This window comes from Ascaphus truei, chromosome 20 (assembly GCF_040206685.1).
Source record: "Ascaphus truei isolate aAscTru1 chromosome 20, aAscTru1.hap1, whole genome shotgun sequence".
Taxonomy (NCBI): Eukaryota; Metazoa; Chordata; class Amphibia; order Anura; family Ascaphidae; genus Ascaphus; species Ascaphus truei.
The window spans coordinates 22,047,952-22,192,130 of record NC_134502.1 but is presented as its reverse complement, the minus strand read 5'-3'; the positions used below and the strand labels follow the sequence as shown (position 1 = coordinate 22,192,130).

General features: G+C 48.3%; 1 protein-coding gene across 2 annotated transcripts; it reads left to right on the top strand.

The window, feature by feature from the left end:
• The first annotated feature begins 59,429 nt into the window (after nt 1–59,429).
• On the top strand, nt 59,430–108,218 carry LOC142471389 (cytokine receptor common subunit beta-like). Of its 2 annotated transcripts, XM_075578194.1 has the most exons (14): nt 59,430–59,533; nt 68,400–68,538; nt 70,329–70,458; nt 73,832–74,007; nt 74,538–74,680; nt 77,113–77,269; nt 92,088–92,223; nt 93,310–93,470; nt 97,623–97,780; nt 99,016–99,217; nt 101,212–101,302; nt 104,109–104,178; nt 105,492–105,577; nt 106,972–108,218. In XM_075578194.1, exons 2-14 carry the CDS (start codon nt 68,463–68,465, stop codon nt 107,246–107,248), a joined length of 1,863 nt encoding a protein of 620 aa, XP_075434309.1. In that variant the 5' UTR covers nt 59,430–59,533; nt 68,400–68,462; the 3' UTR covers nt 107,249–108,218. The 2 variants fall into 2 exon arrangements, with proteins under 2 accessions (XP_075434309.1, XP_075434310.1); XM_075578195.1 differs by lacking the exon at nt 105,492–105,577 and having other exon boundaries at nt 106,972–107,155.
• Nucleotides 108,219–144,179: the final 35,961 nt, after the last annotated feature.

Genomic DNA, 144,179 nt, shown 5'->3' with positions numbered 1-144,179 from the left:
GAGATGCAGTATTTCCTTGGCACGCCTATTAATTTTATTGAATATTGATTATTTCGCTCCGTATAAACCAGTCGCTCAGTTTCTCCAATCAATTTTTTTTTCGAAAACTCCCCACGCCAAGTTCCTCCAACCTTGGTCATTAACTTTTTGGCCTCTCCAACAGATTGTCCTCATGGACTCGTGTCCTTACCTGGTGGCTTGGGGTGAAAGTGGTGCCGTCTAAAACTTTGCAGCTGCGTTTTCTTTTTATAAGGGCAGAAATCTGACAGGTTTGACTAAAAAATCCCCCGGTTGGTCACTCACTTGAAATTGCGAGTGATGTGTGACGGCAGACGTCACGGGGTGGGGGAGGGGTCAGGAGGTGTCGGAACAAGGAAGTGTTTGCGCTCCCCGTTCTAAATAGCTACCCCTAGGCGCTTAGCTGTTTGCGACCGCCTTCTTACCTGCCGCCCTCCTCCTCCTGAACCGCAGCGTCAAATGGCGCAGCGGACGTCACCAACCTGACGTCGCGCGGCGTCACGTCGCCACGGTAACGTGCTGCCGTGACGTTGCGTTGCCAGGAGGCGCCGTGTGATGTCACGTTGGTGACGCCCGCGACATCATTTGATAAGGTAAGGAGGCGGCTGCAGCAGCTAAGTGACTTCCCATCAGGCCCGATGGGATACAGTGGGTATCACAAATACAATTTCGGTGTCAAAACAGTGACACAACACAAAGAAGTTTCACTTAAAATGCGCGTGCTCGGCGCATACACACTTTTTTTGGTTTAATAAACAGATTAGAAAATCTGCAGTGCCCTGTGTTGCCTTTTCTTATCAAGTGCACAGGATTACCCACAGGATTACCCACAGGATTACCCACAGGATTACCCACAGGATTACCCACAGGACTACCCACAGGATTACCCACAGGATTACCCACAGGATTACCCACAGGATTACCCACAGGATTACCCACAGGAGTACCCACAGGATTACCCACAGGAGTACCCACAGGATTACCCACAGGATTACCCACAGGACTACCCACAGGACTTCCCACAGGACTACCCACAGGAGTACCCACAGGACTACCCACAGGATTACACACAGGACTTCCCACAGGACTACCCACAGGAGTACCCACAGGATTACCCACAGGACTTCCCACAGGACTACCCACAGGAGTACCCACAGGATTACCCACAGGATTACCCACAGGACTACCCACAGGATTACCCACAGGATTACCCACAGGACTACCCACAGGACTTCCCACAGGACTACCCACAGGACTACCCACAGGATTACCCACAGGATTACCCACAGGACTACCCACAGGATTACCCACAGGATTACCCACAGGATTACCCACAGGATTACCCACAGGATTACCCACAGGATTACCCACAGGACTACCCACAGGACTTCCCACAGGACTACCCACAGGAGTACCCACAGGACTACCCACAGGATTACCCACAGGATTACCCACAGGATTACCCACAGGAGTACCCACAGGATTACCCACAGGAGTACCCACAGGATTACCCACAGGATTACCCACAGGACTACCCACAGGACTTCCCACAGGACTACCCACAGGAGTACCCACAGGACTACCCACAGGATTACCCACAGGACTTCCCACAGGACTACCCACAGGAGTACCCACAGGACTACCCACAGGATTACCCACAGGACTTCCCACAGGACTACCCACAGGAGTACCCACAGGATTACCCACAGGACTTCCCACAGGACTACCCACAGGAGTACCCACAGGATTACCCACAGGATTACCCACAGGACTACCCACAGGACTACCCACAGGATTACCCACAGGATTACCCACAGGACTACCCACAGGATTACCCACAGGACTACCCACAGGACTACCCACAGGATTACCCACAGGATTACCCACAGGATTACCCACAGGATTACCCACAGGATTACCCACAGGAGTACCCACAGGATTACCCACAGGAGTACCCACAGGATTACCCACAGGATTACCCACAGGACTACCCACAGGACTTCCCACAGGACTACCCACAGGAGTACCCACAGGACTACCCACAGGATTACCCACAGGACTTCCCACAGGACTACCCACAGGAGTACCCACAGGATTACCCACAGGACTTCCCACAGGACTACCCACAGGAGTACCCACAGGATTACCCACAGGATTACCCACAGGACTACCCACAGGACTACCCACAGGATTACCCACAGGATTACCCACAGGACTACCCACAGGATTACCCACAGGACTACCCACAGGACTACCCACAGGATTACCCACAGGATTACCCACAGGACTACCCACAGGATTACCCACAGGACTACCCACAGGATTACCCACAGGATTACCCACAGGATTACCCACAGGACTACCCACAGGATTACCCACAGGATTACCCACAGGATTACCCACAGGACTACCCACAGGATTACCCACAGGATTACCCACAGGATTACCCACAGGACTACCCACAGGATTACCCACAGGATTACCCACAGGACTACCCACAGGATTACCCACAGGACTACCCACAGGATTACCCACAGGACTACCCACAGGATTACCCACAGGATTACCCACAGGATTACCCACAGGATTACCCACAGGTCTACCCACAGGATTACCCACAGGATTACCCACAGGATTACCCACAGGACTTCCCACAGGATTACCCACAGGATTATCCACAGGACTTCCCACAGGATTACCCACAGGATTACCCACAGGATTACCCACAGGACTTCCCACAGGATTACCCACAGGACTACCCACAGGATTACCCACAGGATTACCCACAGGATTACCCACAGGACTACCCACAGGATTACCCACAGCATTACCCACAGGATTACCCACAGGATTACCCACAGGATTACCCACAGGACTTCCCACAGGACTACCCACAGGATTACCCACAGGATTACCCACAGGACTTCCCACAGGACTACCCACAGGACTACCCACAGGATTACCCACAGGACTACCCACAGGATTACCCACAGGATTACCCACAGGATTACCCACAGGACTACCCACAGGATTACCCACAGGATTACCCACAGGATTACCCACAGGATTACCCACAGGATTACCCACAGGATTACCCACAGGACTACCCACAGGATTACCCACAGGATTACCCACAGGATTACCCACAGGACTACCCACAGGATTACCCACAGGATTACCCACAGGATTACCCACAGGACTACCCACAGGATTACCCACAGGACTACCCACAGGATTACCCACAGGACTACCCACAGGATTACCCACAGGACTACCCACAGGATTACCCACAGGACTTCCCACAGGATTACCCACAGGATTACCCACAGGACTTCCCACAGGATTACCCACAGGATTACCCACAGGATTACCCACAGGACTACCCACAGGACTTCCCACAGGATTACCCACAGGACTACCCACAGGATTACCCACAGGATTACCCACAGGATTACCCACAGGACTACCCACAGGATTACCCACAGCATTACCCACAGGATTACCCACAGGATTACCCACAGGATTACCCACAGGATTACCCACAGGACTTCCCACAGGACTACCCACAGGATTACCCACAGGATTACCCACAGGACTTCCCACAGGACTACCCACAGGATTACCCACAGGATTACCCACAGGACTACCCACAGGATTACCCACAGGATTACCCACAGGATTACCCACAGGACTACCCACAGGACTACCCACAGGATTACCCACAGGATTACCCACAGGATTACCCACAGGATTACCCACAGGACTACCCACAGGACTACCCACAGGATTACCCACAGGATTACCCACAGGACTACCCACAGGATTACCCACAGGATTACCCACAGGACTACCCACAGGACTACCCACAGGATTACCCACAGGATTACCCACAGGATTTCCCACAGGATTACCCACAGGATTACCCACAGGATTACCAACAGGACTTCCCACAGGATTACCCACAGGATTACCCACAGGATTACCAACAGGACTTCCCACAGGATTACCCACAGGATTACCCACAGGATTACCCACAGGACTTCCCACAGGATTACCCACAGGATTACCCACAGGATTACCAACAGGACTTCCCACAGGATTACCCACAGGATTACCCACAGGACTACCCACAGGATTACCCACAGGACTTCCCACAGGATTACCCACAGGATTACCCACAGGATTACCCACAGGACTACCCACAGGATTACCCACAGGACTACTAACAGGACTACCCACAGGATTACCCACAGGATTACCCACAGGACTTCCCACAGGATTACCCACAGGATTACCCACAGGATTACCAACAGGACTTCCCACAGGATTACCCACAGGATTACCCACAGGATTACCCACAGGACTTCCCACAGGATTACCCACAGGATTACCCACAGGATTACCAACAGGACTTCCCACAGGATTACCCACAGGATTACCCACAGGACTACCCACAGGATTACCCACAGGACTACCCACAGGACTACCCACAGGATTACCCACAGGACTACCCACAGGATTACCCACAGGATTACCCACAGGATTACCCACAGGACTACCCACAGGATTACCCACAGGATTACCCACAGGATTACCCACAGGATTACCCACAGGATTACCCACAGGACTTCCCACAGGATTACCCACAGGATTACCCACAGGATTACCCACAGGATTACCCACAGGATTACCCACAGGACTACCCACAGGATTACCCACAGGATTACCCACAGGACTACCCACAGGATTACCCACAGGACTACCCACAGGATTACCCACAGGATTACCCACAGGACTTCCCACAGGATTACCCACAGGATTACCCACAGGACTACCCACAGGATTACCCACAGGATTACCCACAGGATTACCCACAGGACTACCCACAGGATTACCCACAGGATTACCCACAGGATTACCCACAGGACATCCCACAGGATTACCCACAGGATTACCCACAGGACTACCCACAGGATTACCCACAGGACTTCCCACAGGATTACCCACAGTACTACCCACAGGACTACCCACAGGATTACCCACAGGACTACCCACAGGATTACCCACAGGACTACCCACAGGATTACCCACAGGCTTTCCCTGAACATAGGAGCACCCGTAATTGCACCCTTGTATTTGTTTTGCACTCATGGTGTGCAGCACGTATCTCTATTTGCATCTCCGCCGTACATAATAATGTATAACATGTAACGGGAATACGCGCTTCAGACATAACAGTAAAATTAGGGGGGGAAAAAAGGGGTCCCTGCCCCAATCTGCATGGTAAGTAGGGAGTAGAAGAACGATAAATTGCTGCACGCTATTATAATCAGGAAAAAAAGGGGATACAACTACCGGTGCTCCCGGTTCAGGATTCTCTGTATCAATCCAGGGTATACCGAAGGGAAGAAAATCAGGGCTCCACGGATTTGCTCAATAAAATAATTTATTGCCAATTAATTCGTTTATTGGGCAAATGCGTGGAGCCCTGGTAAGTACGTCTGCAGAGGGCCACGGTCGATGTATGAGGTGTATAGTACCAGCTATCTATATGCTTCGTTATGAACACTCAGTTTCAAACAGAAAGTTCCCACCTTATCACATATTTTATTATGTAATGTTTGTACTTTATTTTAATCGAGGCTACTAAATGCTATGTTTGATGAATGAGATCCAGTTTACAGTAGTTAGGATTTATCATTGATATTATAATAATAATAGCATGTTCTTGTATAGCGCTGCTACTTTTACGTAGCACGTTACAGAGACATTTATGCAGGCACCGTCCCTGCTCCATGGAGCTTACAATCTATGTTTTATGGTGCCTGAGGCACAGGGAGATAAAGTGACTTGTGCAAGGTCGCAAGGAGCCGACACCGGGAATTGAACCAGGTTCCCCTGCATCACACTCAGTGCCAGTCAGTCTTTACTCACTGAGTCGCTCCTTCTCCCAGGTTCCCACGCTTCACACTCAGTGCCAGTCAGTCTTTACTCACTGAGCCGCTCCTTCTCCCAGGTTCCCCTGCTTCACACTCAGTGCCAGTCAGTCTTTACTCACTGAGCCGCTCCTTCTCCCAGGTTCCCCTGCTTCACACTCAGTGCCAGTCAGTGTCTTTACTCACTGAGCCGCTGCTTCTCCCAGGCTCCCCTGCTTCACACTCAGTGCCAGTCAGTGTCTTTACTCACTGAGCCGCTCCTTCTCCCAGGTTCCCCTGCTTCACACTCAGTGCCAGACAGTGTCTTTACTCACTGAGCCGCTCCTTCTCCCAGATTCCCCTGCTTCACACTCAGTGCCAGTCAGTGTCTTTACTCACTGAGCCGCTCCTTCTCCCAGATTCCCCTGCTTCACACTCAGTGCCAGTCAGTGTCTTTACTCACTGAGCCACTCCGTCTCCCTTATTACGTATACTTATTACACTGTCCTGATAACAATTAGGATACAACTAATGAGGTTTCTTGGGGCTGTTTCTCTGCGGTGTGGCGAGTTCCAACTTAGTTTTTTTCGTTCAATCCGAAAATGACCTCTGTCCGCCATAGCTAAGGCCCAGACGTGATTTATTGTAGCAGAGAAAGGCCGTGATTATACCTAAAAACGCCCGGCGGCGTCGCTTGGTGTGACGCCACACGGCTGAAGAACTAGGGGGGCAAGGAAGAAGGAACCAGCACCCATCCGGTCAAGGTAAGTCACCCACCCAGTCACTCAAAAGTCACTGTCGCCCACCCAGTCACTGTCGCCCACCCAGTCACTGTCACCCACCCAGTCACTGTCGCCCACCCAGTCACTGTCGCCCACCAAGTCACTGTCGCCCACCCAGTCACTGTCACCCACCCAGTCACTGTCTCCCACCCAGTCACTGTCTCCCACCCAGTCACTGTCTCCCACCCACTATCTCCCACCCACTATCTCCCAGTCACTGTCTCCCAGTCACTGTCACCCACCCAGTCACTGTTTCCCAGTCACTCTCTCCCAGTCACTGTCTCCCAGTCACCCACCCAGTCACTGTCTCCCAGTCACTGTCTCCCAGTCACCCACCCAGTCACTGTCTCCCAGTCACTGTCTCCCAGTCACCCACCCAGTTACTGTCTCCCACCCAGTCACTGTCTCCCAGTCACTGTCTCCCACCCACTATCTCCCACCCACTATCTCCCAGTCACTGTCTCCCAGTCACTGTCACCCACCCAGTCACTGTTTCCCAGTCACTGTCTCCCAGTCACTGTCTCCCAGTCACCCACCCAGTCACTGTCTCCCAGTCACTGTCTCCCAGTCACCCACCCAGTCACTGTCTCCCAGTCACTGTCTCCCAGTCACCCACCCAGTTACTGTCTCCCAGTCACTGTCAACCATCATTCACCCACCTTCATTCACCCACCCACCGTTATTCACCCACCCAGTCACCCAGGCAGGAAGTCACATGTCTTTTGTTGAAAATATAAAAATAAACAGGTTGCATTGTAATGTTTTTTTCTGTATTACAATAAGAAAACAGTTAAGTAAAAGTTGCGCGCTAAAAGATATTTTTTCGTGGTAGGTGCGCTTTGGGTTCGGGGGGGGGGGGTGCGCTATGGGTTCGGGGGGTCCCTGCTCCTTTCAATTGTCTCGGGCCCCATGATTTCTGTTGGCGGCCCTGACTGTAATACTGGACATAGTTACATAGTACGTAGTTACAGTACATAGTTACATAGTACGTAGTTACAGTACATAGTTACATAGTACATAGTTACAGTACATAGTTACATAGTACGTAGTTACAGTACATAGTTACATAGTACGTAGTTACAGTACATAGTTACATAGTACGTAGTTACAGTACATAGTTACATAGTACGTAGTTACAGTACATAGTTACATAGTACGTAGTTACAGTACATAGTTACATAGTACGTAGTTACAGTACATAGTTACATAGTACGTAGTTACAGTACATAGTTACATAGTACGTAGTTACAGTACATAGTTACATAGTACGTAGTTACAGTACATAGTTACATAGTACGTAGTTACAGTACATAGTTACATAGTACGTAGTTACAGTACATAGTTACATAGTACGTAGTTACAGTACATAGTTACACACTGTAGTACGTAGTTACAGTACATAGTTACATAGTACGTAGTTACAGTACATAGTTACATAGTACGTAGTTACAGTATATAGTTACATACTGTAGTACGTAGTTACAGTACATAGTTACATAGTACGTAGTTACAGTACATAGTTACATAGTACGTAGTTACAGTACATAGTTACATAGTACGTAGTTACAGTACATAGTTACATAGTACGTAGTTGCAGTACATAGTTACAAAGTACGTAGTTACAGTACATAGTTACATAGTACGTAGTTACAGTACATAGTTACATAGTACGTAGTTACAGTACATAGTTACATACTGTAGTACGTAGTTACAGTACATAGTTACATAGTACGTAGTTACAGTACATAGTTACATAGCACGTAGTTACAGTACATAGTTACATAGTACGTAGTTACAGTACATAGTTACATAGTACGTAGTTACAGTACATAATAACATAGTACGTAGTTACAGTACATAGTTACATAGTACGTAGTTACAGTACATAGTTACATAGTACGTAGTTACAGTACATAGTTACATAGTACGTAGTTACAGTACATAGTTACATAGTACGTAGTTACAGTACATAGTTACATAGTACGTAGTTACAGTACATAGTTACATAGTACGTAGTTACAGTACATAATAACATAGTACGTAGTTACAGTACATAGTTACATAGTACGTAGTTACAGTACATAGTTACATACTGTAGTACGTAGTTACAGTACATAGTTACATAGTACGTAGTTACAGTACATAGTTACATAGTACGTAGTTACAGTATATAGTTACATAGTACGTAGTTACAGTACATAGTTACATAGTACGTAGTTACAGTATATAGTTACATAGTACGTAGTTACAGTACATAGTTACATAGTACGTAGTTACAGTACATAGTTACATAGTACGTAGTTACAGTATATAGTTACATAGTACGTAGTTACAGTACATTGTTACATAGGTACATACTGTAGTAGATGAGGTTGAAAAAAGACATACGTCCATCAAGTTCAACCTATGCTTAATTTAGACAACAGATACGTTATCCTATATCTATACTTACTTATTGATCCAGAGGAAGGCAAACAAAAAAACCCCAGAGTCATATCATCCAATGATATCTCATAAGGGGAAAAATAAATTCCTTCCTGACTCCAAGAATTGGCAATCGGATTAATCCCTGGATCAACATCCTTCCCATGTATACTTATTTGGTATATCCCTGCATATCTTTCCTATCTAAAAGATGTCCAACCTTTCTTAATAAATTACAAATGTAATTTCTTCTTAACCTTTGAATGGGGGGAGGGTTTGTCAATCAAGTATTTTCTTTACCCGTATCTCACCTTATACTCATTAGAGAGACATTACAGATGAGGGGGGAGAAAGGGGGCTTTGTCTGTGCAAACGCAAGGAGCTGGGGAAGGAAACCAGCCCCCTCAAGTGTCAGCTCCACATGTTTAGAAACAAACGTAAAAAACACATTTCAAAATACTTATACTCTAGGGGTCAGATGTAACCCAAACATGTCACTGCCATTAGTACACTTTGCCCCTAGGAGGGACTGACCCCTTAATCACGTCACTGCCATTAGTACACTTTGCCCCTAGGAGGGACTGACCCCTTAATCATGTCACTGCCATTAGTACACTTTGCCCCTAGGAGGGTCTGACCCCTTAAACATGTCACTGCCATTAGTACACTTTGCTCCTAGGAGGGACTGACCCCTTAACCATGTCACTGCCATTAGTACACTTTGCCCCTAGGGGGGACTGATCCCTTAATCATGTCACTGCCATTAGTACACTTTGTCCCTATTAGAGACTGACCCCTTAATCATGCTACTGCCATTAGTACACTTTGCCCCTAGGAGGGTCTGACCCCTTAACCATGTCACTGCCATTAGTACACTTTGCCCTTAGGAGGGACTGACCCCTTAATCATGTCACTGCCATAAGTACACTTTGCCCCTAGGAGGGACTGACCCCTTAATCATGTCACTGCCATTAGTACACTTTGCCCCTAGGAGGGACTGACCCCTTAATCATGTCACTGCCATTAGTACACTTTGCTCCTAGGAGGGACTGACCCCTTAACCATGTCACTGCCATTAGTACACTTTGCCCTTAGGAGGGACTGACCCCTTAATCATGTCACTGCCATAAGTACACTTTGCCCCTAGGAGGGACTGACCCCTTAATCATGTCACTGCCATTAGTACACTTTGCCCCTAGGAGGGACTGACCCCTTACACATGTCACTGCCGTTAGTACACTTTGCCCCTAGGAGGGACTGATCCCTTAACCATGTCACTGCCATTAGTACACTTTGCCCCTAGGAGGGACTGACCCCTTAACCATGTCACTGCCATTAGTACACTTTGCCCATAGGAGGGACTGACCCCTTAACCATGTCACTGCCATTAGTACACTTTGCCCCTAGGAGAGACTGACCCCTTAACCATGTCACTGCCATTAGTACACTTTGCCCCTCGGAGAGACTGACCCCTTAACCATGTCACTGCCATTAGTACACTTTGCCCCTAGGAGGGACTGACACCTTAACCATGTCACTGCCATTAGTACACTTTGCCCCTAGGAGGGACTGACCCCTTAACCATGTCACGCCCATTAGTACACTTTGCTCCTAGGAGGGACTGACCCCTTAACCATGTCACTGCCATTAGTACACTTTGCCCCTAGAAGAGACTGACCCCTTAAACATGTCTCTGCCATTAGTACACTTTGCCCCTAGGAGGGACTGAGCCCTTAAACATGTCACTGCCATTAGTACACTTTGCCCCTAGGAGGGACTGACCCCTTAATCATGTCACTGCCATTAGTACACTTTGCTCCTAGGAGGGACTGACCCCTTAATCATGTCACTGCCATTAGTACACTTTGCCCCTAGGTGGGACTGACCCCTTAAACATGTCACTGCCATTAGTACACTTTGCTCCTAGGAGGGACTGACCCCTTAATCATGTCACTGCCATTATTACACTTTGCTCCTAGGAGGGACTGACCCCTTAACCATGTTACTGCCATTAGTACACTTTGCCCCTAGGAGAGACTGACCCCTTAAACATGTCACTGCCATTAGTACACTTTGCCCCTAGGAGAGACTGACCCCTTAAACATGTCTCTGCCATTAGTACACTTTGCCCCTAGGAGGGACTGACCCCTTAAACATGTCACTGCCATTAGTACACTTTGCCCCTAGGGGGGACTGACCCCTTAATCATGCTACTGCCATTAGTACACTTTGCCCCTAGGAGAGACTGAGCCCTTAACCATGTCACTGCCATTAGTACACTTTGCTCCTAGGAGGGACTGACCCCTTAACCATGTCACTGCCATTAGTGCACTTTGCCCCTAGGAGGGACTGGTCCCTTAAACATGTCACTGTCATTAGTACACTTTGCCCCTAGGAGAGACTGACCCCTTAACCATGTCTCTGCCATTAGTACACTTTGCCCCTACGAGAGACTGAGCCCTTAATCATGTCACTGCCATTAGTACACTTTGCCCCTAGGAGGGACTGACCCCTTAATCATGCTACTGCCATTAGTACACTTTGCCCCTAGGAGAGACTGAGCCCTTAACCATGTCACTGCCATTAGTACACTTTGCTCCTAGGAGGGACTGACCCCTTAACCATGTCACTGCCATTAGTGCACTTTGCCCCTAGGAGGGACTGGTCCCTTAATCATGTCACTGCCATTAGTACACTTTGCCCCTAGGAGGGACTGACCACTTAAACATGTCTCTGCCATTAGTACACTTTGCCCCTACGAGAGACTGAGCCCTTAATCATGTCACTGCCATTAGTACACTTTGCCCCTAGGAGGGACTGACCCCTTAAACATGTCACTGCCATTAGTACACTTTGCCCCATAGGAGGGACTGATCCCTTAAACATGTCACTGCCATTAGTACACTTTGCCCCTAGGACAGACTGACCCCTTAACCATGTCACGGCCATTAGTACACTTTGCTCCTAGGAGGGACTGATCCCTTAATCATGTCACTGCCATTATTACACTTTGCTCCTAGGAGGGACTGACCCCTTAACCATGTTACTGCCATTAGTACACTTTGCCCCTAGGAGAGACTGACCCCTTAAACATGTCACTGCCATTAGTACACTTTGCCCCTAGGAGAGACTGACCCCTTAAACATGTCACTGCCATTAGTACACTTTGCCCCTAGGGGGGACTGACCCCTTAATCATGCTACTGCCATTAGTACACTTTGCCCCTAGGAGAGACTGAGCCCTTAACCATGTCACTGCCATTAGTACACTTTGCTCCTAGGAGGGACTGACCCCTTAACCATGTCACTGCCATTAGTGCACTTTGCCCCTAGGAGGGACTGGTCCCTTAAACATGTCACTGTCATTAGTACACTTTGCCCCTAGGAGAGACTGACCCCTTAACCATGTCTCTGCCATTAGTACACTTTGCCCCTAGGAGGGACTGACCCCTTAAACATGTCACTGCCATTAGTACACTTTGCCCCTAGGGGGGACTGACCCCTTAATCATGCTACTGCCATTAGTACACTTTGCCCCTAGGAGAGACTGAGCCCTTAACCATGTCACTGCCATTAGTACACTTTGCCCCTAGGAGGGACTGACCCCTTAACCATGTCACTGCCATTAGTGCACTTTGCCCCTAGGAGGGACTGGTCCCTTAATCATGTCACTGCCATTAGTACACTTTGCCCCTAGGAGGGACTGACCACTTAAACATGTCTCTGCCATTAGTACACTTTGCCCCTACGAGAGACTGAGCCCTTAATCATGTCACTGCCATTAGTACACTTTGCCCCTAGGAGGGACTGACCCCTTAAACATGTCACTGCCATTAGTGCACTTTGCTCCTAGGAGGGACTGGTCCCTTAAACATGTCACTGCCATTAGTACACTTTGCCCCATAGGAGGGACTGATCCCTTAAACATGTCACTGCCATTAGTACACTTTGCCCCTAGGACAGACTGACCCCTTAACCATGTCACGGCCATTAGTACACTTTGCTCCTAGGAGGGACTGATCCCTTAATCATGTCACTGCCATTAGTACACTTTGCCCCTAGGAGGGACTGACCACTTAATCATGTCACTGCCATTAGTACACTTTGCCCCTAGGAGGGACTGACCCTTAACCATGTCACTGCCGTTAGTACACTTTGCCCCTAGGAGGGACTGATCCCTTAAACATGTCACTGCCATTAGTACACTTTGCCCCTAGGTGGGACTGACCCCTTAAACATGTCACTGCCATTAGTACACTTTGCTCCTAGGAGGGACTGACCCCTTAATCATGTCATTGCCATTATTACACTTTGCACCTAAGAGGGACTGACCCCTTAACCATGTTACTGCCATTAGTACACTTTGCCCCTAGGAGAGACTGACCCTTTAAACATGTCACTGCCATTAGTACACTTTGCCCCTAGAAGAGACTGACCCCTTAATCATGCTACTGCCATTAGTATACTTTGCCCCTAGGAGAGACTAAGCCCTTAACCATGTCACTGCCATTAGTACACTTTGCCCCTAGGAGGGACTGACCCCTTAACCATTTTACTGCCATTAGTACACTTTGCCCCTAGGAGGGACTGATCCCTTAACCATGTCACTGCCATTAGTACACTTTGCCCATAGGAGGGACTGATCCCTTAATCATGTCACTGCCATTAGTACACTTTGCCCCTAGGACAGACTGACCCTTAACCATGTCACTGCCGTTACCAGTGCAAGAAAAAACAGCCCCAGATTTATCTAAGCAAAGAATTCTCACTGGTAGCAAAAATAGTTTTCCCATTGGTAAAGCTGGTGTAGATCGCTCGTACTGGTCTTGCCCCACTTTTAAAGTTGGGAAACTTTCGTATAGACCGCCCATGGCGTAACATTTCTGCAATGACTTCAGTTGAATTACAGTACCACAATGAGCAGTTTGAGTGTCAAGGTTGCAGGCTCCCATTAAATGCACCTGATATATAAAAGGAAAAATAAATTAGGTGTAATGACCTGTCTTGAACGTGCATGGGTTTTACAAACTGCCCTCTAATGAGATACACTGCCTTCTAGTGAATGAGACTTGCTCCTAATTAGTGAGAGTGACTTCCAATGAGTGAGACTTCCTCCTAATTAGTGAGTGACTTCCAATGAATGAGACTTCCTCCTGATTAGTGAGAGTGACTTCCAATGAGTGAGAGGTTCTCCTAATTAGTGAGAGTGACTTCCAATGAGTGAGACGTCCTCCTAATTAGTGAGTGACTTCCAATGAGTGAGACGTCCTCCTAATTAGTGAGAGTGACTTCCAATGAGTGAGACGTTCTCCTAATTAGTGAGAGTGACTTCCAATGAGTGAGACGTCCTCCTAATTAGTGAGAGTGACTTCCAATGAGTGAGACGTCCTCCTAATTAGTGAGTGACTTCCAATGAGTGAGACTTCCTCCTAATTAGTGAGAGTGACTTCCAATGAGTGAGACTTCCTCCTAATTAGTGAGAGTGACTTCCAATGAGTGAGACTTCCTTCTAATTAGTGAGAGTGACTTCCAATGAGTGAGACGTCCTCCTAATTAGTGAGTGACTTCCAATGAGTGAGACGTCCTCCTAATTAGTGAGTGAGTTCCAATGAGTGAGACTTCTTCCTAATTAGTGAGAGTGATTTCCAATGAATGAGACTTCCTCCTAATTAGTGAGAGTGACTTCCAATGAGTGAGACATCCTCCTAATTAGTGAGTGACTTCAAATGAGTGAGACGTCCTCCTCATTAGTGAGAGTGACTTCCAATGAGTGAGACTTCCTCCCAATTAGTGAGAGTGACTTCAAATGAGTGAGACCTCCTCCTAATTAGAGGGAGTGACTTCCAATGAGTGAGACTTCTTCCTAATTAGTGAGGGACTTCCAATGAGTGAGACTTCCTCCTAATTAGTGAGCGTGACTTCCAATGAGTGAGACGTCCTCCTAATTAGTGAGTGACTTCCAATGAGTGAGACTTCTTCCTAATTATTGAGAGTGAATTCCAATGAGTGAGACTTCCTCCTAATTAGTGAGAGTGACTTCCAATGAGTGAGACGTCCTCCTAATTAGTGAGAGTGACTTCCAATGAGTGAGACTTCTTCCTAATTAGTGAGGGACTTCCAATGAGTGAGACTTCCTCCTAATTAGTGAGAGTGACTTCCAATGAGTGAGACGTCCTCCTAATTAGTGAGTGACTTCCAATGAGTGAGACTTCTTCCTAATTAGTGAGTGACTTCCAATGAGTGAGACGTCCTCCTAATTAGTGAGAGTGACTTCCAGTGAGTGAGACGTCCTCCTAATTAGTGAGAGTGACTTCCAATGAGTGAGACTTCCTCCTAATTAGTGAGTGACTTCCAATGAGTGAGATGTCCTCCTAATTAGTGAGAGTGACTTCCAATGAGTGAGACGTCCTCCTAATTAGTGAGAGCGACTTCCAATGAGTGAGACCTCCTCCTAATTAGTGGGAGTGACTTCCAATGAGTGAGACGTCCTACTAATTAGTGACAGTGACTGTCATGGAAGTCGAGAACTTAACACCAGGATCAAGGCACCAGACAGGACAAAGCAGTTCAATAAGGAGTATTTATTCTGTCGAGCTAACAAGCACAGCACAAAATCACTATGTATGTATGTATGTATGTATGTATGTATGTATGTATGTATGTATGTATGTATGTATGTAAGTATGTATGTATGTATGTATGTATGTATGTATGTATGTATGTATGTATGTATGTAAGTAAGTATGTATGTATGTATGTATGTATGTATGTATGTAAGTATGTATGTATGTATGTATGTATGTATGTAGGTCTTTATATAGCGCCATTAATGTACATAGCGCTTCACATTAGTAATACATGTGACAATCATAAAAATAACAAATAATGCAAATAACAGATCATGGGAATAAGTGTGACGGTAAAGGGGTACCCAGGCCAGTAAATAAAGGTATTATGCCCGCTGGGTGCCCCTGTGTCTTGTTGGGGAAATGTAGATTGTCAGCTCTGCGACCCAGTAATGGCAGTAACACTGTGATTGGACTAAAAATGTTTGTGTGTCTCCCACCAGGTATAAGATGGTGAGAATAATGTATTTCTAACTATGAAATGTATGTTTCCCTGTAACGACGCAAAAGGAAAAATGGTTTTAAAACCCAGCAGCCTGCAGCACAGCGCACAGCTTTTAGCTAACTTCGGCTAGGAAGGTCCTTGCGCTGAGATTTGTTGTGAGCGCTGGTTGGGTAAAATCATGAAAAAGTTTAGAGCGCATTTTTTATAAAGTTACTAGCTTTTGTGCCCAGCTTCGCCCAGGGAATGTAATATTGAATACATGTCCCCACCTCCCCCCTCCCCTCCGCTTCCGGCACATCTCCCCGCCTCCCCCCCCTCGTCCCCTCTCCCACCCCACCCCCCCCCTGCTGCTTGTTGTAGTGTGGGGTGAGATTTGTCTCTGTCTGTGTCTGTGTGTGTGTGTATGTGTGTGTGTCTGTACCCGGCCCCCACCTCCCCCCCCCACTGGCAGCACATCTCCCCGCGCTGCTGTGGCATGTCCCTCCCCCCCCCCCCCGTACCTGCACCACACTTGGGGTGGCCGTGTGATTGCTGCTGGTTAGTGTGAGAAGCTGTGTTTCTCCGCGTGGGCATACCTGGATTGCGAGCTTGTTGTAGTGCATCCGTATGCGTGCTGGCGTGTGGATCACTGTTGCGGCTGTGGCTATCCCAGGTAGTGTGTACCCTCGAAGGAACAGCATCTTCCTCACGTGGACCGAGCAAGTCTTCGGTAACTGTGATGGCACCCTCGTCGTGTTGAGATGGTGCGCTGGTGTTTACGCTGAAGAGGCTCCTTACGTAGTCTTCAGTGCGTTGGGTCGGATCCTCTGAGGCTATCCGACTGTACGGTTGCTCCCCGCCATCCTGTCTCGCGGCCGCTTCTAGGACTTCGGCTTGGGCTATGGCGGCAGCAGCTTCCCTCTCTTGATTTAGGGCCTCTAGTTTCACATCCACCTCTGTCTTTTTACGCGCGGTGGCGGCAGTGGCTGTCTGCTCCTCCTCTTCTATGCGGGCCCTTTCTAGTTTCATGGCTGCCTCTTTCTGAGCGTATGCGGCCCTTGCCCTTGCGGCCTCTGCGGTGGCTCGCGCTTTGGCTGCATTTGCGCTTGCGCTGGACACATTAGATTGCACGGATTTTGCTGACCTTGATGAATGTCTGGATGTGCTGGAGCGCTGTGTCTCTAGCAAAAGGTCCTTTCTCCTACCCTCGGCTTCCGCAATAGCGGTTCGCACGAGGCTGTCACGTGTCAGGTCGTCTCTTTCTTGCAGGCTTTCGCCAGTGTTGGCCCTGGTCAAGTAAGTGACGTATGTCTTTGACAGCCCTTGGTAACACGAGTGATTAGACCTTATTTGAATTATTGCCTGCCCGAGCTGCTGTACATAATTGCCAATGCTAGCAACATTGCGTATTTCAAGTGCAGTTTTTTCCCAGGCCTTTTCTAACTTGGCGCGGTGCGCTTAAATGTCAGCCTCATATTTTTCGCGGGCATTTTGTGTCAGTGTGACTGTCCGTTTGGGCCTTGGGTCTGCCTGCGCCTGTTGCAGTTGCGCAGCGGTCTCTGTGTCTGAGTGATCGCTCTCCTGCGTGGTGTCTGGTGAGGGTCTGAGTTCTGCCATGCTGCAGGTGTATGTAGGCCTTTAGCCAGTGTGTGTGGCATGCGGTCTGTTTACCTGCGTCAGCGATGGACGACTGTCTCAGATGGTGCCGATCGGTGTCCTGCAGCGGTCGGCGTAGGGGTACTTGTACTTACAGGTGTCCGGTGGCTCTGACCCGTGTCCTGGTGGGTGTCTGGTGGCGTGGCCCTTTGTGGCGCTAGCCGTGGAATCGTGCACAGGGATAGGTGTGATGGTAGTACCTCACTGTGTAGCTGTGCAGAGGGTGGACTCAGGCAGAAAAGGACAGTGAAAGTTCTGTGTGTGATGCACTATCTGTAGCAGTGCTGCTGCCTTTTGTACTGTTGCTGTTTAAAGCTGCTTGTTTTTCTGTGTAGGGGCTGCAGGCTCTGTGTAGCAGTGTAAAGCTGCTTGTTTTTCTGTGTAGGGGCTGCAGGCTCTGTGTAGCAGTGTAAAGCTGCTTGTTTTTCTGTGTAGGGGCTGCAGGCTCTGTGTAGCAGTGTAAAGCTGCTTGCTTGTACTAGTTTTAAACCCCTGAGTAAGTAAAGCTCTTTAACGAAACGCGTAGGGTGGGTGCATTGAGTCACCAATGTTTGACTGTGTGATTATACCATTGCATAGAACAGCCGCAACGAGCTATCAGCCCTGAAGCAGAGGAGTTCCTGTCACTCCATATATGTACACACGCGCGCGGGCGCGCGTCTGCTATTGGAGAGGAAGAGGCTTTTGGATAAGGGGGATCCGCGGCATGTAACATGTTTTTCACACATGACTTCTCCATTTTGACTTTATTTTTGTTCAATAAATCATGACACGGTGTAATATGTCATGTGTTGTTGTTCATCTGAGGTCGTATTTACCTCATTGTAAGACCTGCTAAGGAACAGATGATGGTTATTATGTCCTGATATGTAAAACCATAGAATTCTATGAATACCATACATATTAATATGTATTAATAAAGTCATATCTTCATTATTTTTTTCCATAACCTTCTTGTACCTGTAATCATTTCAAACTGGAACATTAAACCTGTGTATTGTTTCTACCTTTGAACAGACTAGGCCCTCAGAGCCCTCCATTTTGTGCGAGTGACGCCATTTTGTTTGCATATACATATTGCACAGCTGTTTGCAAGACTCCCTGTCTCCGGAAGCCGAGGTCGAAAAAAACAAGTCAAAGTCTGCTGCGTTCGCGCTGCAGGGGGGGGGGGGATTCCACGTTTCCGGATCGGCCCCCCTCGCAGTGGTAATCCTCCAGCGCCGGTCGCGTGATGGCGGATGGATCCCAATGTCCTGCGAACCATAACGTTTGCCGCATTTGTATGTCTGGCTGCAGCCCCGCTAACATTAGTGGAATTAATCTTTTCCTTCCCCCGTGCTAATTATTACTTCTCTGCCGTTCTCACCGCTGATAAATCAATCTCAATAATGTATTTAAATGAGCAAAAAAACATCTCTAAATAGCCCTATTAAAATATGCCTGATTGAAGAGCTGTTAATTAGCACTGATTGTCAGCTGTTGACGGCGTATTTGAGCAATTATGAGTTTTGACACCGCAGCATCTAACAGCCTTAACTGTGAGACATTTTTCACGCTGTCTTAGGCCTAACACAGTTATTTTGTGCTAAGAAAAGGGACCGAGATAGAAATTAAGAATTTCATAGGGCTCGCAATAACTTCTACTTTAGCTCCATATAACCGAACCCCATAACTCCTCCTATTACTCCATATAACCCCTCCCTATAACTCCTCCTATTACTCCATATAACCCCTCCCTATAACTCCTCCTATTACTCCCCATATAACCTCTCCCTATAACTCGTCCTATTGCTCCATATAACCCCTCTCTATAACTGCTCCTATTACACCATATAACCGATCCATATAACTCCTCCTATTGCTCCATATAACCCCTCCCTATAACTCCTCCTATTACTCCCCATATAACCGATCCATATAACTCCTCCTATTACTCCATATAACCCCTCCCTATAACTCCTCCTATTACCCCATATAACCCCTCCCTATAACTCCTCCTACTGCCCCATATAACCCCTCGCTATAACTAGGGTGACCAGATTTTGAAATGTAAAAACCGTGACGCATTAAAAAATATGTAGAAAACAAATTACATCTGAAACTGTGCCCCTCCCCCATTTATTTGCTTTCCCCTCTCTCCTCCCTCTCCCCCATCCTCTCCTCCCTCTCTACCATCATCTCTTCCCTCTCCTCCATCCTCTCCTCTCTCTACCCCATCCTCTCCTCTCTCTACCCCATCCTCTCCTCTCCCTCCACCATCCTCTCCTCCCTCTCCCCATCCTCTCCTCCCTCTTCCTCCATCCTCTCCTCCCTCTCCCCATCCTCTCTCTATCCCTCTCCGCCCCTCTCCCCCATCCTCTCCTCCCTCTCCCCCATCCTCTCCTCCCTCTCCCCTGTCCTCTCCTCCCTCTCTCCTCCCTCTTCCTCCATCCTCTCCTCCCTCTCCCCTATCCTCTCTCTATCCCTATCCCCATCCTCTCCTTACTCTCCCCATCCTCTCTTTCTCCCCCTCAATCTCTCGATCTCCCTCTCCCCATCCTCTCTCCCATCCTCTCACTCCCATCCTCTCTCCTCCCTCTCCCCCCAATCCTCTCCCCTCCTCCTTCCCCCCACCCTCTCTCCTCCCTCTCCCCCCAATCCTCTCCCCTCCTTCTTCCCCCCACCCTCTCTCCTTCCTCTTCCCCCCCATCCTTTCTCCTCCCTCTTCCCCCATCCTCTCTCCTCCCTCTTCCCCCCATCCTCCCTCTTCCCCCATCCTCTCTCCTCCCTCTTCCCCCCATCCTCTCTCCTCCCTCTTCCCCCCATCCTCTCTCCTCCCTCTTCCCCCATCCTCCCTCTTCCCCCCCTTATCCTCCTACCTCCTTCTTCCCCCCATCCTCTTGCCTCCATCTCTCCTCTCTCTCCCCCATCCTCTCTCCTCCCTTTCCCCTCTCCCCATCCTATTTATTTATTTATAAAATATTTTACCAGGAAGTAATGCATTGAGGGTTACCTCTCGTTTTCAAGTATGTCCTGTGCACAGAGTTAGGACAAATAATACATGGTTACAAATACAGTTACATAATGAGCAGGGTATACATTATATACAGGACATTGCATGCACAGTTAGAGATAATATATATTATAGGTGAATGAAACAGTTACAGACCAGATTAAAATGTGAGACAGCCTTATATTTGAAAGAACTGGTGGCGGCTGTGAGAGTCTCCGGCAGACTGTTCCAGTTTTGGGGTGCATGGTAAGGGAAGGAGAAACGGCCGGATACTTTGCTGAACCTTGGGACTATGAACAGTCTTTTGTTGTCTGATCTCAGGTGATAAGTGCTGCGTGTGGTAGGGTGAGGAGCTTGTTCAGATAGATGGGTATCTTGCCCATAAAGAATTTAAAGGCAAGACAGGAAAGTTGAACTTTGCGCCTAGACTCGAGTGATGTCCAATCTAGTTCTTTGAGCATTTCGCAGTGATGTGTGTTGTAGTTGCATTGGAGAACAAAACGACAAATTGAATTGTAGAGGGTGTCAAGTTTGCTAAGGTGGGTTTGAGGTGCCGAGCCATATACTATGTCTCCATAGTCAATAATTGGCATTAGCATCTGCTGTGCGATACGCTTTCTGACCAAGAGACTTAAGGAGGATTTGTTCCTATAAAGTACCCCTAGTTTGGCATAGGTCTTGGTTGTCAGGGTATCAATGTGCATCCCGAATGTTAAGTGGGAGTCAAGCCATATGCCCAGGTATTTAAAACTAGTGACAGGTGTTAGGGTGGTGTTAGCGTTGGTTCTAATCAGGAGCTCAGTCACTGGAAGCTTTACAAATTTAGTCCTCTCCCCTCCCTCCCCCCCATCCTCTCTCTGTGTCTCTCTCTGTGTCTCTCTCTGTGTCTCTCTCTGTGACTCTCCAACACGCACGCACACACACTTACTAACATAGAGAAAGACACACACTTGCCAACAGACACCAATACAGACACACACACACACACACCTACACACACACACGGAACAGGGAGATCTAGAGATGAGTAGCTATGCTGTGCTCTGCAGCGCCGCCTGCTGCCCAGAAGCTCAGCGACCGGCATCCTCCTCTGTTCTCCTCCAACCTCAGCTCTCCTCCTCCTCAAACCGAGAAGACACCGGCTCATTAATAACCGGGACTGTCCTTGCAAAACCGGGACATTTTGACCATTATTGGAGCACCGGGACAGCTCATTAAAAACTGGGACTGTCCCGGCTAAACCGGAACGTCTGGTCACCGTACCTATATCTCCTCCTATTGCTCCATATAACATCAGTAGAACTATCACCTCTCCCCCCAGTAAGATCACACACTAGGCAGGAGTATAACATCAGGAACGGTTTATTCTCTCACTCTGCAGCACAGTACACGGCAGGTCCTGCCCAATACAGCAATTGTCAGCTACTAATTGAAGGATGGTCCCTGGACCTTCACTACAGGCCATGGGCACCGGCAGCAATCCCAGCTCTTCCCTGCCCCTCCAGCAGGGGCAGAGGTATGGTACTGCTGCGGCACAGTTTATTCGAGCATTTGCCCGTTCTGTGCCGCAGCAGTAGCCTGGCGCGCGCCCGAGTGTGACGGGCGCACGCCGAAGCAGCGGAAGAGCGCCCTCCGATCGGGGCGCTCTCCCTACCGCTGCCGGGTCCGCCGGGTCCCCCGGAACCCCCTGCCGCTGTCCCGCGATCGCGGGACACCAGGGCTCCCTCGGGGAGCCCCTGGACACGCGTGCAGGGGGCGCACGCTCCCGATGACGCGTGACCGCGCGTCTATGACGCGCGGCACGCCGAGGGGCGGCCACTAGCAAGCCGGGAGATTTCCCGGCTTGCGGTACCGACCACACTTCAATAAAGTGTGTCGGTAGTGTACACACTCACTCTCCACTGAGGGGAAGAAGACCAGAGAAGGCCCAATATTCAGGTTCTTGGCTGTGTGACCTGCCCCTCTCAAGTAGGTAGAGGCACTACTAAATTTGGGGCGGCGCTGCCCTTAAGTACAGCCAGGAGGAGGGCACAGGTCTGTCCCATGATTGGACATACTCAGACTGGATGTCACCGCCTCCCATTGTCACTCAAGTGCAGCTCCAGTGAGTGGGGAAAACCCATATTGACTACTGGCAGCCTGATTGTACCAGGACTAGGGCAGGTTAGTAGCCAAAGGTGGCATGGCTACACATATAACCGCTCCCTATAACTCCTCCTAATGCCCCATATAACTGCTCCCAATAACTCCTCCTATTACTCCATATAACTGCTCCCTAAAACTCCTATTGCCTCATACAACCTCTCCCTATAACTCCTCCTAATGCCCCATATAACCCCTCCCTATAATTCCTCCTATTGCTACATATAACCGCTCCCTATAACGCCTCCTAATGCCCCATATAACCCCTCCATATAACTCCTCCTATTGCCCCATATAACCCCTCCCTATAACTCCTCCTATTGCCCCATATAACCGCTCCCTATAACTCCTCCTATTACTCCATATAACCGCTCCCTATAACTCCTCCTATTACCCCATATAACCTCTCCCTATAACTCCTATTGCTCCATATAACTTCTCCCTATAACTCCTCCTATTACCCCATATAACCTCTCCCTATAACTCCTATTGCCCCATATAACCTCTCCCTATAACTCCTCCTATTACCCCATATAACCCCTCCCTATAACTCCTCCTATTACCCCATATAACCCCTCCCTATAACTCCTCCTATTGCTACATATAACCCCTCCCTTTAACTCCTCCTATTACCCCATATAACCACTCCCTATATCTCCTCCTATTACCCCATATAAACGCTCCCTATATCTCCTCCTATTGCTACATATAACCCCTCCCTTTAACTCCTCCTATTACCCCATATAACCACTCCCTATATCTCCTCCTATTACCCCATATAACCCCTCCCTATAACTCCTCCTATTGCCCCATATAACCCCTCCCTATATCTCCTCCTATTACCCCATATAACCCCTCCCTATAACTCCTCCTATTACTCCATATAACCGCTCCCTATAACTCCTCCTATTACCCCATATAACCTCTCCCTATAACTCCTCCTATTACCCCATATAACCCCTCCCTATAACTCCTCCTATTACCCCATATAACCCCTCCCTATATCTCCTCCGATTACCCCATATAACCCCTCCCTATAACTCCTCCTATTACCCCATATAACCGCTCCCTATAACTCCTCCTATTACCCCATATAACCTCTCCCTATAACTCCTATTGCTCCATATAACCGCTCCCTATAACTCCTCCTATTACCCCATATAACCTCTCCCTATAACTCCTATTGCTCCATATAACTTCTCCCTATAACTCCTCCTATTACCCCATATAACCCCTCCCTATATCTCCTCCGATTACCCCATATAACCCCTCCCTATAACTCCTCCTATTACCCCATATAACCGCTCCCTATAACTCCTCCTATTGAGCCAGAGATAATAGTGGATAAGAGTGCACAGGAGCAGAGGGGACAGAGACAGGGGCGGGGGGAGGCAGTGAGAGGGGGGGGGGGGGGGCACACACTTGCATGCAGTCTCTTCTCCTCGGTGACACTGACATGTTTATTCATGAGCAGTAGATGACAAATACAAGACCCTTCTTCCCTCCAAGGCCAGAGAGAAAGGCAGCGAGTGGAAAATGCACAGGCACAACCAGAAACAAATCACACGCTGTTCCCTTTCCCCTCCACTGCGCCTTATTACCCCGGCGGGAACATGGGATTAACCCCGGCATTGCCAGTGGACAGAGCAACGGAGGCAAGATGCATAGAGATTCTCGCTGTCATTATACAGCGCGGCGTGTTCATTATCGGTGTGTGGAGATACTCGGCGTCATTATACAGCGCGGCGTGTTCATTATCGGTGTGTGGAGATGCTCGGCGTCATTATACAGCGCGGCGTGTTCATTATCGGTGTGTGGAGATGCTCGGCGTCATTATACAGCGCGGCGTGTTCATTATCGGGGTGTGGAGATACTCGGCGTCATTATACAGCGCGGCGTGTTCATTATCGGTTTGTGGAGATACTCGGCATCATTATACAGCGCAGCGTGTTCATTATCGGTGTGTAGAGTTACTCTGCGTCATTATACAGCGCAGCGTGTTCATTATCAGTTTGTAATAATGATAATAATAACTTTACTTATACAGCGCTTTTCTCCCAATGGGACTCATTTTTTAGTACAGAGATACTCACATCATTAGACAGTACAGCCTATCAGTGTATAGAGATACAGTGTATCACCATTACACAGTGCGGTGTTTATTATCAGTGTATAGAGATACTCAGCATCATTATACAGCGCGGCATGCTCATTATCAGTGTATAGAGATACTCAGCATCATTATACAGCGCAGCGTGTTCATTATCAGTGGACAGAGATACTCAGCATCATTATACAGCACAGTACGGAATACCATCCAATTGTGCCTTCTTAGCATGCACCGAACCTGTTTTTTTTTTTTAATGTCCAGTACCCAGAGGCGGAACCCGGGGGGCACAGCTCAGTCTTAGGCGGGGGACAAGGGGGGTGCAAGAATTGGATGGAGGGGGGAGGGAGAGAGAGACTGGGAAGGGGGGGAGGGGGGGCGCGCAGTTCCTCCTCGGCCTGTCCCTATTTCCTTCAGCGGGACCGGTTTCTGCCAGTGGCTGCGGCGGAGGCCTCGGCTAATTCTAGCAGCTGGGGCTGTGCTGATTAACCATGATGATGCTAATGATCAGCTGGCCGGGGCTAACTGAACATCACTTGTATTGTATTTCCGTGCAGGGAAGTATATACTGATACTGCAACTCCACAAACACACGTTTTATTAGTGACACGGGCTGGGCGGGTGGTGTAATTGCGAACACGTTACAGACCCGTCTGAGAAAGAAGCTCTCGCCCGGAAGTCCGAATAAATTCTGCATTTACTTTATTTTCACGTGTGGGATGTTGGAGGGTGGGGTGTAAGAGATACTCGGCATCGTTATACAGCGCGGCGTGTTCATTATCAGTGTATAGAGATACTCGGCATCGTTATACAGCGCAGTGTGTTCATTATCTGTGTATGGATACTCAACATCATTATACAGCTCGGCATGATCATTAACAGTGTATATAGATACTCGGCATTATTGTGCAGTGCAGCGTTTCCATTATCAGTGTATACAGATACTCAGCATAATTATACAGCGCGGCATGTTCATTATCAGTGTGTAGAGATACTCTGCATCATTATACAGCGTGGCATGTTTATTGTCAGTGTATAGAGATACTCAGCATTATTATACAGTGCGGCGTGTTCAATATCCGTCTTTAGATACTCTGCATCATTATACAGCGCAGCGTGTTCGTTATCAGTGTATAAGGTTGCCAGGCAGCTCCTCCAAAAATACTGGACACAATGGGGAAATGTGCGACGCGCTGGAGACACACACACAAACACCTCTCTCACCTCTCCACGCTGTTTCCTCCTCTCCTTGGCCCCACCCCCAGGCTCCTGACACCTCCTCCTGATTGGCTGCTGCTGGGTAATGCAGCCAATCAGGATGGAGGAAGCTGCCCACCCAACAGCCCTGCTCTCTCCCTGCTCGGGGGGGAAATCCCGCGGCCCCCCCAAGCCGGTCAGGTCACTATGTCCAGAGAGGTAATACTAGTTGTGACGGTAAGGGGAGTAACCAGGCAACAAATAAAGGTTTAAGCCCCTTTGCTGACCCCCTGATCCGTAATAAGGGTTCAAGAAGAGTCAGTGTTGTATATGCATAACCTGTAATTGTGCGGTAATAAAGGACTTTATGTGTTTTTACCTTTCCAGGAGTGCCGGCAAGCAGGGATTGCTGTGATTTGAGTTTCAATGGGGGGGTTTGCGGACAAAGTGTCGTCAGAATGTGTTTTATCTAGTCAGGGTCCTGAGTTGGTGGTACCCCAAAAAAATGTACCCGGGAGTCATGCGTGATTCCCGGCTGCATATTGACACATTTGTCCCGGCAATATCTCCCCTTGAAAACGCTTGCGCGACTCACCACAGGGGTTCCCTGCTTCAGCACGGACCACAAAGGTAAAAGGGGCACAGGGATGTGAGGTGTCCCTGAATCATTCAAGGGGGTCCCTAGGTTAATGGGGATACCCAGTTAATGCCTCGGTCACTCAGAACCTATATAGGGGTTCATGGGTTGGTTCCCTGCTTGTGCACAGTACAATGAGGCACAGGGATGAAAAGTGTTCCTGTAACTGCGGGGACCCCTAGATAACATAGGGGTACCCCAGTCAGTGCCAGGGTTAGTGCCAGAACTGATATTGGGTTTGTGGGTTATGGAAGTCCCCTGTAAAGTATAAGAAAACCTGACCTGTTTAAGGGCGTTTGGGGTTCCCTGTGTCGTAGAAACTCCAGATTTTGGGAGTGTAAGTTTTAGGTGGGATATTGGGGTGAAACTGTATTCCTTTTGTTTGCAGGAGTTCAGGGGGCCCAGCTACTGGTGGTTCCCTGATTCTACCCAGCGTGCGGGTACTATGTGTGGGTTTGCGTGGTGAATTACATTGGGGCTGCACTGTGTCCCCCAGACTCCTGTTTTTTGAGCCCAGATATCCCCAACTAATTTCCCACACATATATAAGGGTCCCCAAGGTTTATACTTTATCAAACTATGGTTCAGAAGGCGTTATACTGTATGTATAAAAATCCATGCAGTCAGCCTAAAGCATTTGCATAGGAGACCTGATGTCTACCTAGCCCATTTGGCCTCAAAGGGAATCCAGGATATGGAGGTGTCAAGACCATCTGGGCAGGAGGGAATGTCGACTACAAAATGTTCCCATCTCTAGCTTTCAGGACCACCAAGGCCACTTCTTCTTCAGGCAGGTAAAGAAAACTGTTTGAAGAAGGGACCTTTCTGATCCTGATAGCTTGCACTTGCACTCTTTTTAGCCCAGGGCTAGCTATTAAGAGGTATCCCTTCTACATGACTTGTCTTTGTCTTTTAACTATGTTGCTGCACTATACAGATGCAGCCAGAATTACTGTCCCTGGAGTAACAGTGGGCACCACTCCATAAAAATTGGACAACACTCCATAAAAAAAGACAGTATAGAACTAGAAAAAGTGCCGAGAAGACCCATCAAATTAATATAGGGGATGGACAATCTAACTTATGAGGAGAGACTAGCGAAATTCGATTTATTTAAATTAGAAAAGAGGTGTCAGAGAGGGGATATGATAACTATATACAAATATATTCGGGAACAATACAATGAGCTTTCAAAAGAACTATTCATCCCACGGGCAGTACAAAGGACTCAGGGCCATCCCTTAAGGTTGGAGGAAAGGAGATTTCACCAGCAACAAAGGAAAGGGTTCTTTACAGTAAGGGCAGTTACAGTGTGGGATTCATTACCCATGGAGACTGTGATGGCAGATACAATAGATATGTCCAAAAAAAGGTTGGACATCTTTTTAGAAACTAAACAGTGATATACCAAACAAGTAAACACGGGAAGGATGTTGATCAAGGGAGTAATCCGATTGCCAATATTTGGAGTCAGGAAGGAATTTATTTTTCCCCTTATGAGATATCATTGGATGATATGACTCTGGGGTTTTTTGTTTGCCTTCCTCTGGATCAATACGTAAGTATAGATATAGGATAAGTGTCTGTCTAAATTTAGCATAGGTGGAACTCGATGGACGTACGTCTTTTTTCAACTCGTCTACTCTGTAACTGAAAGAGAAGCAAAACGCCTGTAGAACGTCTGTTCTTCTGCGTGGGACCACCCCGTGAGACGCCGCGTTCGCGATCCTTCGTCTTGTGCTCTCTTTATTACAGCGTTTTGATATATATATATTTGAAAGCCCGTCTCCTCGCTTACACCCATAAAACACGCCGATGTCATTAGTTTAATCTGGTTCTACGTGGGACTGAACTCTGAATAGGTTTTGGCAGATGTTCAATTGTCGTTTAAACTCCGGAAAACGTGAAGATTAATAATGCTATATTCTGCTCTTTCCCCTTGATTCTGCCAAATCCATATTTGAATACATTAGCCGGCGTAGCGATAGGCATTGCTCCGCAATAAGGCACCATCTGGACTCCAGCAATTAGGTGTTTGCGACTCTAATGTGTTTCATGGCTTGAATTCCAAAGAAATAATTGGAAATGTAATTAATTATTTTGCTGTGTTGAAACAAATTTGTATTCATTTTCCTTTTTCAGTTTTCATTGGGTACACAGAATTTTGACGTGAGCAGTTGTACAGTAGGGGGAAATAGGGGGAGATAAAGTAAAGAGGGGTTATATGGAGTAATAGAAAGAGTTATACGGTCCCTCCTCACACCTTACAGCACTGAGGCCCCATAATAACCCTCCCCCATCCCCCTCCCTCCCACCCCCCCGCCACCATGCATTGTGTACTCACGGGGGTTTTCGGGAGGCTCCGACCTTGCCCCAGGCAATAAGGGGACGTGAGGGGGATACCGTGAGTACATGATGGGGAGGTGAGGGCTCCACAGAGCAGGGGGGGGGGGGAAGGGAGGGTGATGGTGCTTCCCTCTCTGAGCCCGAGCATGGTGAGTTTTGTGTGTGTTGGAGGGGAGAGGGGGGTGTTATTTTTTTTGTGATGGGTGGGGGGGGGGAGTGTTTTGTGTGTTGGAGGGGGTGTGCTATTGTGTGTGTGTGTGTGTGTTGGCATAGTGGTTTGTTATTTTGTGTGTGTTGGAGGGGGTGTTATTTTTTGTGTGTTGGAGGGGGGTTATTTTTTTGGGGGGGAATATTTTTGTTGGGAGGTTTGTTGGTGGGGTATTATATGTATTGGGGAGAGGAGGTTGTGTACTGGGGAGGGGGGTTATTGTGTGTCTTGAGGAGAGGGGGCATTATGTGTACTGGGGGAGAGGGGTCATTGGGTGTATTGGGGAGAGAGAGTTATTGTGTGTATTGGGGGAGGGGGGTTTGTTGCAGAGTACATGCAACCACACACGTGGGTTCTCTTGATAAGGCTTATTTATTGAGCCCTAAAAACATACAGCACACAAAAACAAAATAGCTTCTCTTCAGCATACAAAAACAAAATAGCTTCTCTTCAGCAGACAAAAACAAAATAGCTTCTCTTCAGCATAGAAAACAAGGCAGCTTCTCTTCAGCATGCAGGACACGGACAGTTATCACACATGTACTTTTAAAAACAGACCTTACAGCAGTAATTTCTTCAGTATTTCAGTCCTGTCTCCTGACCAGCTAGCATGTGTGTACAGCCTGGGGGTTTTAAAACACCTTAATTATGCAGCTGGGGTCAGACTAATTAAGCAGCCCTTCTCAACTGAAACTTAACCTCGTCACTGCTGCACTGCAACCCTAAACATAGGTTTGCCAGGTATATGGCTGGTGACGTTCATTCACACTGTCACAGGGTTATTGAGTGTGGGGAGAGAGATGTAGGGGTGCAAGGGTAGGGGTGTAAGAGGGGGAGAGGAGAGGTAGGTGGTGATAGAGGGGGGGCTCATTGCAACAGTTTTAGGGAGAGGTTATATGGAGTAATAGGATTGGTTATAGGGAGAGGTTAAATGGAGTAATAGGATTGGTTATAGGGAGAGGTTATATGGAGTAATAAGATTTGTTATAGGAAGAGGTTATATGGAGTAATAAGATTTGTTATAGGAAGAGGTTAAATGGAGTAATAGGATTGGTTATAGGGAGAGGTTATATGGAGTAATACGATTTGTTATAGGAAGAGGTTATACTGTATGGAGCAATAGTTATAGGGAAAAGTTAAGACCCCCTAAAAGAAACCAGTAATTCTACATGTTGTTAATAAGGCCGTGTAAGGGATAACAAAGCTGGAAATGGCAATGGAAGTTGGAGACCTGCTGTGAGACCTTCGCCTGTCTCAGGTGTACGTTATAACAAGCTCCCGTATTACTTCTCTGTGACTGGAAATCACGGTTGTCTTCAATTATTCAGAGCCCATTCACTTCGGGTTTCATTTCCGAGGCGACATTAATTAACCCCTTCTCTCCCGGCGGGGGTTATAGGCATCTATTATTCAGGCGCCAGGAATGGTTTCGGATTTGGGCTGATATAATTAATTTAACTTGCGTAATTGCGCGGCTGCATATAAAACGAAGACATGCGAACGGGAGAATAAGTTATTAGCGGGTAACACTTTTAGGGCTCAGATTTTCTCTGATGGCTGTGTCGCCCTGCGGGGGGAGGGACAGACTCCATGTCCCATAGCTCCCTCCTGTCTGTGTCACTGTGTCACCCTGCGGGGGGAGGGACAGACTCCATGTCCCATAGCTCCCTCCTGTCTGTGTCACTGTGTCACCCTGCGGTGGGAGGGACAGGCTCCATGTCCCATAGCTCCCTCCTGTCTGTGTCACTGTGTCACCCTGCGGTGGGAGGGACAGACTCCATGTCCCATAGCTCCCTCCTGGCTGTGTCACTGTGTCACCCTGCGGGGGGAGGGACAGACTCCATGTCCCATAGCTCCCTCCTGTCTGTGTCACTGTGTCACCCTGCGGTGGGAGGGACAGACTCCATGTCCCATAGCTCCCTCCTGTCTGTGTCACTGTGTCACCCTGCGGTGGGAGGGACAGACTCCATGTCCCATAGCTCCCTCCTGTCTGTGTCACTGTGTCACCCTGCGGTGGGAGGGACAGACTCCATGTCCCATAGCTCCCTCCTGTCTGTGTCACTGTGTCACCCCGCGGTGGGAGGGACAGACTCCATGTCCCATAGCTCCCTCCTGTCTGTGTCACTGTGTCGCCCTGCGGGGGGAGGGACAGACTCCATGTCCCATAGCTCCCTCCTGTCTGTGTCACTGTGTCACCCTGCGGTGGGAGGGACAGGCTCCATGTCCCATAGCTCCCTCCTGTCTGTGTCACTGTGTCACCCTGCGGTGGGAGGGACAGACTCCATGTCCCATAGCTCCCTCCTGGCTGTGTCACTGTGTCACCCTGCGGGGGGAGGGACAGACTCCATGTCCCATAGCTCCCTCCTGTCTGTGTCACTGTGTCACCCTGCGGTGGGAGGGACAGACTCCATGTCCCATAGCTCCCTCCTGTCTGTGTCACTGTGTCACCCTGCGGTGGGAGGGACAGACTCCATGTCCCATAGCTCCCTCCTGTCTGTGTCACTGTGTCACCCTGCGGTGGGAGGGACAGACTCCATGTCCCATAGCTCCCTCCTGTCTGTGTCACTGTGTCACCCCGCGGTGGGAGGGACAGACTCCATGTCCCATAGCTCCCTCCTGTCTGTGTCACTGTGTCGCCCTGCGGGGGGAGGGACAGACTCCATGTCCCATAGCTCCCTCCTGTCTGTGTCACTGTGTCACCCTGCGGGGGGAGGGACAGACTCCATGTCCCATAGCTCCCTCCTGTCTGTGTCACTGTGTCACCCTGCGGTGGGAGGGACAGGCTCCATGTCCCATAGCTCCCTCCTGTCTGTGTCACTGTGTCACCCCGCGGTGGGAGGGACAGACTCCATGTCCCATAGCTCCCTCCTGTCTGTGTCACTGTGTCGCCCTGCGGGGGGAGGGACAGACTCCATGTCCCATAGCTCCCTCCTGTCTGTGTCACTGTGTCACCCTGCGGGGGGAGGGACAGACTCCATGTCCCATAGCTCCCTCCTGTCTGTGTCACTGTGTCACCCTGCGGTGGGAGGGACAGGCTCCATGTCCCATAGCTCCCTCCTGTCTGTGTCACTGTGTCACCCTGCGGTGGGAGGGACAGACTCCATGTCCCATAGCTCCCTCCTGGCTGTGTCACTGTGTCACCCTGCGGAGGGAGGGACAGACTCCATGTCCCATAGCTCCCTCCTGTCTGTGTCACTGTGTCACCCTGCGGTGGGAGGGACAGACTCCATGTCCCATAGCTCCCTCCTGTCTGTGTCACTGTGTCACCCTGCGGTGGGAGGGACAGACTCCATGTCCCATAGCTCCCTCCTGTCTGTGTCACTGTGTCACCCTGCGGTGGGAGGGACAGACTCCATGTCCCATAGCTCCCTCCTGTCTGTGTCACTGTGTCACCCTGCGGTGGGAGGGACAGACTCCATGTCCCATAGCTCCCTCCTGTCTGTGTCACCCTGCGGGAGGAGGGACAGACTCCATGTCCCATAGCTCCCTCCTGTCTGTGTCACTGTGTCACCCTGCGGTGGGAGGGACAGGCTCCATGTCCCATAGCTCCCTCCTGTCTGTGTCACTGTGTCACCCTGCGGTGGGAGGGACAGACTCCATGTCCCATAGCTCCCTCCTGGCTGTGTCACTGTGTCACCCTGCGGGGGGAGGGACAGACTCCATGTCCCATAGCTCCCTCCTGTCTGTGTCACTGTGTCGCCCTGCGGGGGGAGGGACAGACTCCATGTCCCATAGCTCCCTCCTGTCTGTGTCACTGTGTCACCCTGCGGGGGGAGGGACAGACTCCATGTCCCATAGCTCCCTCCTGTCTGTGTCACTGTGTCACCCTGCGGTGGGAGGGACAGGCTCCATGTCCCATAGCTCCCTCCTGTCTGTGTCACTGTGTCACCCTGCGGTGGGAGGGACAGACTCCATGTCCCATAGCTCCCTCCTGGCTGTGTCACTGTGTCACCCTGCGGGGGGAGGGACAGACTCCATGTCCCATAGCTCCCTCCTGTCTGTGTCACTGTGTCACCCTGCGGGGGGAGGGACAGACTCCATGTCCCATAGCTCCCTCCTGTCTGTGTCACTGTGTCACCCTGCGGGGGGAGGGACAGACTCCATGTCCCATAGCTCCCTCCTGTCTGTGTCACTGTGTCACCCTGCGGGGGGAGGGACAGACTACATGTCCCATAGCTCCCTCCTGTCTGTGTCACTGTGTCACCCTGCGGTGGGAGGGACAGACTCCGTGTCCCATAGCTCCCTCCTGTCTGTGTCACTGTGTCACCCTGCGGGGGGAGGGACAGACTCCATGTCCCATAGCTCCCTCCTGTCTGTGTCACTGTGTCACCCTGCGGGGGGAGGGACAGACTCCATGTCCCATAGCTCCCTCCTGGCTGTGTCACTGTGTCACCCTATGGTGGGAGGGACAGACTCCATGTCCCATAGCTCCCTCCTGGCTGTGTCACTGTGTCACCCTGCGGGGGGAGGGACAGACTCCATGTCCCATAGCTCCCTCCTGTCTGTGTCACTGTGTCACCCTGCGGTGGGAGGGACAGACTCCATGTCCCATAGCTCCCTCCTGTCTGTGTCACTGTGTCACCCTGCGGTGGGAGGGACAGACTCCATGTCCCATAGCTCCCTCCTGTCTGTGTCACTGTGTCACCCTGCGGTGGGAGGGACAGACTCCATGTCCCATAGCTCCCTCCTGTCTGTGTCACTGTGTCACCCTGCGGGGGGAGGGACAGACTCCATGTCCCATAGCTCCCTCCTGTCTGTGTCACCCTGCGGGAGGAGGGACAGACTCCGTGTCCCATAGCTCCCTCCTGTCTGTGTCACTGTGTCACCCTGCGGGGGGAGGGACAGACTCCATGTCCCATAGCTCCCTCCTGTCTGTGTCACTGTGTCACCCTGCGGGGGGAGGGACAGACTCCATGTCCCATAGCTCCCTCCTGTCTGTGTCACTGTGTCACCCTGCGGGGGGAGGGACAGACTCCATGTCCCATAGCTCCCTCCTGTCTGTGTCACTGTGTCACCCTGCGGGGGGAGGGACAGACTCCATGTCCCATAGCTCCCTCCTGTCTGTGTCACTGTGTCACCCTGCGGGGGGAGGGACAGACTCCGTGTCCCATAGCTCCCTCCTGTCTGTGTCACTGTGTCACCCTGCAGGGGGAGGGACAGACTCCATGTCCCATAGCTCCCTCCTGTGCAGGAATAATGAGGTTATACAGATGCACATCACAGAACATAATGCCAGTGATTTTCAGACTTCATCTAGGATAAGAATATGTGTCGCATCCTCTGTATACTGAATGCTGCAGCCAATTTTTGGTCCCAAAACCGACGTGTACGAATGCTTCAGAATATTTATCCCAAAGAGTCAGAGAAGGGCCAGTGCTGAGAGAGACAGAGAGAGAGAGACAGAGAGAGAAGGAGACAGAGAGAGAGAGAGCGAGAGAGAGCAAGAGAGAGAGAGAGAGAGACAGAAGGAGCGAGAGAGAGAGAGACAGAAGGAGCGACAGCGAGACAGAAGGAGCGAGAGCAAGAGAGACAGAAGGAGCGAGAGCAAGAGAGAGGCAGAATGAGCGAGAGCAAGAGAGAGACAGAAGGAGCGAGAGCAAGAGAGAGACCGAAGGAGCGAGAGCAAGAGAGAGACCGAAGGAGCGAGAGCAAGAGAGAGACAGAAGGAGCGAGAGCAAGAGAGAGACAGAAGGAGCGAGAGACAGAAAAAGTGAGAGAGGGAGGGAGAGTCTCTATCTCTCTCACTGTCTCTCTCTGTCATTCTCTGTAAATGTAAATCACTTTGGTGCCTGCAGCTCTCTATACATCCCCATTTCCCAGAGTAAAGTGCCCAGGGACGCATTCTGTATGATAAATGTCATCCACACTATCAAACTCTATTATACATACCCAGGTCTGCAGGTGTGCGTCTGCCTCTCTGTGTCCGCCTCTCCTCCCTGCCTCTCATCTTTTATTCCTTCCCTCCTTGCTTCCTTCCTTTGCCTACCTTCCCTTTCTGTTTCCCCCCTGCTCTCCCTCTCATCCTCTCTTTTTTCCCTCTCTCCGTTCCTCCTCTGCACTTTCCTCCTTCCCTGTTTCCTCCTCATTTTCCTTTTCCCTCCCTCTCCTCTCTTCTTTGTCTCCATTCCTGCTTCTCCCTATCCTCCTCCCCTCTACTTTCCGTCCCTCCATACTTCCTCTCTCTATCCTTGCTTCCTCTGCTTCCCACTCTCCATCTCCTACTCTGCTTTCCATCCCTCCCTGCTTCCTCTCTCTCTATCCCTACTTCCCCCACTCTTTCTCTCTGCTTCCCCATCTCCATCTCCTACTCTCTGCTTTCCATCCCTGTTTCCTCTCTCTATCCCTACTTCCCCTGCTCTTCCCCTCTGCATCTCCTACTCTCTGCTTTCCATTCCTCCCTGTTTCCTCTCTCTCTATCCCTTCTTCCAATGCTCTTCCTTTCTGCTTCCCACTCTCCATCTCCTACTCTCTGCTTTCTCTCCCTCCCTGCTTCCTCTCTCTCTATCCCTTCTTCCAATGCTCTTCCTTTCTGCTTCCCACTCTCCATCTCCTACTCTCTGCTTTCTCTCCCTCCCTGCTTCCTCTCTCTGTATCTCTACCTCCCCTGCTCTTCCTCTCTTTCCTTGCTTCCCCTTGTCTCCTCTCTGTCTTCTCTCCTCCCTGCTTTCTCATTTCCCTCCTCTCTGCTTTCACTCCTTCCTGCTTCTTCTCTGTCTCTCTCTGTCTCTCTCACTGTCTCTCTCATTCTCTGTAAATGTAAATCACTTTGGTGCCTGCAGCTCTCTATACATCCCCATTTCCCAGAGTAAAGTGCCCAGGGACGCATTCTGTATGATAAATGTCATCCACACTATCAAACTCTATTATACATACCCAGGTCTGCAGGTGTGCGTCTGCCTCTCTGTGTCCGCCTCTCCTCCCTGCCTCTCATCTTTTATTCCTTCCCTCCTTGCTTTCTTCCTTTGCCTACCTTCCCTTCCTGTTTCCTCCCTGCTCCCCCTCTCATCCTCTCTTTTTCTCTCTCTCTGTTCCTCCTCTGCACTTTCCTCCTTCCCTGTTTCCTCCTCATTTTTCATTTCCTTCCCTCTCCTCTCTACTTTTTCTCCATCCCTGCTTCTCCCTATCCTCCTCCCCTCTACTTTCCGTCCCTCCATACTTCCTCTCTCTCCATCCTTGCTTCCCCTTCTTCCCCCTCTCCATCTCATACTCTGTGCTTTACATTCCTCCCTGCTTCCTCTCTGTATCCCTACTTCCCCTGCTCTTCCTCTTTGCTTTCCCCTCTCCATCGCCTGCTTTCTGCTTTCCCTCCGCTCCTGCTTCCTCTCTCTGTATCCCTACTTCCCCTACTCTTCCTCTTTCCCCCCCTCTGCTTCCTCTCTGCTTTCCTTTCCTCCCTGTTTCCTCTCTCTATCCCTACTTCCCCTGCTCTTCCTCTTTTCTTTCCACTCTCCCTCCTCTCTGCTTTCCATTTCTCCCTGTTTCCTCTCTCTATCCCTAGTTCCCCTGCTCTTCCTCTTTTCTTTCCACTCTCCCTCCTCTCTGCTTTCCATCCCTCCCTGCTTCCTCTCTCTCTCCCTGCTTCCCCTGCTCTCTCTCTCTCTCTCTCTCTCTCTCTCTCTCTCTCTCTCTCTCTCTCTCTCTCTCTCTCTCTCTCTCTCTCTCTCCTTCCCCTGCTCTTTCTCAATGCTTCCCCTACTCTCTGCTTTCCACCCCTCCCTGCTTCCTCTCTCTATCCCTGTTTCCAATGCTCTTCCTTTCTGCTTCCCACTCTCCATCTCCTACTCTCTACTTTATCTCCCTCCCTGCTTCCTCTTTCCTTGCTTCTCCTTTTCCTCCTCTCTGTCTTCCCTCCCTCACTGCTTTCTCATTTCCCTCTATGCTTCCCCTTCCCTCCTCTCTGCTTCTCTCTCCCCCTCACCCTCTCTCCCCCCTCTTTCCCCCCTCTCTCCTTCCCCCTCGTCTCCTCTATATTTCCTCCTCTATCCCTCTGCTTCCTCATCTCTCTCTCCCTGCTTCCACCTCTCTTCCTCTCTGCTTTCTCTCCCTGCTTCCACCTCTCTTCCTCTCTGCTTTCCATTTCTCCCTGTTTCATCTCTCTATCCCTACTTCCCCTGCTCTTCCTCTTTTCTTTCCCCTCTCCCTCCTCTCTGCTTTCAATCCCTCCCTGCTTCCTCTCTCTCTCCCTGCTTCACCTGCTCTTTCTCTCTGCCTCCCCTACTCTCTGCTTTCCATCCCTCCCTGCTTCCTCTCTCTCCCTGCTTCCTCTGCTCTCTCTCTCTCTCTCTCTCTCTCTCTCTCTCTCTCTCTCTCTCTCTCTCTCTCTCTCTCCTTCCCCTGCTCTTCCTCTCTGCTTCTCCTACTCTCTGCTTTCTACCCATCCCTGCTTCCTCTCTCTATCCCTGCTTCCAATGCTCTTCCTTTCTGCTTCCCACTCTCCATCTCATACTGTCTGCTTTCTCTCCCTCCCTGCTTCCTCTTTCCTTGCTTCTCCTTTTCCTCCTCTCTGTCTTCTCTCCCTCCCTGCTTTCTCATCTCCCTCTCTGTTTCCTCCTTTCCTCTTCTCACCACATTCTCCCCCTCCCTGCTTTCTCATTTCCCTCTCTGCTTCCCCTTCCCTCCTCTCTGCTTCCACTCCTTCCTGCTTCTCTCTCTCCCCCCTCTTTTCCCCTCTCTCTCTCCTTCCCCCTCTTCTCCTCTATATTTCCTCCTCTATCCCTGCATCCTCATCTCTCTCTCCCTGCTTCCACCTCTCTTCCTCTCTGCTTTCTCTCCCTGCTTCCTCCTGTCCCTCTTTCACGGAAGACCAGAACCATTTGCCAGAATCGAGGCACCAGACAGGACACAGTACATATATTCCTGCCGGGGTCAGCAGTCACAGCACATAACACAGATCAGAGCTATACTCCGTAAAAAGGCTCGAAGAAACAGGATCCAGTGCAAATATATACTCCAAGGGCATATGAAAATAGAAACAGTAAAACTATACAGCTCAGCCCCCTTATAACGCTGTGCTTGGGGTCCAAAGAATCACATCGCGCTACAAGTGGATCGCGTTAGAAATAATGTACAATTGTATGCGTTGTACAATAAAGTATTTAAGACACCAATAATCGTGTTGTAAACTATTCATAAATACGAAAACTGGGAGCCACGCTCGCATCGCGCTATTGTGGATCCGCGCTGTAACGGATCGCGCTATAACGGGGTTGACCTGTAGTATGAGGAAATGAAGAGGAATGATCCGGTGCGACAGCAAACAGCCAAATGACGTCAGATCCACAGTTGAATGCAGTAGCTTTATTGGTATGGACACACACAGGTAAAAACAGCAGGCTGCAGCACAGCCTCCTCCTCTACGCGTTTCACGCTCTGCTGGCGCTTCGTCTGGGAGTGAGGAGAGTGATTGCAAGCCCAACATTTAAAGTACAAACCCCGCGAACAGGGACTTAATTAAAACTATTTCAGCTGTGGACCTCCAGAGAAAACCAGTGTGTCTCAGTGATCACATGATTGGCATATATTGACCACAAATGGCTAAACTACACAAAACAAATGTGGTCAATATATGCCAATCATGTGATCACTGAGACACACTGGTTTTCTCTAGAGGTCCACAGCTGAAATAGTTTTAATTAAGTCCCTGTTCGCAGGATTTGTACTTTAAATGTTGGGCTTGCAGTCACTCTCCTCACTCCCAGACGAAGCGCCAGCAGAGCGTCCACTCGGTACACTCATTAAGTGTGTTCATCATTCGGCGCAAGCCAGAGCGCATGACAGTAATTCACTCCTGACCTGTAGTATGATACTGTATAAACCACCTACAAACCATAGATAGGTGGTGGTATCTCACTCGTGTTACTTGAGGAAGTCAAGCAGTACGGTTATATAGAGTGACCGACATGGATTTGGATCTGGATCTTGTTGCTTCGTGCCTTCTTAGACTTTAATAGAGTCTGTTTCTAGAGGAACTACACTATTTCCAAGGACTGTGTTTTTACTTTTTACCACTTTTTTTCACGGTTTATTAATTCATCTCTAATACGGGTGTAACGGGTATTCCACCCCACCCAATCGCATATATATAGTGTGGGTGAGTAGAACATGCGATGTTACCGGTGTGGTGCGTATACCTGCAGGCTCACAGGAGGTCTGAGCCTCCGCTAGTGAGAGCCTGGGGTGAATCCTCTGGAACGAATCTTCTTTCAGCGCCTCCACCTGTGTAGGATTCTATGGAAGTGTAGAATGACCCTACATAGGAACCCAATCAGAAACCTCACACACAGTGATTATATAACTAAGGACTTTACTAACGAATAATAATGATAACCTGTGTCTCTCTCACGGTGAGACACTAACAGTGACGTCTCGCAGGACGATTCCCCAACACTAGGTGATCCCACCCAGTGTCCCAAGAACCCCACCCAATGTCCCGTACTCCTACAGAGATAGTCAATGGGTGACTGCGCAGTCACTAAGAACCTCTAGGCCTGTTGGTGCACATATGATGGTATAATACCTGCCGAGCACTCCGGTGCTCGGGTCAGCAACAATCTTCTCAAAGGGTCAGACGTGTGATGAATCCGTCTGATCCTCCAACCGAACTCCTTGCACGTGCGGACCTCTAGGGCGGTCCCACTCTGGAATCGTCTCTGTGGACCCCAACGTGGGTCCAACCGCTTCCACAGGAACAGCAGCAGCCGCTGTGTCCCTATCTATATAAATGGTACTAACGTGACAGGAACCCTAACCTAGGGCCTGTCCCTGTAGTACAGCAACCTGTAGTGGCTTGGGGAACTCCTAGGGCCTGCAGGGGTTATGACCTGTCCCACTCCCCCAACTACCCAAGTCCCTTCGGTAAGTGATCTGGAATGGACTAGAGTACTCTTCCATGCAGTACTTGGGCGTCTACCTACTGTTGGCTAGCCTAGTGCAGATCCTCTCCAGAATTCCTGACCTCGTTAACAGGCTATCCCTTCAGGCATCCTACCCCTAGCGCTACCTCAAGGTGACTAGAACAGCTATAGCCCTTCTCCAGACCCACTCTCTCTAACTAGTCCCAGCGCCTACCGCAGCAAGCTGTAACTCACTGGAGGCTGCAGCCAACGTGCTGCGCAACAAGGTGCCTGCCTATCAGACCTCACAGCACTGCTCGCTGTGACCCTGACAATGCAGCACTCTAACACTAAGGGCAGCGTCCCTATCTTGGGCCTCCCTCAGTACTTAACCCACTACACTAGTGGGGGGTTGGGGCCTACCTGGGGTGTGGGTACCTATGGGGTGCAGGAGCTGCTCTCACTCCCCGCACCCTTCTTCCCTCACAGCTCCCTAGCTCCAACTCTCTATCACCTTCTGAACAGTTACCCACCCAACTAGTGGGGAGTTGGGGTCTACCTGGAGTGTAGGTACCTATATGGGGCAGAAGCTGCACTCGCTCCCTAGCTCCCTACTTCCCTAACAGCTCCCTGACTCCAACTCTCTAACTGCAGACTTCCTTCTCTCAGCTCCCACTAATGTAAGTGGCAGGGTCCCTAACCTGAGGGCTGCCCCTGGCAACACTCACCTTACTGGGGAGCTGAGCTATCCTGGACCAAAGGGGGTGCTGGCCTAATACAGGGGAGTCCCTCTCTCCTGTACCCTACCTCCTTCCCTCACAGGGTCCCTCCGCTGACTGACTAGCGTGGTGCAAGCCCGCGAAATGTATCCTTTCCTCCAGGGCAGTCCTGCAGCCCTATTGGCTCCTATGAAGCACCTGATGTGCTTGGCCCTAAGCCTCATGGGAATTGTAGTCCCGTGGAGGCTGTACTTACATTGGGGCCGCGTGCGCGCCTTTCCTGCACCTACACTAACCCCTAATGGCCGCCACAACCTCTCACTATCTATCCCTACTCTCGCGCGACTCTCCTGCGCCTTCCCTGCCCTCACGCAACTGTTCCCTGCCCTCGCGCGATCTTCTGCGCATGCGCGACTATCTCGGCTTACTCCTACACTCGCGCGATCACTGCGCGTGCGCGAGTGGTTGCGTAATGGCGACGCTCTCCTCGCCAGCCGCCGGGACCTTAGAGACGCGACCGCGGCCTTAGCAACGGCCCGATCGCGTCCCCGGCAACCGGCCTGCTCGCGGAGACAGCGCACCGCTCCCTGCAACGGCCCCCACCCTTGGGATGGCCGTCGGGTCTGCCGCTGTCCTCCGGCAGTACCCGGCATCGCTTGTGCCCACGGAGGCTCCCGAGGGGGTCGCAGGGGGCAAAGGGTGACCTGGCTACACGGGGGTATTAGATTTCGAGTCTTCCAGTCTTCGGGGATGCAGTTCACCACCAAGCAATGCTCTCTGTGTCTCCGACAGCATACAAGTCCCAGGGCACACAGTAGGTTTGAATCTCCCTCTCGGATCCGTGCCGTGTCGTTCTCCGCGTCTCCGGCAGAATACAAGTCCCAGGGCACACAGTAGGTTTGAATTTCCCGCTCGGATCGGTGCCAAGTGTCGTTCTCCGTGTCTCCCGCAGAATACAAGTCCCAGGGCACAAATGAAGATTGAATCTCCCGCTCGGATCGGCCCTTAGACTTGTTCCAGTGTAGCTCTGGTAAGCGTTCAGAACACACCTCTTGGTCAGCTGGCACGCTGACTCCCGGACTACCACTGGAGCTCAGATCTACTCCTCTTTCCATAGTTTCCCTGTCTCCATAGGAAAGCATGGAAGACGGGGTCGTGACCAATCACAGCGTAGATGCTGTGTGGGAACCAATCACAGCACGAGAGCTCGCCTGTGTTGACCAATCCAGGCTGGGGGTGTGATCGGTCAGCCAGGACAGCCTCCAAGGGGGCGGGCTTATGTGAGTGCAGGTATTACCAACCGGCCAATCAGAATCTTGCCAGCAGCGGGATAGGTGCCTCAGTGTCTGGGGTAGACAATGGCTTCACACATATGACGTCTAGTTTCGCTGTTTGGAATGGAGTGTGTGACGCGTCGCGTCATGTTGAAAAACCTGAATGATACAATTTTAATCAAAACAGAACGACCTGTCTTTTTTTGCGTATTTATAACTGGTAATATAGTAATTATACATTATTATTGTAATATTATTCAGAACAGCCTTACTGTGATAATAGTTCCCTTTTTGTTAACCAACAGTATATAATAAAACATCCGCGCTGCGTCACGTAACAGATTCCACTTGGCGGACAATTTTGACGAAGATTAAATAATTTAAATAGGCTCACAGATTTGTTACAGTACATACCATTAAAGAGGCAATACAAGCAGGCAATGTTTTTATTTTAAAGATGGGATTGAAACGGGGTCGCCGGAGCTGAATCCCATTAATTTCAGCTCCGGGGACCCTCTCCTTTCGGAGATACAGACCTCCGTAGGTGGTGCTGGTAGCAAGGGATCACGTAATCGGGGGTGTTTCAAAGCTCCCGCATCCTGCGGGCCAATAGGAAGCCGTGACATCATCAGGTTCAACTTCCTATTGGTCCGCATGACGCGGGAGCGTTAAAATTCACTGAGATCACCACACACCCTTTGGAGGTCTGTATATCGGGAAGCAGGGGGCCCCCCCAGAGCTGAAATTAATGGGGTCCAGCTCCGGAGTCGCCCTGCTTCACCCCTATGTTACAAAACAGTAATTTTAAAAAGCCTGAAGGCGCATGCGCAAAGCAGCTGAGTGAATGGAGGCGTAGTTCCTGCGCTCCGTTCCTACCGGCACTAAGAAAGATCATAATCGGCATAAAAAAAACACATCCACACTGTGGACACGGCTAGCCGCAGACGGTGGAACCTCCCAGGATGACCACCAGGTCCCAATCCCCCAAAATATCCGGCGTTTTAACCGACTATTTAAAAAAAAAAGTATATGGCATGAGCGGGAGGATCCAGAGCTCCAACCCCGAGCGGGGGCTCCGACTCCGACGGAGAACGATCGGGCGACAGGAGCTCTAAAAGGGACAAGCGCATGGTGACTAGAAGTGACCTTGGGGGAATTTTGTGGAGAAATCAAATCCTTCTTCTTCAAAAAAAAAGCGCGCTGAGCTGAGACAGGACATCACTAACATTGGGGACAGAACAGATAATATAGAGAAGCGATTAGACTCCCCCATCAGAGTGCTCACCATAAACAAGGTGTGGCTGCGGGGCCGAGGTGGGGATTTGATATAACACCAACCTCCAGCCGCGAGGGCGCGTCTTGAGTGTAGATTGGTCGAGGTAGCCGGGTTGGGGTTGGAGAGGTCAGAATAGTCAAAGGTACTTGCCGAGGTCGGGGTTGGAGAGGTGCGGATCGTCGTGGTACTTTGCCGAGGTCGGGATTGGAGAGGTGCGGATCGTCGTGGTACTTTGCCGAGGTTGGGATTGGAGAGGTGCGGATCGTTGTGATACTTTGCCATAGTCTGAATTGGAGAGGTGCGGATCGTCGTGGTACTTTGCCGAGGTTGGGATTGGAGAGGTGCGGATCGTTGTGATACTTTGCCATAGTCTGAATTGGAGAGGTGCGGATCGTCGTGGTACTTTGCCGAGGTCAGGATTGGAGAGGTGCGGATCGTCGTGGTACTTTGCCATAGTCTGAATTGGAGAGGTGCGGATCGTCGTGGTACTTTGCCGAGGACGAGATTGGAGAGGTGCGGATCGTCGTGGTACTTTGCCGAGGTCGGGGTTGGAGAGATGCGGATCGTTGGAGGTACTTTGCCGAGGTCGGGATTGGAGAGGTGCGGATCGTCGTGGTACTTTGCCGAGGTCGGGATTGGAGAGGCGCGGATCGTTGTAGGTACTTTGCCGAGGTCGGGGTTGGAGAGGCGTGGATCGTCGTGGTACTTTGCCGTAGTCGGAATTGGAGAGGTGCGGATCGTCGTGGTACTTTGCCGAGGACGAGATTGGAGAAGTGCGGGTCGTCATGGTACTTTGCCGAGGACGGGGTTGGAGAGGTGCGGATCGTCGTGGTACTTTGCCGAGGTCGGGATTGGAGAGGTGCGGATCGTGGTGGTACTTTGCCGTAGTCGGGATTGGAGAGGTGCGGATCGTCGTGGTACTTTGCAGTAGCCGGGTTTGGAGAGGTGCGGATTGTCGTGGTACTTTGCCGAGGTCGGGATTGGAGAGGTGCGGATCATCGTGGTACTTTGCCGAGGTCGGGTTGGAGAGGTGCAGATTGTCATGGTACTTTGCCGTAGTCGGGATTGGAGAGGTGCGGATCGTCGTGGTACTTTGCCGAGGTCGGGTTGGAGAGGTGCGGATCGTCGTGGTACTTTGCCGAGGTTGGGATTGGAGAGGTGCGGATCGTCGTGGTACTTTGCCGAGGTCGGGGGTTGGAGAGGTGCGGATCGTCGTTGTACTTTGCCGAGGTCGGGGGTTGGAGAGGTGCGGATCGTCGTGGTACTTTGCCGAGGTCGGGGTTGGAGAGGTGCGGATCGTTGTAGGTACTTTGCCGAGGTCGGGGTTGGAGAGGTGCGGATCGTCGTGGTACTTTGCCGAGGTCGGGTTGGAGAGGTGCGGATCGTTGTAGGTACTTTGCCGAGGTCGGGGTTGGAGAGGTGCAGATCGTGGTGGTACTTTGCCGTAGCCGGGTTTGGATAGGTGCGGATCTTCGTGGTACTTTGCTGCGTCGGGGTTGGAGAGGTGCGGATCGTCGTGGTACTTTGCCGTAGTCGGGATTGGAGAGGTGCGGATCATCGTGGTACTTTGCCGAGGTCGGGTTGGAGAGGTGCAGATTGTCATGGTACTTTGCCGTAGTCGGGATTGGAGAGGTGCGGATCGTCGTGGTACTTTGCCGAGGTCGGGTTGGAGAGGTGCGGATCGTCGTGGTACTTTGCCGAGGTTGGGATTGGAGAGGTGCGGATCGTCGTGGTACTTTGCCGAGGTCGGGGGTTGGAGAGGTGCGGATCGTCGTTGTACTTTGCCGAGGTCGGGGGTTGGAGAGGTGCGGATCGTCGTGGTACTTTGCCGAGGTCGGAATTGGAGAGGTGCGGATCGTTGTAGGTACTTTGCCGAGGTCGGGGTTGGAGAGGTGCGGATCGTCGTGGTACTTTGCCGAGGTCGGGTTGGAGAGGTGCGGATCGTTGTAGGTACTTTGCCGAGGTCGGGGTTGGAGAGGTGCAGATCGTGGTGGTACTTTGCCGTAGCCGGGTTTGGATAGGTGCGGATCTTCGTGGTACTTTGCTGCGTCGGGGTTGGAGAGGTGCGGATCGTCGTGGTACTTTGCCGAGGTCGGGGTTGGAGAGGTGCGGATCTTCGTGGTACTTTGCTGCGTCGGGGTTGGAGAGGTGCGGATCGTCGTGGTACTTTGCCGAGGTCGGGGTTGGAGAGGTGTGGATCGTCGTGGTACTTTGCCGAGGTCGGGTTGGAGAGGTGCAGATCGTGGTGGTACTTTGCCGTAGCCGGGTTTGGATAGGTGCGGATCTTCGTGGTACTTTGCTGCGTCGGGGTTGGAGAGGTGCGGATCGTCGTGGTACTTTGCCGAGGTCGGGGATGGAGAGGTGCGGATCGTCGTGGTACTTTGCCGTAGTCGGGATTAGAGAGGTGCGGATCGTCGTGGTACTTTGCCGTGGTCCGGGTTGGAGAGGTGCGGATCGTCATGGTAGTTTGCCGAGGTCGGGATTGGAGAGGTGCGGATCGTTGTAGGTACTTTGCCGTAGTCGGGATTGGAGAGGTGCGGATCGTCGTGGTACTTTGCCGAGGTCGGGGATTGAGAGGTGCAGATCGTGGTGGTACTTTGCCGTAGTCGGGATTGGAGAGGTGCGGATCGTCGTGGTACTTTGCCGAGGTCGGGGATTGAGAGGTGCAGATCGTGGTGGTACTTTGCCGTAGCCGGGTTTGGATAGGTGCGGATCGTCGTGGTACTTTGCTGCGTCGGGGTTGGAGAGGTGCGGATCATCGTGGTACTTTGCCGAGGTCGGGGATTGGAGAGGTGCGGATCGTCGTGGTACTTTGCCGAGGTCTGGATTGGAGAGGTGCGGATCGTCGTGGTACTTTGCCGAGGTCGGTGTTGGAGAGGTGCGGATCGTTGTAGGTACTTTGCCGTAGCCAGGTTTGGAGAGGTGCGGATCGTCGTGGTACTTTGCTGCGTCGGGGTTGGAGAGGTGCGGATCGTTGTAGGTACTTTGCCGAGGTCGGGTTGGAGAGGTGCGGATCGTTGTAGGTACTTTGCCGAGATCGGGATTGGAGAGGTGCGGATCGTCGTGGTACTTTGCCGTAGTTGGGATTAGAGAGGTGCGGGTCGTTGTAGGTACTTTGCCGAGGTCTGGATTGGAGAGGTGTGGATCGTTGTAGGTACTTTGCCGTAGTCTGGATTGGAGAGGTGCGGATCGTTGTAGGTACTTTGCCGTAGTCGGGATTGAAGTGGTGCGGGTCGTTGTAGGTACTTTGCCGAGGTCAGGATTGGAGCAGTGCGGATCGTTGTAGGTACTTTGCCGAGGTCGGGATTGGAGAGGTGCGGATCGTCGTGGTACTTTGCCGAGGTCGGGATTGGAGAGGTGCGGATCGTTGTAGGTACTTTGCCGAGGTCGGGATTGGAGAGGTGCGGATCGTCGTGGTACTTTGCCGAGGTCGGGATTGGAGAGGTGCGGATCGTCGTGGTACTTTGCCGAGGTCGGGATTGGAGAGGTGCGGATCGTTGTAGGTACTTTGCCGAGGTCGGGGTTGGAGAGGTGCGGATCGTCGTGGTACTTTGCCGAGGTCGGGGGTTGGAGAGGTGCGGATCGTCGTGGTACTTTGCCGAGGTCGGGATTGGAGAGGTGCGGATCGTTGTAGGTACTTTGCCGAGGTCGGGATTGGAGAGGTGCGGATCGTTGTAGGTACTTTGCCGAGGTCGGGGGTTGGAGAGGTGTCGATCGTCGTGGTAAGCCGGGGTCAGGAGAATAGAAGAGCGGAGTACAGATGAGAGCCAAGGTCAGACAAGGAGGAGACGCCACAGGACAAGGAGGCAGGAATCTCAGTAAGCACTTCGCACAAGGAAATTATTATGCTCTGCCGATTTGCCAGGCTGACCATATAAGGGGAGTGAGGTCCAATGAGGAGCAGGATGGAGGAGCACGTCAGTATGTCTGACTGTGATTGGCTGTCTGGATGCCAGTGGCAGGTGTGGGAAGTATGAAGAAAGGTGATGCGGCGCAAGTGTGGGTGCAACCTGGAGGCGGGACCAGGAGAGACTGTATTTCCAGCAGCACGGGATTTACCAATATATGACAAATATCTGCTCCCTGATATAATCGCTCGCATACAGACGCGAAGTGGCTGTTTTTACGGTTTGAAGATTTTTAAGTGAGTCCAACCAGGAAAAAGTTACAAACCGGGGACATTGGAACAATTTTGTGAAAATTGTCAGGACGCCGGGACGTTTAATGAAAACCCGGGACTGTCCCGGCTACACCGGGATGTAAGGTCACCCGACCTTTATTGTTTCTTCCTCTCTCTCTCTCCCCCTCTATTTATCTCTCTCTCTCTGCCATTTTCTCTCTCTATCTGTCCCATTCGTGCTCTCACTCTTTTTCACTCTCTCTCTCTCTCTCTTTCTTTTCCTTTCTTTCTCTCTCTCCCTTTTCTTTCTTTCTTTCTCTCTCCGGTTTTCTTTCTTTCCCTCCCTTCTTATTCTGTCTCTCTGTCTGACCCCCTCTCTATTTTCTCACGATCATTCCTTATATCTGTTCTTTCTTTCCCTTCTTTCTTTATTAATCTGCTCCCTCCCCTCTCTCTCTTTCCTTTTACTCTCCTTTCTCTATAATCATCTTTCTCTATACATCTCTCTTCTTTCTTTCGTCTCTATCTTGATTTCTCTCTCCCGTTCTTTATTTGTTATCTCTTTCTATCTCTTTCTCTCTCTCTCTCTCTTTCTATATCTCTCACTCTCTCTTTCTATCTCTCTCTCGCTCTCTTTCTATCTCTCTCTCTTTCTATCTCTCTCTCTTTCTATCTCTCTCTCTCTCTCTCTCTCGCTCTTTCTATCTCTCTCTCTCTTTCTATCTCTCTCTCTTTCTATATCTCTCTCTCTCTCTTTCTATATCTCTCTTTCTATCTCTCTCTCTTTCTATCTCTCTCTCTCTCTTTCTATCTCTCTCTTTTCTATCTCTCTTTCTATCTCTCTCTCTCTATAACTCTCTCTCTTTCTATCTCTCTCTCTCTCGCTCTCTCTTTCTATCTCTCTCTCTCTTTCTATATATCTCTCTCTCTTTCTATATATATCTCTCTCTTTCTATCTCTCTCTCTTTCTGTCTCTCTCTTTCTCTTTCTATCTCTCTCTCTCCTTCTATATCTCTCTCTCTCTTTCTATCTCTCTCTTTCTATATCTCTCTCTCTCTTTCTATCTCTCTCTTTCTATATCTCTCTCTCTCTCTATATATATATATATATCTCTCTATATATATATATCTCTCTCTCTCTCTCTCTTTCTATCTCTCTCTCTTTCTATCTCTCTCTTTCTCTTTCTCTCTCTCCTTCTATATCTCTCTCTCTCTCTCTTTCTATATCTCTCTCTCTTTCTATATCTCTCTCTCTCTCTTTCTATCTCTCTCTTTCTATATCTCTCTCTCTCTCTCTTTCTCTCTCTCTCTCTCTCTATCTCTCTCTCTCTCTCTCTCTCTCTCTCTCCCTTCTTTCTTTTTTTCTTCTTCTGTCTCTATCTTGATTTCACTTGCTCTCTCTCTCTAGCTCTCTCTCTTTTCTAGTTTCTCCCCCCCCCACCTCCCCCCACCCCCATCCCCTCTCTCCCCTTTCCTCTCTGTAACTGTAATTACAACCGCGGCCTCCCTGTCCCTCTGTGAACCATCACTGTTCCCTACACAGTGTCCTGGGATGAATTCTTTATCATCCATGTCCCCTGCACTGTAATAAGCCCCCATGTCTGTAGGCACTCCTCCTATGTACCAGCTTGCCTCTGGCTTCTCCTCTTTAACCCCCTCCCCATGAGACCCTGTTCAGTTGCTAGATGGAAACTCATTCGTTTTCCACCTCTCCTGCTCGCCCGACTCCTTCCCATCTCTGACAGCCGTTTACGGGGGTAGAATTCTGATTCGGTCCATGTATCTGCAGTGAACTCAGAGTGATCCGTCATGTTACAGCTGCTGTGCTATTTCTAATGGGTGGTTAAAAAATAATCCATCATTGGGTCCATCCACTAATGACAGGGGCGTGTTTAATGGGTTAAAGGGTCAGTCCCACTTGGGGGCAAAGTGACCTGATGACAGGGACGTGTGTAATGGGTTAAAGGGTCAGTCCCACGTAGGGGGCAAAGTGACCTAATGACAGGGACGTGTGTAATGGGTTAAAGCGTCAGTCCCACGTAGGAGCAAAGGGACCTAATGACAGGGACGTGTTTAATGGGTTAAAGGGTCAGACCCAAGTAGGAGCCAAGTGACCTAATGACAGGGACGTGTGTAATGGGTTAATAAAGGGTCAGTCCCACGTAGGAGCAAAGTGACCTAATGACAGGGATGTGTTTAATGGGTTAAAGGGTCAGTCCCATGTAGGGGCAAAGTGTCCTAATGACAGGGACGTGTGTAATGGGTTAAAGCGTCAGTCCCACGTAGGAGCAAAGGGACCTAATGACAGGGACGCGTTTAATGGGTTAAAGGGTCAGTCCCACTTGGGGGCAAAGTGACCTGATGACAGGGACGTGTGTCATGGGTTAAAGGGTCAGTCCCACGTAGGGGGCAAAGTGACCTAATGACAGGGATGTGTTTAATGGGTTAAAGGGTCAGCCCCACGTAGGGGCAAAGTGACCTAATGACAGGGACGTGTGTAATGGGTTAAAGCGTCAGTCCCACGTAGGAGCAAAGGGACCTAATGACAGGGACGCGTTTAATGGGTTAAAGGGTCAGTCCCACTTGGGGGCAAAGTGACCTAATGACAGGGACGTGTGTAATGGGTTAAAGGGTCAGTCCCACGTAGGAGCAAAGTGACCTAATGACAGGGACGTGTGTAATGGGTTAAAGCGTCAGTCCCACGTAGGAGCAAAGGGACCTAATGACAGGGACGCGTTTAATGGGTTAAAGGGTCAGACCCAAGTAGGAGCAAAGTGACCTAATGACAGGGACGTGTGTAATGGGTTAAAGGGTCAGTCCCATATAGGAGCAAAGTGACCTAATGACAGGGATGTGTTTAATGGGTTAAAGGGTCAGTCCCATATAGGAGCAAAGTGACCTAATGACAGGGACGTGTTTAATGGGCTAAAGGGTCAGACCCAAGTAGGAGCAAAGTGACCTAATGACAGGGACGTGTGTAATGGGTTAAAGGGTCAGACCCAAGTAGGAGCAAAGTGACCTAATGACAGGGACGTGTGTAATGGGTTAAAGGGTCAGTCCCATATAGGAGCAAAGTGACCTAATGACAGGGACGTGTTTAATGGGTTAAAGGGTCAGTCCCACGTAGGGGCAAAGTGACCTAATAACAGGGACGTGTTTAATGGGTTAAAGGGTCAGTCCCACGTAGGGGCAAAGTGACCCAATGACAGGGACGTGTGTAATGGGTTAAAGGGTCAGTCCCATATAGGAGCAAAGTGACCTAATGACAGGGACGTGTTTAATGGGTTAAAGGGTCAGTCCCACGTAGGGGCAAAGTGACCTAATAACAGGGACGTGTTTAATGGGTTAAAGGGTCAGTCCCACGTAGGGGCAAAGTGACCCAATGACAGGGACGTGTGAACAATAACAGTCTTGGTTGCTTTATTATAGACTGATAAGAGTCAGACAAACAGGGCTGGTTTACTGGCAAGTTCAACAGAGGCACCCGAAAAGCATTAATTAGAAGGAGAGAGAGAGTGTGAATGTGTGTGTGTGTGTGTGTGTGTGTGTGTGTGTGTGTGTGTGTGTGTGTGTGTGTGTGTGTGTGTGTGTGTGTGTGTGTGTGTGTGTGTGTGTGTGTGTGTGTGTGTGTGTGTGTGTGTGATGTGTAATAGGGGACATCCCCAAGAGCCAAGTGTAACCTTAATTCGCCTGCGCAGACAGGTATAGTAGCAGTATAATCAGGGAGCTGAATCCGACTCTAAACATCCTCTAATTAGCAAAGCCATTGATACAATCTGATCTGTGTTTGTCATTAAAAGAGCAGCTGGTGCTTTGAACAATCAGGATCACAGAGGAGTCTTATTAGCAAGATCAAAGATATCTTCACTACTAAAACAAACAATACAGTCCCAGTGCCACTTCCCACTTACTAAATACGTGTGTGTCTGTGTGTGTGTGTGTGTGTGTGCGCATGCATGCGTGTGTGTGTGCGTGTGTGTCACGGTGTGTCAATTACAGCAGGGCCCCGGGTATACGGCGGGTTCCTTTCCAGGGGCCCGCCGTATAGTGAAAATCGCAGGAAAGCGGATCCGTCGTTTTCGCCGTTCTGCGCATGCGTGGCCTATGGTCTGCGCGCGCAATCTGCGGTCTGTGCGCAGACAACGGTCTGCGCATGCGCCTGGGCGCAACCGCCCGTTCTGCGCATACGCGACTGAGAATCAAAGATGGCGGCCCCCTTCTCGGTGCCGCCGTATCGACGCGAAGCGCCGAGAAGCGGGGCCCTGCTGTAATTACATTCAAGCTACAGAACATGCCACTGTCATAAAGTCACATTGCTCCTACGTGGGACTTACCCTTTAACCCATTACACACGTCCCTGTCATTAGGTCACTTTGCTCCTACGTGGGACTGACACTTTAACCCATTAAACACGTCCCTGTCATTAGGTCACTTTGCCCCTACATGGGACTGACCCTTTAACCCATTACACACGTCCCTGTCATAAAGTCACATTGCTCCTACGTGGGACTTACCCTTTAACCCATTACACACGTCCCTGTCATTAGGTCACTTTGCTCCTACGTGGGACTGACACTTTAACCCATTAAACACGTCCCTGTCATTAGGTCACTTTGCCCCTACATGGGACTGAACCTTTAACCCATTAAACACGTCCCTGTCATTAGGTCACTTTGCCCCTACGTGGGACTGACACTTTAACCCATTAAACACGTCCCTGTCATTAGGTCACTTTGCTCCTACGTGGGACTGACACTTTAACCCATTAAACACGTCCCTGTCATTAGGTCACTTTGCCCCTACGTGGGACTGACCCTTTAACCCATTAAACACGTCCCTGTCATTAGGTCACTTTGCCCCTACGTGGGACTGACACTTTAACCCATTAAACACGTCCCTGTCATTAGGTCACTTTGCTCCTACGTGGGACTGACACTTTAACCCATTAAACACGTCCCTGTCATTAGGTCACTTTGCCCCTACGTGGGACTGACCCTTTAACCCATTAAATACGTCCCTGTCATTAGGTCACTTTGCCCCTACGTGGGACTGACCCTTTAACCCATTACACACGTCCCTGTCATTAGGTCACTTTGCCCCTACGTGGGACTGACCCTTTAACCCATTAAACACGTCCCTGTCATTAGGTCACTTTGCCCCTACGTAGGACTGACACTTTAACCCATTAAACACGTCCCTGTCATTAGGTCACGCTGCTCCTACACAGAGAGACACCCCACCTATAGTCACAGTGGTTTCTGCACCTCTCACCGACAGCTGTAAATACCTCTGTCTCACACATTTCTGAGCCTCGGTTTGTAATCCCGCAGATAAAACACTTTTATTCCCTTAATGGGCTTCTCTATTTAATCAAATGAATGTGCAGCTATCAAACCTCCGTTGTATCCCTGTGTCTTCAATTACGCTTTATAGTTTTAAACACAACTGTAGCGTTTTCATGACAATCAATGCATTTTCCCTCCGTCTCCTTTTTCACTTCCCCTCCTTCCTGCCTCTTAAAAGCCTGTCTCTTTTCCCTGTGTCATAGTTTGTCTATTTTATGCGTTCCTGCTTCTAATTTATTCTGCTGTTCATCCCCTCTCTCTCTCCCTCCCTCTCCCTCTCCCTCGCTCTCTCTCTCTCCCTCCCTCTCTCCCTCCCTCTCTCCCTCCCTCTCTCTCTCCCTCTCCCTCTGTCCCTCTCTCCTCTCCCATCTTTCCCCCACTCTCTCCCCTTCCATCTCTCCCGACACTCACTCTCTCCCTCACTCTCTCCCATCTTTCCCTCACTCTCCCCACTCCCATCTCTCCCTCACTCTCTCCTCTCCCATCTCTCTCTCACTCTCTGCCCCCCCATCTTTCCCTCACTCTCTCCCCTCCCATCTCTCCCGACCTTCACTCTCGAATCTCTTCCTCACTCTCCCCCTCCTATCTCTCCCTCACTCTCTTCCTCACTCTCCCCCCTCCCATCTCTCCCTCACTCTTCCCCCTCCCATCTCTCCCTCACTCGCCCTCTCCCATCTCTCTCACCTCCCATCTCTCCCTCACTCTCTCCACTCCCATCTCTCACTCTCCCTTACTCTCTCCCCTCCCATCTCTCCCTCAATCTCTCCTCTGCCATCTCTCCCTCACTCTCTGCCCCCCCATCTTTCCCTCACTCTCCCCTCCCATCTCTCCTGACCTTCACTCTCTCGCATCTCTTCCTCACTCTCCCCCCTCCTATCTCTCCCTCACTCTCTCCCTCACTCTCTCCCTCACTCTCCCCCCTCCCATCTCTCCCTCACTCTCCCTCCTCCCATCTCTCCCTCACTCTCCCTCTCCCATCTCTCTCACTCTCTCCCCTCCCATCTCCCCCTCTCTCCTCTCCCATCTCTCCCTCACTCTCTGCCACCCCCCATCTCTCCCTCACTCTCTCCCCTCCTATCTCTCCCTCACTCTCTCCACTCCCATCTCTCACTCTCCCTTACTCTCTCCCCTCCCATCTCTCCCTCACTCCTTCCCCTCCTATCTCCCCCTACCATCTCTCCCTCACTCCATCCCCTTCCCCAAAGTCAACGTCACAGCGCAAGGGGCGGCGCACTGACCAGGCGTGCTCCACAGGCAAATGCCCTGGAATAGCCGTGAGTGCACCATCCTGTCTACATGGGGGGTTAAAGAGTCCGCCCCACGTAGGAGCCAAGTGTCCTGTCACAGAGTGGGGGCAGCTCTATGCCCCAGTCTGTTTTACCAAAGACTCAGCCCAGCCACTATACCGCATTGATCCCACGCACTGCAAGGGGTATCCCACACCTGCCCCCCGGGCACTGTGCACACAATGATAAACAATGCTAGTGTAAACTCACGAGTCAAGATGGATGTCTATGTTATAGGCTAAAAGACCATCTTATTGCAGCCAAAATGGCTGACCAGTGTTGTTCTGTGTATCCCCCTGTAAGGCAGTTTATTCCCCATACATATGTAATGGAATATATTCGTATTACTCCTTAGTGTGCTGGGGATGGTAATACGCTTAGCCAGCCAGCACACAAAGGATTCTGGGACTGCTATGTAAATGTGGGCTGGGTGAGGTGCTTGGGACACTGGAGGAGTGGGGAGGGGTGTGTACTCAGGTCTGGGTGAACATGAACTCCAAACGCGGAGCCATTGTTCATCCCAGACTCGGAGATATCTATCTCTGGAGGAGGTATCAGGCAGCAACTGGAAACTGAGGCCTGGATCCTAGCCCCAGCTGACTCTGATCCCAACAGTCAGTTTGAATTGTCCACTCTCCTTAAGCCCATCTATGTGGGCTGTCCTAAAGCACTGTCACCTCCCACTTTCCTGTTTGGTCCATCACAGGCGAGCTGCCACTCTGTGATTGGCCAACGTAGCATCCGTGCTCTGATTGGTCGGCACCATGCTTTTAGATGGAGACTGGATAAACAATGTAAATCCCTGCCGATCACAGTCCTGGATTGGCCCATCACAGAGAAGCCTCCGTTTGGTGATTGGTCCGTTCGCAGCATCCACACGCTGATTGGTCAGCACCCCGTCTTCCATGCTTTTCTATGGAGATGGGGAGCCTATGTAAAGAGCTGCCCATTTCAGTTCCACAGACTATTCTGGTCATAGTGTAGTAGTGTCATCCAAGTTTTTTTTCCGGAGACACCAAAACGAGGCTCGTAGTGGAGGCGAGCTGGCTATTGGAACTTGCTATAGCTCAAATAGCATCCTTGGACTGCTATTTGCTTTTCCCAAAATAGGCGGAGAGTAGAAGCTGCCCGGGTAAGCCTTGGGAGTGGTGCCTGTCACCTAGTTGAGTTGGATTCCCCCCTTATTCCTTGTTTTGGGTGAGTTTGTACCCAGCTGTGTTTAATGTTGTTTCTGTCGAAATAAACTTGTTTTATTTAACCTCTTGGTCTGTCTGGTATCTGCGATCCCGGTGTTAAGTGCCCTGGTCTCCCGTGACAATAGGTATCATCCACTTTGCCACACTAACCATGGGAATCTCTTTTGACACCCCTGGAGAATCGTAGGTTTGTCTCATGGGTGGTCTGGTCTCCTTTTTTGGACGTGGCGAGTAAACCTTGGTTACTACTGTTACTTCCCTTTGCCTTTGTGACGGATGCTCACTACAACCTGGACTGGACCACGGGGTTGAGGTTGGGAAGATATATAACCACCGCCCTAAGCCACGGGGGTGGGTCCAGATTGCAGGGTCGTGAACGGTAGCTGGGTCAGGGCAGGAGAGTGCAGAGGGGAGCGGGTACTTGCCTATTGTCCGGGATTGGAGAGCATAGAATGGTCAATATCCGTAAGCCGTAGTCGAGGAGTAGTGAGCGTAGAATGGTCGATATCCGTAAGCCATGGTCGAGGAGTAGAGAGCGTTGAAGTCCGTTAGCAAGCCGAGGTCCAGGGAAACAAGAAGAGACAGGTCAGGTACAAACAGGGTCACAATAGGTATACGGAACAAACGGAGTCAGGTACTCAGGCTGCAAATGAGCACGGTGCAGAGAAAGGTCTATGCTCAGCAATGACCAGAGGGCTGACTGAGACTATATAGAGAGGAGAACCAATCAGGAAGGCAAGGGAGGAGTGGCTAGATGTAGGTAGAGCGATAATAGGCTGAGGCAGTGTGTAGCACAGGTGTAGCCCACCTGAGATCAGTCCAGGCAAAACTGCAGGTGCTGGTGCCTTTAAATTGTGCGCGTGAGTGACACGCGCGCCCGAGACCGGAGCGTGACGCGCCGAGGTGTGCACGAGGATGTGAACCTCCGCGCTCTCCCGGACGGCGGGGGCAGCGCGTCGATGGAGCGCGGTCTGACAGAAGAGCGGGTGATGCAGCCGTGCGGGACGCCACGACGGGACATATGAGCCGGCAGGTAGGAAGGCGCTGGGACCAGATGTGCGGTCCTGACAGCCTTTACAGTGGATCCACATGGTATGGGTGGATCATGCTCTGCTGACCCTACACTTGAGGGAAGCTCACTACGATCTAGCACTACTGCATTTTCAGTTTTGCTATCCTGTTTAGTAGGACCCACTGGGGTGAATTCATCTACTTTGGGATCCAACTCAATGATAACATCTCTTTCTCTGTCCTGAGGCCCTGCAGGTCGCATTGGGGGATACCTCTTCTGGAGGATGCCGCTCTTCCTGATCCATGATCTTCGATAGGTGCCCTAACATTCTCCACCCTTGATATCCCTAATCCCGATTGGATCAACCAACACTGTCCTGCCAACAGTGGCTTAGTGGGGTTCTCCCAGCACCCGGTCCTCGATTTAGTCGATCACTTCTCCTAGGTTGACTATATCTCAGGGCATTGCACCAACTGACCCATTGATAGAAGATGATTCCTATGCAAGTTCTACTCTGGCCTACTTCCTTTTTTTGGACCTTACTCGATATACTGGTAGTCCTTTTTCTGTTACCATAGAAGGCTCCAGTTTCCAGTGATTCACTACTTTGTGTTTACTGGATATGCCCAGATTTCGGAGAAGGACTCTATCATGCACTTGTAGCTCTTGCCCGTGCACTCTTTTGTAATAACGGCCTTTATTTCCCCTGATTTCACACAGCGGCAGACGTAGCGGCCTGTCTGTAGGCTTCTTACAACTGTTCCTTGAGCCTCTGTACATTACTGCATGAATTTGGTCGGGGATCTGCCTCCGCCACTCCAACACAGCGATCGATGCTTAATCCTAAGGAGAAAAAAAAAAGAAAGAAATATTTCAATCCGTCCGCGTTCTGAAACAAGAACAATTCTGAATGATTGCAAACCAGATAGCTCACTTCATAAAAATGATAGGTGACAATTCATATTTCAGAGGCTAAATATGTTCGCACGGCAGCCTTCAGCAATGAAATATTAATGGCACTTTTAAATGATCGAGCAATGAAATGCCATTTTATCTTTCAAGGCAGGACGGGGGAGGGATAATGGGAGAGAATATAAGCTGTTGGACGTATTAATATTAAAAAAAAAATATATATATATATACAGCTCAACCCCGTTAAAACGCGATCCGTTACAATGCGGATCCGCTTATAGCGCGATGTGAGCGTGGCTCCCAATTTTTGTATTTATGAATAGTTTACAACACGATTATTGGTATTTTAAATACTTTATTGTACAAAGCATAAAATTGTACATTATTTCTAACGCGATCCGCTTATAACGCCATGTGATTCTTTGGACCCCAAGCACAGCGTTATAAGGGGGTTGAGCTGTATATATATATATATATATATATATATATATATATCCTTATCTTATTCATGCAGGTATAAGGTATAAGGTTACATGGTCTCTGCATTATCTTAAACGCTACTTTTCTTGGGACATCCTGACAGGGTTGAATAAAAATCTAGGACTACAATATATGATCAATGTAATTAGCAGCATTTAAAATTAAAATTAATTGCACGGTAAAATGCTGATGTTTTTCACACCGTAATTCTTTCAGTCGTCTGGAACTAATTGCTCTATGCCGTACTCTTGGTTGCGTGGCTAATAGCATTTTCCCACAAGAATAAAAGGGAAGAAGTTGGGGAGAAGCTGAACCAAATATCTGATGATAAATGTTTAATGATCATCTAGACTGAACCCGTTAAACACGTCCCTGTCATTAGGTCACTTTGCCCCTACGTGGGACTGACCCTTTAACCCTTTACACACATCCCTGTCATTGGGTCACTTTGCTCCTACGTGGGTCTGACCCTTTAACCCATTAAACACGCCCCTGTCATTAGGTCACTTTGCCCCTACGTGGGTCTGACCCTTTAACCCATTACACACGTCCCTGTCATTAGGTCACTTTGCCCCTACGTGGATCTGACCCTTTAACCCATTAAACATGCCCCTGTCATTAGGTCACTTTGCCCCTACGTGGGTCTGACCCTTTAACCCATTACACACGTCCCTGTCATTAGGTCACTTTGCCCCTACGTGGGTCTGACCCTTTAACCCATTAAACACGTCCCTGTCATTAGGTCACAGAAAGAAGTGAGAAAAAGAGATCATTATAATGACAAAGAAGATCCGATAAATTCCACTAAGTAAAAAAAGAAAATCCTTGTTCTTTCTATTTCTTCCTTTTTGGGGGACCAAAGAAAAATCAATTGGGCTTCTCCTGTGCCCACATTCTGGCCTTTGCAACAACGTTTTAATGCTGCCGTCCAGGCTGCCGTTTTATTTATTAATTTTCCCCCTTTAATACAGTATGCACATCAATACAATCCCAACAATGATAAGCAATTAGCTAAATTGTCGATCAATCCGTTCTCCTGTGATCGATCGGCAAAGATTCGGCTCGGGGGTAATGGCCGTCAGTGCAGCAGAAGAGGACCAAAGATGCAAAGTGCTGTGGGGAAGATCATGTGACCAGGCAGTCACTAGATACAATTGGTGCACTGCTAGAGAGAGGGCAAAAGGGGTGTGCCAGAGCCTGTCTCAGAAGAGGAAGGGGATGTGACTTTGTAAATGGTTGCTATAGGAACATAAAATGCTTGTTACACTATAATACATTAAAAATGTCTTTCAGAGTGGTTTAAAAAAAATGCAACAAGTATTTTCGCATAGTACAGAACGGATTTATTTAAAAAAAAAACACGTAGAAAATTGCTTGGTCTGCAGCTTTAAACATGTTATTGTCTCGAGCTCAGTACCCTCCGTCTCAGGAAAGATTGTGACACACAGCAGATAAGTTGATTAGTAGGAAGCTGAGAGTTTGCTTCATACGCTCACGTCAAATCAGATAGAAAGGGAAGTCGGCGTGATCGTCCCCCCAGAGTTTGTGTGGCAGAGACTCGTTTCTAAGAAGAGCTGGCGATCAAGCTCATGACAGGAGCCGGATAGAGGTAAAGGACTATATGAAAGTGTGTGCTGTCGATCTATTATATATATATATATACACACACACACACATATATATATATATATATATATACTAGATACAATTGGTGCACTTCTAAAGAGAGGGCAGGGCTCAAAAAGGGGCGTGTGCCAGAGTCTGTATGCTCATCTGCATGTCTTAGGCAGGTCTGCAACCCCGCCTTTCCCCATTATTTTGCTTCAAAAACCATTTTAACATGGTTCCCTATAGGCTTAAGCTTGCTATATATATATATAGACACACACACACACACACACACACACACACACACACACACACACACACACACACACACACACACACACACACACACACACACACACACACACGTTCTTCAGTGTTAGGTGATATACCTTTTTTATTGGACTAACAATTTATGTCATAGGACAAGCTTTCGAGAGTTCTCCTCTCTTCCTCAGGTCAAGCAATACTGATATACTGCACAAAGGATTCTATGGCTTAAACAGTGTAGAGAAAAAAAAAACCAACAGATATGTACTGTAGATAAGGTAGGGTGCTAAAAGTGTTTGAAGCCACCAGGGGACGGTGACAAGGAAAGGTGGGGAGGGGGAGGGATGTTGGGGGGGGGGGGGGGGGGAAGAAAGTGTGGATAAGAATGGAGGCAAGCAGGATAATTACAAACAATTTTGATAGGGTGTGAGAAAACCCATGTCCGCATTAAGTCCTTTGGTTTTTGTGTCAAAGAGTCTGTCACGATTGTGCTCGCCACAAACCGGGACCGGACCGCGGGGCTGAGGCTGGGTTATGAAATCACCGACCTTAGACCGCGCAGACTGGTCCGGAGTGCGCAGTTCATAGTCAAACAGGCCGGGTTCAGGACTGGAGATAACAGCATAGTCGTTGGACGAGCCAGAGTCGGGGTAGGAGATAATCGGGTAGTCGTAGTCCAAGCAGGGAGTCGGCAACAGGAAATCAAGCCGGTCTTTTTGCTGCAGCGCAATCGCTGCAGGTCGGGAACGAGGTTTGCGCGAGTGGCGCCCACGACCCATGGCTCCGGTCTAGGAGAGGGAAGACTGACCGCAATGGGCACACCGCCAGGCAGCACTAGTAACCCCGTGTACAGCGCAAAGGAAAGCAGGTCTCTAAGAACCAGGAACTCAGGAACTCAGCGTAGCAGAAGCAGGCCCAGAGGAAACTGGACGAGTACAACGAACTGGAACAAAAACAGAGAGATACGTAACGAGAGAACAAGCCAGGGCTTGTGGCAGAAACACAGGTAACATCCCATAAGGATCTATGCTCGGCCAGGAAGTGAAGGCAAAGCAGGATATTTAAAGCGACAGTGACCAATCCGGACGAGGGGCATGGCGGAGGCGTGTCGAGGAGCTGCTCGTGAGTGGCTGAGAGACCAGGAAGTAGTGGAGCACAGCTGAGAGTCTGTAACACCAGTGCCAGAATCCAAGATGGCGACGGCAGAGTTCAAGGTATGCACTGGGCGGCGGCGGCATGGGTAGCGACGGGGGGCAGGGGCAGCAGCCGCTGCAGTACTGGTAGTGGGTAAGGAGGGGTCACGCCGCAAGGGACGTGGCCCCCGATTCCTTACAGAGTCTTATCATTCTGAGTTCAAATGTTTTCCGTTCTTGGGTGCGTTTAAACATTCCATTGAGGATTTTGATTTTTAAAAAATATATATATAATCAAAAAATAAATAGATGATACCGTTCTGTGGCTAACGAAATGTACTGATACCTCTATATATATATATACACACACACACACACACACACACACACACACACACACACACACACACACACACACACACACACACACACACACACACACACACACGTTCTTCAGTATTAGGTGATATACCTTTTTATATATCACTCTCTCTCTCTATGTGTGTAGGGTTGGCACATTTAAGTTTTTAAACTATGGGATGACGCACCACAACACACACACACACACCCGCACGACAACTCACACACGACTCCCCCTCACCACAACACACACACACAACCCCCGCATCACAACACACACAACTCCCCGCACCCCAACTCACACACAACAACTTGCCCCACAACACACACAAACACCCTAGCACCACAGCACACACAACCCCCGCATCACAACACACACCACAACTCACACACAACCACTTGCACAAACAACTCACACACAACCCCTCACCACAACACACACACAACCTCTCGCACCACAACACACACACAACCCCTCGCACCACAACCCGCACACAACAACACACACCACAACACACAACTCCCCGCACCACAACTTATACACAAACCCCCCATCACAACCAATATACAATCCCCTCCACCACAACACACAATCCCCTGCACCACAACCGACATCCAATTCCCCCCACCACAACACACACGGACACACACTCTCTCCCATAGAGCCACAGACATACACACTTTTACCTTGGGGAAGGGGAGGGGGTGGGGTGCTGAGTCAATCCCGTGGGGCAGGCATGGAAGTTGGGCCCATCTTCCGGGCGGACCCGACGTCCGGCGCTGACCGGCTTGGTGTGAAGGCCGTATCGCAGCTAGTGAGAGCTGGGGCCCACCAGCCAACAGAAGCCCAGCAACCAGACTCATGGAAGGTCAGGACCAAATTCCAGCCCTGACCAGCCGGGGCCCCCCATAACCGCCGTGGACCAGGACAGCTGTCCAAGCTCTCCCACCCAACAACACAGGACAATAATGTGTCCAATAGGGGACAGTAATGAGGCAATAACAGAGCTTTCAGGGGACAGTTCCATGAAAAAGGGGCAATCCGTATATGCGTGATATCAGGCAACCCTAGGTGTGTGCATGTGTATATATACACAGTACATATATATATATATATATATATATATATATATATATATCCACAGTGTTCGACAAATCAATTCACCTACAGGCCCGTAGCGACTGGATTTGACCCCGTGGCGACCTCCTCATGGCCGTCCCAAGCAGGGTGGGATTGGGGGCGGGACTAGGTGGCGAGTAGATTTTTTGGTTCGCGGCGAGTAGATTTTTGGGTTATTTGTCAACCACTGTATATATATATATATATATATATATATATATATATATATATATATATTGTGACAGAAACCAGGGGATGGTAATAAATTCCATATATAGGGCTCCCAGGATACTGAACAGTTTCTATCCTGTCTGGCCTGGGAGTGCAGCCTTATAATACATGCACTCCATCCCACAGTTTTGGGCAAGCGCTGGAACTGAGGGATTTCTGTCACCTGTCATGCTAATTAGAAATCAGGTATGTAAGACTGATTTCCTGTTTGCTCTTCTCTCTTCTCCAGAGCCTGGAAGGCTGCTGAACACAGTGGGGAGAAGCCCCTTCCCCACACAGGTTCAATTGTTCTGTTCATTTGGCTAACTCTGCAAAAGTACCTTGTTTTGTTGTTGGAAAGTGGAAAAGCCACTTCCACCCTGAGTTAGGGAAATCTAAGTTAAGTTATCGCTCAGGTGAGCAGCTTTTGTTTTGATGTGTTTTGTTGTATGCACTGTGGCAGTCTCAGTGCCTGGGACTGAATAAACCAGGCACAGCCTGTTTAAAGGAACAGTACATGACGCCTCCTCATTTAACCTACCCCAAAAGACCGTGTTCTAACCGTCCCGGACAAGCAGCGGAGCCCCGGAGTAAGCTGTTTGTCACAATATATATATATATATACTAGCTGATATACCCGGCGTTGCCCGTGATATAATGTTCTGCCTCCCCCATCCTCCCTCTCAACTCCCTTTCCCCCCCCCGTCTTCACAGCTGTTCAGGCTTCCCCCCTTCTCTCCTGACTCCCTTCCCCCCCCTCTCTGACTCCCTCTCTCCCCCCCCTCTCTCCTGACTCTCTCCCCCACCCTCTCTCCTGACTCCCCCCTCTCTCTCCTGACTCCCCCCCACTCTCTCCTGACTAACTCCCCCCCCCCTCTCTCCTGACTGAATACCATCCCCCTCCTGTCCGCTGTGCGCCGCCATCTTACCGGGGGCAGCTGCAGGAGGAAGGAGGTCCTTCCGGAGGCTACCTGCCCACTGCCTGTCCCCCCGCCGGGGAGGGAGGGAAGTGAGCGTTGGCGGCTGGGGAGGAGGGCCGCGCTGCGCTTCCCCTCCGTCCGGGAGCCGGTGGGGGGGAGGGAGAGGGGGAGAGAGAGAGTGAGCCGGGTGACGTCATAGAGCCACCAATCTGATTGGCCAGAGGCTGAGGACCAATCAGATTCACCGCAGCTAGTACCAACCTTTCGATTTTATATATTAAGATATATATATATATGCAACAAAGGAAAGGGTTCTTTACAGTAAGGGCAGTTAAAATGTGGAATTCATTACCCATGATGTGATGGCAGATACAATAGATTTATTTAAAAAAAGGCTGGACATCTTTTTAGAAAGGAAAGGTATACCGGGATATACCAAATAAGTAAACATGGGAAGGATGTTGATCCAGGGATTAATCCGATTGCCAATATTGGGAGTCAGGAAGGAATTTATTTTTCCCCTTATCAGATATCATTGGATGATATGACACTGGGGGTTTTTTGTTTGCCTTCCTCTGGATCAATAAGGAAGTATAGATATAGGATAAACTATATGTTGTCTAAATTTAGCATAGGTTGAACTTGATGTACGTACGTCTTTTTTCAACCTTATCTACTATGTAACTATGTAACTATGAATCAGAGTTTTCCTGGGATAAGGTCTCTGTTTTATCTTTAGGTTTCACAGACTTGTTCTGGGATCTACTTTCTCTCCCACTTCTTTTTGGCGTTTCCAAACGTATCTTTTCTTGAGAGCTTTTAATGTGCCTCTTAGGCTGCGCTTATAGCGCCTGGCGATGGTGACGTGACGTCGCTCTGAAACAAATACATTGACTCCGTCGCAAGCGCTTACAGCAAGTTCGACGGCAACGGAGCGACGGAGCGACCAAAAATGTTGAAGCCGGGTAAATTTGATTTTTTTAGAGACAGTCGCCACATGTGACTGTCTCTAAACCAATCAAATTGTGCGGCCCGCCCCCTTAGTGATGTCACTGGCCTTGTCGCCAGCGACGTCGCTAAAAACCTAATTGCAACTTTCGCTAATGGAGACGGCGACGGGTGACGTCATCGGTCGCGTCGCCGTCGCCAGCACTATAAGCGCGGCCTTACTTGGGTTCTTGCTTCTTATTCCACAACATGAATCAGCGCTTGCTCAGCATTTTGCTCTGCGCCCCACTCTGCACCCTGCTCGGCACTTTGCTCTGCACCCTGCTCAGCACTGTAGGTTAGCATTTCAATTGTTTTCAAAAGGGAACGTTTCTGTTTGACTGGAACCCCTGTTATTTTAGCAATCTCAACCTCCAACCGGGTTAATTCAACATGCAGACGATGTATTTTCTTCTTGTGCACCTCTCTCAGAAGCACGACATTTCTGTAATTTAATGTTTTCTTCTTCTTCTTCTTCTTCTTCTTCTTCTTCTTCTTCTTCTTCTTCTAACTCTGCCTTCTTACTGTTGTACCTCTGCAATAAAGCTCGTTTCTCTTCTTCTTAAGCAGATTCTGTTGTTCTGCTCCTTCCTTTCTCTCCAAACTCTCCTGTACCTTGCATTCAGCCTCACCAAGGCCTACACCGCTGCTGCAGCCTGCAGCCTCTCCTACTTCCATCTCCACCTCACAGCCACCAACCCCTGGGTCTAAGGCCATCCTGGCTCCCCTGCAGGAGCTCACCTGCAGCCCATCCTGAGTCCTTGAGGAGTTATAGGGAGAGGTTATATGGGGCAATATGAGAAGATATGAGAAGATATAGGGAAGGGTTAGGAGTAAAAGTTAGGAGTTTCTTTTAATATAATAAATAATATAAATTATTAAATAGTTTCAATATGATACGCAGATAGTACCTTTTTGTTGCAAGAAAACGTATTTACTGTATTCTTATAAAAGGGAAGTAGTAACAAGGTTCATAATTTCTCTGGAAATTATTGCATGTTCTGTTGAAATGCATTCTCAGATAAACAGCATCAAGTGATGGTAAAGTGAATGTACTTAGTCATGTAAGACTGTACGGAACGTGCTATTTTTAAGATTTCTCATGATTAACAATAAATGTATTTGTACTGTAATAGGAGGAGTTATAGGGAGCGGTTATATGGGGCAATAGGATGAGTTATAGGGAGAGGTTATATGGGGTAATAGGAGGAGTCTTAGGGAGGGGTTATATGGGGTAATAGGAGGAGTTATAGGGAGGGGTTATATGGGGCAATAGGAGGAGTTATAGGGAGGGGTTATATGGAGTAATAGGAGGAGTTATAGGGAGCAGTTACAGTATATGGGGCAATAGGATGAATTATAGGGAGAGGTTATATGGGGTAATAGGAGGAGTTTTAGGGAGAGGTTATATGGGGTAATAGGAGGAGTTATAGGGAGAGGTTATATGGGGTAATAGGAGGAGTCTTAGGGAGGGGTTATATGGGGTAATAGGAGGAGTTATAGGGAGGGGTTATATGGGGCAATAGGAGGAGTTATAGGGAGGGGTTATATGGAGTAATAGGAGGAGTTATAGGGAGCAGTTACAGTATATGGGGCAATAGGATGAATTATAGGGAGAGGTTATATGGGGTAATAGGAGGAGTTTTAGGGAGAGGTTATATGGGGTAATAGGAGGAGTTATAGGGAGGGGTTATATGGGGCAATAGGAGGAGTTATAGGGAGGGGTTATATGGGGTAATAGGAGGAGTTAAAGGCAGGGGTTATATGGAGCAATAGGAGGAGTTATAGGGAGCAGTTACAGTATATGGGGCAATAGGATGAATTATAGGGAGAGGTTATATGGGGTAATAGGAGGAGTTTTAGGGAGAGGTTATATGGGGTAATAGGAGGAGTTATAGGGAGAGGTTATATGGGGTAATAGGAGGAGTCTTAGGGAGGGGTAATAGGAGGAGTTATAGGGAGGGGTTATATGGAGCAATAGGAGGAGTTATAGGGAGGGGTTATATGGAGTAATAGGAGGAGTTATAGGGAGCAGTTACAGTATATGGGGCAATAGGATGAATTATAGGGAGAGGTTATATGGGGTAATAGGAGGAGTTTTAGGGAGAGGTTATATGGGGTAATAGGAGGAGTTATAGGGAGGGGTTATATGGGGCAATAGGAGGAGTTATAGGGAGGGGTTATATGGGGTAATAGGAGGAGTTAAAGGCAGGGGTTATATGGAGCAATAGGAGGAGTTATAGGGAGCGGTTATATGGGGCAATAGGAGGAGTTATAGGGAGCGGTTATATGGGGCAATAGGAGGAGTTATAGGGAGGGGTTATATGGAGTAATAGGAGGAGTTATAGGGAGGGGTTATATGGGGCAATAGGAGGAGTTATAGGGGGGGTTATATGGAGTAATATGAGGAGTTATAGGGAGCGGTTATATGGGTCGATAGGACGAGTTATAGGGAGGGGTTATATGGGTCGATAGGACGAGTTATAGGGAGGGGTTATATGGGGTGATAGGATGAGTTATAGGGAGGGGTTATATGGGGTGATAGGACGAGTTATAGGGAGAGATTTGTGACCATATGTATGCATACAACAAGAGACAAAAGGTCCCCAATGCAACATGACAAATCATTTAGTTCATTAATATGTGTTTTGTCCATATTCTGTCTTGCTAAATATGGGTCATTCAGTTCAATACTTTGGCCAGCATATTTTAAACCCACTGTACAACCCCATTTCAGTAGGTCCTACAGTACACTACCAAATTATACTGTCTTACGTATTTCATCCACTGCATTGAGAGAAGAGGGGAAGACCAAACGCTGCAGCCAACAGCTGCAATCACGGCGCAGATGCAGTGTGGGGACCAAACACGGCGCGAGGGCTCTTCTGTGTTATCCAATCCGGGCTGGGGGTGTGACGGTTCAGCCAGGAAGGCCCCCAGGGGCGGGCTGAAGTGAGAGAGGGGGGTTACAAACCGTCCAATCAGCACAGCGGCAAAGGGGGCTCATACCCAGCCACTGTTCACCTGGCCGGCTGGATATCTCCTGCAGAGATAGGAGCCTCAGTGTCTGGGGACAGACAAGGGCTCAGCTTTCCAGACCAACGTCTCCCCGACACGAGGGCTGCCCATCCCCACTCTCCCTTTGTCCACCGTACTGCAACCCCCTCCTCCCCCCTTCTCGACTAGCGAGAACCCGGCTCCCTCGGCTGGGTAAGTGTATTACTAACCTAGCGCCCCAAGGGAACAAGGAAATACAGTCAAAAACAGAAAGGCCAGCGCATCATACGAAATGACACGACATATAGTGCAATACCTCAGTGCTCATCTGCTCATAAAAAAGGGTCATTTAGTTAAACCCTTTGGCCAAAATGTTATAAGCCCACAGCCACTTCATGGCACGACCAGTATGCAGGTCCTAACCCTACCCGGCACAACTCTCATGCGCCTCTCTTTTCTGCTGGAGGGAGAAAGACCGCACTGGGTCTGTGATGCACAGGATCATGATGAAATACAGGGCCCCAAACATTACATTACATACAGAATACAGCCGTACAGGGAAGAAAGGATTACAGAGATACAGAGTAACACACAGGGGTTTGTGGTCAGATAAGCCACATAAGAAGGATCTACAGGGGAAATCATGCAGGTCCATCCACACCGATAGGGGCAATGTCTCTGCTTAACCTTTAATATGCCGGCCATGTTACCCCGACCATCACAAAGACTTCTTTTAAGATTCATGCATACTGTATTAGAAAATTATCTCTCTCAATAAAAACAAAAGCACAGGCGCCATTATAAACACAAGTAGCAATATGTGCTGTATTTCTATTGGTTGGTTGAATGTCGCCCTAATCTTGTGCATTACAGCTCCCCTTGCTTCTTCTTGACGTCGGATATAATCTACGATCGAGCGCGAGCTCTTCTGCCAAGATGAAGACATGCGGCGGGTCAGCGATTGTGTGTTACATAGCCGTGCATGTCTTGTCTACGTGTAAAGAGACTCGAGGTTTGAACGTCGTCTTTTTTTGACTTACTGTGAATACGAATAACCATTGTGAGCACAGTCACGGGTCAAAGGGAAGTCCGCGACCCTGACTTTCCCCATTATCTCTTAGCATACGGTGCTTCCGCTGCAGCAAAGGATGCTGGGAAATGACATGCAAATGAGCACACAGTGTCACCTTTTGCTTCTTACCATTATAACACGGATCCCTATAAGCGTACTGTATGCCTGCTGCAGTACACAGCTTTTTCAACACTGCCTAGGTTAAAGAAGTGCAGAGCCAGTATACCTGCTCACAGACAGCTATTTCCACCTTTCGGGTCTCATCAGTTTGAGGCTGGTTACGCTGCAATGTGGCGCTGGGTTAAGTTGCAACCGCACATTATATAAGTTATGGCGGGTAAAAAAAAGTGACAAAAACTCTCCAGTGTACAGCAAATACAAATATGTATTTTATTTACTTATTTATAAAATGTTTTACCAGGAAGTAATACATTGAGAGTTACCTCTCGTTTTCATGTATGTCCTGGGCACAGAGTTAAGATGACAAATAATACATGGTGACAAATACATAGTTACATAAGTGAGCAGGGTTATGCATTATATACCAGACATTGCATGCACAGTTAGAGATAATATATATTATAGGCGTATGTAACAGTTACAGACCAGATTTAAATGTGAGACAGCCTTAGCTTTGAAAGAACTTAAACTGGTGGTGGATGTGAGAGTCTCCGGTAGACTGTTCCAGTTTTGGGGTGCACGGTAAGAGAAGGAGGAGCGGCCGGATACTTTGTTGAGCCTTGGGACCATGAGCAGTCTTTTGGAGTCTAATCTCAGATGATAAGTGCTGCAGTGAGAGTCTCCGGTAGATTGTTCCACTCGTGATAACGTACTGTGAAATTCTACATTATGGTTCGGGTGGAAAAAAAATTATTCAAAATTTTAACAATAAAAGAGAAGGTCAAATATTATTTACAATTAGTTATATGGCATGAGTCACCAAGATGTAAGAAGCTGTCGTTACATGTCTAATTGCTTAGAGAGCCTGTATATGTTAATTGGTGGGGCGCCTTAAACAGCATTTGTAAGGATAGGAGAAAGGGGGGGGGGGTATGAGAGAGAAAGGAGAGAGAGGGAGATGTTAGAGAGAAAGGAAGGAGAGGGGGATGTGAGAGAGAAAGGAAGGAGAGGGGGTATGAGAGAGAAAGGAGAGAGAGGGGGTGTGATAGGGAAAGTAGGGAGAGGGGGATGAGAGAGAGAAAGGAGGGAGAGGGAGATGTAAGAGAGAAAGGAGGGAGAGGGGGTATGAGACAAAGGAGGGAGAGGGGGTATGAGAGAGAAAGGAGGGCGAGGGGGATGTTAGAGAGAAAGGAGGGAGATGGGGATGGAGGGAGAGGGTATGAGAGAGGAGGCAGAGGGGGGTATGAGAGAGAAAGGAGGGAGAGGGGGATGTTAGAGAGAAAGGAGGGAGAGGGGGATGTTAGAGAGAAAGGAGGGAGAGGGTATGAGAGAGGAGGGAGAGGGGGTGTGATAGGGAAAGTAGGGAGGGGGATGAGAGAGAGAAAGGAGGGAGAGGGGGATGTGAGAGAGAAAGGAGGAAGAGGGGGTATGAGAGAAAGGAGGGAGAGGGGGTATGAGAGAACGGAGGGAGAGGGGGTATTAGAGAAAGGAGGGAGAGGGGGTATGAGAGAAAGGAGGGAGAGGAGAGTGTGAGAGAGACTGTGTATCAAAGGGGATACATCCGCTTTCAGTCAAAAATGTTTCTACCTTACCCAATACCGTTTCACTAGGCACCACGCTGCTGGACAGTTTGCAGTGCGACAACGATTATCACTCCCACGTCACCTGCACGTGGAAAGAGAACCAGCTCTCCAGGCAGTTTGTGAACATGAGTCTGTATCGGTGGGATACCAGTGGAAGGTAAGTCCATCCGTCTTCTCTCACTCAGCTCCTATCTGGTGGCAGAGACCTTCTCTAAGGCCAGGTCCCCGTTGCCCGCTATGGCGGGTGCCGCAGGGACAAGAGCTGTCCCTCAATGGGGCCGGGCCCACTGCAAGGGGTGGCGCTGTGCGGCCAGTTTTTCCCGAAGACAGGAAAATTGAACTCAATGCTGGCGATGAGTGTGGTGGCCATGCCCCCCGGGCAGTTCAGCCAATGAGGGCGAACCTGCAAGGTGATGTCATGGCCGCGCCCCCACCCTACCACACCTTCGTCACACCCCTCCCCGTCTTTCCCACCTGCAGCTCACTGCAGACCTGGGATCAGAGCTGCACGCGCCACCAGCCTGGCCAGGCGCGCGTGCAGCGCAGACAGCGGGGCCGTAGCCTTAGGTAGCTTGAGTTAAGGCCCTTGAGTTATGAAAAGAAGAAAAATTGCGCGTCAAAGGCAGTGACTAAATACACAGATTGCGAGGAGTGTACAAAACAATCTTAAATATAAATTAAATTCGTGACCCGAGTGCAGGAGTAAGGAGTCGGCTGCTAATCAAAAAGATGGCTCAACATCTCACGCTGAAGCAGAAAAAAAGAAGCGCACAGCGCATAGTGTAACAAGTAAAAACATATATTAATCAACTGGCGAGGGTGAGTAACGCACGTGCAAAATCAAAGATAATTAAGGACATGTCATGCATTAACCAGCATAATAAATCCCTGATGAAGTATGGGTATCCATGCGAAACGCGTTGGATTATTATCAGCTGCTGCTAACAGATGTTTACATGCTGCAAGCTCTTCCGCGTGTCTCCCACAGACACTACAGCTGTGTTCCTCCTTACCGCACGCTGTGCTTTCTGAAACCGGGACCGCAACAACAGCTGAGGTGTGACATGTGAGGATCACCTCTGCAACGGAGCTAGTCAGCTGAAAGGGATTCCCCCCTCCTCCTCCCCTGAGCAGACGGCTGTCATGAACGGCGCTCAGGAGCGGGAGGAGAAAAGATGCCGGCGGCTCTGAGGAGGTCGCAGCGGGTGCTTTTGCGGCGGATGAACCAGCTGCACTGTTCCCGGCATAACGTGGAAACGGATGCATGGACGATACAATCTAAATCCTCCCTGTGGAGTTGTTATCTGTCCCGCGGTCGTTACCGGACATTGGCATCACAACTACACACTCACCTGTGAGCCTGTCGCCGGCTGGAACCTGGACGGGGTTCTCTGACATACTATCCGGAGAGAAGGGATCCATTCTTCACCGGACTCAGTGACTGAAGATAGCCCTCTCCTGCGAGGTTCACTGCTTGACCGCAGTAATATGCTGGTTAATACATGACATGTCCTTAATTAGCTTTGATTTTGTACGTGCGTTACTCACCCTCACCGTTTGATTAATATATAATTGTTACTTGTTACACTACGAGTTGTGCGCTTTTCTTGAGTTACTGGTATGAAGATGGAAGATGCCAATTGCTGGTCAGATCTTGAGAAAGGGCGAAACTGTCAAAGTACGTGTCCCGGAATTTCCCGAGCTTTCCATTGGAACTCAGTTCCGCGGTGTCAAATCCGTCCGCGGACTGTTCCAGTCTCAATCCGTGCAGATTAATCCAAGACCGTCCATTGGATACAATCCGTTGGAGGATGTTAAGACTCGGATCCTGTATCCAGCCGTAGTGTTGAAATCTCTAGAAGGATATTTTGGTTCCACCACCTCAAAAGCCATTAGTAAGACCTAAAGTGAGGGGAGTAATAGCCCAGGCTTTCAAAATAGGTTCTCTTAATGTAAGATTTAGCGCGGCGCATCACTAGGTAATCATAGTGGCACACATGGTGTGGTGTGTCGTGAGAAAGACCTAGGCTAGGGCCCCAGTCCTCACTGCTGCACGCGCGCCTGGCGGCATGGCGGCGCGTGCAGAGACTGCAGCCGCGATCGCCGGTATAAAGAGGGGAGTGCAGGGGGCGGGGCCGTGATGGGGGGGCGTGGCCATGATGGGACATATCTGCCCTGCCATTGGCTGTGCGCGGCCACGTGACCTCGTCGCGGCACGAGAAGACAAAATTCTTGTCTTCCCTGCCGGCGTACGCGTCACAGCGCTTTGCGCGCCCACACACACACAGCCACTGGGGCCTGTCCCATAGAGGGCTGTGCTGTGTTGTATGGCTCGCACACCATAGCATGCGCCACCGAGGCCACAGGGGACTCAGCCTCAGTTCCACATGAACTGTAGTGTGTTCATTATCAGCATATAGATACCAAGCTAAATTATACATTGCGGTGTGTTAGTTTACAGCATTTTCACACACACCTACACTCACCTCTCTCTTTCTCTCACTCACTCCTTCCTCCCTCCATCTCTAACTACCCTCTCTCTTTCACTCCCCTCTCTCTATAACCCCCTCTTTCTCTCCAACTTCTCTCTATCTCTCCCATTCTCTCTCCCTCTCTCCTCTCTCTCTATCTATCTCTCCACTGTGCCTCTCCCCCATCCCTCTCTCATTCCCTTCTCTCTCTCTCCCCTCTCTTTCTCTCTCTCTCCCCCCCCCCCATTTCTCTCTCTCTGTCTTCCACCCTCACGCTCTTTCTCCCCTCTCTTTCTCTCCTCTCCTTCTCTCTTTACCTGCCTCTCTCTACACCCCCCTCTCTTTTTCTTTCTACTCCCTCTCTTTCTCCCTCGATCCCCCCTCTTTCTCTCTCCCCCTCTCCCATTTCCCGCACTCTTAAAAACTTCCCCCCTCTCAGCCCCCCTCTTTCGCATACACACTTCCCCCCTCCTCCTCTCAGCCAACATCCCTCCCTTACCTCTTGCTCCGGCATCATCACCTGTACTTCCCTGGTGCCGGCACTTCTCCTTCCCATGGTGGCACTCAATTTTTCAGTGCCAATCACAAAATAGTTGAACAACATAATTCATAGGGCCACACAACGCGAGGTTGCGTGAGGGCATGGTAAAAATATACAGCATGAGCTCCCGGTGCCGCACATTGGTACTCAGAACTAGTAAGCATTTTAATAACCAGTTCTGGACAACCGGGTCTAACTGGATGAATATTAGCCGTGTCTAGAGTCATATGGTACTGTATGTCCTGTTCTGGATTATAAGATATTGCCAAGTCATTATCTAGAATCCTATGTTCAGCTCTGGAGACCACATCTTCATAAAGACGTAGGAAGCCGTACAGCAATTTGACAGATTATTGGTCAAACCTCATTTGGGGCACTGTGTCCAATTTTGAAGGCCAGATAGACATAGCAAGATGAGGATGCTACTTTGTAGACAGACATAGGAAGGTGGTGATGCCAGCTCCGCGGATCACTGGAGGCCACATCGTGCGATCAGATTGTGTCATCTTTATGTGCAGACAAAATGGGACCTGTCATCCAACAGAACCTGCAAGAACCATACTTTCTGACCTCCTTTGGACATGCCATACTCCCAGAAAACAATCCACCTTCATTGTTAGCTTGGTCGAGAAGTATACTTTCTTACCGGATCGGAACCTGGAGAGTCACATCCACCTTAACTTGTCCAACAAAGGTGAGATACTTCCAGCACGGTTGCCTTAAAAAAAATAATAATAATAATTCCCTCTTGGTTTGAAGCAGGGGGGTCTAATTTCAGCTCCAGGGAGCTCCTGCTTCCTGAGATACTGACATCGGAAGGTGACACCAGTATCTCAGTCCTGTTTAAAGGTCTCGGGGCATGCGGACCAATAGGAAGCCGCAAGGGATGACGACGCGGCATCCTATTGGCCCACTTGATGCAGGGCCTTTAAATAAACCTTTTTTGTGCCCAGCCTTCTTATGTAAGTAACTCGGGAAGCAGGGGCACCCCAGCTGGAATGAACGGGCATGAAGCTGGGGTCAGACCCCAAAACGTTGCCCCCCCCCTGTACATTTTTCTGTAACTAGTTTTGTTGTTGATTACCTTGTTTTGCTGGTATTTGCTTCTTTGTTTTCTCTTCTTTTAGCTATATCTTACGTTAATAATATACACTGTCAGCGTTACATATAAAAAATGTATTATTATTATTGACCCTTCTAATGTCTTCTACTCTCTCTCCATAGATTCTATGCAAGTGGGGGCACCCATAATATATATTAATGAGGTTGGAAATTTACTTCTCTGGTGGAAAGATCCATATTCCCTAACCCCAGAAAATCAGACACAGTGTGATGTCAACTACAAGCAGGAATCCGAGACCTGGGAGGTAATGTAGGGAATGTGAAGGATGACGGTCATGTCCAATGATACAGATGAAGCGAGACTTGCTGTCTCCGGAGCTGAAAAGGCTTAAAGCCTCAGCTCCGGAGATAGTGCTGCCACGGTCAGGCTGCGGCGGATCCATGCTTCCGGATCCAACTGTCTGCAGCAATAATCCAGCTGGCACCGGGGCAGTGGCCGTTGCAGGCTCGTGACTTGGCCAGTGCCGGAAAACAGTACGTCTTGGTACATCTGTATTATTGATTCAGCCATAAAGGATGACATGCATAGTCTGCGGTGCCTACGCGTTTCGCTCCTGTGCGGGGCCGTTTTCGGCACTATGCTGCTCTAGGGTCAAAATGGCAATAATGTAGGTAATGTTTTGTAAGACCTTGGTAATACACTAAGTAGAATATGATTTTTTCATGTTTTTGTCCAAAAGATGGTAAAACTACAGTTATTTCAATTTAGGACAGGCCCTAAACTAAATGCAAATAGGTATCTTCCATCAGCGGAATCTTACAAATCTCTCTTTCATTTTTGTAAAATATTTCTTCCCCATACTGCACTATGGGGTGTTTGTTTTCCCCTCTCTAATTTTTTTCCTGCTGGCAGAAATTTTTATTGGGTTTTTGATTCCTTAAACCTTGTGCCCCAAACCGCAGTTAACACACCTGCCAATCCCCTTCTACTTTGTGACATCGGTGGGCTTGAAAGAACCTTTTCAGAGGAGATTAGCATAAGGTAGCTTCACTCACATATCTATGTGAAGTCTGGATGAAAAACATATTTGTGTTGCCTGGAGCCAATAAATTGCAGAGGTTGCCGTGTGGACACTCTACTGCAGGCTTTGGGCCTACATCAATGCAAATTAATATAAAACCAATGACAGCTTAATAAGGTAGCTTCACTGATATATCTCTTTGAAGTCTGGATGGAAAACAGATGTGTGTCACGGGGAGCAAGTGAGAATAAACTGCTGAGGTTGCCGTGTGGACACTCTAGTGCAGGCTTTGGGCCTTTATAAATGGTAATCTGCCCTAACCTTTAGAGTGCTCTTTTGATTATGATGTACCTGCTACATCATGGGCAACTGCTAATTTTCTAGGGACAGATGGGGGAGACCGATCGAACTGAGTAGTTGGCCCAATCCAAAATGTGTGGGGCTCCCTCCACTTCCGTTTCTATCAACTGGGGGATGGGGGAAGTCATGCTACAGTAGTACATAGTTACATAGTTACATAGTAGACGAGGTTGTAAAAAGACATGCGTCCATCAAGTTCCAACTATGCTAAATTTAGACGACAGATACGTTATCCTATATCCGTATTTACAGTACATTGATCCAGAGGAAGGCAAACAGAAAACCCCAGTGACATATCATCCAATCATATCTCATAAGGGGAAAAATAAATTCCTTCCTGACTCCAAGAATTGGCAAACAGATTACTCCCTGGATCAGCATCCTTCCCATGTTTCCTTATTTGGTATATCCCTGTTTACCTTTCCTATCTAAATTTCTGCTCCGTAAATTCTGGAGGTCCAGTGGAACACTGGTGTGAATGTTAAAGTGGCATCACACTGAGCTCACGTTAAAGAGAGATTAGAGAATTTTCTGGTGGGACTGAACCCTTAATAGACACAAAAACGCACAGAATAATACAGTCACCGTACGTATTATTGAGAAAGCCAACAAAGTGCTGTGCTATGAAATATTAAAGCTGCAGACCAAGCAATATCCTAAATGTGTTTTTTTTATTATAAATAAATCAGCTCTGTACTATGGGAAAATACTTGTAGCATTTAAAAAAAAATAACTCTGAATGCCATTTTTAATGTATTATAATGTAAGAAGCACTTTTTGTTTCTATAGCAACCATTTACAAAGTCACATCCCCTTCCTCTTCTGAAACAGGCTCTGGCACACTCCTTTTTGAGACCTGCACTCTCTCTAGCAGTGCACAAATTGTATCTAGTGACTGCCTGGGTCACATGATCCCTGACAGCCATTTATTGAACCCCCCCCCCGAGCCGAATCTTCGCCGATCAATCACAGGAGAACGGATCGATCGGCAACTTCGCTAATTACCTATCATTGTGTGGATTGTATTGATGCGCATATTAAGGGGGGGGGAGTGGGGGGGGAACCGGCAGCTTTGACTGCAGCTTTAAGGATGAAACATACAATTGAACTGCACATATATAAACCCAATAATGGAAAAATAGGAACATAGAAACGTAAATTTTCTAGAAATGTTAATAAACCAGGGTTGTATGCAGTGATGTCCCTACAGCGGCGTGATTTCATTTCCCGGTTCCTAGGATGAGGTGCAGAAAGTCCAGGCGCCCAGGCGATCCCAGAAACGCGATATTATTTTGTAGGTCCTGTAGCGCGCACAAACATTTAACCCACTAGACTATTGTGGTTTGTGATTCTAGGATTCGTCCTCAGGAGAGTGTGTCCAACCCTGGGGTGTAATAAGGAAAGATCTTTTAGCACCGGGGGTACGATTTGTAGCACGTGTGAGGACCAAGCCCCGTTACGAGGACAGATGGGGAAATTGGAGCTCGGAAGTTCTGCTGGAGAGGCAAACGGGTATGTGGAGTCCTCGTTTTCCATAATGCTGCCCAGGGTTCGAGTCCCGAAGTGGGGGGGGGGGGGAAAAGTTTTGTGTTAGGTTTAAATGCCACTGTCATCTCCGTCTGACTTTGGCCCAGACTCGTTAAACGTTGCTAAGATCTAATACAACGATTCACTTGAAGATGTGCTAAAGATTAGCACCATTTAGTAAATCTGGGGTTCATGACTCCTTGGTACAGTATGTATTTACAGTATATCTTTATTTATATACAGTGGCCTGCGGCCGCCACCGCGGGATTTTTAAAAAACGCGGCGGCGCGCGGCTTTTTTTTCCGTCAGGTTTCCTGCGCCGCGGGCGCTTTCAATGATAAGCGCCATTAGCGCTTATCTGATGATGCGGCCGCCGCGCGGGAAACTCCGAGAAAAATGGAGCATTGCTGTCAAAATCAACACATGATGATCTTAAATATCAACTGGTTGTTACACACTTTGCTGAATTTAAGCATCAGCGACCTACTTTTCGGTTCATGCCTATTGACTGGGGCGTGGAGGGGGGGCTGATAACCAATCATGATAAACAGCTACTGCAATGAGATGGCGGGTACAATACATTGGCCCCCCGGGCTAAAATTAAGAATGTATTGTCTCCTGGTTAACCTAATACGGCTTTGAACTCCCTCTTCACCTACTAGTATGGCTTGCAAATATCGTGCCACTATTGCTTAATAAAAGTGCAAAAAACAGCAGCGCACTGGCAAGGGAGCCAGGTTCAAATTGTAATAAAAAAATATATTTATTGATACATCACCAAAAGGAGGTATGAGAACACTCCTACGCGTTTCGCACCCTGTGGGTCCTTTATCAAGGATTATCATTATTGCTTAATACTATGATTTTACTGCTCTGGTACCGGATACTATACTACCTAGAGCTCATGATTGACTTGTATCATGGCTATACGTGGCGTTGTTGATACGGATTACAAATGGTATATTTACGCTATAATCTTGCCCTTGTGGATTACACATTGCCATTCAGGATTGTTCACCTACCCATAAATGAATATTGAATATACCATAGCGCGATGTGGTACGGATCAGTTGTCTAGTTGCTTCCATGACAGTGGTTGCATATGACATATTGTCAAAACACGAAGCTCCGGTGATTGGTGTGTCATCTCGAATGCCTCACTGGCTTGCGTATTTATACGGTTCTTTGCGCACTGGAAAGGTTGTATATCGCTCACCTCCCAGTGTAAAGACTTTATTTAGGACCAGCTATTTCTCCACTAGAGATTAGTGGTTCAATATGAAGACACGTATCCCTTCTCATCATTTCTCATCGGTAATTGCTTGGCATCCATTTTTGAAGCATCATTTATATTTATTATTCGCTATAACTATATCATGGGCTGTATACACATCTTCTAATCCATTGTAGCCTATTATATTATTTCTCAGTTGGTGTGATGGATTGGCCTTGTAGGTAGGGTGAAGTGAAGAGTCCACACAGCAGTTTCTCACCAAAATAAAGGACTTTCTTTTCTGGACTGGAAAAAATGCGACAACAGCATTGCATAGATCAGGCAGAGAAACAGCATACCAGTACATCTGGAACAACATAACATGTCCTTCTCTTTCGTGCTGGGTATGAGTCCCAGGTATTCCAAGGCAAGGAATCTGCTACCTTGTAGGTAGTTCAGCCCTGCTTCTTTAAGAGGCTAGTGAACTTTGGTTCGGGTGCTGTGTGTGTCCCAGATTTTCCCAGGAAATATTTGTGGAGACTGAAGTTCTGTAATAAGGAAGCTTCTGAAGCTTCTTGTTTTGGTGCTGGGCGTGAGTCCCGTTCCCAGCAATCCTCTGAGAATTGAAGCCCTGCTTCCTAGCAGGCTTCTGTAACACTCATGGTTCTGGTGCTGGGTGTGAGTCCCAGCTGTTCCAAGGCTTCTGAACCTGCTTCTTTGCAGGCAGGGAAATAACTGGCAGGGAGTCTGCTGCCTGCCTTTTAAACTTCTTTCCAATTAGGAGTTAATTGGAACACCCTAGCAGACCTGAAAGCTAGGGTGTGGTCTTCCTGGGCCTGGAAGAGTGAGGGGCCCGAAATAGACCCAATCATTTCCACCAACAGCAGTTACATAGACACCAGACTAGTGTGGAACTGCAACAGTTAAACCTGATACAGTACGTAGATTCCCTATATCTCTTGCCACAATATAGTGGTTGGGTTTGGTATCAGTGCTGGTATGTCAGTGGACAGGGTGGAATTGAATAGATAGTGGTTATATAATATCAGAATAGTAACAATGATACAGTCAGTAAGTTGTCAACTCTGGCGTCTGGAACTTGCAGTGATAGTATAATACAACAACAGAAAGTCCCAGCGCAACATACAAAATGGCACAACATATAGTACAATACTTCACTGCTAATCTGCTCATGAGTGAGGGTCATTTAGTTAAACCCTTTGGCCAAAAGGTTATAAGCCTGCAGCCACTTCACGGCATGACCAATCTGCAGGTCCTTGGAGTTATCGTATAACCCGTATCTAAAGTGTATCAGAGTAAATTGTACAACCTTAGATGTGGTAAACTGGTTGCTTTGCAGTAAAAATTACATACAAGGCTGCTGTATAAAGACGACCCCCCAGATATCTGCTGCGTAAGTACCCCCTATGTCTGGAAAAAAATGCCTATAGGTTCCATTATATATTGAACACAGCAGCGAAAATGTCTCAAAATTTGTTCAGTATACTAGATAGACGCTTATATAGATAGTTAAGCGTATCTGATACTTAGTAATAATATAACACCGGCCAAGTAAACAATTAAAAGGTCAGGAAGTTACAGGTTAATGCTCAGTATTCTAAACTCAACATCACCCGGAAGTGAAATGAAACCATGACCCCCGGGGAGTCACCGCTGGAGCTTGCTGGTGTTGCTAGGCAACCGAGAGTAGAAGACACCATAGTATGTGCAGATCCCTTGGGTCAAAGAAACAAGTGGAATAAACACGTTTTGAACCATCTCAGTAACAAAATGATACCTATATTGAACACAATAGAGTGTCTAGACTGAGCGGGGAATGCACAAAAGGGACTATATTCAATAGAAAAAAATAATAATAACTATTGCAAAAATGGACACTAGAACAAAGCGTTATAGAAAACTACCCAGATTCCAGCAGCTGCCGCCACATCACATTTAATGAGGCATTATACTGAGGTTACTTGCAAGGAGTCATAAATAAATACATATACACCACACTTATTAAGGTTATGGTGGGTAAATAAAGTGACGAAGACCCTCCACAGTAAAGCATAAAGCAACTGTAAATATGTATTCATTTACAACCCTGTCTTTCACCATTATCGCCCAGCACACAGCACTTCCACTGCAGCAAGGGATTCTGGGAAATGACATGCAAATGAGCACACAGTGCCACCTTTTATCTCAAGCTCACATTACATGAACAACCCTTAGCCAATGCATGCTGCATACATACATATATATATTATATATATATATATATATACGTAACACACACACGCACACACACACACACACACACACACACACACACACACACACACACACACACACACACACACACACACACACACACACACACACACACACACACACACACACACACACACACACGCATGTAGGCCCACACTGGGAGGTTAGCATGACTCTGCCATTCACTTTAAACCACATGTGATACATTTTATCAGGCACTGCTCAGTAGGCCCAAGTCATATTACCAGTTGAAAACACATTTATTACAGGGGGGAGGGGAGGGGACAGTGTCTTTGTTCAGTGTGAATGTTCCCATAAATAACATAGCGGTGGCCATTTTGCACGGTTGGATAAGATGGCCTTGTCCTGAGAGCATGTTCAATCCTCAGGTATGATACAATCATGTAGAGGCTGTAGTGCCAGAATAATTAAAAAGAGTCCCTCGTATCCATTTGAGCTCTGTTGCCTAGCGGGCTCCAGCTGTGGTCCCATGGGGTCACGGCTTTCTTTCACTTCCAGGTGATGTTGTGTTTATAAGTCCCATTTGTTTTCCATGTTATTACAGGGCCCTGATGAAGGTTCCTTTTAGGGGCCAAAACGTTGATATTATTTTGTGATGGTTTCGACATAGTTTCTTCAATAATTTACCTGGAGTGCAGTATCCTTCTTCTGAGCCCCAAAACAAAATCACCCATCTGTACTCCGGAGGACTTTCAAACATGGGAGGTGTTTATAGAAAGCGGATCAACGCTTCTGTCCCTCTTGGGACCTTTGTCAAGATAACAAGTGACTCACCAAAAACACCTTTTGTATACCATTTGGACCTTTTGTGCGAGACAACAAGTGAATCACCGAAAATACCTTTGTACACTCTTTCTAAGTGAAGAAAGCCAGAGGTAAAATAAATAAATAAATAAAAATGAACGCCAGTGTCCAGCAGTGAGGTTACTAGGCAACGCAAGTTAAATAATCAACTCCGTCTGACTGCAGCCCAGTGGCAGGCGCGGGAGTGATCCCAAGCTGAGAGCCAGCAAAAGGATACGGTTACTAAATAAAGCACAGAAAGACATCAGAGCAATACACAATTGTGTTTTGATACATATTATGTACAGAGAGCACAGTATGTCTCGGATACATCAAACTCCCTTAAAATGGAGTTAATATCGCAACCCGGTCCCAAAAAATATATATACATATACATACAGCAGGGCATACCAGAAGATTTATTTATTTATTTATAAAATGTTTTAGCAGGAAATAATACATGGTTACAAATACAGTTACATAAATGAACAGGGTATACATTATATACAATACATTGCATGCACAGTTAGAGCAGATGTATATTATAGGCGTATGTAACAGTTACAGACCAGATTAAAATGTGAGACAGCCTTCGTTTTGAAAGAACTTAAACTGGTGGTGGATGTGAGAGTCTCCAGTAGACTGTTCCAGTTTTGGGGTGCACGGTAAGAGAAGGAGGAGCGGCCGGATACTTTGTTGAGCCTTGGGACCATGAACAGTCTTTTGGAGTCAGATCTCAGATGATAAGTGCTGCATGTGGTAGGAGTGAGGAGCTTGTTCAGATAAATGGGTAGCTTGCCCAGAAAGTATTTGAAGGCAAGACAGGAAAGGTGAACTTTGCGCCTAGACTCGAGTGATGACCAATCTAGTTCTTTGATAAAACGGCATATAGGAAATAAATAGGCAAATGAAAAATGGCAGACTGGGTGTCACGGAGATAAATGTCCAAGGCTGTAACTTTGCGAAGGTTGCGCAATGGGTGTTGTCAATTCCAGCAGTAGTACAGAACTCTTATATATAGGATCCTTTACTAAAGCAAAATCGAAAAAAAACATGGGGAAATTCGAGGCTCGTAAACACCAGTGTGAGGTGTACAGGCATAACGGAAGATCTCCGCACGCCCAGAACGGTCCGAAGTAAATCCCACGTGGCCCAAGTTGCACCTAAAGTGGTTGTAGCAACAATCAGAAGGAGAGAATAAGAAATGGGCCGACCTTGTGGAGGAGAATGAAAGGAAAGGTTTAAGGCAAGACAGAGAGAGATAGGTGGAAGGGGTGGAAAGGAGACCGTTCTGAGCAGAGGAAGAGGAGACGAGGAGAGGCATAGCACAAAACAAAAGGTTGATATGTCGGGTAGAGCAGAAGATGGTGAGCAACTTGAAGGGGAGGAGAACTTGATGGGAAGCGAACAGAGGGATTTTAAGGAGGAGATAAGCAGGGCCTTTTTCCAGGAGAAAGTATAATGATTCCAGCTGCAGAATATGGGATAGATTGCCAAGGAGAAAGTTCTGAGGCAAGGACACGTGTTAGAAATAGGTTACAATAACCCAGACAGGAGAGCATAAAGGAATGCATTAGAGTTTTAGAAGTAGATTGACCTGTTAAGATTCCTGTTTGAGCCCCGATGTGGGGTAAAAAGCACAAGCCATTTTAGAGGATAGCGTAGGTTTGAATTCCTCTATCAGCTCCTTGATTTTGGGCCAGACTTATTAAATGTTCCTAAGATTTAACAACCCAACAATTCACAACTTGAGCTAAAGTCTACGGCCATTTAGTAACTCTGGGTTTAAAGAGGCAATCCTAGGCGGTGGATTTTTGTGTGAATTTAATTTATATATATATACTAGCTGAGAGACCCGGCGTTGCCCGGGATGTAATGTTCCCGCTCCTCTCTGTCTCCTCTCTCCTCCCCCCTCTCTCTGTTTGCCCCCCATTCACATCAATCCAGTCCCCCCCTCCCTCCTTTACAGCTCTGTTTGTCCCCCTTTACAGCTTCATGCAGTGTGAGTGCGTCAGTCATTGTGTGTGCGTCAGTCAGTCAGTGTGTGTGTGTGTGTGTGTGCGTGTGCGCGTCAGTCAGTGTGTGTGTGTGTCAGTGTGTGTGTGTGCGCCAGTCAGTGTGTGTGTGTGCGCCAGTCAGTGTGTGTGTGTGTGTGCGCGTCAGTGAGTCTGTGTGTGTGTGTGCGTGCGTCAGTCAGTGTGTGTGTGTCAGTCAGTGTGTGTGTGTGTGTGTGTGTGTGCGTGCGTCAGTCAGGGTGTGTGTGCATGCGTCAGTCAAAGTGTGTGTGCGTGCGTCAGTCAGGGTGTGTGTGCGTGCGTGCGTGCGTCAGTCAGGGTGTGTGTGCGTGCGTCAGTCAGGGTGTGTCTGCGTGCGTCAGTCAGGGTGTGTGTGCGTGCGTCAGTCAGGGTGTGTGTGCGTGCGTCAGTCAGGGTGTGTGTGCGAGCGTCAGTCAGGGTGTGTGTGCGTGCGTCAGTCAGGGTGTGTGTGCGTGCGTCAGTCAGGGTGTGTGTGCGTGCGTCAGTCAGGGTGTGTGCGTGCGTCAGTCAGGGTGTGTGCGTGCGTCAGTCAGGGTGTGTGTGCGTGCGTCAGTCAGGGTGTGTGCGCGTGCGTCAGTCAGGGTGTGTGCGTGCGTCAGTCAGGGTGTGTGCGCGTGCGTCAGTCAGGGTGTGTGTGCGTGCGTTAGTCAGGGGTGTGTGCGTGCGTCAGTCGGGTGTGTGCGTGCGTCAGTCAGGGGGTGTGTGTGTGCGTCAGTCATGGGGTGTGTGCGTGCGCAGTCATGGGGTGTGTGCGTGCGCGTGGCAGGCAGTCGGTGTGTGTGTGTGCGTCAGTCAGTATGTGTGTCTCAGGTGTGTGCGTTAGTCAGGGTGTGTGTACGTGCGTCAGTCAGTGTGTGTGCGCGCGCCTGTCAGGGTTTGTGTGCGCGCGCCTGTCAGGGTGTGTGTGCGTGCGTCAGTCAGGGTGTGTGCGTGCGTCAGTCAGGGTGTGTGTGCGTGCGTCAGTCAGGGTGTGTGCGTGCGTCAGTCAGGGTGTGTGTGCGTGCGTCAGTCAGGGTGTGTGTGTGTGCGTGCGTCAGTCAGGGTGTGTGTGCGTGCGTCAGTCAGGGTGTGTGTGCGTGCGTCAGTCAGGGTGTGTGTGCGTGCGTCAGTCAGGGTGTGTGTGCGTGCGTCAGTCAGGGTGTGTGTGCGTGCGTCAGTCAGGGTGCGTGCGTGCGTCAGTCAGGGTGTGTGTGCGTGCGTCAGTCAGGGGTGTGTGGTTGCGTCAGTCAGGGGGTGTGTGCGTGCGTCAGTCATGGGGTGTGTGCGTGCGTCAGTCATGGGGTGTGTGCGTGCACGTGGCAGTCAGTCAGTGCTTGTGTGTGCGTCAGTGAGTGAGTGTGCGTGCGTCAGTCAGGGTGTGTGTGCGTGCGCCATTCATTGTGTGTCAGCCAGTCAGTCAGTGTGTGTGTGTGTACCTCCTTGCGCCAGCCGGTGCTCCCGGCCGCGGGGGGGGGTTGTGTGTGGGGGGGGGGGTTGTGTGTGGGGGGGCGTTGTGTGGGGGGGTTGTATGTGGGGGGGGGTTGTGTGGAGGGGAGGGGTTGTGGGGGGGGGGGGGGTTACCTCCTTGCGCCACCCGGTGCTCCCAGCTCGGCCGCAGTGGGGTGTGAGGGGGGGTTACCTTCTTGCGCCACCCGGTGCTCCCGGCCGCGGGGGGGGGGGGGGGTTGTGTGGTGGTGGGGGGGGGAGGTTACCTCCTTGCGCCCCCGGTGCTCCCGGCTCGGCCGCGGGTGGGGTTGTGAGCGGTGGGGGGGAGGTTACCTCCTTGCGCCCCCGATGCTCCCGGCTCAGCTGCGGTGGGGTGTGAGGGGGGAGGTTACCTCCTTGCGCCCCCCGTGCTCCCGGCTCGGCCACGGGGGGGGGTTGTGTGTGGGGGGGGAGGTTACCTCCTTGCGCCCCCGGTGCTCCCGGCACGGCCGCGGGGGGGGGGGTTGTGTGTGGTGGGGGGGGGAGGTTACTTCCTTGCGCCCCTGGTGCTCCCGGCTCGGCCGCGATGAGAAGAGCTGAGTGGGCAGGCGGCGGCATGTGAGAGGCGGAGTTTTGCTGGCGGCGGGAGTTTTGCTGGCGGCGTGTGAGAGGTGAGGTGGATGAGGCTTGGCGCCGGGGAGGCTGAGGTTTGCGGTGAGGGGGGGGTTGCGGTGAGGGGGGGTTGCGGTGAGGGGGGGTTTGCGGTGAGGGGGGGTTTGCGGGTTGAGGGGGGCGGGGGGTTTGCGGTGAGGGGGGGCGGGGGGGTTGCGGTGAGGGGGGGCGGGGAGTTTGCGGTGAGGGGGGCGAGGGGTTTGCGGTGAGGGGGTCGGGGGGTTTGCGGTGAGGGGGGGCGGGGGGGTTTGCGGTGAGGGGGGGCGGGGGTTTGCGGTGAGGGGGGGCGGGGGGTTTGCGGTGGAGGGGGGCACACACACACGACGGGAGTGAGAGGTGGTGGAGAGTGGGACTGGCGCAGATCTGAGGAGAGTGAGTGAGTGAGTGACTGTGTGTGTGAGTGTGTGTGTGTGTCTCTCCTTTGGCCCGTCACTCCGCCTCAGGCCAATGAGAGGTGTGCAGGGGCGGGCGGGCCAAGGGAGCAATCTCATTGGCCTGGCCCAAGGTCCAATGGGATTGCCGCTAGGGACACAGGGAGGGACACAGGGAGACACATACAGACATAGAAACATATGACTGTTTGAGAAATATATAGTAGATAGTTGAAGCAGGGGTTCTCCGGAGCGGATCCCCATTCATGTCAGCTCCGGGGACCTCCTGCTTCCGGAGATACTTACATGCAAATTAGGTGCTGGTAGCTGTACTCCTCGATGAGCAGGGTTCACAATATGTCCTCTGTTCAGAGATTTCAGGCTCTGCGAGCCAATAGGAAGCCGTGATGTCATCAGTGGGGCTTCCTATTGGACCATGTGACGTGGGCACTTCAAGCTTGAAAGCCCTGATTGCTGAGAAAAAGCAGCCAACCAGCACCTACTTTGGAGGTATTTCCGGAAGTAAGGGGTCCCCAGACCTAAAATTAACGGGGTGCAGCTCCGGAGACGCTCTACTTCAATTACATATATAACCTTTTAAATCGCTGTCTACGATTGCTTCTTTTAATCATGACTCCCCTAGCATCAAACACCAAAAATTAGAAAAGAAGACATAGTTAAGACGCTTGTAAGGGAAAGATTTAGCCCAAATATCTTCACAGCATTAGACATGTCAAAGGGAGAAGGAGTGGCTCAGTGAGTAAAGGCACTGACTCTGGCACTGAGTTTGAAGTTGGGGAACCTGGTTCAATTCCCGGTGTCGGCTCATTGTGATGTTGGGCAAGTCACTTTATCTCCCTGTGCCTCAGACACCATAGATTGTAAGGTCCACGGGGCAGGGACCTGTGCCTGCAAAATGTCTCTGTAAAGCGCTACGTAAAACTAGCAGAACATGATATTATTATTTAAATGTGTCTTAATTACTATTAAATAGTGCCATACAGCACAATTAAGGATGCGGCGAAAATGCTGGAAATGGATGTTACCCCCAATATTCACCTGGTGGTGTAAAATCTGCAAATGGAATAACAGTTTTAATCCAAGCGGATTCATCACGATCTGCCTCAAGAATCCACCAACGGAGGCTGAATTTATTTATTTATAAAATGTGTTACCAGGAAGTAATACACTGAGAGTTACCTTTCGTTTTCAAGTATGTCCTGGGCACCGGACATAACAATACATGGTTACAGTAAAAGAACAGGGGTTATGCAGTCAAATCACGGATAGAGAGTTGGAAAACTGGGTACAGGGGATAAAGGAATTTGTGAGTTTCAGATTGAAATAGAGAAGCTTTAACATCACCAGACATCAGCAAACGACTCACACCCTTTGGCTCCCCTTCGGCTGCGCCAAAAGCTGTGCGCCTTTGGGGCAACGCAGATGCACACTGGGGTGGGTGGCTGAGATGCAATGCAGCTGTGAACAAAAGCTCTTTGTGTCCTCTTGGCTCATTAACATTCCAGTGGGAATGCGCGGATTGGATTCGACAAATCCGCCTACGGGTGGCAGGAATCACGGAGTGTATCGGTAATAATAATGCAGAACCCGTAAAACACGAAATCGACCCCTTTTCGACATCGATCCGTCAAAGTCCACGGACCAAAGGAACCGGCCGATCCAAATTCGACTTAAAATTTTTTCGCCCATTTCTAGTCACCGCACAGGTCTGTGCTCAAAAATAATCTCCAGTTCACTTCCAAAATAAAATGTAGAAATCAAGCGGTTTCAAGGGTGAAGCCCGTCCCTCGTCTGCAGTTTGAAGTATGCCCTCGGGGAATGCTTAAGAAATCAGAAGAGAAAAGGAGCCCTGGTATAGAACAGTTTGTACTAGTATACTAGAAGTAGAGCGTATTAAATCTTAAGCATTCATAGAGGACGTACTTCAAACCGCAGCCTGGAAATTACAGTATGTTTGAGTACAAGTCTGTGTCATGACGTATGGCGCGATTTTTTTCTTCTCTCTTTTTCTTCTATACCCCGAGATTATCTGCACCCTAATTTCACCTTTGGCAGTTTAACCCGCTGAAGGTATTAGAGTAGATAAATGTACATACACATATATATATATATATATACATATATATTCATATGTATATATTAGTTAAGTTATGGTGGATAAAAAAAGTGGCAAAAACCCTCCACTGTAAAGCATATAGCAAATAGAAATACTGTATTACTGTATGCTCATATGCATGTCTTAGACAGGTCTGCAACACTGCATTTCACCATTATCAACCAGCACACAGTGCTTCCCCTGCAGCAAGAGATTCTGGGAAATGACATGCAAATGAGCACACAGTGCCACCTTTTGCTTCAAAACCATATCACATGGTTCCCTATAAGCATATGCTTGCTGCATTGCACAGCATTTGCTATATGCTTTACGGTGGAGGGTGTTTATCACTTTTTTTTACTCACCATAACTTAACTGTGTGGTGAAACCTATCCTAAGCTTCATTTTGCATAGCCAGTATAACCAACCTCACACTGATGACACCCATTAAGGTCGAAAGGGCTGACTTTCTGTGGGTGGGTTTACTGACTATGCATCTTAACCCGGGCTGTGCTCAAAAGCTGTGAAATGCAGTAAGCATATGCTTATAGGGGACCACGTGATATGGTTTTCAAGCAAAAGGTGGCACTGTGTGCTCATTTGCATGTCATTTCCCAGAATCCCTTGCTGCAGTGGAAGCGCTGTGTGCTGGGTGATAATGGTGAAAGGCGGGGTTGCAGACCTGTCTAAGACATGTGAATGAGCATACAGTAATATTTCCATTTGCTATATATATATATATATATATATATATATATATATATATATATATATATATATATATATATATATATATATACACACAGTGAAAGACCACCACTGCTGATGACAAGGCTATTTAAACTGGATTGACAGAGGAAAGGACGGCTCTCGGCAATGGTACAGAGGAACAAGTGACACATTTTAACGAGTGCTTGCATGCGAATGGAGAAGGAAAGACAGGAGTCCACTGTCACACGTAGGCAGTGGGCTCTGACGACAAGATAGATGGTGCTTCCATTTACTATGATGGAAAAAGGGGATAGTGTGCCAGAATTAGGAGGCAATATTACACAAGTCTGACGCTGGGGGGTGCAGCAAGGAGGCCATCAGAGACTTGAGACTGGATTTCAGGTGTGGGGTTAGGCGTGGATAGATAGATCTGTGTATGATCTGAATAGAGCTAATACCTAAAACCGAAATAATTCACGAGGTCACCAATAGAGATGGGGGATGTTTTAAGACGGAATTCAATTGGCCAGTCCCTTTAGCCGTGGAATTCCGTGAATCAGTCTCAATTTTTTTTTTAATCTATTATTTTAAATCAGACATTTGGAATGCGAGTCTGCAAGCGGAATCCGATTCCGTATTGCAGGATCCATATCCACCAAGCGTAATCCGAATCCACCAAGCGTAATCCGAATCCACCAAGCGTAATCCGAATCCATCAAGCAGAATCCGATTCCGTCATGCAGGATCCATATCCACCAAGCGTAATCCGAATCCACCAAGCAGAATCCGAATCCATGAAACGGAATCCGAATCCATCAAGCGGAATTCATATCCATCAAACGTAATTTGTATTCATGAAATGTAATCCGTATCCTTCAAACAGAATCTGTATCCGTCAAACCGAATCTGTATCCATCAAGCGTAATCCGCATTCGTCAAATGGAATTCGAATCAGTCAATCAGAATTAGAATCTGTCAACTGAATTATTATGGGAAAATAACGAATTCAGACAAGTCCACCCCAATGGTCATGCAGAATCCATATCCACCAAGCGGAATCTGAATCCGTCAAGCAGAATCCATATCCATGAAACGGAATCCGTATCTATCAAATGGAATCTGAATCCATCAAGCGGAATTCATATCCATCAAACGTAATTTGTATTCATCAAATGTAATCCGTATCCGTCAAGCAGAATCTATATCCGTCAAATGGAATCTGTCAAACGGAAGCCGTATCTATCGAGCGGGATATGAATCCGTCAAGCAGAATCCATATCCATCAAACGTAATCCATATCCGTCAAATGTAATCCGTATTCTTCAAACAGAACCCCTATCCATCAAACGTAATCCGTATCCATCAAACGTAATTCATATCCATCAAACGTAATCCATATCCGTCAAATGTAATCCGTATTCTTCAAACAGAATCCGTATCCGTCAAGCGTAATCCGTATACGTCAAGCGGAATACCGAATCAGTCAAACAGAATTTGAATCGGTCGACTGAATTATTATGGGAAAATAACGGATTCAGACAAGTCCACCCCCTTTCTTGTCCGCAAGTGGCAGAGTGAAGACAGAGAAAAGAAGAGGTCGCAGAACAGAGCCCTGAGCTACACCAACAGAAAGATCAATTGTGGATGAAGACATGTTAAGATACGGAGACAGAAAAGGAGCAATGAGAGAGGTACAATGAAAACCAGGATAGACCTTTTGTTACCGATACCAATAGTCTGTAGACTCACAAGGAGAAGAGACAGGTCAACAGTATTAAAAGCAGCAAACAGATCAAGTAAGATAGGCAGGGATAAGTGTCCTTGGGATTTTCCTTCATGGAGATCAGGGGCTACTTTAGTGAGGACAGTCTCAGTTGAGTGAGCTGTATAAAAACAAGATTACAGATGGCCCAGGGGGGGGGGGGGGGGGCACGTGCATTAAGAAAGCTGATCATGCAGGAGAAGACTAGACGCTCCAGTGGTTTGGAGGCAAAAGGCAGGAGGGAGACAGGGCAGTAATTAATGAGGCATGTACTGTAGGATGTAGGGAATTGTTCTTGAGAATATGTGTAACAGCAGCATTCTTAAAGGGCCAGGGGAGAGTGTGTCAGAGACAGAGAACACGCTGCGCTCATTGGCATGTCATTTCCCAGAATCCCTTGCTGTAGTGTAAGCACTGGTATGCTAGGAGATAATGGTGAAAAGCAGGGTCTACATGTCAATGTGCCCACAAGTGATATTTTTATTTGCTGTATGCTATACGATGGAGGGTTTTTATCACTTTTTTTTTAACCCACCATACGTAGTTATATAGTTACATAGTTACATATAGTTACATAGGACAGTACATGAGGTTGAAAAATGACATGTCTCCATCAAGTTCAACCTATGCTAAATTTAGACGACACTCTATCCTATAGCCGTACTTACAGTATATTGATTCAGAGGAAGGCAAAGAAAAAACCCAAGTGACACATCATCCAAGGATATCTCATAAGGGGGGGAAATAAATAATTTAAGGTATGGTTGAAATCTATCTCAGCTTCAAATTGCAAGACCAATGTAAGGAGTCTCACACTGATGAAACTCAAACGGTCAAAACAGCTGTTGAACACAAGGGCATTGCATGGCTGGCTATTCTGGGGGGTCCCCCTGTGAGGTCGGTCGGACATGCATGCAAGGGGTCTCAACACCAAGAGGAACTACCCCAGACGCTGCACCGCAGAACAGACTGTTTTCCATCTCTTCTGGGACTGCCCCTTTGAAAAATGATTTATATATAGGTTATGATCTTATTGCAAAGATTCATATGCATAATAAAGGCATTTTCAAAACAAACAGCTGTTTGTGAGTAGGGTTACTGGCTATACACTTTAACCCAGGCTGTGTTCTAAAGCTGTGTAATGTGGCAGACATCTATATCTATAAAACTGAAAACGTTGTTTGTTTGCTGTGCCTCCGGGCAATCTGACTGTGCTCATTTGCATGTCATTTCCCAGAATCCCTTGCTGCAGTGGAAGCACTCTATGTTGGGTGATAATGGTGAAAGGCAGGGTTGCAGACCTGCCTAAGACTTGTGAATGTGCTCACAAGTGATCTTTTAATTTGCTATATACTGTATATATATATATGTAGATATATTGATATATTTGTAGATATATATTGATATTATTTACACAATGGTACTACATGCTATTTCCAGCAGATGAGGCCAGGCCCCAGAACTTGCGATGTACCGCAGTTGGTGATACGTTATTGACCTGTAGCTGGGAGGTGAGGCTGGAAGTAGCTGGCTCTGTCTCCTTCAGCCTATTCTACAAGCATCACCTGTCCGGCAGGTAAATTACGGCAGATGTGCTTGTGTTGTTGCAAAGGTAAAACCTGTTTCCTTCCAGTATATCAGATTATGTATATATGTATGTATGTATGTATGTATGTATGTATGTATGTATGTATGTATGTATCTTTATTCTCCTGCCTAAAACCTTTCTCACTGCCACACGCCTCTGGAATGCCCTTCCCCTCAATACCTGACTGGCACCCTCTCTCCGCACCTTTAACACCTATCTACAAACACACCTGCTTAACGAAGCATATGAGTAGCCACGTGGCTGATACTATACACCTCGGATGCACTGACCTTGTCCCCTTGCAGATACACTTACCAGAACACCCTCCTACTGTCTCTGCATGTTCTCCCTATTTACCACTTAGATTGTAAGCTCTTTGGGGCAGGGACTCCTTTTCCTAATATTACTTTGATGTGTGAAGCGCTTATTCCCATTACGCGTTATACGATTATGCCCCGTGTATTACTGCTGGGTAGCGCTATGTACGTAAATGGCGCTATATAAGTGAAAAAATATACATACCTACATATAGCGCCATGCAGGTACATAGCGCTTCCCAGCAGTTATACACGGGACATGATAATATAACACATAGTGGGAATAAGCACTTCTGGCATAAAAGTAACATTAAGGAAGAGGAGTCCCTGCCCCGAAGAGCTTACAATCTAATTGGTAAGTAGGAAGAACGTACAGAGACAGTAGGAGGTGGTTCAAGGTCACGATAGGGCTCAAGGTCAGTGCACAGGAGATGTGTAGTATCAGCCAACGGAACGTCATTATATTATGTCAGATAATTTATAATGAGATGTGTTACCTGATCTAATCAAGACCTAGGCTAATTAGCAGTGGGGAAATATAAATTGTTTTTATGTTGTTGAATTTAGAATGCACTAAATAAATGATCTTTTGCAGGAATCGTCTTGCTTTTCTCTTTCTCTCCTCCCCTCCCCCATCCACCTCCCCTCCCCTCCCCCCTCCCCCCCCCCACCTATCGTTCTCGGCCTCATTTTTTTTCTTTCCACCGCAACGGCGTCTGCCGCGAACCTAACCGCGCCCGTGTCTTTGCCCTATCAGAGAGGTGGAGAATCCGCCCAGCTGCCGGCAGGAGGTGCCCGGGCGACCGTACCTGTCCTGCCGCTGTGACATCACAACCGCCGATTGGGATCCCCTGGAGCTGCATGTGATACGTGTCCGACCGAAGCAAGAGGTTAAACGCTGCCAAGTCTGTCTGCACAGTGAGGTTACATTGTCTGCAGAAACTGCTGCAAAGTTCAAGTTCTCAGATCCCTATAACTCCTCCTATTGCCGCATATAACCCCTCCCTATAACCCCTCCTATTGCTGCATTTAACCCCTCCCTATAACCCCTCCTATTGCTGCATATAACCCCTCCCTATAACCCCTCCTATTGCTGCATTTAACCCCTCCCTATAACCCCTCCTATTGCTGCATATAACCCCTCCCTATAACCCCTCCTATTGCCGCATATAACCCCTCCCTATAACCCCTCCTATTGCTGCATATAACCCCTCCCTATAACCCCTCCTATTGCTGCATATAACCCCTCCCTATAACCCCTCCTATTGCCACATATAACCCCTCCCTATAACCCCTCCTATTGCTGCATATAACCCCTCCCTATAACCCCTCCTATTGCTGCATATAACCCCTCCCTATAACCCCTCCTATTGCCGCATATAACCCCTCCCTATAACCCCTCCTATTGCCGCATATAACCTTTCCCTATAACCCCTCCTATTGCCGCATATAACCCCTCCCTATAACCCCTCCTATTGCCGCATATAACCGTTGCCTATAACTCCTTCTATTGCCGCATATAACCCCTCCCTATAACCCCTCCTATTGCTGCATATAACCCCTCCCTATAACACCTCCTATTGCCGCATATAACCCCTCCCTATAACCCCTCCTATTGCTGCATATAACCCCTCCCTATAACCCCTCCTATTGCCGCATATAACCCCTCCCTATAACTCCTCCTATTGCCGCATATAACCCCTCCCTATAACCCCTCCTATTGCTGCATATAACCCCTCCCTATAACCCCTCCTATTGCCGCATATTACCGCTCCCTATAACTCCTCCTATTGCTGCATATAACCCCTCCCTATAACCCCTCCTATTGCCGCATATAACCCCTCCCTACGACCCCTCCTATTGCTGCATATAACCCCTCCCTATAACTCCTCCTATTGCCGCATATAACCCCTCCCTACGACCCCTCCTATTGCTGCATATAACCCCTCCCTATAACTCCTCCTATTGCCGCATATAACCCCTCCCTACGACCCCTCCTATTGCTGCATATAACCCCTCCCTATAACCCCTCCTATTACCCCATATAACCCCTCCCTATAACACCTCCTATTGCTGCATATAACCCCTCCCTATAACCCCTCCTATTGCCGCATATAACCCCTCCCTATAACCCCTCCTATTGCTGCATATAACCCCTCCCTATAACCCCTCCTATTGCCGCATATAACCCCTCCCTATAACCCCTCCTATTGCTGCATATAACCCCTCCCTATAACCCCTCCTATTGCCACATATAACCCCTCCCTATAACCCCTCCTATTGCTGCATATAACCCCTCCCTATAACCCCTCCTATTGCTGCATATAACCCCTCCCTATAACCCCTCCTATTGCTGCATATAACCCCTCCCTATAACCCCTCCTATTGCCGCATATAACCTTTCCCTATAACCCCTCCTATTGCCGCATATAACCTCTCCCTATAACCCCTCCTATTGCCGCATATAACCGTTGCCTATAACTCCTTCTATTGCCGCATATAACCCCTCCCTATAACCCCTCCTATTGCTGCATATAACCCCTCCCTATAACACCTCCTATTGCCGCATATAACCCCTCCCTATAACCCCTCCTATTGCTGCATATAACCCCTCCCTATAACCCCTCCTATTGCCGCATATAACCCCTCCCTATAACTCCTCCTATTGCCGCATATAACCCCTCCCTATAACCCCTCCTATTGCTGCATATAACCCCTCCCTATAACCCCTCCTATTGCCGCATATAACCGCTCCCTATAACTCCTCCTATTGCCGCATATAACCCCTCCCTATAACCCCTCCTATTGCTGCATATAACCCCTCCCTATAACCCCTCCTATTGCCGCATATAACCCCTCCCTACGACCCCTCCTATTGCTGCATATAACCCCTCCCTATAACTCCTCCTATTGCCGCATATAACCCCTCCCTACGACCCCTCCTATTGCTGCATATAACCCCTCCCTATAACCCCTCCTATTACCCCATATAACCCCTCCCTATAACACCTCCTATTGCTGCATATAACCCCTCCCTATAACCCCTCCTATTGCCGCATATAACCGCTCCCTATAACTCCTCCTATTGCCGCATATAACCCCTCCCTATAACCCCTCCTATTGCTGCATATAACCCCTCCCTATAACCCCTCCTATTGCCGCATATAACCCCTCCCTACGACCCCTCCTATTGCTGCATATAACCCCTCCCTATAACTCCTCCTATTGCCGCATATAACCCCTCCCTACGACCCCTCCTATTGCTGCATATAACCCCTCCCTATAACCCCTCCTATTACCCCATATAACCCCTCCCTATAACACCTCCTATTGCTGCATATAACCCCTCCCTATAACCCCTCCTATTGCCGCATATAACCCCTCCCTATAACCCCTCCTATTACCCCATATAACCCCTCCCTATAACTCCTCCTATTGCCCCATATAACCCCTCCCTATAACTCCTCCTATTACCCCATATAACCCCTCCCTATAACTCCTCCTGTAACCCCATATAACCGCTCCCTATAACTCCTCCTATTGCCCCATATAACCCCTCCCTATTACTCCTCCTATTACCCATATAACCCCTCCCTATAACTCCTCCTGTAACCCCATATAACCCCTCCCTTTAACTCCTCCTATTACCCCATATAACACATCCCTATAACTCCTCCTGTAACCCCATATAACCCCTCCCTATAACTCCTCCTATTACCCCATATAACCTCTCCCTATTACTCCTCCTATTGCCCCATATAACCCCTCCCTACAACTCCTCCTATTACCCCATATAACCTCTCCCTATAACTCCTCCTATTGCCCCATATAACCCCTCCCTATAACTCCTCCTGTAACCCCATATAACCGCTCCCTATAACTCCTCCTATTGCCCCATATAACCCCTCCCTATTACTCCTCCTATTACCCCATATAACCCCTCCCTATATCTCCTCCTGTAACCCCATATAACCCCTCCCTATAACTCCTCCTATTACCCCATATAACACCTCCCTATAACTCCTCCTGTAACCCCATATAACCCCTCCCTATAACTCCTCCTATTACCCCATATAACCTCTCCCTATTACTCCTCCTATTGCCCCATATAACCCCTCCCTACAACTCCTCCTATTACCCCATATAACCTCTCCCTATTACTCCTCCTATTGCCCCATATAACCCCTCCCTACAACTCCTCCTATTACCCCATATAACCTCTCCCTATAACTCCTCCTATTGCCCCACATAACCCCTCCCTATAACTCCTCCTATTACCCCATATAACCTCTCCCTATAACTCCTCCTATTGCCCCATATAACCCCTCCCTACAACACCACCTGTTAGTAAAGGCTCCTTAACAAGCTCTAACAATATATTTCTTCTGGATGGCTATTACCAAATTGAACAGGAGACCATAACCGCTTAAAATCATTAGTTAATATTAATTATTGAGGTACAGTACAGGGCCCAATGTGCCAGCACCGGGATTTGAACTCTTCTCCCTCCCCTCTCGCTCCTCTTTCCCCCCTCTATCTCCCACCTGTCTCTCTCCTCTCTATCCCCTCTCTCCTCTCTTTCCCCCTCTCTCCTCTCTCTCCCCCCTCTCTCCCCACTCTCTCTCCCCCTCTCTCTCTCCCCCTCTCTCTCCCCCCCCTCTGTCTCCCACCTGTCTCTCTCCCCTCTCTCTCCTCTCTCTCTCCCCCTCTCCTCTGTCTCCCACCTGTCTCTCTCCTCTCCCCCCCTCTCTCTCCCCTCTCTCTCTCTCTCTCTCCACCCTCTCTCTCTCGCCCCCTCTCTCCCCCCTCTCTCCCTCTCCCCCCTCTCTCTCCTCTCTCTCCCCTCTCTCTCCTCTCTCTCTCCCCCCTCTCTCCCCCTCTCTCCTCTGTCTCCCACCTGTCTCTCTCCTCTCCCCCCCTCTCTCTCCTCTCTCTCTCCTCTCTCTCTCTCCACCCTCTCTCTCTCCACCCTCTCTCTCTCCCCCTCTCTCCTCCCCTCTCTCCTCCCTCTCTCTCCCCCTCTCTCTCCCCCCTCTCCCCCCTCTCTCTCCTCTCTCTCTCCCTGCATAGTTCGTGTCCCAGCCGGTAACATTACGATGGAGGCGGCGGCGGAAGGGATATACAAAGCAAGCTGGAGCAGGCCGGATCATTTGTCAGGGAACTGGTACTACCAGCTCTGCTATGGGAAGGTGGCACCAGGGAGGGAGATGCAGCCCGTCGCAAAGGAGGTCAGTGCGGCAGATCCGGTAAAAAGTAGCGGTAATGTGCTGAAGCGCCTCAATACATGAGATAATACGATCGTAACTAAAGTCAAACGATTACAGTAAAGTAATCCAGCTCAACCCCCTTATAACGCTGTGCTTGGGGTCCAAAGAATCACACCGCTTTATACGCGGATCGCGTTAGAAATAATGTACAGTTGCATGCATTGTACAATAAAGTATTTAAGACACCAATAACCGTGTTGTAAAGTATTCATAAATATACGAAAATTGGGAGCCATGCTCACATCGCGCTATAAGCGGATCCGCGTTGTAACGGATCGCGTTATAACGGGGTTGAGCTGTATTTAATATAATAGAGTATTGGTAATATCATAATTCAGGCTAGCATAATAAAATAAGGACAATATCTTAAAATAGCATTCATATCATAAATTAATCTTAATATAATGAAGTAACGGTAATATCATAATTAAGGTTTAAATTATAAAATAAGGATAATATAATAAATTAGTCTTAATAGAATGAAGTAATATTCATTTAATAAAGTAATGGTAATATCATAACACAGGTTAAAATAATAAAATAAGGAAAAGAACATTAATATCATAAATGAATCTTAATATAACAAAGTGATGTTAATGTAATAAATAAAGCAATGTTAATATAATATAATAAGGAAATTGTTAATATATCGTATTAGAAGTAATAAAATAAGGTCATTTTTATATATTGAAGTTATATTAAAATTGTAATATAATAAAGTCATTTTCATATAATAAAGTAATGTTAATATAATAACGCAAATAATATTAATATAATAAAGATATATTCATATAATAAATAAAATATGATCAATATAAAAAAGGACTATTAACATAATACATGAATGTTAATATAGCTATAATAATAATATCAATATAATAAAGTCAAGTAATATAATAACTGCATTAATATTAACTTAATAAAGTAATAATAATAATATAATCAACTAACGTTAAAATAATATTAGTATAAGAAAATGTTATTAAGATAATTATGTCATGTTAATAACTACAATAATAATAACATAATAAAGTAATATTAGTATAAGAAAGTGAGTAAGATGAACAAAACAAAATACTAATAATATGAAGTAATTTTAATATAATAACTTAATATAATGTTAATATAAGAACGTAACATTGATAGAATAAATAAAGTAACGTTAATATTAGTATTAATATGACTTTCCCTATCAGGGGTCTCCTGACTGCCTCAACAGACTGATCAATATTACCAATGGCCACCCAGAGCGGTCCTTCTCACTGAGCAAACACCTAGAGCCTTCCAGCCTATACTACATCAAGGTCCGGAAACGCGTTGCTGAGGACAAGCCAGACGACTGCTTTAATGGACCTTGGAGTGAGTGGAGTCTTGAGCACAAGTGGAGAACCAGCGCAGGTATGGGTACCTCTCTATGGAGCAGTGTCAACAAACGCGTTGGTACCGGTTAGCGCAGAGAGGGAGAGGGAGGGGCAGGGAGAGAGTGAGAGGAGAGAAGAGTGTGCGAGAGAGACCATTACTCAATACACAGAGAAGATATCTTCCCTATGCCAGAGAAGAGCCCAGCCCCATTGAAGTGAATGGGACTTCAATATTCTTCATCAAAAGGAAGCAAATTCTCAGCATATTGATTTAATAGGCTAAGCGGCTCCCAAGAGAGCTCAAAAGAGAATTGAGTGAAGCACCCCACTAGTCTGCACTCTTAACTTATAAAGTGATACATAACTCCTCCATGTGGGAGCGGTGGAGTAGGGAGTAGAGGAAATTCTGATGAATTACTGCTTAGATTCTGCAGTCAGAAGATTACCTTCCCCCTCCTGCGGTCACAAAGGTTCTGCGGTATTTGTTGCAACATACAATATGTTGCTGTTCTATCTTACGTTGCTACATGCAATATATTGCTAATCTAGGTCCACAAATGTTGCAAGCATATACAGTGTTGTAAAATTAACCTTGATTTACACAGATAAATTGACTGTATAGGGAATATCAACACCAGATTGTAGCAATCGCACAAAAACAACACTGTTGCAATATAAAGGTCAATATGTGTCAGGGAATCAACACCTAAAACATAGTTGCCAGTGGCATGTTAGGACTCCAAATACACTCGTATATATATACCCCTGCAAACACAATATCGCAACCAATCAATGCAAGGTCCTATGTAAGGGTAAACTGGGCAATGCAAGGAAACATCATGTAAACAGGTACGGCTTGTCTACACCCAAAGGTAACTGCGGTATGTCAACTGGGAATAAACTGCTAATGTACTGTATAGCAGTGAGTCCTGCAACAAATGTGTATGTGCAGGAGATACTCGTGCGCATTGCATAGACAGGATGATCAGAATGAGTCACCAGTACATGTTTTACAACCGTTAGTGCAGGTAAGGCTAAGGCCCCGCTCCCTCCGTGAGCGCTCCCGCACTGCAGACAGGCGGGGCGCTGACAGACACAGACCACGATATGCGGTCTGTAGGGAGCCGGAGCCGGAGCGGGAGGTGGGTGGGAGTGGGAGGTTTGAGCGGGAGGGGGGGGCGTGAATTGAGCGGAGGGACCCTCTACTCTCCCCCCCTCCCTCCCTCCCTGGGCTCGGGCTGGCACTCATACACACACGCAGACACACACACACAGACACACACACAGACAGAGGCAGGCACTCCCGCACTCAGACAAACACATACACACACACGCAGGCACTCTCTCACACACACACGCACGCAGGCAGGCACTCATACACACACACACACAGAGGCAGGCACTCACGCACTCAGGCACACACATACACAAACACAGATAGGCACTCATACACACACACACACAGAGGCAGGCACTCACGCACTCAGGCACACACATACACAAACACAGATAGGCACTCAGACACACACACAGACAGGCACTCACGCTGCTTTCCCCCCACGCTCCTCCCCGCTCCCCGAAGCCTCTCCTCCTCCCGAAGCCTCCCCTCCCCATTGGCTCACAGCCACACCACGTGACGCGTCAACGCTAGGGATCACCATTCTCTTGTATCCCGTAGCGGCTGACGCGTCACAGCGTGTAGTGAGCTGTGCAGCCAGGGGGAACCGGGACCGGCTCGGGAGGATTCCCTTGCTGGTGGGGAACTCGCGTGTGGCCGCCCGCGCCGCCGGGCGCACCGGGTCCCAGGCCTAAGGGTTTGGGCGAACCCCAGCAGCAGAAAGGAAAAAGCTATACAAGCCGTGTGTAGCAGGAATCAGACCGCATCAGCCGCATGTGCCACCGCTCCTCAGTGACGTCACTCATGTGACGGCTCCCAAACGGACTGAAAAGGACCTTCTTGTTCCTGCTTCGGGATAACTTCCCTTGTATAGTATATTATGTGATGCGTATTTCTTTGGGTGATTTTCCTAGTGACTGACTTACGGGGGCTGTATGCGCTGATCCCTATATGTGCCATCGTCTTCATGGCCTGCTGTCTATATGGATATACATATTTGGCAAGGTGAGTCTGTGAGTCTGATACCCACATATACACTCACACACAAATCTATACACACACACACACACACACACACACACGTACACACGTGTATATACTGTATATATTTATATATCAAATGGAAATATTACGGTGTGCTCATTTGCATGTCTTAGACAGGTCTGCAACCCCGCCTTTCACTATTATCACTCAGCACACAGCACTTCCACTGCAGCAAGGGATTCTGGGAAATGACATGCAAATGAGCACACAGTGCCACCTTTTGCTTTGAATCCATTTTGACATGGACACCTATAAGCTTATGCTTGCTGCATTGCACAGCTTTTCAGCACAGCCTGGGTTAAGCTGCATAGCCAGTAACCCACAGACAGCTGTTTCGATCATTTGGGTCTCATCAGTGTGAGGCTGGTTACACTGGCTTTGTAATTTGAAGCTTGGATAGGTTTCACCACACATTAGTTACGTTATGGTGGGTAAAAAAAGTTAACTGTACAGTATATATATATATATATATATATATATATGCTGTATAGCTCATTACAGTCTGTGCATTTTGTGCAGAAACTCGCTGTGTCCTTCCTGAATTTCTTGCTGTCTCTATTGATAAAACTCATTATGAGCCTATTTTAGTCTTAGTTCAGAATTACCAAAACACAAAACTCATAAAGTATAATTTTGAAATAATGTCAAAAAGAACATTTAAAGCTGCAGTTCAGGCTTTTTAATAGTTTCATGTGGGCAATCCCTACTTACCTAAAGAACTGCATAGCTGCTGGTCAATTCGTTCTCCGTCTATTGATCGGCAAAGTTTGGCGACATCTTTAAATATGGAGAATGTATTTCCTCTGTTTCTGTCACCCAGTGGAAGCTCATGAATATTCATGAGCACTCCTGCACTGACATGTGCAAGAGGGAGGGCAGGGCTCACAAAGGGGTGTGCCAGGGCTTGTGACAGGACAGGAAGGGGCAGTGCCTTAGTAAATGGTTGTTAAAATAGAATACAAGAAAATTGGTCTTTCAAAGTTTTTTTGCAAACAGAAAATGCTAAAAGTATTTTTTCTTACTACAGAACTGATTTATTAAAAAAAACACACATGCAGGATATTGCATGAACTGCAGCTTTAATCGCCCATTCCGCAGTGTATAGCAACAGGGCACTCTCTGATGTGGGAATGTAATACATGTTATATACTGTAGGGTGCATACCGTCCCAAACATCAAATTATAAGGGGGGAAAGGGACAGACACTTAAAAAAAATATACGTGAAAGAAGTCCCACTCAGTATATAGTTGGCTCTAAATAGCCAACAGAGTACAGCTCAACCCCCTTATAACGCTGTGCTTGGGGTCCAAAGAATCACATTGCGTTATAAGCGGATCGCGTTAGAAATAATGTACAATTGTATGCATTGTACAATAAAGTATTTAAGACACAAATAATCGTGTTGTAAAGTATTCATAAATATGAAAATTGGGAGCCACGTTCACATCGCGCTACAAGCGGATCCGCGTTGTAACGGGGTTGAGCTGTATTAAGTTTGGAAGAAGGAGTATAAGTGGTAAGAAAGGTGAGCAGCTTCTAGTTTGGACAAAACCAAATCCAGGAAAGTAAATGCAAAAAGAGAAATAGAAGCGCTTATCTCCATTAGACAGAAATACATTTAATAGATGTAGACATATTAAAAGATCAACAATAATGTGGCACTTGAGTGTGAACCACAAGATAAGAACGAACCTTCAAAGAACGACCGGGTGGCCCGAGTTCCAAATACCTCTGACGATGGAGATGGAATAGAACGTGTTCTAGCTCCTGTTGGAGATGGGCATTGAAGGTAAATATATATCCCCCGGTGCTGGCCAGATGTAGTGTTTTTTATTTTTTTAAAGGTTGGTTCTTATCTTGTGGATCGCACCCAAGATCCACATTATTTTCGCTCTTTTAATATGTCTACAATTGTTCCCATATATTACACCTGTTAAATGTGTTTCTATCTATTGGCGACAAGCGCTTATATTTCATATATATATATATATATATATATATATTTATATGAAATATATAATATGAAATATTTATATATATTGTGACAGGGTCATTGACTCCGTGTCTGTGAATAGGAGATGGCAGTATGCATGCTATCCAGTAAACGAGGGGTTAACTCAGCTTGTCAAGCAGACCACAGGTGATTTGAGTTAGCTCCTTCACCTGCTTTAAAACAGGAAGAGGAAATACCTCTGGGGCGGCAGTCTCTCTCTCTCTGAGGCATAGAGGGAAGACAGAGGAAGTGTTAAGACAGACACAAGCTGCCCAAAGCGATCCTGTCCCAAGAGGGAAGAATAAAGCTCCCAGGTAAGGAGCCAACTGCGTTTGCTGTACTTTATTGGGCTGGAATAGGTTAGCTAGCCAGCCAGATAGTTAGCCTGCACTTTTGTTTAGCTAGTACCCCGACCGGGGTTAGGATTTTTGTTTCATTTCAATTTTAAAGGGACAGTGTACCCATTGTTTAGTTACCGTTTTCGGACAAATAAACCCATCAGCATTATTTCACCGGAAAAGACGTGTTGTCTCCTCACTTACCACAACCATCCTGTCACTATATATATATATATATATATATATATATATATATATATATATATATATTTTTTTTTTTTAAATAAATATATATATATACACACAATCATTATTTTGTTTACATGGGGATTCCTAAACAGTGGGTTTTGTGGGAGCAATGCATGAACGTTGTAATGCCTCCACACGTCAGCACTGTCCATATAAGGCACCTTCTCACCCAACGCTATGTTCCAGGTCTAAGAAGAAGTGGGAAGATATGACTCCAAACCCAGGCCAAAGCAAACTCATGATACATTATCTACAGGTAGGTCGGGGTAAAGAAATCACTGAGCATTGTTAAATTAAAGGGTCAAAGTGACGCCCAGTGATGGGTTTCATGGGTGAAAGGTCATTCCTATGTTAGAGAAAAATGACAGTGACATGTTTATTGGGTTAAAGCAGTGGTAGGCAACTTGATCTACTTCCAGGCGCACGCTCGCTCTCTCTCTCTCTTTTTCTTTCTCTCTCTCTTTCTCTCTCTTTCCCCTTCCCGTACTGGTAGGAGCTTCTCCCTACCACTCAATTCAGTTTATTATTGCCGGCAAACTGATGAATACTGTCCCACTCCTGTCCTTGTAGTGGGAACTAATGAACAGCACTGTCATAAGGCAACTCAGGGAGTGGTAAGAAGCCACGATCCCCACCAGTAACATCTCCACTCCCTGTGCACAGGGGAGAGAGGGAGAGCAGGCTGCTGTTGGCCCCTTGTAACCTACCAATGGGTTAAAGGGTCAGTCCCACGTAGGGGAAAGTGACCTAATGACAGGGACGTGTTTAATGGGTTAAAGGGTCCGTCCCACGTAGGGGCAAAGTGACCTAATGACAGGGGCGTGTGTAATGGGTTAAAGGGCCAGTCCCATGTAGGGGCAAAGTGACATAATGACAGGGACGTGTTTAATGGGTTAAAGGGTCAGTCCCATGTAGGGGAAAGTGACCCAATGACAGGGACGTGTTTAATGAGTTAAAGGGTCAGTCCCACGTAGGGGCAAAGTGACCTAATGACAGGGATGTTTAATGGGTTAAAGGGTCAGTTTCACGTAGGAGCAGAGTGACCTAATGACAGGGACGTGTTTAATGGGTTAAAGGGTCAGACCCACGTAGGAGCAAAGTGACCTAATGGCGGGGATGTGTTTAATGGGTTAAAGGGTCAGACCCACATAGGGGCAAAGTGACCTAATGACAGGGACGTGTTTAATGGGTTTAAGGGTCAGACCCACGTAGGAGCAAAGTGACCTAATGACAGGGACGTGTTTAATGGGTTAAAGGGTCAGTCCCACGTAGGGGCAAAGTGACCTAATGACAGGGACGTGTGTAATGGGTTAAAGGGTCAGTCCCATGCAGGGGCAAAGTGACCTAATGACAGGGACGTGTTTAATGGGTTAAAGGGTCAGTCCCACGTAGGACCAAAGTGACCTAATGACAGGGACGTGTTTAATGGGTTAAAGACACAGTCCCATTTAAGATCAACGTGACCCAATGAGTCAGTTAGCTTTAACCTATTAAACGTATCACTGTCTTTAGTTGAAGACACAGACACGCAGAGTTAACCAGTTCATTGCTGTCTGCCTTGCTTTACAGACGGCGTCAGGTTCAGATTGGCAGTGCCCAGAATATAATAATTATGTGGAGGTGACTGACAGCTGCAGCCTTGTCGTTGTAGAGAAGTGAGTATCTGAAGGTTTCAATCTCACTCCAAACTCCCGCCTTTCTCCATCACAACCCCTCGTTCCTCGCTCCTATCTCCCACCCACCTCTCCTTCATCCCTCTGTCACATTCCTGTTTCCCGTCTCCATTGCTCTCATCTCTGCTTTATTTCTCTTTCACGTCTCCCTCTCCTTTTCTCTTTCACGTCTCCCTCCTTTCTTCCCCCCTCATACTCTGTCTCTCTCCTTCCTTTCTCACCCCCCTCTCTCTCCTTTCTCTCTCACATCCCTATTTTCCTCCTTCATGTCTCTTATCCCCCTTTCTCTCATATCCCCCAATCTCTCCTTTTTCTCTCATACCCCTTCTTCCTCCTTTCTCTCTCACACCTCCCCCTCTCCCTCCTTTGTCTCTCACCTCCCCCTCTCCCCTTCTCTCTCACCTCCCCTCTTCCTCCTTTCTCTCTCACATCCCACTCTCCCTTCTTTCTCTCTCACATCCCCCTTTCCTCCTTTTTATCTCACATCCTCCTCTCCCTCTTTTTTCTCTTACCTCTCCCTCCTTTCTCTCTCACCTCCCCCTCTCTCTCATTTTCTCTCCCACTCCCCGCTCCCTCCATCCTCTCTCACATCCCCCACTCCCTCATTTCTCTATCATACCCCTCCACCCTCCATTTTCTCTCATATTTCCACCTCCCTCCTTTCTCTCTCCCCACCCCTCCCCCTGCTATCTCTCTCCCACTCCCCTCCCCCTCCTTTCTCACATCCCCCACTCCCTCCCTTTTCTCTCCCTTTTCCATCTCCCTCCTTCGTTTCTCATATGCCCAACTCTGTACACAGTATATGTATATCTTTATTTATAGAGCGCCATCCATGTACATAGCGCTTTACCGCAGTAATACACGTGACGTAACAAAGTGCTTCACAGATAAAGTAGACATTTACTCTCTCATATCTCCCTATCTCACCATTCCTCTCTCATTTCCCTCTCTTCTTCATTTATCTCTCATATCCCTCTCTCGTGTATTCCTCTCTCATAGTCCAATCTAGCTCTTCCTTCTCTGTCGTATGAGGTTTAATACAGATAAATGTGAGGCTGTGCATTTGGTAAGTAAGAATAGACAGGTTACATACTAACGAAATGGGATAATATTAGGTCAATCCTTGATAGAGAAGGATTTAGAGGTACTATGCAGGCTTAGCAATAGTGCCCAATGTCAGGCAGTAGCGCCTTTCTCTCCTCTCACCTTCTCCCTCCTTTCTCTCTTGCATCCCCCTCTCCCTGCTTGTTCTTTCTCATCTCTCTCTACCTCCTTTCTCTCTCAAACTCACAGGTTCGTGTATGCAGTGCTCACACTATTATTACACCATGCTACAGCTAACATAGTGTCTCTTGTATGTCTTCATTTATGGACAGAAAACCATACAATGCCACCAATGGCAAACCAGATGAAAAGGGGCTTGGCAGAACAGAAGGGGGACGGCATCACTATAATATATTTTGCCATATATCTCCCGGGATGCTTCAAGGAGCGGACTCTGACTCAACAACCGAATTTATGGATGTCTCAGGATCCCCGCTCAGGACATCAGACCTGCTCAACGACAACAAAAAAGATGACTTAGTGGATGCCCCTTTTTCACCATGTGCCTATAATTTTGATGGTCCATACCTCCTCTGTCCCTCTAATTGAGCTTTTGGGAAAGGCCAACTACAAGGAAAAAGTTTAACCTGTGATGCCATCCATGTCATCATGGGCGACCTGTTTCCTCTGAACAAGAGGGGCCTACCCTTCTTCTGCGTGGGGAAAACTATATCCATGGTGGTACAATTCACAAACCGGGCAAAATGTGCTGTTTGTGTTTTTCGCGATAACATTTATTCTGCAGCACATTCAAAATAATTCTCCCAACTCGGGGTCACGTGACCCTTTATGCGGTCACTTCCGCATATTTTGTTACATTTTCGAGCAAGAGTTAAGTTTAAGAGGTATGTCTGAAAGAGTTTGCAATGCCTGGTTCCAGACATTAGCAGATATCTCTGCTTGACAGCTTGGAATACTGTGAGAAGGAAGACAACCTGGTCTCCAAGTGACTCTTCCTTGTAAATTTAATGTTGTGGACTTTTTTGAGTTAGGAGGTTCACATAGAACCGCTTCCATGCTCAGGAGATGTTCTGTTCACCACCCGCGTGTTGGTGCTTCTGGGAACTTAATACGGCAGCCAAAAGATTCCAATGAACCACTCTGTAACCGTGAACTGCCGAGACGGGGAACCGGCCTCACAGACAGGGAACTGCCTAGTGGTCATCTTAATGAGGCCATCTCCGGTGATCAATCGGCAAAGATCCTGCTTCCCAGGGTTCGCTAAATGGCTGCCATTCTGTTTCAATCAATCCATCAGTCAGTGGAACTCAGCAGCTACAATGTATTGTTATATTTCTAAGGTAACATTTTTCTATTGTTACAGTTTGCAGGTCAAACTGCTGGGAAGATTGGCAACAAATGACCACAAACAGGAAAGTGTGACAGGGTCTTGCACTGCTGGGGGAATGTAATACCTGCTATAGAAATCAAAGGATGTTCAGTATAGTAAAACTCATAAAAAATAGTATTAAGAGTTGAATTTAAAAAGATGTAGCAAGTATTATCTAATACTACAGAACTGATATGTGCCTGTCTAAGACATGCAAATGAGCATACAGTAATATTTCCATTTGCTATATACATACACACATATATATATATATATATGTATATAGCAAATGGAAATATTACTGTGTGTTCATTTGCATGTCTTAGACAGGTCTGCAACCCCGGTCTTTCACCATTATCACCCAGCATGCAGCACTTCCACTGCAGCAAGGGATTCTGGGAAATGACATGCGAATGAGCACACAGTGCCACCTTTTGCTTCAAAACCATATAACGTGGTCCCCTATATGCTTAAGCTTGCTGCATTTCACAGCTTTGAGCACAGCCTGGGTTAAGATGCATAGCCAGTAAACCCACCCACAGACAGCTGATATATAATTATATATTAACAAAAAACAAATCTGCGCTAGAAATGGCACTAGGTAAATTAATAAGTGATAATAATTTAATAATATAGTGTAAAGAATATCAGGCACTGGTCAGGAGACCTGTTTGTGGTCATTTGTTGCCAATGTTCCCAGCAGTTTGACCTGCAAACTGTAACAATAGAAAAATGTTACCTTAGAAATATAAGAATACATTGTAGCTGCTGAGTTACACTGACTGATGGATTGATTGAAACAGAATGGCGGCCATTTAGCGAACCCTGGGAAGCAGGATCTTTGCCGATTGATCACCGGAGATGGCCTCTTTAAGATGACCACTAGGCAGTTCCCTGTCTGTGAGGCCGGTTCACTGCCGAGCTAGTAAACCCACCCACAGACAGCTGTTAATATATATAAATATATATAAATATATATATATATATATATATATATATATATATATATATATATATATATATAATCAAAGGCTCCTTACCAGGCAGACCAGAGAATCCAGGGAATCCAAAGTAGGCACAGCAAGGAAGAGACAGCACACTTATTAGCAAAAAGAATTGTATTAGTAAAGCAGGCACAAAACACCAACGTTTCGGTCCTAAATAACAGGACCTTTATCAAGGGAGTGCTACAGGTGCTAAGAAAAAGGTCCTGTTATTTAGGACCAAAACGTTGGTGTTTTGTGCCTGCTTTACTAATACAATTCTTTTTGCTAATAAGTGTGCTGTCTCTTCCTTGCTGTGCCTACTTTGGATTCCCTGGATTCTCTGGTCTGCCTGGTAAGGAGCCTTTGATTATATTCATTCATATGGGACTAAGCACCTGTCTTCATCTGTATTTGTGTGCCATCTGTTCTGTATATATGTATATATATATATATATATATATATATATATATATATATATATATATATATATATATATATATATATATATATATATATATATATATATATATATATATATATATATATATATATATATATATATATATATATTATATAAAAACAAAAAACAAATCGGCGCTAGAAATAGCACTAGGTAAATTAATAAGTGATAATAATGTAATAATATAGTGTAAAGAATATCAGGCACTGGTCAGGAGAAAATATACCATAGGATGCAGCTCTAAAAAGATATGCCTATCCTAAAGAATTGAAAACGAGAAAAAGCGCAACCCCATGTAGCTGATAAAAATGTGGGAAAATGTAATAAAGGTTGGTTACTGAATGTACAAATGACACAAATACAGAAAAAGCATAACAATAAAACAATATATATGTGGATAAAAAATATTGTTTATTTATTTATTATCCACATATATATTGTTTTATTGTTATGCTTCTGCATTTGTGTCATTTGTACATTCAGTAACCAACCTTTATTACATTTTCCCACATTTTTAACAGCTACATGGGATTGCGCTTTTTCTCTTTTCTCTTTTTCAGTGTGTGTGTGTGTGTGTGTGTGTGTGTGTGTGTGTGTGTGTGTGTGTGTGTGTGTGACAAACAGCGCATCAATGAATGTATTTCATACAGTGCAAAATCATATATTGATACTTATCAATATTAATAAGTAAATATAAGGAAGGTGCTAACCCGTGATAACTGTATAAAAAATAAAAGTAGCAACACTCACAAGTGTAACTGGACCATGCTCATTGAGAGATATATTATCTCAAATCAATAGTAGTCACCTCAGGAAAACTTCTTATGCTCAAGAATGAGGGACTATCGCTCCAAATCCGAGGTCCATAATGAAGTGTCACAGTCCATACACATGTATCTTGGAATTGTGGAGTCGTCCAAATAAGGGCTACCACACGCTGCACTTATCATCAGAGATCTGACTCCAAAAGACTGGTCATGGTCCCAAGGCTCAACAAAGTATCCGGCCGCTCCTCCTTCTCTTACTGTGCAACTCACAATTGGAACAGTCTACCAGAGACTCTCACAGCCAACACCAGTCTAAGTTCTTTCAAAACTAAAGTTGTCTCACATTTTAATCTGGTCTGTAACTGTTACATACGCCTATAACATATATGATCTCTTACTGTACATGCAATGTATTGTATATGTAATGTATAACCCTGCTCACTTAATGTAACTATGTATTTGTCACCATGTACAGTATTTGTCATCATAACTCTATGCCCAGGACACACTTGAAAGTGAGAGGTAACTCTTAATGTAATTCTGTCTGGTAAAACTTTTTATAAATAAATGTATCAGCTTTTACTACTCTGTAGCGATGATGTCTCGATACACCAACCGCTCGTGGAGATGCGGTGATGTCATACGTCTAAAACATCCGGGTCCCAACGCGTTTCGTCAACACGTCACTTCATCAGGGGCTTTGTGGATAATGTATATATAAAAACCACGCAGACATGTAGGATATTGCGTGGATTGCTCCTTAAAAAGATGGCCAACTACTTATTCTAAATGTTTCCTGTATGTTTAATAGGATAAATTCAGGGTTTGTCTGTACACTTTAAAAAAAAAAAAAAAAAAAGAAACAAATCTAACAAGTATAAATATTTTTTCGAGATTTTTGTTAAACTATCGCTGTATCCGTGTTAACCAAAGGCTTTGCAGGGTTTTTACAATCTTTACCCGAATCTGGTTGGTGAGAAGATTTATTTGTTGATCTTGTATTCTGTGGAGAAAATGGTAAATTCCCCCAACTGTTTGTCCCTTTGTTCGCTGCTTGTAAAGTAATGAGGCCTTGAGCCCAGGGCCGTCCTAACAGCATTATAGGCCCCCCCCGGGCAAAGCAGTGCACTGGGCCCCGCCAACTCACCGCCACAAGTCGTAATTTGTCTCCTTCTACCGAGTTAGCGGGAGATTGGAATGTTGAGGCGGGCGATCGGAAAATTACTGTTAAATTCTGGTCTGTGCATAGATTAGTGTGGGGCCCCTATGCTCGTGGGTGCCCCCGGGCAACTGCCCAGCGTGCCCATGCGTTAAGACGGCACTGAGGGAGACAAACAAACAAAGGAGGAGACAATGCGTATCTGATGAGCCTGGACTTCAAAAGACCCAGTGATAAGAAAAGTATATTTCATTTTTCAAAGAGTACAAATATGGGCAGATTAAGGTGATTCCATCTTTTGAAGGAATGGGGGTGGTTATATTGAACAATAAGAGGAGTTAGGGGAGGAGTTGTAGGGGGCGGCTATAGGAGCAGTTAGGGGTGGAGTCAGAGAAAGCGGCAATAGGAGCAGTTAGGGGAGGAGTTATAGGGAGCAGCTATAGGAGCAGTTATTGGAAGAGTTATAGGGAGAAGTTATAAGGAGTGGTTATACAGTATAACCACTCCCTATAACTCCTCCCCTAACTGCTCCTATATCCACTTTCTCTAACCCCCCAACTGCTCCCTATAACTCCTCCCCTAACTGCTCCTATATCCACTTTCTCTAACCCCCCAACTGCTCCCTATAACTCCTCCCCTAACTGCTCATCTATCTGCTTCCTCTAACCCTCCAACTGCTCCCTATAACTCCTCCCCTAACTGCTCATATAACTTCTCCTGTAACTTCTACCCTAACTGCTCTTTAACGCTCCCTATAACCCCCTCCCCCCATAGCTACTCCTACAGCCGCTTCCTTTAACTCCTCCAAAACTGCTCCCTCTACAACGTCTCTTCTAACAGCTAGTATGAGTTATACTAGCCATTAAAGTTATACTAGCCGTTAAAGTTATACTAGCCGTTAGAGGAGGAGATATAGAGGGAGCAGTTAAGGGGAGGAGTTATAGGAAGCGGCTGTAGGAGTAGTTAAGGGGAGGAGTTATAGGGAGCGTTAAAGAGCAGTTAGGGGAGAAGTTACAGGAGCAGTTAGGGGAGGAGTTATAGGAACAGTTCGGGGAGAAGTTATAGGAGACATTAGGGGAGGAGTTATAGGGAGCGGATATAAAAGGTGTTACAGGGATTAGTTATAGGAGCAGTGAGGGGAGGAGTTATAGGGAGCAGTGAGGGGAGGAGTTATAGTAGCAGTTAGGGGAGGAGTTATAGGAGCAGTTAGGGGAGGAGTTATAGGGATTAGTTATTGGAGCAGTTAGGGGAGGAGTTAAATGAGCAGTTAGGGGTGGAGTTACAGGGATTAGTTATAGGAGCAGTTAGGGAGGAGTTATAGAAGCAGCTATGGGAGGTGTTATAGGAGGAGTTATAGGGATTAGTTATAGGAGCAGTTAGGGGAGGAGTTACAGAGACCGGATACAGGAGGAGTTATAGTGAGCAGTCGTAGGAGAAATTAGGGGAGGAGTTATAGGAATTCCTAGATATATGCCTAACTATATTAGAAATAATATTAAAAATAATATGAATAAGTGTAATAAATTTACAGAAAAAAATTCTAAGATGAAAGCAATATAATTTCATATATACAGTACAATTATATTTGATTGCAGATATACCTCTAAAACAAGCCATATTCTAAATAATATTACCAATAAATACTTTTGTATTGATTATCTTCTGATTAAATATGGAAAAAACATGATTTTTTTTTCAGTTAAAAACATTTCAGATATAGACTTATTAGCTATTAGAAATATATATTAAAAAAACTAGTCATATTCTAAGTAATACTAAAAATACATATTATTGGATTTCATATTGGCAGGTTAAATATTGAAAACAGCATTTTCTAAGCTACAAAGAACACAATACAGTATATGCCATGATAGATATATTTCTGCAACCCATCATATTCTAAATAAAAACGAAATAAAATGTGTGGTGAAATCCTGAGAGGAAACACAGTCTCCATTCTTTTAAGAATAGATATTTTATGGAATAGTTCACCAAAGCCATATTCCAAATGATATTAAAAATAAATATTAATGGAATTAATGTCTGCAGGTTAAATATCAAGAGGAACATTTTGTAAGATAAAAGGAACATTAGCGTTGATAATAATTTACACACTATTTAAATTTACATAGGGAAAAAAAATAATGTCCAATAAGCCTTCAGAATTTATATATCATGTGTGAGAGAGACTTTGTAACTCCGTCTACAATAACTCACTGGCATGATCTCTGGAGGTTTTTTTGTGTTAATCTCCAGGTAACTAATGGTCTTGAATGTTGTCAAAATCCTATTTTCCTACCCATTACTTATAGGGGAAAAGTGGATCGCTGGCATTTCAGAGCTAGACAATCCTAGTAAAAGTGAGTGATGGTGAAATTCAGCTCTCAAATATCAGAAGAGGTCTGGTGAATACTAACGAGGGAGGGGAAGCTGGTCACAGGTGCAGATGAAAGACAGGGGTCTGGAATTGTATTACAAACCCCGATCCTTCACTATCCAAGGTTCAATTCCACGTAGCGGTAAAAATAAATATACATATATAATATATATATATATATATTTTTTTTTAAGACAGCTATATTATCAGCTTCCTTAGAATGATGTACTGCAATCGTCCTTAAATTATTTGCTTCGTGTATGCTTTAAATTAAATAAATAATAATAATTAAGCTCCGTTCAATTCTAATATCTGGTAATTTAGCGCGGATGGGGATCAATAAAACGTAGGCTCCTACGCTTTTCATATTTTTGTCAACTTCTTATTTCCAGTATATATGTGTCTACATATGCTAATAAAATCACCTTTATCCTGCGGGTGTAAACATTTGTTGGCCAGTCCATTTTGTATTTACTGTACTGTACACGTAGTAGGCAGGGTAATAGTGGGGCAGTTATAAGGGGCAGCTATTTCTTTGCCATGCTTTTACCGCTTTGACTGGGTGAAATAAATGACTTCAGTAACATCTGTTCTGCAGGATCAGAAAACCGGAGAATAATCTGATTGCAGAGTCTCTAACAAGTCCTGCGTTTGAAAAAGAAATAACCTTAATACTGACAGCCAGACTTGAACCCTGACTCCCAGCAGCTGTGGTGTGTGTGTACTGTATATCTGTCCATATTAGCAGCTCGTCTGAATTGCCCCTTCATTGTTTAAGTCCCATGGCCCTGTCCCCCTTCTTCTGCTCTCTTCTGTAAGCCCGGCACAGGGGAAGTCTCCGCGTTGTGCACTGCCTGTGTTACATTTTCTTTCTTCTCGGTGGCTACAGCAGGTTTTCACATATGGGAAGGGAATATGTTAAATCCCAATGAGAAATATTACAAGCTCGCCTTGCAAGATCTAAGACGTCGCCATAGAGTCGGCTGCACAGCAAACATTTGCCGCAGTGCGCATGCAGCCACCTGGGCTGAAGAACTATCAATCTAATAGCTATGAATCTATAGATCTATCTTTCCGTCTGTCTGTCTATCTATCTATCTATCTATCTATCTATCTATCTATCTATCTATCTATCTATCTATCTATCTATCTATCTATCTATCTATCTGTCAATCAATCTGTCATTTAATCTATATATGCATCTATGTATGTATCTATGTACAGTATGTATCTATGTATCTATGTACAGTATGTATCTATATATGTATCTATGTATCTACTGTATCTATCTGTCTGACTGTCTGTCTGTCTGTCTGACTGTCTGTCTATATGATATCTGACACAGGAGCACATTACCCGAGCTCACCTTCATTGTGAGAGTAACTCATATTTTCATCACAATCCGCTTCTTACACACTGCACTTGCCCCTAAAACCCTTCAATGGGATTGTCTTCTTAAAGACTCGGGGTCACTCTCTTACATGTAGCACCCTTATCCACCCCCACCCCCCCTATGGGAGTTTGGCTCTTCCTGGATAAGTGTCTCATGTTACCGGTGTGGTGGTGCAAACCTGTAGGCTCGCAGAAGGCTGAGTGCTCCGCAGGGGGTGTTCGGGAGATTCAACAGGGCAGATTTTATAGATCAGGTCTCATAGTGCAGCGCCTCCAACTTGCAGGGCTCCTGCCAGGGACAGAAGTTTGCCCCACAAGCACTCCTCCTTCAAGGACACACTCAGGCCAGTGATGGTACAACTGGTTTTATTAAAGTTGACCCAACCTTCAACTTCCCTGGATCAGACCCCTGGAGCTTGAGGCCCCAAGAGCCCATCCTTAAGCCCCTCACCTTGTGATGGGGCAAAGTAGAATCACTCCCATTCCCACAGAGGGAGGGAAAGGAACACACAATTTAGTGGAGCGCCAACCTTTATACCTGGGGAGTGGTTTGTAACCCAGCCCCATAACAGGGCAGGCCCAGGTACTGACAGGCATCACACCACTTGCATGTGATCCAGTCAGTACCTTCCCAGGCATGACACTCCTAACTGCCATTAGGCCTGCACCTGGATATAATAACATTGAATCTATCCAGTCTGCAACTTGCAAGCTAGGCCCTGTGCAGGAGTTTAACCCCAACACTGCCTGTTCCTATCAGGACTTATAATGTTAGAGCCAAATAAAGGTATAGCCTGAGGCAAAAACAAAAGAACAAGGCGCACAACGCACATAGTGAAGTATAATTTAAAAAGTGAATTTTACTAAAGGGTAATTAGTTCTGCGTACATCAAGGTAAATACAAATGAGCAGTGGGTTAGTGGGTTTACCACACCAGTAGACGGCTGAAAACGGCACTCTTTACTCGATCTCGGGGAGCAATGGGCCAGCAGTCATCTATCCCGACAGATGGTCCCTCTACACATGTAGAATCCAAGACACTCCGTCTCAGAGTAGTAAGCAGGTCTGTCCTTGGTTCAAAGTCCCGTAGCACAAAGCTCAAACTGGTGTGTAGCAGCCTCCGTTAGTGCCCGCACAACCGAACACCACTCGCACACCGCTTCGCCTCGTGGAGCGCCCGATGATGACGTCACGGACCACTCATTCACTTCTGGGAGGAGTCCGCTATAGCACACAACGTACGGGGCAACGCAGGATACACGGAGAGGCACAGCATACACACAGGATACAAACAGCAGCAAGGGCTGTCACAAAAATCAAGGGAAAACAAACTGGAAGTGTTCTCAGCAACAAGAGGGTATGAAAATTGAGCAATGACACCCTCCAACGCGTTTTGTAACACACGGTTACTTCTTCAGGCTCTAGGCTACATACCCACATCAGCTGCCCCCATAGACTTTATTTGTATCACCCTCTAATACACATCAGCTGCCTCCTATATGTTAGTAGTATCATCCTTTTGCACACATCAGTTAACAATGTAGACTTTAATAGTATCAACCTTTTACATTAGTTGTCCCATAAAACGCAACATAATTGCCCATTTGCATATATCAGCTGCCTCAATACACTTCAATAGGATAACCCTCTAAAAGGTTGGGATAACTCTCACACAGACATTAGTTCCCCCCACTTATAAAATGTACTTTAATAGGATCACCCTCTTACACGCATCAGCTGCCCCATAGACTTTAATAGGATTCCCCTCTTACACACATCAGCTGCCCCATAGACTTTAATAGGATCCCCCTCTTACACACATCAGCTGCTCCAGAGACTTTAATAGGATCCCCCTCTTAGACACATCAGCTGCCCCCATAGACTTTAATAGGATCACCCTCTTACACGCATCAGCTGCCCCCATAGACTTTAATAGGATTGCCCTCTTACACACATCAACTGCCCCTATAGACTTTAATAGGATCGCCCTCTTACACACATCAGCTGCCCCATAGACATTAATAGGATCCCCCTCTTACACACATCAGCTGCCCCATAGACATTAATAGGATCCCCCTCTTACACACATCAGCTGCCACCATAGACTTTAATAGGATCACCCTTTTACACACATCAACTGCCCCCATAGACTTTAATAGGATCGCCCTCTTACACACATTAGCTGCCCCTTAAGACTTTAATAGGATCGCCCTCTTACACACATCAACTGCCCCTAGAGACTTTAATAGGATCACCCTCTTACACACATCAGCTGCCCCCAGAGACTTTAATAGGATCACCCTCTTACACACATTAGCTGCCCCTATAGACTTTAATAGGATCGCCCTCTTACACACATCAGCTGCCCCCATAGACTTTAATAAGATCACCCTCTTACACACATCAGCTGCCCCCATAGACTTTAATAAGATCACCCTCTTACACACATCAGCTGGCCCCATATTCTTTAATAGGATTGCCCTCTTACACACATCAGCTGCCCCTATAGACTTTAATAGGATCGCCCTCTTACACACATCAGCTGCCCCCATAGACTTTAATAGGATCCCCCTCTTACACACATGAGCTGCCCCATAGACATTGATAGGATCCCCCTCTTACACACATCAGCTGCCACCATAGACTTTAATAGAATCACCCTTTTACACACATCAACTGCCCCCATATACTTTAATAGGATCGCCCTCTTACACACATTAGCTGCCCCCATAGACTTTAATAGGATCGCCCTCTTACACACATTAGCTGCCCCCATAGACTTTAATAGGATCACCCTCTTACACACATCAGCTGCCCCCATAGACTTTAATAGGATCACCCTCTTACACACATCAGCTGCCCCCATAGACTTTAATAGAATCGCCCCCCTACACACATCAGCTGCCCCCATAGACTTTAATAGGATCGCCCCCCTACACACATCAGCTGCCCCCAGAGACTTTAATAGGATCACCCTCTTACACACATCAGCTGCCCCCATAGACTTTAATAGGATCGCCCTCTTACACACATCAGCTGCCCCATAGACTTTAATAGGATCCCCCTCTTACACAAATCAGCTGCCCCATAGACATTAATAGGATCCCCCTCTTACACACATCAGCTGCCCCCATAGACTTTAATAGAATCGCCCCCCTACACACATCAGCTGCCACCATAGACTTTAATAGGATCCCCCTCTTACACACATCAGCTGCCACCATAGACTTTAATAGAATCGCCCCCCTACACACATCAGCTGCCCCCATAGACTTTAATAGGATCCCCTCTTACACACATCAGCTGCCCCCATAGACTTTAATAGGATCGCCCTCCTACACACATCAGCTGCCCCCATAGACTTTAATAGGATCGCCCTCCTACACACATCAGCTGCCCCCATAGACTTTAATAGGATCACCCTCTTACACACATCAGCTGCCCCCATAGACTTTAATAGGATCGCCCTCCTACACACGTCAGCTGCCCCCATACATTTCAATGGGATCCACCTCTGTGGGCGCATCTACTGTACAGGTATAAGCGCCACAAGTCTTATCGTTTACATTACCAGGGCGCTGAAACAGCCAAGCGTATCAACAAACAAAACAGAATTGTACCCATAACTCAAAGGTTAGAAGGGAAGCATTCTGAGCGATACTGTTCTGGCCACATCACAAGCCTCTAATATCTTTGCTACAAGTTGACATTTCCGAAGCCAGAGATGGAACAATTCCTGAAAGGTTTCATTTTCTTCCCCTGGCTGAAACATGATTAAGGGAAGGGAGACACGTTTCATATGATTGTTGGGTGACTCGTATCGCCATCAAATAGGAGAGAAAATGTATATATATATATATATATATATATATATATATATATATATTTAACCCTTTCACTGCCGGAAGGGCCTATATACCCTTGAACGTTGCGGAATAACCTTGGATGGACCTTGGATGTTAACGGGGGACACTGAATATTTCCTGATCCCATATGCCGAGTCAGCTACGTGACAGCGATCCTTCTTCGGCTGCGCTTATAGCTCCGGCGACGGTGACGTCTCGTCAAAACAAATGCATTGCCGCCGTCGCGTGCGCTTATAGTAAACGCGACGGAGCGACGGATTTGGCCGCGATTGCTGGAAGTCATCTCTATTTGATTTTTCCAGCGACCGTCGCCTGACGTCGCCGGCACTATAAGCGCAGCCTTAGGTCGAGATCATACTGTGTGTGTTGGCGTTTGCGCGCGCGTGTGCACACACACACGCCAAGCACAAAGTGCAGGGTCTCTTGAGGGCGCTCCTAGTGTGCGTACGACGGAGTGACGCGTTTTGAAAAGACAAGAAAAGTGTCTTTTCAAGCGGCAGCCGCGTCACGGTCGCGTCACGTGAGCGGTTCGGCCAATCACGGCGAACCAGCTCTGTGATGTCATGGCCATGCCCCGGCAATGCCCCAGCCACGCCCCCCAATAGTCTCCTACATTATGCGCACAGACAGCGTGTGCTACTGCAGCAAGGGCTCGCACTCTCGCGAGCAAGAGGAGTGTATGAGCTCGGCCTTGTTCTCTCTCCTGTTTCAAGGCCTCTCTTTGCCATATAAAAATATCTGTTAGAGAGGGTTGGGGTTCCTTACAATGCATCTGATCTCAGACGCGCTATTTGAGAGGGTCGGGGTTCCTTACAATGCATCTGATCTCAGACGCGCTATTAGAGAGGGTCGGGGTTCCTTACAATGCATCTGATCTCAGACGCGCTATTAGAGAGGGTTGGGGTTCCTTACAATGCATCTGATCTCAGACGCGCTATTTGAGAGGGTCGGGGTTCCTTACAATGCATCTGATCTCAGACACACTATTAGAGAGGGTTGGGGTTCCTTACAATGCATCTGATCTCAGACGCGCTATTAGAGAGGGTTGGGGATCCTTACAATGCATCTGATCTTAGACACGCTATTAGAGAGGGTTGAGGTTCCTTACAATGCATCTGATCTCAGATGCGCTATTAGAGAGGGTTGGGGCTCCTTAAAATGCATCTGATCTTAGACACGGTATTAGAGAGGGTTGGGGATCCTTACAATGCATCTGATCTCAGACGCGTTATTAGAGAGGGTTGGGGATCCTTGCAATGTATCTGATCTCAGACGCGCTATTAGAGAGGGTTGGGGTTCCTTACAATGCATCTGATCTCAGACGCATTATTAGAGAGGGTCGGGGTTCCTTACAATGCATCTGATCTCAGACGCGCTATTAGAGAGGGTTGGGGTTCCTTACAATGCATCTGATCTCAGGCACGCTATTAGAGAGGGTTGGGGTTCCTTACAATGCATCTGACCTCAGAAGCGCTATTAGAGAGGGTTGGGGTTCCTTACAATGCATCTGATCTCAGGCGCGCTATTAGAGAGGGTTGGGGTTCCTTAAAATGCATCTGATCTCAGACACGCTATTAGAGAGGGTTGGGGTTCCTTACAATGCATCTGATCTCACACACGCTATTAGAGAGGGTTGGGGCTCCTTGCAATGCATCTGATCTCAGACACGCTATTAGAGAGGGTTGGGGTTCCTTGCAATGCATCTGATCTCATACGCGCTATTAGAGAGGGTTGGGGTTCCTTACAATGCATCTGACCTCAGACGCGCTATTGGAGAGGGTTGGGGTTCCTTACAATGCATCTGATCTCAGGCGCGCTATTAGAGAGGGTTGGGGTTCCTTAAAATGCATCTGATCTCAGGCGCGCTATTAGAGAGGACTGGGGTTCCTTACAATGTATCTGATCTCAGATGCCCTATTAGAGAGGGTTGGGGTTCCTTACAATGCATCTGATCTCAGACACGCTATTAGAGAGGGTTGGGGTTCCTTACAATGCATCTGATCTCACACACGCTATTAGAGAGGGTTGGGGCTCCTTGCAATGCATCTGATCTCAGACACGCTATTAGAGAGGGTTGGGGTTCCTTGCAATGCATCTGATCTCATACGCGCTATTAGAGAGGGTTGGGGTTCCTTGCAATGCATCTGATCTCATACGCGCTATTAGAGAGGGTTGGGGTTCCTTGCAATGCATCTGATCTCAGACGTGCTATTAGCGAGGGTCGGGGTTCCTTACAATGCATCTGATCTCAGACGCGCTATTAGAGAGGGTTGGGGTTCCTTACAATGCATCTGATCTCAGACGCGCTATTAGAGAGGGTTGGGGTTCCTTACAATGTATCTGATCTCAGACGCGCTATTAGAGAGGGTCGGAGTTCCTTACAATGCATCTGATCTCAGACGCGCTATTAGCGAGGGTTGGGGTTCCTTACAATGCATCTGATCTCAGACGTTCTATTAGCGAGGGTTGGGGTTCCTTGCAATGCATCTGATCTCAGACGTGCTATTAGCGAGGGTTGGGGTTCCTTACAATGCATCTGATCTCAGACGTGCTATTAGCGAGGGTCGGGGTTCCTCAGAATTTCCCATACTGTAGGATTCTTTAAAACAAAAAAAGGTTGGAAACCACTGCTCTAGAGGTTCCCTTTGTGTCTGATATTGTGTATTCAACAAGAGTTTGCACGGGCTAATCCCTCTCTCTGCCTCCCCTTATCTTTATTGCCTCTCTGATAATGACAAGGTGAGCTGAGGATTCAAGAAAATACTTGATTGCCAAACAGTCTCCCCAAACCAGAAGCCCCCCAAGGAAATGGAATTTGCACTGAATTCTACTTAAAACCCAAAGCAAATATTTGCTTTTGGGATGGTTAGATTAGTTTGGGAAGGAGAATTCTTTACAAGCGAGTTTTTGTTCTTGCCAGCGCTCTCTGCCCACCGCGCACACTGTATGCTCTGTTACTGAAGTGTAGCCATAGAGGGGTCTGACTTCAGAGAAGGATTGGTAGCAGATTAAAGTGGAGGGCTGGTGAATTCCATTACCCGGACCAATTTCTTTCTTATAGAAAGGTGTTGACATTTTTACTTCAGCGGCAGACTTCTTTCTCCGCAGAGTTATTAAAGAGGACCGGGGTTTTGGTGTCTTTTCTGTTTTTAATCAATGGGAGAATTGTGAATGATTCTCTTTTGAATGAAAGTTAACTCACTCCTGACACAGGATTCTGCCCCCTTTTGCCCCCCTGACACAGGATTTTGCCCTGTCCACATCTTGATGCAGACTGATGTCCCCTTCCACCCCCTGACCCAGACTGCTGCCCTCTTCTACCCCCTAACACAGGCTGCTGCCCCCTTCTACCTCCCTGCCACAGGCTGCTGCCCCCTTCTGCCCCCTGACACAGGCTGCTGTCTCCTTCTACCCCCTGACACATGCTGCTGCCCCTTTCTACCCCCTAACCCAGACTGCTGTCCTCTTATATCCCCTGATACAGAATGCTGCCCCCTCATACGCCCTAATATACACTGCTGCCCCCTCCTACTCCTGACACAGACTGCTACCCCCGCTTAAACTCTGACACAGACTGCTGCCCCTTCTACCTCCTGACCCTGTTGCCCCTTTCTGCCCTGTGACCCAGGCTGCTGCCCACTTTAACCCACTGACACAGATTGCTGCCCCTCTTATGCCCTCAGTCTGCTGCCCCTCGTACACCCTGATACTGTCCTGAAAGTACCCCCTGACACATGCCTTCAAACAGTCTGCTGCCCCTCACATCCCTGTCTGCTGCCCCTCATACCCCCTCGTACCCCCTTAACCGCTTCCCCCTTCTACCCGCTGACACAGGCCGCTGGCCCCTTCTACCCACTGATACAGTCTGCTCTGATGTTCCCTGACTGCCGGAATCTTAAACTGTCCCTTTAGCTATACACCACCCACACACCTCCTTGTGTTCCACCTCTGCTCATCAAAACACCAAGACACAATTGTGGGTGAAAATGGCCACCACATTGTATTCCCAATATCATGCGTAAATGAAGAGGACCCTTGTCAGCACCATGTATATGCAGAGTCCCAGACAAACGCCTATACCAGCCAATCCATGCTCGGTGGGACAACAGTAGCAACCAGGAAGTGGCCTGAAAGAGGAGACAAAACAGTTCCCCTGTGCCTAAAAGTCCCGGATCCCACTGGACAAGTATGATGTCTCGTACGCTCCCTGATGTACCGAACAGTGCTTGTTCTCCTGCTACTTCATCTAGTTATTATGTTCAACACTGCTGCCTCCCTCCAATCTTGCCATAATGCTTATTGCCACACTTGCCATGCATTCTTACCCAGCACACAAACATTTTTTTTTTTGCCTTTGCCACGCAGCCATCCATGGGTCTTAAATGATGGCAGAAATCCCGGTCTAAACTTTTGCAGAGAAGAAATGGGTACAGCGCCGGGACTCGTGCCCCTTAGATGAATTCAGATGAATAACGACAATGCAATCTATCTATATATTTCTCAAACCGTCGTATGTGTGTTTGCCTGTCTGTCCTGTCCCTAGGGGCAATCACATTGGACCTTTGGCCCGTCACTGGGCCGGCCGCCCCCGCACACACACACACACACACGCCGCCACCTCCCGCCCAGGTAAGTCACACCACTGCGCGTCCCGCCTCAACTTATGGCACCAGTAACTCACCTATTTCAGGCGCGCAACCTTGCACCTCAGGCCAGTACCCAGGCCCACACATGGCGCTTCCTGCCGCCGCCTGCACGCGCCTCCGTCAGCCGGACGACACATCGGGGGACCAATCGGTGAGAGAGATAGTCACGGGGAACGGTGAGAGCGAGCCCCGAGTCACGGGGAATGTGGGAATGTGGGCAAGTGGTCACCTGGGGTGGGGAGAGCGAGTCACGGGGAACGGGGGAGCAAAGAGCGAGTCACGGGGAACGGGGGGCGAAGAGCGAGACACGGGGAACGGGGGGGCAAAGAGCGAGTCACGGGGAACGGGGGAGCGGAGAGCAAGTCACGGGGAATGGGGGGACGAAGAGCGAGTCACGGGGAACGGGGAGGCGAAGAGCGAGTCACGGGGAACGGGGGGGGGGGGGGGGCGAAGAGCGAGTCACGGGGAACGGGGGAGCGAAGAGAGAGTCACGGGGAATGGGGGGGGGGGCAAAGAGCGAGTCACGGGGAACGGGGGGGGCGAAGAGCGAGTCACGGGAACGGGGGGGCTAAGAGCAAGTCACTGGGAATGGGGGGGGGGGGCGAAGAGCGAGCCATGGGGAACGGGGGGTGAAGAGCGAGTCACGGGAAACGGGTGGGGCGAAGAGCGAGCCCCGAGCCATCGGTGAACCAAGAAGGGGGAGCAGACAGCCACCCAGCCAGCAGGGGGACGGGCGCCCGGACGGGGGGGGGGGGGGGGCATGCGAATACATAAATTATGACAATACATATGCCCCCTGCTCTCCACCCCCCCACTCCCCTTTCCCCCCCTTTCCTACGCCCCACTCCCCTTTCCCCCCCCCACTCCCCTTTCCCCCCCCCACTCCCCTTTCCCAACCCACTCCCCTTCCCCCCCCTCCTCCCCTTTCCCCCCGATCCTCCCCTTCCCCCCCATCTCCCCTTTGCCCCCCCATCTCCCCTTTCCCCCCCTCCTCCCCTTTCCCCCCTCCTCCCCTTTCCCCCCTCCTCCCCTTTCCCCCCCTCCTCCCCTTTCCCCCCCTCCTCCCCTTTCCCCCCCCTCCTCCACTTTCCCCCCCTCCTCCACTTTCCCCCCCTCCTCCCCTTCCCCTCCCCTTCCCCTCCCCCTCCTCCCCTTTCCCTCCCCCTCCTCCCCTTTCCCTCCCCCTCCACCCCCCTTCCCTTCCTTCCACCACCCTTCCCCCCCTCCCCCTTCCACCCCCTTCCCCCCTCCTCCCCTTTCCCTCCCCCTCCTCCCCTTTCCCTCCCCCTCCTCCCCTTTCCCTCCCCCTCCACCCCCCTTCCCTTCCTTCCACCACCCTTCCCCCCCTCCCCCTCCCACCCCCTTCCCCCGCTAACACCCCCTTCCCCCCTCCCCCCCTCCCACCCCTTCCCCCCCTCCCCCCCCTTCCCCCTCTCCTCCACCCCTTCCCCCCTCCTCCACCCCTCCACCCCCCCTCCACCCCCCCTCCACCCCCCCTCCACCCCCTCCACCACCCCCTCCTTCCCTTCCCGCCGCCCTTCGCCTTCCTGCCCGCCTTCCCGCCTCCCCACCCCCCGCCTTCCCTCCTCTGCTTTCGCGCCCACCTGCCCTTACTCCGGCCACCTCTGCCTTTCACCCACCGCCTCACAGCCACTGCACGCACTCAACAGACACCCGCCACACTCGACACATACCTGCCACCACACACACCTGCTGCCTCCCGCCCCTACGCACCAACATCCCTGACCCACCGCCTCACACCCTAGCAGGACCCCCACTCACAGACAGCACTCACAACCCACGCGCCACCTGACGCCTCACACCCTAGCAGGACACACTCCTCACATTTGTACATCTGTTATGTCACCAAAATATACATTGTACTGTGGTGTGTTTACAATAAATCATTTTTAAACAACATCGTATTACATTTTATTCCATCTTTCTTTTCAACATTATTATCCAACCTTTACAAAAAATAGTCACCTATTGTTCCACGATTTATAAATAATACTACCTATTACGCATTTACATCCCGGGCAATGCCGGGTCTCTCAGCTAGTTATAAATAAAGAACAAAATAAGAACAAAATAAAGCATGAACCTAGTGAAAAGTCCCAAATAATGGGCTGCCAGCTGGTGGCTACCCCTGGAAGCCATCTCACTGTTCCTCGGATATTTGTTTTTCTAACTTTGGTCACCCTGATCCATTTCCACACCCAATCCTTGCTGCCTTGCCTTCAGCATACAATGTCTTCATACCTCAGAGACCCACGTGCGTTGTTACAAGCATGAAATACCCATTCTCTGCTGCCGCATTCGCTAGAGATAGGCACGTTTTTGGGGGTGGATCGTCTGGTTCCTTTGGTGCGCGGATTTCCGCGAATCGATCTCAAAAAGAGGCCGATTCGCGTTTGGCGGAATTTAAAAAAAATTATTATTACCAATACACTCCGGGGATTCCACCACCCGCGGACGGGTTTGCAGAATCCGCCAACGGTTTGCTGAAGCCGCAAATTGGATTCCATCAATTCGTCCACGGGTTGTATCCAACGGCGGATTTTGATGAATTCGAGCGGATTGAAGCCGACCGAAACGCGTCGGCTGATTTTACACGGCGAAACGGATTTTGGGGAGGCGGAAATGCGAAAAAAATCCGGCAATCGTACTTTGGTTCGGATTCGCCGCCTATCTCTAGTGTTCACCTCCCTGGATGCTTTTTAAACTCCATGGTGCTCACTATGCAAAATGTAGCATAAAGTGAGCCTGGTAGAGCTAATGTATTGCATTGTGTTCCTGCAGGGGCGCCGACGAGTATTCTAAAACTTGCCTTAAACATGCCTTGGAAAATCTGGGGCTATCACCAACAAGACCCAGGTACATGCTGGGTACATGCTGGGTACATGCTGGGTACATGCTGGGTACATGCTGGGTACATGCTGGTTACATGCCTGGTACATGCTGGTTACATGCCTGGTACATGCTGGGTACATGCTGGGTACATGCTGGGTACATGCTGCAAACATTTCAGTGACATTTCTGCAGAGACTAATGGCCCATCGGATTAACACAGCAGGGGTCCCTGGCGGTCCCATTTCATTTGAATGGGACTGCCAGGGACCCCCGCTGTTAATCTGATGGGCCATTAGTCTTTCTGCAGAAATGTCACTGAAATGTTGCAGCATGTACCCAGCATGTACCCAGCATGTACCAGGCATGTAACCAGCATGTACCCAGCATGTACCCAGCATGTACCCAGCATGTACCCAGCATGTACCCAGCATGTACCCAGCATGTACCTGGATCTTGCTGGTGATACCCCCAGATTTGTTTTAGAGTACTCGTCGGCGCTACATTAGGCTCGTACAACTTTATCTTGGATATTGGAAGCCCTGGGAAATCATCCCCAACCATGCTTGGCCCCGTCCCCACCGGAGCAGCCACTCTATCACTATCTTATGCCAGTCATTATAGCCTCTCAAATATGTGCCCCTCTTCACCGCCTCTTCCCTCTAGAGCTTTAATAACTGCTTCTCCCTCAGGCTTGAGTTGCCCAGTAGAAATGTCTTTCTTTTTGCCGTAGACTGTATAAGCTCCGGTTCTGTATGTGCTATACTGTATTTGAGCTGTTTAATCTGTTTGTGACGATCTGCTACTTAAAGCAGCGGTTGTGCAAACTGGGGGGGGGGGGCGGTAGATTTTTCTGGGGGGTCGCGGGCTGTTGCAGGGGTCCCACGCTCTTTCACCAGGCATTTAATTTAATGCCGGGGGATCGCGCAAGGCCTCTGCAACAAAAAAAAAAACTTGATTTGACCTGACATCACGTGACCCCCGGAGCGTCATTTGGCGAGACTGGAAGGTAGGAGGGGGGGGGGGGAGACGCAGCTTTGGACGCGATGGGGAAAGGGGTGTCGGGGGCGTGTGGGAGTTTGTGGCAGTGACGGAGCTGGTTCGCCCTCGTTGGGGCGAACCGCTCGACGTGACCCGGCCAGTCGTACGACAGAAACAAAATGTATTGGTTTCCTCGCGCATCGTCGAGCGCCGGCGTCTGCATCTACGCGTTTCACTTTGGATAGCTTCGTCGTGACTCCTGACAAAGCCATCCAAAGTGAAACGCGAAGGGTCGCCGCTGCTGGTGTGTCTCACAGACTCCAATCCGCCCTCCCGACTCGGCTGGGATCCTCCTCCTTCCGAGACCGGATGTACGTCACAACCTGGAAGTGACGCGACGGAGAGGTTCCAGGCGGAGGCGGCGGTGAGAGCTCCTCATCTGATACACACCACATTTTTATGTGCCCTATGGCACTGTGTAAGTGTTTCATTTATATCTTAACCTTATAAAGTATTTTGTATCCGTTCTGGATTGCACTATGTTGGCATCCTCGTAACTCCCGCACTGCCATTTGACAACGCTATGTCTACATCACATTATATTGGATCCTGAGCCTGGACACCACACCACATAGGGGAAAGATAACCCACCTGCACTTGGGTAGGATCCACATCGCCACTTGCCACAGTTTTGGAACTGCTCATTCGACATTGGCAAAATGTGAGTTCCCATTTCAAAGGTCTTCTTCCGTTCTCCACACATAAATGATCAAACATATTTGCACTATTATGTCTTTCTTTTTTTTTTTATGTACCGTACGTACTACGTTGACCTCTGCGCTCCCCTACTTTTGAGAACAAAACTTCTACAAAGTGAACTCCACGGACCGGTCATTAAGCGTTTTTTTGAGCAGCATTTTATACACTTTTTGTCGTCACATTTTTTGCACAATAAGTGTCACTTTATTCACAGATTGTTTACATTCTTGTGTTATTCAGCAACGTATATTCACTTTATTGCACTTATGTGCACATGTTGTGGTGATCTTCACAGGAGCGCCCTTTTCTTTGGCCGCGCTCATAGTGACGGCGACGTCGCCCGAAAACAAATGCATTGTCGCCGCCGCCGCGTGCGCTTATAGTAAGCGACAAAGCGACGGGGCGACGCGATTTTTGGTAGCCGTAATTATTAGATTTTTCAGGGGCTGTCGCCTCATGTGACAGCCCCTGAACCAATCAGGAGCCTGGCGCCTGCGCCGCCGCCGCAAAGCAAAATACAACTTTCGCTTGCAGCGACAGCGACGGCTGACGTCACGTGTCGCGTCGCCGGCACTATAGGCGCGGCCTGAGTTGTTTGCACCACACAATCAAGCCTAATAAAATACACACAGTTCTAATATACATGGGCAACACACTATTTCACATGGGGGAACAAAAGCACTTACTGGGCGGCCATTTTGACTACCTAAGATGGCCATGTTGACGAATAGGGGGCACCCAGCGGGTTTAACCTTTAACATGCACGCCAGGCTGCCCCTAACATCACACATACTGCGTTTTATTCCCCCCCCTCCCTCACTGTTAAAGCCATTTTTAATGAGTATTAATGTCTCAAGCTTCCTTGGGTGGCTTCAGCAGCTATTTATAAGTGCGCCGCTCTTTTGAAATAGGCGGCCATCCTGTGAACCCAGGGAAGCAGCATCTTTGCCGATCGATGGCAGGAGAACGGATCGAGCGGGAGCGTAGGTAATTACATTTCCGTAAAGCTAAGCAACTCCTGCATTATAAAAAATAAATGTGAACTGTTTTTGCTAGGTGTTCTCCTATGAGTAATGTAGCTTTCGTTCCATGCTGCTCATCAGCATCCGGGGGGGGGTCACGTGATCTAACGAAGCATATTGGCAAATCTGCTTCTAATCTGCAACCATACCGCAATAATGAAAAGCCTGCTGTATATCATGTATACATCTCCATGCATAAATACATAATATCCTTAATATCAGCATATTAAGCTGGGTCAGCGGATCTATTGATGGGGTGTTTACCTTACTTAATCGCTGGCTGATTTGTAATGAGATTGTTTAGCCCGGGCTTCTTCAATGCATTTTCCACTTCCCCTACGCGTGCCGACTTTATCAATATTAGTCCCTTTAAGATATAGGGGAGGGGCGCGCAAACTTTTTTTTGTTCGCGCGCCCCCTGCCTGCTCTCCCGCCCTGCTCGTGCCCGCCCCACCCCCCCCCCCTTACCTTTCCTCCTGCATCGGTTGTTGCAATTTGACACCGCGGCCTCATTTGACTCCACGTTGTCATGGCGACGCGTCGCCAGAAGCCGCAGGAGACAAGGAAAGAGACATAGAGAGGCCTTGCGTGCTCCCCCGGCATTTTATTTAAATGTTGTGGGGAAGAGCTTGGGGACTGTAAGCACCAAGCCCCCGTCCCCCCAGAAACTTTTGCACCTCCCCCCCTCAGTTTGTGCACCCCTTATATAGGGCATCAGCCTGGACTGACAGCAGCAAGCTCTCAATTCACACAGCATTTCTCATATTGTCTGTGTTACAAACAGGGAGAATACATTGCTTCCTCCAATCAAACTTCCATTCGGCAGCACGGCCATCCCATAACAAGGGTAACGCTCGCCTGCTGCCCATGAACCATCAATACAGTAGCCCTTGCAAAAACCTTTGGAGTAATAGAGTTAAAATGGCACTGCTCTCTTATGAAGAGTAGTTGCGGTCCCTAACTTGATCATGTTATATATTGTGTGTCAACCAAGTTTATTACTCATTTTGTGTATTGGGGGGGGGGGGGGGTGTGAGTTACATTGTTGGATGAGAAGAGGACTTGAATTGCCAAGCCAGAGTATTTTTCTGCCCCTGGCAATCTGACATCTCGCACCAGATTGGTCCCGGACTTAAAAGGATGATTCCGAACCACAAAATACCAATGATATAGCTATACCACTAGCTAGAGAACTTGGGTGCGGAGCTTGGGTAGGATGAAGGAGAATCTGGCGCTACTGCGAGCGGCAAAAATCCAGGCAACTTCCGTTTTGTAAGAGAGGTAACTTTATCCCGACATCACACACACACATAGAACCCAGGCTACACCTCTGCCTCCCCCTCAACGCGTTTCACGCTATGGAACAGCGCTTCAAGCGCTGTTCCATAGCGTGAAACGCGTTGAGGGGGAAGGCAGAGGTGTAGCCTGGGTTCTATGTGTGTGTGATGTCGGGATAAAGTTACCTCTCTTACAAACCGGAAGTTGCCTGGATTTTTGCCGCTCGCAGTACCGCCGGATTCTCCTTCATCCTACTCCACATTCATCTCACGGACGCACGCAGGAGAAGCGGAGGACAGAAGAGAGCAGGACCCAGATCGGAGGATTCCCCTCCTAGCCCTGATTTAGTCTAGTGGTCTGCATCTCCCTTCACACTCCGCTCCTCAGTGGCTCACACTGACACCCACGGGTGCTTAGGCTGCACACCTGAGCACAGGACAGCTTTTTGTTTCGCGGAGCTTGGGTAAGTCTGGCTGTGATGGTAGGGGTAGCCAGCCTCACATATTAAAGGTGAAGCCCGGCTGGCGGCCCCAATACCGTGTGTAATGGCCGCCTGTGTGAGGCTCATGTATGTAATGTATGGTGAAACACCATACATTAAAAGAGACTATCACTGTGTGATGTCTGGAAGGGGGAAAACTGTACGAATTGGGGAACAGGGCCTGTATAATAAAAAGCACTTTATTCCCTGGGTTAATGTATTTCCCCATACAGTTAGCAAGCCAGTAATGTGATTTATGCTGTTAGCATTTATCTGCATGCAGACCCAGTAATTCACTTAGCTGGGCTGTATGCAGAGTAATGCCGGGTCGTGACAAAGGCTGGGAGAGGCTAAGTACCAGGACAATGGTGAGCGAGGAAGGGCTGATTATCAGATCTGGGGATGGGCGCTCAACAGGGCAGAGTCTTTGTTCCTCCGAGACGCTGCGGCACCTACCCAGCGGGAGGTATGGTTCTGGCTAAGGGAACCGTTGCCGGGTCTCAGTCCCGTAGTTGGGATTCCTATTGGCCAGTTTGAATCTCCCGCTCGCCAGCAGCTCCCTCCTCGAGGGACGGTCCAGAGTGCCTAAGCCGTCCCCCTTCACTGATTGGTGCAGCCGGACGAGCCCTCGTCCTCCAACTGGTTGCAACCTCACAATCCGTGCACTGATTGGCCGGCGACTCCTTCTCCATGAAAAGTATAGCAGCCGAGGGCTATGTAAGGAGGGCAGCCAATCAGGGAACCAGATGAACTTTGGAGTCAATCGGACACACGGCTGCCGGGATTTTCAAAAGTGCTGTTGAGCGAATAGCACTGAGAAGCCGGAGAAGGAGCTGTACAGGTCTAGCCTACTGAAGCCGGCCCCTGCACCTAGTTGAGGCTAGATTCCTCTCCCTCAGGCCCCCAGTTGGTGAGTGTTTCACTGTGATCTTGTATTTTGTATGTTTGCTGACTTGCCAGAATAAACATTAGTTTATTCAACTTTTTTGTCCGGTCTGGTGATAGTAATCCCGGGGGTATCTGTGTTAAAAGTTCTGGTCCCTCATGACACTTGACACTAAAAAAGCCTTCGATATAATTGATTGGAACAATATGAAAGCCACACTTGAAAATTTTGGTCTAGGAGGAAAATTCCTCAAAGCAATATTGTTATTGTACATAACCCCAACAGCAAAAGTGGTCTGTCTTGGAATTGCTTCAGATATGATCAATATAAAAGGGGGTACAAGGCAGGGTTGCCCCATATCACCCCTCTTGTTCACAATCGCTATTGAGCCACTAGCAGCACAAATTAGATCAAATAAAGATATAAGCGGGGTAACAATAGCAGAACAGATATACAAACTATTCAAGACTTAAACAAACAATAAAAAGGGACATGGGTGTCTGGATGAAATATAAAATCTCTTGGATTGGCCAAGTCCAATCAATTAAAATGAATGTCCTACCAAGACTACTGTACTTGATCCAGACTCTACACATTCCCCTAGTAAATAAAGAAATCTTAGACCTTCAAAAGAGAATCAAAGAGTTTATATGGGCTGGGAAAAGACCGACGGTTAACAAACAGATCATGACTCTCCCTGCCAGTATAGGGGGATTAGCGCAACCGTGTTTAATCTTATACTACAAAGCTGCGCAAGCCAGTCGACTCATCAACTGACATGCAGACACAGGCCTGAGATGCTGGGTAATAATAGAGTTAGACTTTCCAGACCCACTTGGTTCAGAGGTGGTTCTCTGGCTCCCTCGAGTAGCGAGGAAAGTTATACCTGAACTACTTCCCACAAAGAACAAATAAAGGTGCCCAGAGCTACTTCCAATGTGACAAATATACACAGTGCAATACCTATATATTCTCTTGAAAAAGGGTCATTTGGTTCAACCCTTTGGCCAAAGCGTCTTAAGCCTGCTAGCCACTTCAAGGCATGACCGTTAGCAGGTCCTAACACTCCCCAAATTAAAATTCTTATCTGCCTCTATATTTAGGGGAAGAATGATCAGCAGTGGATCTGTCGTAGCCTACTAAAAAGAAACTGACCTGCCCACTTGGAAAGTGGGGAGGGGTGTCCTTTTGACACATCTACTGGTACATCATGACCAGGGAGACTGAGAGAGAGAAGTCCCTTCCCTGTCCCACAACTACCCACTACCCACATAAACACAGACAAATAATGACAGACCAGGTCTGGAGGTACAAAGGCTGTGGCTTTTTATGTAAACATTTGCTGGGTGCGCGCTGTGCCGGCGGGCCTTTGAGCCCTCCCCCACACCTACCCCTCTCACGCCTTCTGACCGCGTCATCCCATGCTCCCACCGGCGGGAAGGAGAGCGGCCAGAGGGCGCCAACGAGAAGAAGGCGAGCCTGGTCACCCCGGTCATGGCGGCCCCACGCTTTGGGCTCAGGGCTGCTTGAGGGGTAATACTATAGGACCATTTTCGGTCGATATCTACGTCATCCAGCGGGTTGAACAAGACATTTAACATTCTGCTACTGTCCAACCCCCTGGATGACCTAGATAGTAGTAATACCTATATTCGGTCATCTACGTCATCAACACTTATTTAGTGCGTCTTACAAAAAATGTGGTGTTTTTATCTGGTCTGCTTGCGTGTATGGCATGTGTTTACATAGGTATATGTTGTGTATTTTTGGTGAGGGTGTTTATTGTGCATTTGTATGTGTATGGAGCTTTCCTATTGCATGGTGCATGTATCTGCTGTTAGTGTGCATCTGTGCATGGTGTGTGGGGAACGTGATTCCTGGACCAGTTGGTTGGACTTTGCACCCGGGGTTAAATTTGCCCCCCTGTCCCTGCCTGACACAGACTGCTGCCCCCTTCTACCTCCTGACATGGGCTGCTGCCTCCTCGTATGCCCTGACACAGACTAATGCCTCCTTTTACCCCCTGACACAGACTGCTGCCCCCTTCTACCTCCTGACAAAGGCTGTTGCCTCCTCGTATGCCCTGACACAGACTAATGCCTCCTTTTACCCCATGACACAGACTAATGCCCCCTTCTACCTCCTGACACAGGCTGTTGCCTCCTCCTACCTCTTTACACAGGCTGCTGCCCCATGACACAGGCTGCTGCCCCCTCTTATGCCCTGACACAGACTGCTGCCCCATTGTACCTCCTGAAACAGACTGCGGCCCCATTGTACCTCCTGACACAGACTGCTGCCCCCAGACACAGGATGCTGCCCACTTCTACCTCCTCACACAAGCTGAAGCCCCCTTCTACCTCCTGACACAAGCTGCAGCCCCCTTCTACCTCCTGACACAAGCTGCAGCCCCCTTCTACCTCCTGACACAAGCTGCTGCCCCCTCCTACCACCTGACACAAGCTGCAGCCCCCTCCTACCTCCTGACACAAGCTGCAGCCCCCTTCTACCTCCTGACACAAGCTGCAGCCCCCTCCTACCCCCTGACACAAGCTGCAGCCCCCTCCTACCTCCTGACACAGGATGCTGCCCCCTTCTACCTCCTGACACAAGCTGCAGCCCACATCTACCTCCTGACACAAGCTGCAGCCCCCTCCTACCCCCTGACACAAGCTGCAGCCCCCTCCTACCTCCTGACACAGGATGCTGCCCCCTTCTACCTCCTGACACAAGCTGCAGCCCACATCTACCTCCTGACACAAGCTGCAGCCCACATCTACCTCCTGACACAAGCTGCAGCCCCCTTCTACCTCTTGACACAGACTACTGTCCCCTTCTGTCCCCTGAGTAAGTCGTGGTATACAGGACTCCTACGTATGTCTGAGCTTTGTGTGCATTTCAGAAGCAGCCACGATCATTATTTTTAAAGCAACGCGACGGGCTTGCGGGGGGGGGGACTGCACGGTAATGGATGGAGGTCTCAAAATTAGCCAACAGGGGCCTTGCAAGCTGTCATAACCACTCTGCATGTGAGTCATTTGGCTTCAAAAGGACAGGGACGCTGGAAGCCACAGACAGTCCCAGGGGACCCAGGTGAACTGTAGCTGTCACTTTGCCATGGAAACACTGAGACAAAAGTCACGAGCGCATTGAGCAGCACTGCAGGAATACACTTCCCCAAGCCAAACACATTCACTTGGTACAGTACAATGCAGCCTGATTGCACAAAGCTAGACCCAATATTGTGACGGAACTCAGAGGGGATCATCGAACAAAGCATTGAGCGACCTCACTGTCTTCTTTTTACAGGGGGGGTTTTGGAGCCCGTGTAATGTAGGGATGTGGTGATATAGCCTCTTGTGGAATTGTGTATAATCACCGGCGCATTTCACAATTCGCCGCCCCTTGGGCACATGCCTGTGCCTGCCACCTGTTTCTGCCGCCCTTCTGCTCCATTGGAACCCCAGCGTCAAATGATGTCACCAACGTGACTTCGCACGCAATGTAATGACGTCATTTGACGTGAAGGGCCTTCCCATTCGGTCCGATAGGTCAGAGGGCGCGGCGAAATTATATGGGGTGAAGACATTTTTTTCCACCCCAAAATTTTGCCGCCCAGGGCCTAATGGGAAACCTGACACTGTTTATAGTTCCATTTCACTGCCGGCCACTCTCTCCCCTCGGTCGTCGGCTGGGGGTTAGGTCCTCTCCCAACGGGATTGGACCAAATCACCATAAACTTTCTAATTGGTCCAATTACGATCCGGCTATTCTGATTGGCCAAAAACCAAATGTCAAGTTTTCTGCAGGAAAGATTGAAAAATGCCTGTTCAGACTTAATCTGGAGATCACAGCCCCACCCACGTTGTGGGTGTTAAGCCTCCCTGGGACCCACCCTGCTGAATAACTGGATCCATTTGCTGCCTACCCTCTTTTGCAGCCTGGGACCCTTCCGCTGTCCATGGACAAGCCAAACACTTATAAGGTGTTTATGTTTATTACGCCTTTTATTTAACCCTATTGATCCTCTGTATTGTATCCTTTTTCTTCTGTACTGTGTGCCACAGGAGACCAGGAGAATCCACTGGGACCAAGGTACAGTATGAGACAGGACAAAGCCATTCAATAAAGGGGTTTTTACTTTATGAGTTTGAAGCAGGGGAGCCTGGTTCGATTCCCGGCGTCGGCTCCTTGTGACCTCGGGAAAGTCACTTTATCTCCCTGTGCCTCAGGCACCAAAAACATAGATTGTAAATTCCACAGCACTATGTAAAAATTAGCAGCGCTATACACAAACAATTATAAGGATCATTTATTAACCCATGGTACACTGTGCGCATTTTCGTTCTGCTGTGAGTCTCCCCTGTGAGTCTAGCTAATTTGTAAGATAGTAACCCCAATAGACTTTAATAGAGCCTCGCTGATAAAACAAATTATTTATAGCATGTTATACCACCTGGTTATTCATATAAATTGCTGGGTGATGTGTAAGGAGAAAGGCACGTTGAGAGGGATTTAATAGGGGTTTGCGTCTACGGTGATTTATTTATAAAAACGTGTTACCGGGAAGTAATACATTGAGAGTTACCGCTCGTTTTCAAGGATGTCCTGGGCACGGAGTTATGATGACAGATACATGGTTACAAATACATGGTTACATTATATACAAGACATTGCATGCAGGGTAAGAGATAATGTATGTGTGTAACAGTTACAGACAACATTAAAATGTGAGACAGCTTTAGTTATGAAAGAACTGGTGGCGGCTGTGAGAGTCTCCGGTAGACTGCTCCAGTTGTGCGGTGCACGGTAAGAGAAGGAGGAGCGGCCGGATACTTTGCGGAACCTTGGGACCATGACCAGTCTTTTTGAGTCAGATCTAAGGTGATAAGTGCTGCGTGTGGTAGCCAGGGTTGCCAGGTGTCCGGTATTGAACCGGACTGTCCTGTATTTGGACACTCTGTCCAGTAATAAATGAGAGGTACCGTAAAACTGGACATGTATGTGTCCAGTATTTCCCTCCCTGGACATTACTGACCTGACGCACCTTTCACCGTCGAGTCCGGTATTTTTGGAGAACCCTAGTGGTAGCCCATTTTTATTTAAATGCCATATTCCAAGGGGTTCAGAAACCGCAAATCTCACTGGTTTTGGTGGTCGCAGGTTGACCGTGTCTGTACATTACTATCTCGGCTGGGTTTTTTTTTTTGCCTGTGATGCACACTGTATTGATGTTTGATTTCTCTAATACAGAGGGACCCTGGTCTAAGCATTCCAGCAAATTAACGAGCCACACAGATCAATAACCTGACATCGTAAATCCTTCCTGACACGCTCCTGCTTAGATTGCTGTCCCTGCCAGATCGATATCCGGAGGAGTAAAGGGACGAGTCAATGCTAAGGGCAGAAATGTTAACATAGACCGACATCTGCAACTTAAAGCGTTTAATAAAATCCGCAGGCGGCAACAACAACAAAAAAGGAGCAAAATAGGGTCGAAGGCGACTCACTACGGGGAATATTGACCGGGAGCCGGTGTGCGTTAGTGCAGCCGATCCAGTGTTAACTTCTATTCAAGTCAATGGGAGTTAAGGCTGAATCGGGTGTGCTAACCCATACCAGAGCTTGAGTAATCTGCCCCACTGTGTGTCATGCTATAACTTCTCCTATTTCTCCATATAACACCGTATTTCTTCATATAACTGCTCCCTATAACAGAGTATTTCTCCATATAACTTCTCCCTATAACTCATCCAATTTATCCATATAACCGCTCCCTATAACGCTTCCTACTGCTCCATATAACCTCTCCCTATAACCCCCTATTACTCTACATAACCACTCCCTATAACTTCTCCTATTGCCCCATATAATCACTCCCTATAACTCCTCCTATTACTCCATATAACACCTCCCTATAACTCTTCCTATTGAGCCATATAACCACTCCCTATGACTCCTCCCCCATATAATCCCCATATAATCTCTCCCTATAACTAATCTATTGCTCCATATAACCCCTCCCTATAACTTCTCCTATTGCTCCATATAACCGCTCCCTATAACACCTCCTATTGCTCCATATAACCCCTCCCTATAGCTCCTCCTATTGCTCCATATATCTGCTTCAGATATCTCCACCTATCTATCTATCTATCTATCTATCGATCTATATTTTTGAAACCATTGTATGTCCGTGTCGAGGGGCAATTTGATTGGTCCGTCGGTCTGTCACTCAGCCTCCGGCCAATCAGATTGCTCCTTTGGCCCGCCCGCCCCCGCACACCTCTCATTGGTCACACTCACCAGCCACTGACACCGCTACCCACGGGCATCGCCGCACGCTCCTCGGTGCCACCGCCTCACCTCTCCCCACTCCCCCTCACAGCAAACCCCAGCGCCTCCAGCAACACTACCAATGAGCAGAGGCGCCCGCCTCACCTGCAGGAGGGACCCCCACATGCCTTCTGCAGCTCTCCGGGCTCAGCTCTTCGTGCAGCTCCCCCTCTCTCCCTCCACATGCCCTCTGTGCTCTCCGTGCAGCTCCCCCCCCCTCTCTCCCTCTCTTCCTCCACATTCCCTCTGTGCTCTCTGTGCAGCTCCCCATTCTCTCCCTCCACATGCCCTCTGTGCTCTCCGTGCAGCTCCCCCCCCTCTTTCCCTCCACATGCCCTCTGCTCTCCGTGCAGCTCCCCCCCCCTCTCTCCCTCCACCCCTCTCTCCCTCCACATGTCCTCTGTGCTCTCCATCCGGCTCCCGTACAATCCCCGCCCCTCCCTAGCAGATGACTTGAGCTGGGGTGCGACTCCCACGGGCTGCAGGACACACACACACGTAGACACACACACACACACATGTACACACACACACACACATGTACACACACACACACATGTACACACACACACATACATACACACACACGCACACACATGTAGACACGCACACATGTAGACACACACACACACACGTACACACACACACACATACACACACACATACACACGTAGACACACACACACATGTAGACACACACACACATGTAGACACACACACACACATGTAGACACATATGTAGACACACGCATACATACACACACACACACACACACACGTAGACACACAAACACACATGTAGACACACACACACATGTAGACACACACACACACACGTAGACACACACACACATGTAGACACACACGTAGACACACACACATGTATACACACACACATGTATACACACACTCGTATACACACACACGTATACACACATGTATACACACACACGTATACACACACGTATGCAAACACACACACACACACGTGTATACACACACACGTGTACACACACATGTACACACACACACGTGTGCACACACACGTGCGCACACACACGTGCGCACACACACGTGCACACACACGTGTGCACACACACGTGCGCACACACACGTGCGCACACACACGTGCGCACACACACACGTGCGCGCATACATTCGCGCGCACACACACGTGTGCGCACATACACACACACACGTGCGCACGCACACGTGCGCCCACACACACGTGCACACGCACACACACACACACACGTGCGCACACACACGTGCGCACACACACGTGCGCACACGCACGCACACGTGCGCACACACACACACACGTGTATGCACACACACACACACACATTATATATATATATATCACACATAGACACAGACACACATATATATATATATACACATACACACATATATATATATACATATATATATATATATATATATATATATATATATATATATATATATACATATACATATATATATATATATATATATACACACACACACACACACACACACACACACACACACACACACACACACACACACACACACACACACACACACACACACACACACACACACACACAGTATCCCCAGCACCACCACATCAGCACACCGGTATCCCCTGCCACCCCAGCACACCGGCATTCTCGGCCCCCCGCCATTCCCAGCCCCCATCAGCACCGGCACATCAGCACCTTCGCACCGCCCCATCGCCACACCCACATCAGCACCCCCCACATCCACATCCCCACATCAACACCAAACCTTCCCAAATCAGCACCCCGATACAATCACCATCAGTACAGCCACAGCAGCAGTACCGCCATTGGCTGCGTGGACCACTCCCCACCCAACCACCCTAATGCCACCCCCACACCACAAACATCCCGGGCAACGCCGGGGCTCTCAGCTAGTTGTTTCATATAACTGCTCCAAATAATAACCATGCATTTTTTTGCATTCAACTTACATTTTTGACTTAAGTAGGCCCGCAGCCTGCAGTAGAGTGTCTACATGGTAACTCTTGCTACAGCAATTCTCTCTTGCAAGTGGACAGTAGAGCTGCTTTCCACGCAGACTTCAAAAGAGACTTGTCAGTGATGACGTCTTTTCCTGAGCTCCTTTGATAAGTGTCTTTGAAGTTCTGACTCAAGCTCACTGTGGCAAGTAAGTAAAGACAGGCAGTTTAACTCACTCCCTGTAGATGCACACAGAGTCCTTCTTTTCCTTTGTAGTTTTATTGTAAAGACAACAATAACAAAAAGGGGGGAGCTGGACAGGTGGCAAAAGTAAGGGAGAGGTACATTATAGTGGTTTTACCAAGTGATAGACAAGCTGTGACTATCCACAATGGCTGTTGGGTCTAACAGGAAACATGCAAGCCTGGGCTAAAAGGAAATAATGCAAGGATTATGCCAACTAGCAGGGGGAGCAAGGTACAGCTCAACTAACTGAGAAAAGGGGGCATTGCCAAGGCAACTGTCTGAGATGCCAACAGGGAAAGTTCATTGGTTGCAATATTACACTGAGGAGTGTTAGCAGCCTCGGAAAAGGAAAAATATGCATTCTGGTTCCAGGACACTACTGATGTCACTCAGTGATTAGCAGTAGTTGAAGGAACAAACGGATTTGGAATAACTAACTCATTTATTGAGCCAAACACAACGTTTCGACCTTATTGGTCTTTATCAAGTGACATAGTGGCATAGTAACACAATCCTGTGAAGTCAATTGTATAGCACCCAAAACCCCATAATGCTCTCTGTTCAATCATTATTGATGGTATACATATATGCTGGATACACCCTTGTCTTCAATCAAAGTGAGCACACTGGTAACACCCTTAACATGTGCATACATAAAGTCTCATCCGGGTTCCTTGCCTGCATCTCATTAATCTGTCATTTCACATTGGCTGTATCTCTCCTAGTGCTTATCTCGGCCATAGTTCGTGTTGAGGGTCCTTTCCGTGAAACTCATACATCACGTTTTGCGTGTCAGTAACTGCGCATGTGCACCTCATGAAGTCCTTCACCCGGGTCTTCCCTTTGGAATGCACGTGTCGCCCTCATGCATTTCAGCCATTGCGCATGTGCATCCTCACTTCCTGGCTCCAATCTTTCGCCGGTCCTCCGTTTGGAACGCATGCGTCGGGGCTCTGCATTTCAGCCATTGCGAATGCACGCCTCCTGGCTCCATTAGCTCGCCGGTCCTCCATCTGGAACGCATGCGTCACGCATCAGTCACTGCGCATGCGTAACGCATCCTCACGTCATCCTGGTCCCCCCGAAGTCATCATGACAGCAGGCATCAATATGAAGGATATTGTCATCTGGTGTCCGGTTACAGGGGGTCAACATCTGATCTGCCCGTTATCATCAAAGGTCCCAATACATAAGAAAAGGGGACAGGGTGTATCAGCAACAGCTAATGTGATTAGCAGCCATATTAATTTAGGTTTTAAAAATCAGTGAGCAGGGAAGGAACTAGAGAAGGGAATTCAGACCCTCGATCAGGCGCATCATTCATTAGGAAGAAATCTTTAACACATCTACATAAACACGGAGAGGAACCTGCAGCTTTAGTGCAGCTACCACCCCCCCCCTCCCCCCCCCGGGGCAATAATCCTTTTATTCATTTTCCCCTAGAACAATAATAATGGATAATGTGGGTTTTAGGACATTTAAAAATGGCTGTTTGACTTGAGTAATGCCGAGTTTCCCTCTGCGCCAATTTTTAATGCCTTATACAAGCACGAATTCAACTCTTGCCAACATAATGAAGTGGAAAATGTAGTTGGTTTTAAAGCTTCTGGAGATATATGCTTAGCACAGGCCAATTATATTATTCCGCAGTCCCACCTTGCTCCATACTATCTGCCATCTCCACACATTGAAAGCCGTCAGCAATATCGCAGATGTCGTTAGCGTCCTTACGGCAGGGGTGACCAATCTTTTTCCCCGTGCGCCCCCCTGCTGGTTCTCCCCCCCCCCTCCTCGCGCTCCCCCCCCCCCCTCCCCTAATCTTGGCTCTGGCGTTCTGACGTCACGGCGCCATGGCAACGCGTCTCCGTCTGAGCCAAGCTAAGTGAAGTTTACAGGGGTCTTCGCCGCTCCCCCGGCATTTAATTTAATTTAAATGCCGTCGGGAAGCGCGCAGGGCCTCTGTAAACGTTGCGCCCCAACCGCAGAGAATCTCGCACGCACAGTTTGCGCACACCTGCGTTAAGGGGTAGTTTTCCCCCTGGGTATTTATTTTTTAAAGATTTCTTCACAATACATTAAAACAGAGGGGGGGGGCAACTTTTTTCCCTTTGCCCACCTGCCGGCAGTTCCCCTCTCTCCGCGGCCCCCACCCCCGCTTACCTCGGCTCTGACGTCGGCTCCGGCGGCATAACGTCACGTTGCCATAGCATTGTTTAAATCTCCCATGTCACGTGACCGGGAGATTTAAAAGCACAGGAGATACCGGCACCCCATACCGGGGCCTGTAACCCGGGAAGCAGGGGGTCGCCGGACCTGAAATTAATGCGGTTCTGCTCTGGAGACCCCCTGCTACAATTCTCTGTTATAACAATTTAAATAAAAACAGTGCGATCACCTGTAAGAGCTGTGCAGGGAGATGCAGCTTCTCTCTGTGCAGGGAGATCGCCTGTAAGAGCTGTGCAGGGAGATGCAGCTTCTCTCTGTGCAGGGAGATCGCCTGTAACAGCTGTGCAGGAAGACGCAGCTTCTCTCTGTGCAGGGAGATCGCCTGTAAGAGCTGTGCAGGGAGATGCAGCTTCTCTCTGTGCAGGGAGATCGCCTGTAACAGCTGTGCAGGGAGACGCAGCTTCTCTCTGTGCAGGGAGATCGCCTGTAACAGCTGTGCAGGGAGACGCAGCTTCTCTCTGTGCAGGGAGATCACCTGTAAGAGCTGTGCAGGGAGATGCAGCTTCTCTCTGTGCAGGGAGATCGCCTGTAAGAGCTGTGCAGGGAGATGCAGCTTCTCTCTGTGCAGGGAGATCGCCTGTAACAGCTGTGCAGGGAGACGCAGCTTCTCTCTGTGCAGGGAGATCGCCTGTAAGAGCTGTGCAGGGAGATGCAGCTTCTCTCTGTGCATGGAGATTGCCTGTAACAGCTGTGCAGGGAGATGCAGCTTCTCTCTGTGCAGGGAGATCGCCTGTAAGAGCTGTGCAGGGAGACGCAGCTTCTTTCTCTGCAGGGAGGTCATCTATAAGAGCTGTGCAGGGAGACGCAGCTCTCTCTGTGCAGGGAGTTGCTGCTCTCTCTGTGCAGGGAGATGCATCTTCTCTCTGTGCAGGGAGTTCCTGCTCTCTCTGTGCAGGGAGACACAGCGGTTGACCTTAGAAAAAAGGCTGAGATGAGGTCACTGCTATCCCGAGCGGTATTGGCGTTTTCCTTCCTCACAGTTTGTGACTTGCGATAATTCTTCTTAACTCTTTCTGAATCAAATGACAGATGGTGAGGTAGGGTCATGCCAAACCGTTCCATTTGGCAGTTGTCACGGGGAGACCAGAACTTTTAACACTTTTACCACCCGGGATCACCGTCACCAGACCGGACACAGAAGTTGAATAAACAAAAGTTTATTCTGGCAAGCCAGCAAACACACAAAATACACAATCACAGTGAAACACTCAACAACTGGGGACCTGTGGGGCAAGAATCTAGCCTCACCTAGGTGCAGGGGCCTGCTTCAGTAGGCTTGCCCTGAACGTCTTCTTCTTTGGCTTCTCCGTGCTATTCGATCAACAGAACTTTCGAAAATCCCGCCAGCCGCGTCTCTGATCAACTTCCAAAATCTTCCTGGTTCTCTGATCGGCTGCGCTCCGTACAAAGCCATCGGTCTGATATACTTTTCATGGACCAGGGGCCTCCGGCCAATCAGAA

What these genes read in the sequence shown, in the direction of transcription:
- LOC142471389 (XM_075578194.1), top strand. Translation starts at nt 68,463, where the DNA reads ATGAAGACATGCGGCGGGTCAGCGATTGTGTGTTACATAGCCGTGCAT. An exon ending in TGCAGCCCGTCGCAAAGGAG is followed by an intron (nt 97,781 to 99,015) that starts GTCAGTGCGGCA and finishes TTTCCCTATCAG; the next exon opens with GGGTCTCCTGACTGCCTCAA. An exon ending in TCATGATACATTATCTACAG is followed by an intron (nt 104,179 to 105,491) that starts GTAGGTCGGGGT and finishes CTTGCTTTACAG; the next exon opens with ACGGCGTCAGGTTCAGATTG.